The sequence below is a fragment of the Macaca nemestrina genome, chromosome 6, assembly GCF_043159975.1.
Source record: "Macaca nemestrina isolate mMacNem1 chromosome 6, mMacNem.hap1, whole genome shotgun sequence".
Taxonomy (NCBI): domain Eukaryota; kingdom Metazoa; phylum Chordata; class Mammalia; order Primates; family Cercopithecidae; genus Macaca; species Macaca nemestrina.
Window position 1 is genome coordinate 81297221 of NC_092130.1, and position 144179 is coordinate 81441399.

Consider the following 144179-nt stretch of genomic DNA (forward strand, 5'->3'; position numbering starts at 1 on the left):
AATACTTAAGAACTTATTCATGTAAGCAAAAACCATCTGTTTCCCAAAAACTACTTTAAAAAAATTTTAAGAAATGCAAATTACATTTAAAAATAAATAAAAATAAAACAAGGGCTCATATGCACAATTTAAAACTTTTTTGTATTTTGAAAGATTTACTTCTCGTTCATTTGAAATATCACCTGTATAAGAGTTAAGAAGCATTAACGAAATCTAAGTAGCAAGATTTTAAAAAATATATTGTGAAAATACAATTGATATATTATTGATTTCATTTACTCATTCATTCACCAAAAATTTATAGAATTTCTTACTTCATGCCAGGCATTGGGTACAAGAGGTCAGCCTAACCCCTGCCTATTGTTCAAGTGATATTCTCATCGATATTATCAATATCTCATTCCTATACAATAAAAATGTATTTCCTCATTCTAGCACATATAAAAAGAATTCCAATTATGGTTCTTTCTGCTGTGTAACTAACTACTGAAGTTTGACAGAAAATCACCTCAAAGTTTAGTTTTGTGTTTTTTCTCATCCTCTCAGCAGAAGTTTGTTTACTACAGCTTTCAAAATGTGTCACACCTGCAGCTCTCACTTGAAAGGAAGCACATAAAAGCCTGAAGACTTCATTCTCTGGGAAATGTAGCAGAGAAAGACTGATGAAATCAAGGGCATGCCCCTACCAGAGGAAAAAATCAAGCTGCCAAGTCTAGCTCAACTCACGCATTTTCATGTCTCTTGAGGCTGTTGATTGGAGTCCTTCTTCTAGAAATGCCCGTGCATCCCATCTGGGAATACTACTATTAAATTATTTTTCATTTTTCCACTTTCTTCTCTTACATCAGCCTGAATATCTATTCTAAATCCATGGGACTAAATTTGCCAAACAGACAAGCAGCACTGCTATTCAGAGGGAGAATGTAAGATTTCTTTTAAGACATAAAATAAAATAAATTTAAGATTGTTTTCTTCCTTCAAAAAGAAAAAACTGATTATGATAATCATTATTGGATCACACATATGCATCCCCATGATGGAAAGGAAGGAGTATAAATTAGCCTTCTACTGATATATAAAAATTTGTATTTTCATGCATTAGGGTTTCTCCTTAGGTATGTGAACAAATTAGCATCCTGAAGTATTATTTTAAGTGGTGAATTGTGCATTCTTCTAAACCTCTAAGATAGACATGTTATCTCCACTGCTTAGCTACTAGCACCAAAAGAAGAGGTCTTGACATCAAAAGCAAAACACAGGTTATATAGCTGACAAACCATGAAAAGTTTACTTCATTTGTTTCACAGATTCATCTGCAGAAAGTTAAAGCCACTTAGGAAACATATGATGAAAGGTTAAACCACCAGTTTAGTCTTGTTGGTTGACCACTAATGCACCAGGCCTTCAACACTATCCAGTCAAATAAACACTCTCTTAATTTCTTATTGATTAGGGGATGAAAATAGCTTTAACACATCATATTTTACTGCCTAGCCCAGTGAGAAATAATACACACTATAAAACCATTGTCTGCTTCATCTCCATCTTAGAGTACTGGAACAAATACTTTCCCTTGCATAGACTTAAGATTGTTTAAAATCTTTGCTCCTGATGTGTAAAGCCAGTCAGACCTGCCCAGAAATAAAGGCTTTATTTCTCCTTGGTGATGATCAATTTGCTGAGCCCTCTAAAATAATAGGCAACCATTTGTTCATGATTTTAAAGTTCATTCATATACTTCATTTACTAACAGAAAAAGGAAATGTCTTTCATTCATCATTCCTTTCCCAAAAGTTTTTTAAGCCTCTTCTAAAAATCTGGTTCCTCAAACCTTTTACCGTAGTGGAGCTTTAAGACCTTCCTTGAAAATATTTGGGATGCATTCAGCTTAACTGAAACACCAAAAGTACATTATGTGGCAAGCATACATGGCTTAATTTTATTCTATTGTATCTCATATTTTCATATACCTCACTAGTGTTATTACTACCAGCTTGCAATTATCCCCAGTAATGAAGGATACAGAATACATGGAAATGGAAATTCCCATATAACTCCCAAGCCTTATTTTATCCAGCACATTCAATCTTCTTCTAATCTAACCTTTTACCATATGTGATATTTTACTAGGCTTTTACTAGAAAGCCTAACAAGTAGCAAAATTGGCTCACTGAAGTTTCCCCTCATCTCACTTCTGGCAGACCATTGGCTAAGCATAAGTAGTGTTCAGGGTGCAAGACACAGTTTAGAGTTAGGAGTGACGTCAAAATGAACTGAAATATGGAACTTTAAGCATTTAAGTCAACATGCCAGGAATCCTAAGAGCAGTAAGACCAAAAACAATGCATAGAGCAAGGGAAGAACAGGAAACTGCTCTAATCCCGGCTTGAAGCAGCCAACAGGAAGTGGTTTTTTTGTTTGTTTGTTGTTTTCCAGACCCGGATAACCAACAACACTGAAGGGTTTTAATCTCAGGTCCTGAGCATAAAGGATAGAGTCTTTTTATGGTTGAAGAAAAGAGTAAAAAACACGGGGATATATTGGAAAAACTTACATAGGTTCACAAAATCTATAGTCAAAGATTAGCCCAGTAAGAGCTGCCTAAATTCTGTATTAGAAAAGTAGACAAGCAAACAACGAACAAAAAATAGGAGAGCGGCATACAGGAAATTTCAGAAAATGCCTTTAAACAGGCAGAAGTTGATGTTTCATCTACCCTAGCCCTTGCTAATTTCAGACAATACTCTCTCTAAGTGCCAGAAGGAGTGAGAGGGAGGAAAGTCAGAATGCTCTGGGGCTGTACTTTTAGAATTCCAAACTCTCCTTGTCCAAGTCACAGGTGGATCCCCATGTGGGAGTATGAGAACATTTCTGGGGACCTGAGCTCCCGGGACTATGTCTTCTGTGGCTAATTCCAGAGACAGTGCCAAATCAAGAATAATTATTGTTACAACACACATCACATTCTAAAAGTAAATGAAGTCCTTACAATTTTTTAACAATATAAATATATTCTTTCACAGTTCTGGAGGCCAGAAGTCTGAAGCTAAGCTGTTGGAATAGTCAGTTCCTTCTGGAGACTTAAAGGCAGAATCCATTTAGTGCCTCTCCTAAGTTACAATAGCTGTTGGCAATCCGTGCTGTTCCTTGGTTTACAGACACATCACTCCAATCTCCGCCTCTGCCATTGCATGGCTTTCTCTGTGTCTGCCTGTGACTTTTTCTTTCCCGTGTTTTATTTTACTTTTTTTTTTTTAAGAGGGACAGGTCTCAATAGGTTGCCCAAGTTGGCTTCACACTCCTAGGTTCAAGTGATTCTCCTACCTCAGCCTCCTGAGAAGTGGAGACTACAGGTATTTGCCACCATGCCTGCCTCCATTTCTGTCTTCTATAAAGTCACTATTATACCTTTATTAGGCCCACCCTAATCAGATAGTCTCAACTTAAGTTTCTTATCTTAATTACATCTGCAAAGACCCTTTCTAAATAAAGTCACATTTATAGTACCAAAGGTCAATATTTGGGCAGATCTGTTTGAGGATTACAATTAAATCCACTACAGTTGGCCAACTTACAATTTTTAGAACATATTTTTAAAACATAAAACTTTATACTAAATGAAAAACGTGTCAGGAATAAGGTACTGGTGGTAATAAAACAAGGAGGTCTAACGTGAACAAACTATGGTAAATGAGCAATAAATTATGTTTGATCCAAGGCAAAAGATAAATACATTAAGAGTAGATCCCTTGAGATAATTTGGTAGTTTCTAAGACGCTTATTTTTCCTCCAATTGGGACATGAATTAACATTGATGCTAACAAATAGGAAGACTGACTAAAATCTATGTTGAGTACACAAAGAAAAGTAAATACCTATAAATACTTATGTAACTAAAAAGACAAGAATAAAAATTAATAAATAAACAGGTTGCTGAGGAAAATATTAGTAGCCTATAGATTGGTTAGTTTTTTAGAATTATCATTGGGTACCTCAACCAAAAAAGATGGATGACAATGTCAAAGGGGATGCTTCAAGAGAGAGGAAGAAATAAGAGTCAGATAAAATACAAAGAACAATTTTGATAATCATGGTGAAGTTTTAAAACATGCAGGGAGAAAAATAAAATTCTAAGCATTTAAAACATAAGCAAATGTCCTGTATTCAGTAGCATTTCAAGGATCACAGAAAGTAAATTTCATATCACAATGCTGTTATTTATTTTGAGGCAGTTTAAAGATATTCACATTGTGATAAATATTACCCTTGCTCTGAAGAGGTAAAAAAATAAGCACAGGCTGTTCTCAGAATATTAGAAGGCCTATGAGCAGTTTTGAATATAGATATATTTGGATCTGTTCATTAACTTTGAAAAGTAATATCCAACCAAAGGAATTGGATAGCTTCCAACAGTTGCAATGAGAAACAGGACAACCAAAATGCCGTATGTTTTACAAAATTCACCATGAATTCTTCATGATTTTTTTTTAACTAGATGGAGTGTTTGTAACTTCCTTCAGATATATTTTTAAATCAGCAATTGTTCACTGTAATGAGTATTTCTCTATCAAGGGGGAATTTTTTCTTTTTTACCAGATAAATATTCTCCCAGAAATATTTAGTAAGTTCATTTATATGGCATATGTCCATTTAACTTAGATCTTATGAGTAGTGTTCCAGGTTAAAATACTAGTGAATATTTTCATTAAAATCACTTGATTAAAAATAAAAACATATATAACAACAAAAAAGTAAATCCATATAGTTATCACTTCCTTTTCAACATATATTTTACAAAAAAAGAATACGTAAATATATTTTCACAAATTTCTATAGCAGTAGAAATACACAAAGAGATAATCAAGTAAACATAATTTTAATATAATCTTGTAGACTAGACATTATACAAGTTATAGGAAAATGTAACTATTAAAAATTACAAATAAAATTAAAATTTTATTTAAATATTCATTGCAACAAATGAGATATTTGGTTTCAAAAATTTATAAAAGCATATTTTCAAGTTTTGTAAATGCCAATTATCCTTCAATTTGTAATTCATAAATAATCTACATTTAATATGTACTTAAACATGTAAGTAGCCTCTTCTTTTACTATTAGGAAAAAAAAGAAAAACAGTTTAAACCAGTAAACTTTAACTTAGTTTTCTTTGAATTTGGGGACTATAACTGCTTTTAAGAATCTTATTAATGCTATGAATATTCTACCCATGTTCTAGTTCTCCACAAACATTCAAATATATACAGCCAACCAATTTTCCTATATAATTTCAGGGAGTCCCCAGTTGTAATGAATGCCAAAGTCTAGCATGAGAATCTCTCGCCTTGTAATTTTACATGCTAAGGAATACTCTAAGTACCACGGAGGAAATAGAGAACTGACAGGTACTGATATGGTTTGGCTATAACCCCACCCAAATCTCATCTTGAATTGTAGCTCCCATAATTCCCATGTGTCATGGGAGGGACCCAGTGAGAGATCATTGAATCATGGGGGCATGTCTTTTCTGTGCTATTCTTGTGATAGTGAATAAGTCTCATGAGATCTGATAGTTTTATAAATGACAGTTCCCCTGAACAAGCTCTCTCTTGACTGCCACCATGTAAGACATGCCTTTGCTGCTGCTTTGCCTTCCGCCATGATTGTGAGGACTGCCCAGCCACATGGAACTGTGAGTCTGTTCAATCTCTTTTTCTTTCTTTTTTTTTTTTTTTTTTTGAGATGGAGTCTCGCTCTGTCGCCCAGGCTGGAGTGCAGTGGCCGGATCTCAGCTCACTGCAAGCTCCGCCTCCCGGGTTCACGCCATTCTCCTGCCTCAGTCTCCCGAGTAGCTGGGACTACAGGCGCCCGCCACCTCGCCCGGCTAGTTTTTTGTATTTTTTAGTAGAGACGGGGTTTCACCGTGTTAGCCAGGATGGTCTCGATCTCCTGACCTCGTGATCTGCCCGTCTCGGCCTCCCAAAGTGCTGGGATTACAGGCTTGAGCCACCGCGCCCGGCCCAATCTCTTTTTCTTTATACAACACCCAGTCTTAGGTATGGCTTTATTAGCAGCATAAGAACAGACTAACACAGGTGCGATGGCAGTTTTTTCTGGTTAATTCTCTACTTTCCCTTCAGTGCTTAGACTATTCTCTAGCACATAATAAATAATTTTGGGGTGAATGAGTTGTTTTATCAATTGTGGGTGTATTCAAGGCTGTAGAAGCAGCTCTATAAAGAGGGAATTAACACAGGATTTAGATCCAGAAGATATGATTTTAAATTTCTCCTTCCTAATCTTCACTATGACCTCAAACAAATTATCTAAATTCTCTGAGCCTCAATTTTCTTATCTGTAAAATGGGAATAATAAAATCTGTACCTAGTAAGTTAATAAGATTTAAATTTAATAAGAATTTAATAAGAATTAAATTGAAGCAATATTTGTCACCAACAATTTGACCAGTGAAAGACAGCAGTGATTTGTTTGGTTAGGCACAGTGTTTTTTAAAAAAATAACTTGCAGATATTTACAGAAGTCATATAATGTTCTCTTACCCCAGACTCCATTTTTCTTCATTTTCTTCTATGTCCCTGCCTTCCTACTTTACATATGTGTTACCTACCTGGTCTATGAAAGCATTTGGGTTTGATTCCTGAAAAATATTCAGTACATACTAGTTCTGCATAGTCAACATTGAGGTAAAAGTTCTTTGAAAGCCAATGCATATTTTACAAAGGATTAAATTTTTCATATAGAGAGAAAGCCCTAAGCAATTCTCAGAAGTTAATTAATTCTGAGAAAAAGAAAACAGAGGACTGATGAAATAGCAGTTACCACACAATAGTTGATCTATAGATCAACAGAAACTAAGAATAACAAGAAATAATCTGATGTAGCAGAATGGAGGCTACAAACTGTAGACAGGATTAACATAGTTGGACCTGAAACCAGTCATTGGAAAACATCAGTGGTCACAAAGAAAACAAACAAAAAAATACAAACATTAAAAAAAAACGAAGGTATGGTGTCAGGGGAGGATGGATAAAAACCTCATGATGCTGGACAACTAATATAGGCAAGTTAGGGGCTGTAATAATGTAAAGATTTTTCTTTTGTGGGTTTAAAATGAGTTTGAAAGAGAAAGTTTCAATGTCTTCTATCCCCAAAATATGTGTAGGCATAAAATGTCTGGGTTTATTTTCTGGACAAGTTTTATTGCTGTGTCCAACCAAGTGAAAATCTCCAGATACTGGGGAATGTTGCTGTGAATATTTTCTATTTTCAGGTTTTATTTTAGTGGGTGATTTTTTTCTTCCATCTAGTACCCTAAGCTCCATTTTAGTCTCCTGGCAACCATTCTCTTCATTTCTCACAAAAGACAATGAAATTACTATACTTTTATAGCTTAGAAAAAAAAAATCACTATATTGCTGATCTTTTTCCCAGAAACTTCAAACAGAACAAATCTCAAAACTAATAGTGTCCACTTTGCACTTTAGATAGACCATAAAGGTCAATTTGTTACAAACGGAAACATTTATTCCTTTAGGATAAAAAGAAAAAAAAGATGGAATTAGCTGTCACATGTCTTTACCAGAAAAGCAATCGGGAATGTTCATAAATGTGACACTGCTATCAAATGACAGCCTTGGCTTTAAACAAAACAGGTTGTTACATCGCATTAGAGCAGCCACATTGACTAACCCTGCTGCTCATACACACAGGAAAGAAGCTCAGAGGCATCACAAATAGCTACTTTAATCCAAATGTCAGACAAGCCACTAACGAGATGTGCTCTAGGGGATAGAATTGTCTGTGCTCAAAGTTTAAACAGGAAAGAGAGAAACAAATGACTTGTTTCCCTGAAGAACAAAAGGAAAACAGAGCAGGAAAAATTCAACTAGAGTAGAAATTTAGTGCATTGTCATACAATTAGTATAAATCTTTGGAATAAATAGTATAGACAGATAGTATATAAATAACTAGAATTTACAGAAAGTATGTCTAAATTCTCACAGCAATGCTGCAGCATATTCATTTTTCAGATAAGTAAACTGAGGCTAAGAATTATTAAATAACATATCCAAAGTCCCACAGCTATTAAGTGGCAGAATTAAAGTTCAAATCTGAGTCAGTCTAATGCCATCTAATATCCAACCCCATTATTCATTTTCTCACCCCAGAATTCCTCTTTTCACAAATTACCTATAATATGTTAGCAAAAGTTTAAGTATCATCCATAACTGTGAATCTCAGACTCAAGTTGTATCTTCTGGAGTCCCAGGCCAATGGGAATTCTCAAAAGTAACCATGGGGTAATTGATGATGAGAAGGAAACCACAGCCCCAAAAGCCACAGCACTAGTTTGTGCCTCTGTTTTAAATTAAGAAGCCACTCTACACCCTCAGTGCTGACAAACTGCAAATCACTGCGACTCTACACTAGAAAATTACTAAAAGTTACACAGAAATGAGTTTCTCAGCAGGAAAAAAATGAAAGATTTGGAAACAGACCAAATGAGCAAAATTAATATTATATTTTGGTTCCCAGAATTATTATTATAGTGCTTTCGTGATTGGATATAATATAAAAATAATATAGACAAGCAATATGCACGGGTGGAATTATGTGAAATAAATAAAAGCTTTGCTCTGTCTAATCTGGAAGTTGTTTTTAGATCCAAATTTTGTTCCCACATGGGATAGAAAATAGGATGGGAAATACTGCAGCTACATTAACCTTTATGACGGAAAGCATATGTAGACATAAAGTATAAACGATCCCTTTCGTTAGAAGGATAGTATCTTTTTATGGTCACAACAACGGGGGGAATGGGGGAGGGATAGCATCAGGAGATATACCTAATGTAAATGACGAGTTAATGGGTGCAGCACACCAACATGGCACATGTACACATATGTAACAAACCTGCGCATTGTGCTCATGTACCCTAGAACTTAAATAAAAAATAAATTGAAAAAAAAAGATAAGGAAAATATCTCAATCTCTAAGAACTGCAACCTTCCTTTTTCTCTAGGGAGAATGTAGAGTACTGACTGAACAAAGAAAAATTCAAAAGCTCATTTATATTGCTTTAATTGTTTAGAAATCATGTATAAATATTTTACCTGATCTAGTTAGAGTTCATTATATTTTGTCTTTCAAGTACATATGAACAATATATATTTTATAATTTTATAAGAGCAAAAAATCTCGCTACTAACCTACTCTAAGAAAGTGTCTTAGGCTTACATCTTTTCCTTTTAAGCATTTTAATTTATCAAGACTCTTTGATGACCCCATCTCTCCAGTCAAATAAAGGAGCTGAAAACAAGAAAACGAGCACTGTTCTCTTTATTTCCTGCTTTTCTTTTTCTGTATTTCAGGCTTTCAAATCCATCTCGAAAACTGTTTATGACACAGATCTACATTGTCACTGTTGTATAAATCAAGAACTATTATTTTTAAGTTTAAGAAACAAAGTATGGGTAACGATCTAAGTGACATCTTACCTTATCTATGACTGAGAGACTGATCAAAGATTAGCTAACTCATGTAAAATAACCTTTCCCCCAGTAGGTTCCAGAGAGAGCTGACTGAACTCCTCTCCTGATAAAATGACCACTCCTACCCTAAGGCTTCTGCCTCCATCATCAGTCAGGTCATCAGTTCAACAATGAGACTGAACCCTCCCAGACTTCCTTAGCTCTGTTTAAAGCCATCAGGAAAAACCCAGATACTAATCTCCCATACTCATAGCCACTAATTTCGTCACTAATAATACTAATCTCATCGCTAATCTCCAGCACTCATAGCCACTAATTTCCTTGAATCCAGCAGAACCAATCTCATTACGCCACTTATTCCTATCTATATCAAGAACTCTTAGACTCTCAGATCATTCCTCACCTCTCATGCTTTAATTTCCACAAGGCTCTAACATGATCCTTCTTCCTCACTACCATCCCATACACAAATAGCCATTTTCAAAACTTTTCCATCATGCCTTGAATTATTAATAAAATCCATCATCAGCAAAAGTCTCTATCTCCAACATCTTCCCTTAGCATTCTGTTCACTTTCTTGCTACAGAGAACAGAAACTTGGCTTTCCCTGAGGACTCTGCGTCCCACCCAGCCCTCTAAAGTGGTAGCTGTTTTTTTCCCCATGTGCTGGGCTTGGAGGTAGGTCATGTGTCCTCCTTGCTTCTCTCATCATTTGTCCATCCTTATTCCCCCTTCCCTAAACCATCAACTTTAAATCCCTGTTACCAAACATCACCCCCTACCCTTCATTGTTTTGTGATCAATCAATTTCCAAGTCCTTCTGCCTCATTTCTCAAAGATATCAGCTCCTGACTCATTAACATTCTTTCCAACAACACTCCCGTAATTCTTTGCGGTTGTAATATCTACATATATGAGCTTTCTAATCAGTGTCTTCTGTATTCTTCAACCTCCTCTCACCGAAGGATCCTGCTCTTCATCCTACCTCAGTCACTATCCCCATGAGTGGACCATAGACCTTTATCAATAGCTATGCCTGCTCCACAAGCTCAGTGTCATGTCTCCCACTTTCTGACCACCACATATTCTTCCTATTCCCTTTCTCTAGTTTTCTATCTCCAATTGTTCTTTGATCCCATGCTCAATTTTTCTATCCTCCCACTGTCCATCAATCCATCCATGTTCTCTCTCTGCTACCTACTCAGTTTAAGTTTCATATTAGATTTATAATCACTTCCTTGCATACAGTCTCAACTGCCTTGCATTTCTGTTGAGTCATCACAGTCACTTGCAACACTGCTACCTAGATTAAATCCAACTGTTTACTTTCTATGCCTGACAGGGCTGGGGGGAAAAAAAAAAAAACACACAACTATACTAATCATTTTCACTTTAAAATGGTGACTACTTCTCTCAAGTGTACTTTTAAAATATTCCAGTGTGCAGAAAAAAAAAATTAACATAGCAGGCCTGAGATTGCTATCCTTAGAAAGGGCTGTTTGCGGCCGGGCGCAGTGGCTCAAGCCTGTAATCCCAGCACTTTGGGAGGCCGAGATGGGCGGATCATAAGGTCAGGAGATCGAGACCATCCTGGCTAACACGGTGAAACCCCGTCTCTACTAAAAAATACAAAAAAATAGCCGGGCGAGGGGGCGGCGCCTGTAGTCCCAGCTACTCGGGAGGCTGAGGCAGGAGAATGGCGTGAACCCGGGAGGCGGAGCTTGCAGTGAGCTGAGATCCGGCCACTGCACTCCAGCCCGGGGGACAGAGCCAGACTCCGTCTCAAAAAAAAAAAAAAAAAAAAGAAAGAAAGGGCTGTTTGCAAAACTGGCCCTTGACTGGCATCTGCAAACTTGGATTTTAGGAGGGTGCCAAACATTCCCTGACAAACATGGCTCACTTGGCCTACACTGTTTGTGCAAATGGTTTAGGCCAAACACCTGCTTTCCTTCTGGAAGTCTGAAATTTTAATACATGCTAAGCAGAGAAGTCCTGCATGACCAACCCCCAATAAAAACTCTGGGCAAAGAGTTTCTAATGAACTTTCTTCGTAAACAGAATTTCATGCGTTTTCACAGCTAGTTGCTGAAGAAATTAAGCATGCCCTATGTAACTCCACTGGGAAAGTATTCTTGAAAGTTTTTATCTGATTTCCCATAGACTTTGCTGAATTTACTTTGTATCCTTTCACCATAATAAATCATAGTGATAAGTAGAATAATAGGCTGAGTCCTGTAAATCTTCCTAATGAATCATAGAAACTAGGGGAATTCTTGAGGACCCCTGGAACACCTGGCCACTATGGCATATTTTCCTAGTTCATTTACTCTCCTAGATAATTATGGTATATTTTCTACTCTCTTCTTAAGCATTCAATACATGTTTTGTTTTGTTTTGTTTTGTTTTTGAGATGAAGTCTTGCTTGTTGCCCAGGCTAGAGTGCAGTAGTGTGACCTCAGTTCACTGTAACCATCACCCCCTGAGGTTCAATTCTCCTGCCTCAGCCTTCTGAGTAGCTGGGATTACAGGCTCCCACCACCACGCCCAGCTAATTTTTGTATTTTAGTAGAGATGGGGTTTTGCCATGTTGGCCAGGCTGGTCTTGAATTCCTGGAGCTAAGCAATCGACCCACCTCAGCCTCCCACCTGGCAAACACCTTTTTTTCTCACTCTAATGATTGTCCCTCTCTTTTTTGCACTGATTTCCCACTCCCTATTGAATCTTTCCCATCAACATGCAAACAAGCTGTTATTTCTTTAATTTTTAAAATATTCTCTTGGCTCCACTTCTCCAACTAGCTTCCCTTCCAATTTTTTTTATTCCTCTTTGCAGCAAAACACCTTTAAAAAGTTGTCTGTATTTGTTGTTTTTCAATTCCCCCTCTCCTTGTAATTTGCATTTAATCTCCACCGCTAAACATAAACTTCTCTTCTATATTATGAACTATATATTTGTGTCCCCCCCAAAATTTATATATTAAAATCCTCACCCTCAATGTGATGGTATTAAGAGGCAGGAACTTGAGGAAATAATTAGGTCATTGGCATGGACCCCTCATTAATGGGATTAGTGCCCTTATAAAAGGGACTCCAGAGAGCTCTCTCCGCCGCTTTCTGCGATGCAAGGATACAATAAGAAGTCTGAAGTCTCCAACCCAGAAAAGGGCCCTCACCATCACGCGATCATGCTGGCACCCCAACTCGAACTTTCAGCCTCCGGAACTGCGAGAAATAAATTTCTGTTGCTTGTAAGTCGTTCCATCTATGGTACTTAGTTGTAGCAGCCCAAACTGTGTAAAATACAAATATACTTTTTCACTTAACTTCTAGAGTAAAATAATCTCTTAGTTTTCCTCCTACTTCAACAATTGCTTTTACTCAGTCTTCTTAGATGATTTCTTCTATTTTCTAGAACTTTTAATGATAGAGTACCTCAGGGCTCAATCTTTGGTGGTTTTGTTTTTGTTTTTGTTTTTTCTAATTACACACTGTCCCTTCATGTTCCCTTCCATTTTTTTATGACAGTGATTCCCAAACTTATATATGTAATGCTGGCCTCCTTTGTGAAATCCAGGTTAACACTACCACTACTTGCTCTACATTGCCACTTTGATGAATAATAGATATCTAAAACTTCACAAGTCCCAAACTGGACTCCAATTCTTTCTCTTCAAAACTGCTCTATCTACAGCCTTCCCCATTTCAACTGATGTCAATTCGTTCCTTCCAGTTGCTTAAGCCAAAAACCTTAAAGTCAACTTTCATTCCTCTCTTTTGCCTTCCAAACCAGCAAAAAGTCTTGCTGGCTTTATCTTCAAAATATATGTAGAATCTGATCAACTTTCACCCTCTTCTCTCTGTCTCCTGGTCCGTGCCACCATCATCTCTTACCTAGATTATTGCATTGGATTTTGAACAGGTTTCACTACTTCCATGCTTTTCTCCCTGGTCTTGTTAATACAGCAAGAGAGATCCTTTCTCAGCTGAAGTCAGATGTGTCATACCTCAGCTCAAACCCCTGCAGTGGTCTCTTACTTTCCTCAGGTAAAAGGCAAATTCATATGTAACCTGATTCCTCATTATCTCTGATTCAAAACTACCATGCGTACTATTCAAAGTTCCATCTTTTGAGAGTTAGTGGTTTAATGAAAGGATTGTTTCATACATAGGGCTTTTTTCTGTTATTACTTTCATAATTTTCCCTTGCTTGCAAGGAGCTGCATCTTTGACTTTTTTTCTTGACGTAGTTGTCTTAATCTCCTACTCAAACAACCTTACAATGTAAGTTTCCCAACAGTCTCTCCACAGATCATTTACTAAGATATTAAAAGACTCTCCAGATAAATTTGTACCTAGAAAGAATTACTGCCATGAAGATTATCAGAATGTCAGAAAGAAAACTATATGAAAGCATTAGGTAAAAGAAAAATAGCAGATTTACACTTCTTAGCAAGAAGCTTTCTTACAGTAAAATTCCAAAAAAGAATTATTATAATGGGTGTCAAAGAGAGATTTTTTTTTTCCTGGCCCCAAAGTTGACTTTTAATTTATCCTAAAGCCACTGAAGCAAAAACCATGATAAAACATTATACTTTCCTTTAAAACACGTGCCCCCCCGCAAACACACAGAAAGAAGTATGTGTATGAGAAAAGTAGTTTGTATATGGGATGAAATAATATAAATTCAAAACTTACGTATAAGGGCAAGCTCTATCACTAATCTTTTTTTTCCGACTTTTATTTTTGGTCCAAGGGACAAGTGGAGGTTTTTTAGCTGGGTAAATTCCATGTCATGGAAGTTTGATGTGCAGATCATTTTGTTACCCAGGTAATCAGCATAACACCTGACAACTTTTACATCCTCATCCTCCTCTCATCCTCCACCCTCAAGCAGGCCCCAGTATCTATTGTTCACTTCTTTGTGTCTATGTGTACTCCATGGTTAACTTCCACTTCTAAGAGAGGACATGTGGTATTTGGTTTTCTGTTCCTGAATTAATTTGCTTAGGATAATGACCTCCTACTCCATCGATGTCGTAGCAATTGGCATGATCTTGTTGTTTTTCATAGTTGCATAGTATTCCATGGTGTATATGTACTATATTCTGTTTCTCTAGTCCACCGTTGAGGGGCATCTAGGGTGATTCCATATCTTTGCTATTGTGAATAGAGCTGGAATGAATGTATGCATGCATGCATCGTTTTGGTAGAATGACTTATTTTGGGAGATGGTATACTCAGTAATGAGATTGCTGGGTTGAATGGCAGTTCTGTTTTAAGTTCTTTTAGGAATTGCCATATGACTTTCCAAGGTAGCTGAACTAATTTACATTCCCACCAACAGTATGTAAGCGTTCTTCTTTCTCTGTAACCTCACCAGCATCTGGTGATTTTTTACATTTTTATCAACAGCCATTCTGACTGGTGTGAGATGGTATCTCATTTTGGTTTTGATATGCATTTTTCTAATGACTAGTGATATTGAGCACTATTTCCTTTGTTTATTGGCTGCTTGTCTGTCTTCTTTTGAGAAATGTCTGTTTATGTCCTTTGTCCATTATTTAATGGGGTTGTTTTTTGCTTAACATAATTTCCTTATAGATTTTGGATACTCGACCTTTGTTGGATACATAGTTTGCAAATATTTTCTTCCATTCTGTAGGTTGTCTGTTTACTCTGTTCATGGCTTATTTCACTGTGCAGAAGTTCTTTGGTTTAATTAGGTCCCACTTGTCCATTTTTGTTTTTGTGGGAATTGCTTTTGGAATCTTTGTCATGAAGTCCTTGCCAGTGCCAATGTCCAGAATGGTATTTCCTGTTTTCTTCTAGGGTTTCTATAGTTTTAGGTTTTCCATTTAAGTCTTTAATCCATCTTGTGATGATTTTTGAATATGGTGAAAGGTAGAGATCCAGATTCAATCTTCTACATATGGCTAGTCAAATATCTCAGCACCATTTATTGGATAGTGATTTATTTCCCTTCCCATTCCTTGTTATTGTTAGCTTTGTTGAAGATAAATGGTTGTACATTTATGGCTTTACTTCTGAGTTCTCAAACCTATTCCATTGGCATATGTGTCTGTTTTTGCATCGGTACCGTGTTGTTTTAGTTACTGTATAATTATAGTATAATTTGAGAATAGGTATGTGATGTCTTGGTATGAGGAGTAGTATCAACCCCCTGTCCGCCTCGGATCTTATGATACACATCGCATGGGGGTGGACACCTCCCATGGTACGGGAAGTAATATCACCCCCCTATCTCCCCCTGGATGTTATGATCCACGGTGGACACACAGCTTGTTTACCATACTGTGAGTAATATCATCTCCCCTTCTGGCAATTACAAACTATATCACAGATAGGTGTACACCCTCTACAGTATTGGGAGTAATATCATCCTCTCCCCCACTGGATATTAAGAACAATATCACAGAAGTGTTTATAACCCCTGTGATATTGGGTGTAATATCATCCTCTCCCACGTTGAAATTAGGAACTATATCACTGGGGGCGTGTACACCTCCGGTGATATTTAAAGTAATATCATCCTCTTCTCTCCTGGATCTTGGGAACAATACCACTGGGGGGTGTACACTTTCTGCAATATTGGGAGTAATATCATTCTCTCCACATTTGAATATTACAGACAATATCACAGGAGGGGTTCACACCCCCTGCGATATTGGGAATAATATTTTACCCTCCTCCCTGCATGACACGAAAAATATAACAGAGTGGGTATACACCTCCTGCGATATGGGGAGTAATATCATCTTCTGGATATTAGAAACAATATCACACAGGAGTGTACACTTTCTTCAATATTGGGAATAATGTCATCCTCTCCTTCTTTGAATATTAAGAACAATATCACAGGGGGGATGTAGACACCCTGCGATATTGGGAGTAATATCACGTTTTCACCCACCCCACCCCCTGGATATTAGGCACAATATCCTGGGGGTGGGTGTACACCTCTGCTATATGGGAATAATATCATCCTCTCCCTTCCTGGATATTAGAAACAATATCACAGGATTGGTATACAAAGCTTTCAATATTGGGAGTAATTTCATCCTCTCCCCCTCCGGATATTAGGAACAATCTCACAGAGGGGGTGTACACTCCCTGCGATATTGGTGGTATTATTATTTTCTTCTTCTCTGAATGTTAGGAGCAAAATCACCAGGTAGATGTACACCCACTGTTATATTGGGAGTAATGTAATACTCTATCCCCTGGATATCAGGAGCAATATCATAGGGTGAATGTACACCCACAGCGATATTGGGAGCAATATCATGCTCTTCCTCTTTGGATATTAGGAGCAATATCACAGGTAGGTGTACACCCCTTGCTGTATTAGAAGTAAAATTATCATCTCTTCCTTTATTTATTAGGAACAATATCACAGGGGGGTGTACACCCCCAGCACTATTGGGAGTAATATCATTCTCTCTTCTTCTGGAGAGCAGGAATAATATCACAGGTGGGGTGTACACCCCCTGTAATATTGGGAATAATATCATCCTCTCCCACATTGAAATTAGTAACAATATCATTGGGGGCCTGTACACTCCCTGCGATATTAAAAGTAATATCATCCTCTCCACCCCTCCGGATATTAAGAACATAATACATGAAAGTGTACACTTTTTGCGATATTGGGAGTAATATCACACCCTCTCTGCCTTTGAATATTAAGGACAATATTACAGGGAAGGTGTACACCCCCTGCGATATTGAGAATATTATCTTCTCCCACATTGTATATTAGGAAAAATATAACAGAGTGGGTGTACACCTCCTGTGATATGGGGAGTAATATTATTTTCTCCCCTACTGGATATTAGGAACAATATCACACAGGACTGTACACTTCCTTTGATATTGAGAGTAATATCATCCTCTCCGCCTTTGATTATTAAGATAAATATAACAGGGGAGATGTACACCCCCCGTGATATTGCAAGTAATATGAGACTCTGCCACCCCTGGATATTGGGAGCAATATCTCAGCGTGGGTATACACCTCCTGCTATATGGGGAGTAATATCATCCTCTCCCTTCCTGGATATTAGGAGCAATATCACAGGGTGAATGTACATAGCCTGCAATATTGAAAGTAATACCATCCTCTACCCCTCTGGATATTAAGAACAATCTCACAAAGGGTGTACACTCCCTGCAATGCTGGGAGTAATATCATTTTCTTCTTCCCTGAATATTAAGAGTACATCTACCTGGGTGGATGTACACCCACTGTTATATAGGGAGTAATGTCATACTCTACCGTCTAAGAGACTAACTCCCCATACCGCGAGAACTTTCACCCTCCGGTATGGAAAGTAATATCCGGGGGGGGAGAGGGTGATATAACTCCCCATATCGCAGGAGCTGTTCACTACCCCGTGATATAGGTCATAATATCCAGGGCGGGGAAAGGGTGATATTACTCCCCATATCGCTGTGGCTCTTCACACCTGCGTGATATAGTTCGTAATATGTAGATGGGGAGAGGGTGATATTACTCCCTATACAGCGGGGACAGTTCAACCCCCGGGATATGATTGGTAATATCCAGAGGGGACAGAGAGGGTGATACTACTCTCCATATCACAGGGGCAGGAAGGTTCATTCCCCGTGATATGGTTCCTAGTATGCGGGGAGGAGGGGAGGGAGAGGGTGATATTCCTCCCGATATCGTAGGGAGTGTTCACACCCTTGTGATATGGTTCCTAATACCCCGGGGGAGGAGAGAATAATACTCCTCCCCATATGGCAAGTAGTGTTCACGCCTCCATGATATGGATGGTGATATCCGGAGGAGGGAGAGAGCAATATTACTTTCCCAATTTTGGGGGGTGTTCACCCCACCCCTTGATATAGTTCGCAATATCCAAGGGTGTGAGATGGTGATATTACTCCCCATACTGCGGGGCTGTTCACCCCCCTATGATATCGTTCGTAATATGCGGGGGAGGGTAACATTATTCCCCATATCTCAGGGGGTGTGCACCGCCCGTGATATGGTTTGTAACATCCGGGTGGGGGAGAGGGTGATACTAATCCCCATATGGCGGGAACTGTTCACCCGAGCCCAGTGATACGGTTCGTAATATCGGGGGAGGGGGGGAGAGAATGATATTACTTCCCATGTCACGGGGTGTGTTCACCCCGACGTGATATGGTTTGTAATATTGGGGGGGAGAGGGTGATATTACTCCCCATATCTCAAGGGGTGTTCACCCCACAGTGATATGGTTCCTAATAACCGACGGTGGGGAGAGGGTGAGATAACTCCCCATACGATGGGGGTGTTAACTCTTCTGTGATATTGTTCGTAATATCCAGGGGTGGGAGAGGGCGATATTACTCCCCATTTCTCAGGGATTGTTCATCGCCCCGTGATATGGTTTGTAATATCCGGTGGGGGAAGAAGGTGATATTATTCTTCATATTGCGGGGGGTGTAATATCATTTTTTCACCCCAGATATTATGAACAATATCAAAGAAAGAGTGTATGCTCTCTGTGATATTAGGTTAATACCACACACTGTGATATTAGGAGGGTGATATCTCCCCATGATATTATGAATAATATCCCAGAGTGTACACATATGGTGTAAACCCACTGTGATATTAGGAGAGTAATATCTCCCCAGGATATTACAAATAATATTCCATGGTGTACAAACGTGGTGAACACTTATTTTGATATTAGGAGATTAGGAGATTATAACTCCCCAGGATATTACAAATAATATCCCAGGATGTATAAATAAGGTGTAAACGCACTGTGACATTAGGAGAGTAATAGCTCCCCAAGTATTATGAATAATATCCCAGAGGGTGTAAACACATGGTATATAAACCCTCTTTGATATTAGGAGAGTAACACCTCTGCAGGATATTACAAACAATATCCCAGGTTGTACACAAATGTTGCACACCCACTGTGATATTAGGAAATTAATATCTCCCTAGGATATTACAAATAATATCCAGGGTGTACGCACATGGTATACACCCAATGTAATATTAGGAGAATAATAACTCCCCCAGATATTACAAATGATATCCCAGGGTATACACACATGGTGTACACTTACTGTGATAGTAGGAGACTAATATCACTCCAAGATATTACAAATAATATCCCAGAAAGTACCCACACGGAGCACATCCACTGTGATATAAGGAGTAATATTATTATGAACAATATCCCAGTGTGTACACTCACTGTGGTATTAAAAGTAATATCTCTCCAGTATGTTATGAATAATATATTTGGGTGTACACCCACATTGATATTAGGAATTATATCTTCCCAAAATATTACGAATAATATCCCAGGGTGTACACACATGGTGTAAACCCACTGTGATATTAAGAGAGTAATATCTCCCCAGGATAATATGAATAATATTCCAGGCTGTAAAAATATGGTGAACACCTACCTTGATATTAGGGGAGTAATATCTCCCCAGGATATTACAAATAATATCCCAGGATGTACAAACAAGGTGTAAACGCACTGTGACATTAGGAGAGAAATATCTCCCCAAAATATTACAAATAATATCTGAGAGGGTGTATACAAATTTTGTACATCTCACAAGACATTATGAATAATATCCCAGGTTGTACACAGATTTTGTACACCCACTGTGGTATTAGGAAAGTAATATCTCCCAAGGATATTACAAATAATATTCAGGGTGTACGCATATGGTGTACAACCAATGTAATATTAGGAGAATAATACATCCCCCAGATATTGTGAAAAATATCCCAGGGTGTACCCACATGGTGTACACCCACTGTGATATTAGGAGTAATATCTTCCGAGGATATTACAAATAATATCTCAGAGTGTACACACATGGTGTAAACCCACTGTGATATTGTGAGATTAATATCTCCCCAGGATACTATGAATAATATTCCAGGGTATAAAAACATGGTGAACACCTACTGTGATATTATGAGTGTAATATCTCCCCAGGATATTACGAATAATATACCAGGATGTACAAAAAAAGTGTAAACACACTGTGATATTAGAAGAGCAATATATCCCCAAATTATTATGAATAATATCCCAGAGGGTGTACACATGGTGCAAAATATCGAAGAGTGTACACTCTGTGATACTGGATTTAATATCACACACTGTGATATTAGCAGAGTAATATCACATATGATTCATATAATATTATGAATAATATCCCAGGGTGTACACACATCATGTACACACATTGTGATAGGAGACTAATATCTCCCCAGGATATTTTGAATAATATCCCACATTGTACATACATGGTGTACACTCACAGTATAGTCACATGGTGACTATAAGAGTAATATTATGAGTAATATTATATTATATAATATTATGAGTAATATTAATATTATATTATATACACAGGGATGTACACCCCCTGTGATACTGCAAATATTATCATCTTCACCCTTCCTGAATATTAGAAACAATACCACAGAGGGGGTGTACACCCCCTGCGATATTGCAAGTAATGTCATCTTCTCCCCCCAGGATATTGGGAACAATATACAGGGGGAGTGTACATCCCCTGAGATATTTGAAGTAATGTACTCTCTTATCCTGAATATTAACAATAGTATTATGGCGGGGGGAACACTCCCTGTGATATTGGGAGTAATATTATTTTCTCCCCCGTAGGATGTTAGAAACAATGTCACAGTGGAGGTCTACACCTCCTGTGATATTAGGACTAATAGCATTCTCTCCCCCCAGGATATTAGGAAAAATATCACAGAGGGTGTGTACACCCCCTGTGATTTTCGGAATAATACCATACTCTTCCCCCCTGGATATTAGGAACAATAACACGGGGGGGGGGGTGTATACCCTTTGTAACATTGGGAGTAATATCATCATCTTCCTCTCTAAATATTAGAAACAATATCACAGAGAGGGTATACACTTCCTGCGATATTGAGAGTAATCTCCTCTCCCTCTTGGATATTAGGAACAATATCAAAGGGGAGGTGCACCCCCTAGAATATTGGGAGTAATGTCTTTCTCTCCTCCCCTGGATATTAGGAACAATATTACAGTGTGAGTGTACACCCCCTGTGATATTGGCAGTAATATTATTCTCTCCCTGCCTGGATATAAGAAACAATATCACAGGAGGGGTTTACACTGCCTGCAATATTGGGAGTAATATCTTCCTCTTTCCCCCTGTATATTAGAAACAATATCAAAGGGAGTGGTGTACAGCCTCTAAGACATTTGGAGTAATATTATCCTCTACAAACTAGGATATTAAAAACAACATTATGGGGGGGCTGTACACCCCCTGTGAATTTGGGAGTAATATTATCCTTTAACCCAACTGGATATTATGAGCAATATCGTGGGGGTGGCGTACATCCCTGCGATATTGGGAGTAATATAACTCTCCCAACCCCCGGATATTAGGAACAATATAACAGGAAAGGATCAGTATTATCCTTTCCCCTGTTGGATGTTAGGACCAATATCACAAAGAGGGTGTAGATCCCCTGCAATATTGGGAGTAATATCATCTTTTCCACCCTTCGATATTAAAAACAATATTGCTGGGCGGGTGTACATCTTTTTTTGATATTGAGAGTAATATCATCCTCCCCACTTCTGGATATTACAAACACTATTATACAGGGCGTGTACACGCCTAAGATATTTGGAGTCATATCATCCTCTCCCCGCCTGAATATTGGAAACAATATCACAGAGGGGGTACAGTCCTTGTGATATTGGGGGTAATGTCATCCCCAACCCCCTGGATATTAGAAACAATGTTATACCTGCGATATTAAATGTAACAAAATCCTTCCCCTCCCTGCATGTTAGGAACAATGTCTCAGGGGGAGTGTACACCCCCTGCTATACTGGGAGTAATAGCCTCTCTCTCCTTGGAGATTAGGAACAATGTCACAGGGGTGTGTACACCCCATGTGATATTGGAGGTAATATTATCCTATCAGGTTCTGGATATTAGGAACAACATCACAGAGGGGGTGTACACTTCTAGCGATATTGGGAGTAATATCATCCTCTGATGCTCTGGATATTAGAAGCTATATCACTGGGGGAATGTACATTCTTTGCAATATTGGGAGAAATGTCATTCTCTCCCCCCTTGAAAATTAAAAAATATATCACAGTAGAGGTGTACACCTCCTGCGATATTGGGAGTAATATCATCCTGCACCCACCTGAATATTAGGAACAATATCACAGGGGGGGTGTACACACCCGACGATACTGGGTGTGATATTATCCTCTTTACCCCTGGATACTAGGAACAATATCACATGGTGAGTGTACACTCCATGTGATATTGGGAGTAATATTTTCTTCCCCCGTGAATATTAGGAACAATATCACAGAGTGAGTATACACCCTCCACAATAATAAAAGTAATATCATCCTCTGCCCCCAGGAGATCAGGAACAATATCACTATGATGGTGTACACTTCCTGTGAAATGGGGTATAATATCATCTTTCCTCCACCAGATATTAAGAACAATATAACACGGGAGGTGTATGCCCCATGCGATATTGGGAATAATATCACTTTCTTTCTCCCAAGATATTAGGAACAGTATCAAAGAGGGGGTGTACACTCCCCGATATATTGGGAATAATGTCATCTTCTCTTCTTCGGGATATTATGAACAATATCACAGGGGAGGTGTCTACCCAGTGCGATATTGAGAGTAACATCATCTTCTCTCAACCTGGATATTAGGAACAATATTACAGGAAGGATGTACATCCCCTGTGATATTTTGAGTGATATGATTCTCTCCCCACCTGGCTATTAGAAACAATATCACAGTGGTTGTACACTATCTGCAATATTGGGAGTAATATCGTCCTCTCTGCCCCTGAATATTAGAAAGATATCACAAGTGGGTGCACACCACCTGCGGTTTTGGGAGTAACATTATCCTCTCTACCTTTGAATACTAAGAAAAATATTACAGAAGGGTACACACCCCCTGCGATGCTGGGAGTAATGTCACCCTCTCCCACACTGGAAATTAAGAATGACATTATGGAAGGGGTGTATACCGCCTGAAATATTGAAAGTCATATTATACTCTCTCCTTCTAAATATTAAAACCATATTATAAGGGGATGTACACCCTTTGCAATATTGGGAGTAATATCGTCCTCTTTTTCCCTGGACATTAGGAACCATACCACAGAAGGGGTGCACACCCCCTGCGATATGGGGAGTAATAGCATCCTCTCATTCAGGGGTTCACATTTCCTGCTATATTGGGAGTAATATCATCCTCTCCCTCCCTGGATATTTGAAACATTATCAAGGAGGGGTGTACACCCCCTGCAATATTGAGAGTATTATCACCCTCTTTCTCCCTGAATATTAGGCAAAACATCACACGGGGTGTACACCCCCTAGATATTGGGAGTAATATCATTCTCTCTCCCCCTTAATATTAGAAATAATACCACAGGGTGGGTGTACAGCCCCTGCAATATTGGGAGTAATATCCTATTTCCCCCTAAATATTAGGAACAATATCACAGGGTTGTGTACACCCTCTGCGATATTGAGAGTTATATCAGCCTCTCCCCATTTGGATATTAGGAAAAATATCACGGAGGGGATGTACAGCAGTCTGCAATATTGGCGGTAATATCATCCTCTCCCCCCCTGGATATTAGGAACAATATCACAGAATTGGTGTACACCTTCTCCAATATCAGGAGTAATATCATCCTGACCCATTTGGATATTAAGAACAATATCACAGTGGGGTGTACACCTCCTGAGATTTTGGAAGTGATATCATCCTCTCCCCTCTGGACATTAGAAACAATATCACAGAAAAGGTGTACAGCCCCTGCGATATTGGGAGTAATATCATCCTTTCCCTCATGGATATTCAGAACAATATCACAGGAGGGGTGTACACCCCCTGGGATATTAGAAGTAATATCATTCTCTCCGTTCCTGGATATTAGAAACAATATTACAGGTGGGGTGTACAGTCCCTGCGATATTGAGAGTAATTTCATCCTGTTCCCTTCTGGATATTAGGAACAATATCACAGTATTAATATTAATAACCATATCACAGGGGAGTGAACACCCCATGGAACACTGGGAGTAATGCCATCCTGTCCATCCCTGGATATTAGGAGAAATATCACAGAAAGAGTGTACATCCTCTGCGTTTTGGGGATTAATATCATTTACACCCCCAATGGATATTCAGACCAATATCTCTACTCCCCCAGAGATATTGGATGCAATATTATCCCCATCCCCCGTGGATATTAGGAACCACATCACAGAGTGGGTGTACACTTCATGTGATATTGGGAGTAATATTGTCTTTCCCCTTGGATATTAGAAACAAATGGTTAGTGTGCAACCGTTGCGACATTGAGAGTAATATTATCCTCTCCACTTCTGCTTATTAGGAACTATATCAAAGGGGGGTTGTACAATCCCTGCGGTATTTTGAGTAATATCATGTTCTCCCCCCACCCCCACCCATGGATATTAGGAACAATATCACCGAAAAGTGTACACCTTCTGCAATATTGGGGAGTAATATCATCGTCTCCCCACTGGATATTAGCAAAAATATCACAGGGAGGGTGTATAGCACCTGCGATATTGGGAGCAACATCATCCTCTCTTCCCATAGATGTTTGGAATAATATCACAGGGGTGAGGTGTACACTGCCTGTGATGTTGAATGTAATATCATCCTCTCCCCCAGTGAATATTAAGAACAATATCCCAGGGGAGGTGTAAAACCCCTGCAGTATTGGGAGTAATATCATCCTCTGCCCCCCTGGATATTAGGATCGGTATTACAGAAAAGGTGTACATTAGCTGATGTATTGGGAGTAATGTCATCCTCTCACCCCCTGGATATTAGGAACATATAACAGGGGTGGTGTATGCACCCTGAGATATTGGAAGTAATATCATTTTCTCCCCCCTGGATATTAGGAACAATATTACAGGGTGGTTGTGCACACCCTGCAATTGTGGGAGTAATATCATCTTCTCTCTCTTTGAATATTAGGAACAATATCACAGGGTGGGTATACACTCCCTGTGATCGAGGGAGTAATGTCATCCTCTCCCCACTTTGTTATTAGGAACAATATCACAGAGGGTGTACATCCCTTGCGATATTTAGATTAATGTCATTCTCTTTTCCTTTGGATATTAGAAAAAACATCAAAAGAGTGTATACACCTCCTGCGATGTATATACCCCCGGTGATACTAGGAGCAAGATCATCCTCTTTCCCCTTGGATATTAGGAACACTATCACGGGGGGTGTACACCCACTCCAATATTGAAAGGGGTGTACACTCCCCCTGCGATATTGTTGTTAATATCAATGGGGGAAAACGAGGATAGTGCTCCAAATATCACAGGGCGTTTACACTCATTCTGTGATATTGTTTCTAATACCCAGGTGAGGAGAGGATGATATTACTGTCAATATTTCAAAGAGTGTACACCCCACCTGTGATACTGTTCCTAATATCCAGGGGAAGAGAGGACAACATTACTCTCAATATTGCAAGGCGTGTACACCCTAACTCTGATTTTTTTTTAATCCAGGGAGGGAGAGGACGATATTACTCTCAATATCGTAGGGTGTGTACACTCCCTGTGTGATATTGTTCCTAATATCCAGAAGAGGAGAGGTTGGTATTAGTCCCAGTATCGCAGTGGGTGTATACCCATCCTGTAATATTGTTCCTAATATCCAGGGGTGGAGAGGATGATGTTACTCCCAATATCGCAGGAAGTGTACGTTCCCCTGTGATATTATTCCTAATATCCAGTGGAAGAGAGGATAATATTACTCCCAAAATCACAGGGGATGTACACCCCCCTATGGTATTGTTACTAATATCAAAGGGGCAAAAGCATATTATTCCCAATATCACAGGGAATGTACACCTCCCATGTGATATTGTTTCTAATATCCAGTTAGGGACAGGATGACATTACAAGTTATATTACAAGAGATGTACACCCCCCCATGTGACATTATTTCTAATATCCAGGGAAAAAGAGCATATTGCTCCTAAAAATCTCAGGGCGTATACACACACCGTGTCAAATTGTTCCTAATATTAAAAGGTGGACAGTATGTTATTATTCCCAATATCGTAAGAGATGTACACGCCCCCTCTAATAATGATTTTATTATAAAGAAAGGGAGAGGATGATGTTATTCCCAATATCGCAAGGGGTGTACACCGCCTTGTGATATTGTTTGTAATATCCAAAAAGGGAGATAATGCTATTGCCAATAGAGTAAATACACCGTGTGTACACCCCCATGTGATATGGTTCGTAATATCCAGGGGGAGAGGGTGATATTACTCTCCATATCACAGGGAGTGTACAACCCCCGGAGATATGGTTTGTAATATCCAGGGAGGGAGAGGGTGATATTATTTTCCATATCGTGGGGTGTGAACCACCCTTGTGATTTGTTTCATAATATCCAGGGAGGGAGAGGGTGATATCACTCCCCTTATCGCAAGAGGTGTACACCCCCTTGTGATATGGTTCATAATATCCAGGGGGAGAGAGGGTGATACTACTCCCCATATCTCAAGGAGTGTATTATGGTTTGTAATATCCGGGGGGGAAAGGTAATATTACTCCTCATATCGCAGGGGTTGTACGCCCCCGCCCCCTGTGATATGGTTCTTAATATCCAGGGGCAGAGAGGGTGATATTACTCCTAATGTTGCGGGGGGTGTAACCACCTCATTGTGATATTGTGCCTAATATCCCAGATAGGGAGAGGATATTTCCCCTAATATCTCACAGATGTACACCACTGCTGTGATGTAATTCCTAATATCCAGGAAAGTAGAGGATGATGTGACTCCCTATATCGCAGGTGGCATACACCACTCTGTAATATTATTTTCAGTATGCAGGAGAGGAAAATAATAACATTACTCTCAACATCGAGGGAGGTGTACATCACCTCTGTGATATTGTTACTAATATTCTGATGGAGGAAAATACCACTTCCAAAATCACAAGGGATGTACACTATTCCTATGATATTGCTCCTAATATCCAGGGGAGGAGGAGGTGATAATACTCCCAATACTGCAGTGGGTGTATACCCCATGTGATATTTTTCCTACTATCCAGAAATAGCATATTATTCCCAATATCACAGGGGCTCTACATCTCCCTTATTATATTGTTTCTAATATCCATCAAACGACAGGATAATATTACTCCCAATATTGTAGGCGGTGTACACACCTGCTGTGATTTGTTTCTAATATCCTGTGGGGGAGAGGATGACAGTACTTTCAATATCTCAGGGGGTGTACACCCCTGCTGTGATATTGTTTCTAATGTCCACAGGGTTAAAGGCTTATATTATTCCAATATCGCAGGAAGTGTACACCCACCCTGTGATATATGTCCTAAAGCCCAGAGAGGAAAAGAATGATATTACTTTCAATATCACAGGGGATGTACACACTCCCTGTGATGTTTTCAATATCCAAGGGGTGAAAGGATGATATGACCCACAGTGGGTATATACCTTGTGAGATTTTTCGTAAAATCCTAGGGTGATATTATTTTTAATATCCCAGTGGGTGTACACTCTGTGAGATTATCTGTAATAACATAGCGAGATACTACACCTCATAACACAGTGAGTATACATCCTGTAAGATTATTTGTAAATCCTAGGGTGATATTATTTTTAATATCCCAGTGGGTGTACACCCTCTGAGATTATTTGTAATATCCTAGGGAGATTTTGCTTTTAATATCAGAGTAGGTGTAAACCCTGTAGATTATTTGCCATATTATAGAGAGATATTACTCCTAATATCGCAGTGGGTGTACAGCCTGTGAGATTATTGGTAATATCCTAAGGAGACATTACTCCTAATATTAGAGTGGGTGTGCACATTGTGAGATTATTTATAATATGCTTGGGAGATATTATTCCAAAAGTCACAGTGTATGTACACCCTATGAGATTATTCATAATATCCTAGAGAGATATTACTCCCAAAACTACAGTGGGTGTACACCTTGTGAGATTATTTGTACTATCCTAGGCCTATATCACTTATAAAATCACAGTGGGTGTACACCCTCTGAGATCATTTGTAATATCCTAGGGACATATTACACATATGTACACACATAGTGTACTCTCATTGTGATATCATTTAGAATATCCTAGGGAAATACTACTTCTAACATCACAGTGAATGTACAACCTGTAATATTATTCATAATATTCTAGAAAGATATTACTCCTAATATCACAGTGGGTGTACACTCTGTGATATCGTTCACAATATCCTAGGGAGATATTACTTCTAATACCACAGTGGGTGTACACTCTGTGATATTGTTAGAAAAATTCTAAGGACATATTTCTTTTACTATCACAGTTTGTGTATACCCTGTGATATTTTTCATAATATCCTAGGGAGATATTATTCCTAATATCACAATGGGTGTACACCCTGTAATATTATTTGTAATATTCTAGGAAGATAATACTCCGTATATCACAGTGGGTGTACACCTTGTGTTTAGACCCTGTGATATGATTTGTAATATCATAGGGGAATATTACTCCAAACATCACGGTGGGTATGCATTCTGTGTATTCAGCTGTGTTATGATTCGTAATATTTTAGGGAGATATTACTTTGAATATCACAGTGGGTGTACACCCTGTGATACAATTTGTAATATCCTACAAAGATATTACTCTGAATATCACAGTGGTTGTACACCCTTTGATATTTCTTGTAATATCCTAGGGAGATATTACTTCAAATATCACACTGGGTGTATGCAATGTGATATTACTCGTAATATCCTAAAGAGATATTACCCCACATATCACAGTGGGTGAACATTCTATGATTTTACTCGTAATATCCTAAGGAGATATTACTTTGAATATCACAGTGGCTATACACCCTGTAATATTACTTGTACTATTTTAAGGAGATATTACTCTGAATATCAGTTGGTGTACATCATGTGATATTACTTGTAATATCTTAGGGAGATATTAATCCTAACATCGCAGTTGGTGTACACCATGTGTCTAAACTCTGTGATTTTACTTTGAATATTCTACAGAGATATTACCTCTAATATCACCGTGGCTATACACTATGTGAGCATACAGCCATGGTGAGATTGTTTGTAATATCCTGCAGTGGTGAGAGTGTTTGTAATATCCTAGGGAGATATTACTCCTAATATCACAGTGGGTATATACCATGTGTGTACACTTGCTGTAAGATTATTCATAATATTCTAGAAAGACGCTACTTTTAATAACAAAGTTGGTGTACACCCTGTGAAATTATTCATAATATCCTAGGAAGATATTACTCTTAATATCACACTGGCTATACACACTGTGAGATTATTCATAATATCCTAGGGAGATATTATTCCTAATATCACAGTGAGTGTACACCATCTGTGTACATTCTGTGAGATTATTTGTAATATCCTAGGGGGATATTACCCCTGATAGCACAGTAGTGTACACCCTGTGAGTAGTATCCCTATTTTTACTATCCCAGGGAGATATCACTCCTAGAATTACTGTGAAAGTATATCATGTGTGTGCACTCTGTGCTATAATTCATACTATCCCAGGGAGATATCAGTTCTAGTATTACAGTGGGTGTACACCATGTGTATACACCCTGTGCCATGATTCATACTATTTCAAAGAGATATTACTCCTAGTATTACAATGAGTGTACACCATGTGTGTACACCTTGTGCTATGATTTGTACTATTTCTGGAAGATATCACTTTTAGTATTACAGTGCGTGTACTTTACTATTTTAGTATTACAGTGCCTGTACACATGGTATACACCCAGTGCTATTATTCATACTATTCCAGGGAGTTATCACTTTTTAGTACCAAAGTGGGTGTACGCCATGTGTGTACAACCTGTTCTATGTTTCATACTTTCCAGGAAAATCTGACTTTCAGTATCACACTGGGTGTACACCGTGTGTGTACACCCTGTGCTATAAATCGTACTATCCCAGGGAGATATCACTCCTATCACAGTGAATGTACACCCTGTGTATACACCCTGTGCTATTATTCATACTATCCTAGAGAGATATCACTCCTAGTATCACAGTGAGTGTACACCATTTGTGTACACTCTGTGCCATGACTCGAACTATCCCAGAAAGATATCACTCCTAGTATCACAATGGCTGTACACCATGTGTGTACACCATGTGCTATGATTTACACTATGCCAGAAAGATATCACTCCTACTATCACAGAGGATGTACATCATGTGTGTACACGCAGTGCTGTGATTCATACTATCCCAGGGAGATATTACTTTTAGTATCAAAGTGGGTTTACACCATGTGTGTACACCCTTTGCTATAGATCATACTATCCCAGGGAGATATCGCTCTTACTATCACAGTGAATGTACACCCTGTGCTATTATTCATGCTATCCTAAGGAGATATCACTCCTAGTATCACAGTCAATGTACACCCTGTGTGTACACCCTGTGCTATTATTCATGCCATTATAGGGAGATATCACTACTTGTATCACAGTGGGTGTACACCATGTATGTACATCATGTGATACAATTTGTACTATCCTATGGAGAAGTCACTCTTAGTATCACAGTGGGAGTATGACATGTGTGTACACCCTGTGATATCATTTGTACTCTCCTAGGGAGATATCACTCCTAGTATCACAGTGAGTGTACACCATGTGTGTACACACTGTGATATAATTCATACTATCCAAGGGAGATATCACCCCTAGTATCACAGTGAGTGTACATCCTGTGATATAATTCAAAATATCCTAGCAAGATATTACCCTGAATATCACAGTGGGTGTACACCCTGTGATACGATTCATAATACTCTAGGAAGATATTACTTTGATTATCACAGTGGGAGTACACCCTCTGATATGATTCATAATAAATATCCAAGGGAGATATTGCTTCAAATATCACAGTGGGTGTACAAACTGTGATATTTATCGGTAATATTCTAGGAAAATATGACTCTTTATATCACAGTTGTTGTACTCCCTGGTGTATTATTCATAATGTCCTAGGCTAATATTACTCCTAAAATCATAGTGTGTGTACACCCTGTGATATTACTCATAATATCCTAGAAAGATATTACTCCTAATATCACAGTGTGTGTAAACTATATGGGTAAACCCTGTGATATAATTCATATTATGCTAGGGAGATATTACTCTTAATATCACAGTGGGTGTAAACCCTATGATATTACTCATAATATTCTATGGAGACATTATTTCTAATATCACAGTGGGTTTACACCCTGTTATATTATTTGTAATATCCTAGGGAGATACTACTCCTAATATCACAGTTGCTGTACACCTGTTATATTATTTGTAATATCCTAGGGAGATACTACTCCTAATAGCACAGTGGGTGTACATCCTGTGATATTATTTGTAATATCCTAGGAAAATATTACTCCCAATATCATACTGGGAATACAACTTATGTGTTCATTCTGTGATATTTTTCATAATATCCTATGGAGATATTAATCCTAATACCATAGTGAGTGTATACCCTGTGATATTATTTGTAATATCTTAGGAAGATATTCTCTTAATATCACAATATCACAGTGGGTATACACCATGTGTGTACACCCTGTGATATCATCTGTAATAACCTATGGAGATATTACTACTAATATCACAGTGAGTATACACTCTGTGACATTCATAATACTCTAGGGAGTTATTACTTCTAATATAACAGTGGGTGTACCCCATGTGATATTAATCATAATATCCTAAGGATGCATTACTCCTAATTTAACATTGGGTATACATCATATGTGTATGCCCTGTGATATTATTCATAATATACTAGGGAAATATTGCTCCTAATAACACGGTGGATATACACACTGTGATATTATTTGTAATATTCAAGGGAGGTAGTACTCCTAATATCACAGTGGTTGTATACCCTGGAATATGATTTGTAATATCTTAATGAGATATTGCTCTTAATATCACAGTGTGTGTAGATTCTCTGATATTATTCATAATATCCTAAGGAGATATTTCTCCTAAAATCACAGTGGATGTACACCCTGTGATATTGTTGGTAATATCCTAGAAAGATATTATTCCTTATATCACAGTGGGTGTACACCCTGTGATATTATTTGTAATAGTTTAGGAAGATATTACTTCTGATATCACAGTGGGTGTACTCCTGTAATATTATTTGTAATATCCTATGTAGATATTACTCCTAATATCACAGTGAGTGTACATCCTGTGATACTATTTATAATATCCTAGGAAAATATTACTCCCAATATCACAGTGGATGTACGACATATGTGTTCATTCTGTGATATTATTCATAATATCCTACGGAGATACTACTCATAATATCACAGTGGGTGTACACCCTGTGATATTATTTGTAATATCCTAAAAAGATATTTCTTCTAGTATCACAGGGGGTGTACACCATGTGTGTACACCCCCTATGATATCATTTGTAATATCCTATGGAGATATTACTGCTAATATCCCAGTGGGTGTACACCCTGTGACATTATTCACAATATTCCAGGGAGTTATTACTTCTAATATCACAGTGGCTGTACACCATGTGTTTACACTCTGTGATATTATTTGTAATATCCTAGAGAGATAGTACCACTAATTTCATAGTGGATGTACACACTGTGATATTATTTGTAATATTTTAGGCAGACATTACCCCTAACATCACAGGGTGATATTACTCCTAATATCCTAAGGAGATACTACTCCTGATATCACAGTGCGTGTACAATGTGTCACATTATTCATAACATTTAGGAAGATTTCACTCCTGATATCACAGTAGGTGTACCCCATGTGTGTACACCCTGTGATATATCATAGTTGGCAGTAGATAACAAGAATTGTAAGTTATTTTTCTGTAAACGTAAAGAGCTTGTGAGGTTCTTTAGACCTAAAAAGACCTGAGGATAAGAAACAGGGGTATCTTTGTTTGCTACTCACTTAGATTAAGGATTAAGAAGATGATGAGATGATGGATAATTCAGGAGAGAAAGGACAGAAGGCAGAAAAAAGCGGTATTTATTCCTGCCATTCCCTCTCTTTGATGCCTTTGCATTTTGTAAACTGTTAACAACTTAGATACAAATTCAGACAAAAGACTGAGTGGTGAGGTGGCCAGATAATTGATTGAAAGTAAATTTGCACCATCTCACTTGGAATGGAGGAAAGAGTAATTTCAGTTTTAGCTAAACAAAACAAAAAAAAGAAGTGGGTTTGGGGGGACTTTAGTTCACTCAGTTTTACAGGCTAAGGTTCATGCCTGCTTATCTAATTTTAAAAGGTATCACATTTTTGTTGCACCAGGTTCTCCTCTAGGTGCTTCCCAAATGTTAACTAAATAATTCTCATCATACCTCCATGAAAAGGTACTATTTTTGCCTTAACCTCTTATTTTTAAAATAGGAAAATTGGGAAAGGAATGATTGTGTAACCTGCCTATATAGGAAGAAGCAAAGCTGGGATTTGAACCCAAATTGTATGTCTCTGAAAGCTACTCTTGACCACTGTACTCTGCTACCTTTCACACTCAGTGGCAATTTTCTTAAGGGTAGGGCTGTTTTTCATTTATCTTTGCGGCACCCAGAGTCCCTGCTACACTATTTCTCTAAGCATCTATTGAAATGAAGCATTGTTAGTACCAGGGACAGTCCAAGTAGCCAAAGGATACTCAATAAATACATAAAAAAGTGAAAAAGGCCTCCAAGAAATGTGGGAGATTGCCCAGGTCCACTGAGGAAGTGCCATTCTGTTTTCTTTATCATAAACCACTTGCACTCTGGTATGGAGATCTGCAGTGTGAGCCTGATCAGAATTTAAGTGTATTAGTTATACAAAAATAATATTTGTATTGCACTTTTTTTGGTGGAAAGTTGTATTGCATATTGTAAGCAAAGTGGTAAATGATCCCATTAGACCTGAGCTAGAGTTATAAGTGAAAGTTAACAAAGCAATAAATACCACAGTGGAGCCACATTTTATGAATGTGATGAATGTTTGTCATATGGCCTCTCTTATATCTCAGCACTTTAAACTTTGTTTGGTTTGTTTACTTTATTTTTCTGGATGCCTTGGATAGTTGAGGAAACACAGGGAGTAAGCCAGCAAAACACCACACTAAGTGGTTCCAAGCTGCTTGTGGTCAGATATTAGGGTAAGTCATCTGTTATTCCCTCAGATAATCAAATGAAACACACAAGGTGTACAAGCACTGTGATATTGGGAGTGATACCTCCCTGGAATATTATGAACGGCATCACAGAATGTACACACATGGTATACACCCACTGTGATACAAGGAGTAATATTATCCCCAAGATATTACATATAGTATCACACGGTGACACACATTGTGTACAACCACTTTGATACTAGGAGTAATATATCCTCAGAATATTATGAATAGTATCACAGGGATATCTTCCTAGGATATTATGAATAGTATCACAGGGTCTACACAAATGGTACTCGCTTAATCTAAGCGAGTACCTTAATATAAGCGAGTACCTTAATCTAAGCGAGTAGCTTAATCTAAGCGAGTAGCAAACTCAGGTCTTTTTAGGTCTGAAGAAACTCACAAGCTCTTTCTTTAAGTTTACAGAAAAATAACTTACAATTCTTATTATCTACTGCCAACTATGTACTACTACTTGAGAACAAGAGACCGAATTTTTTTTTTCTTTCTGGGACACTTCAAACTCTGAAGTCTGATGAGTGTAGCAGCCTATACTGCTTTGCAAGTTCTTCCCTCTCTGCCTCCAGGGTCCCAATCCCAGAAACAGCAACTTCTATTCTGTAATCATTTCCCCTCTATTGTTCTTTCCTCCCCAAACCCCGAAGAGAAATTTCTAGTGATAGAAAGGGAGAATCTCTCTTTAACCACTAATATTTTGTTTAAACTCTGAAATTCACTCCACTCCCCTGAGGGCTTTTGTTTTTTTGTTTGTTTTGTTTTGTTTTGTTTTGTTAATGGAGTCTCACTCTGTCAAAAGGCTGGAGTGCCGTGGTGTTATCTGGACTCACTGCAACCTTTGCCTCCTGGGTTCAAGCGATTTTCCTGCCTCAGCCTCCCAAGTAACTGGGATTACAGGCACCCACCACCACGCACAGCTAATTTTCGTATTTTTAGTGGAGACAGGGATTCACCATGTCGGCCAGGCTGTTCTCAAACTCCTGACCTTGTGATCCGCCTGCCTCGGCCTCCCAAAGTGCTGGGATTACAGGCATGAGCCACCACACCTGGCCAGGCTTAATAATTTGCAAACAAAAGTCAGGAGAATCTCTTGGTATGTGCTTTCCCTTCTGTCATATCCTTCCCTGGAGGCAAGGCTCACCTAACAACCTTGCTGCTGGAATGGGAGACAGGGAAAAAGGAAACAGGAAGAGATGATACAATGGTGAGTTAATTGTTCAGAAATGCTATGCAGAAACACATATGTGCACAAATAACCATAATGCAAGGCAGCATGTTCAAAGTGTTGTAAGAAAAGAATATAGAATAAACTATAAAATTTTTAAGGGGACAGCTCCCTCTGAGTGGAGCTGAGAGTATATAAGGAAAGGCTCCAGAGGATGTAGCATTCCATGAGGGATATGACTGGCAGAGGTGGATAGGAGAACATCCTGCATAGGGTTGGGGCAAACACTCAAAGCCAGGAAAATCCACTGTGTTTTACACAGGGAAGTAATTCAGTTTGAAAACTCAAAACTCCATCCCTGACTGCAAACAAAACTTCAATTTAGAATAAACCATCATAACCAATTATCCCTAAGTCCTAGTGAACCCAAAACATTTTTTTACCATTGCCAAAAACAGGCATCTAGGGACCCCAGAATAAATCAGGCTATAAAAGGAGTCAAAAATGATTCTGGGAAACCTTTTCTGTCAGTTGGTTTGATGTATGTCCATTAATTAAAGAGAAGCAGGCCCTGGTTGATGTGTATAAGAATAAAAGGAGTTCTGCTGTATGAGACTATCATGTTTGACTTCTGATTTATTCTAAGGTTACAGAAAAAGAACTTAAAACTCTTGTTCCCACTAGTCCTCTACTGCCAAGCACAACATCTTCCAGACACAACGCAAGGGAATTGACTCATGCATAATAAATGCTTTTTCATTATGACCACTGCATCTTCCTGACCCCAGTGGCTCTACACAGTATGTGGTACTGCAACATTATGAGTAGCGCAATTTATTTCTTCCCCAAAATACATTAAGGTATGTGCTTTTATCGGTCAGTTTGTCCTGTCATTTCCTTTAAATGTTAAACTTGTCTATACTTTGTTCTCTTATACTTTTTATAGGGTTATTTAATCTTGTTTGAAAGAAAACATGAGAAAATTTTTTGTGTAATGGAATAAGCAAAAGGGGTTTCTAAAGGAGAGAGAAGGTTTCAAGGTTAAGAAAAAACTATGTGTTGAACCAAGAAATGCATTTAAATATTATGTTATTCACAAACATATTTCAATGTGCAATTATAGAGAAAAAAAACCTGATGTGCAAAATCAGTCTCTTACTACTGGAAAGAAATGGAATTTTTCCGCAATAATGGTCTTTTAAGTTTTTTCTCCTTATATCTTATATCTCAGTACAAACACAACATTTATCTGTCATCACTGGGTCTTTTGGGTTTTGCATTATGTTAGCTTTATCACTTTATCATATTTACAGATCTTAAGCCCAGCCCACTAGTAAATCTTCTGGAGATCAATAAACATGAAAAACATAGGTAAAATCTAAAATCTTGAAAATCAACAGGGAGGCTGTTTCTATTGGCAGATCTTTTTCTTAATGCTTGAAGGGATTGCCTGATAAGCTAATTTTTCAAAGAAGAAAACTTTTGCTTTCAAAACATAATTTTAATTTCTCAATTACCTCCATGTCTGATTCCTTAGAGTGATAAAATTGCATGTAGAAAGCTCCTAAATGTCTCTCTTTTTCTCCTAAGGAACATAATACATTCTTTCAAAGTCACCACAACTGTTAAGGAAACAATCATTGGACCATAAGTACAAACACTGAAATAAAATTAAGTATTTCTATCAGCATATTGAAGCGATATCTGCACACCTATGCTTGTTGCAGCACTGTTCACAATAGCCAAGATTTGGAAGCAAACCAAGTGTCCATCAACAGATGAATGAATAGAGAAAATGTGCTACATATATACACAATGGAGTATTATTTGGCCATAAAAAAAATGAGATCCTATTATTTGCAACAACATGAATGGAAATGGAGATCATTATGTTAAGTGAAATAAGCTAGGCACAGAAAGACAAATATCACATGTGCTCACTTATTTGTGGGATCAAAACCCAAAGGCGTAGAAAATAGAAGGATGGTTTACCAGAAAGTGGGAAGGGTAGTGGGGATGGAGTTAGGTATGATCTTATTTATTTCTGGTGTACAACGGTACATGGGTGCAAAAAATAGAATTAATAAGACCTTGTATTTGATAGCACAAGGGGTGACTATAGTCAATTTAATTATACATATTATAATAACTAAAAGAGTATAATTGTTTTGTTTGTAACATAAAGGATACATGTTTGAAATGATAGATACCTCATTTACCCTGATGTGATTATTATGCATTGTATGCCTGTATCAAAATATCTCCTGTACCTCACAAATATATATATATCTACTGTGTACCCATAAAAATTAGAAATAAGTGGCTGGGTGCGGTGGCTCATGCCTGTAAATCCCAGAACTTTGGGAGGCCGGGGCAGATGGATCACGAGGTCAGGAGATCGAGACCATCCTGGCTAACACAGCGAAATCCCGTCTCTACTAAAAATACAAAAAATTAGCCAGGCGCCGTGACAGGCACCTGTAGTCCCAGCTATTTGGGAGGCTGAGGCAGGAGAATGGTGTGAACCTGGGAGGCGGAGCTTGCAGTGAGCCGAGATCGATCCACTGAACTCCAACCTGGACGGAAGAGCAAGACTCCGTCTCAAACAACAACAAAAAATTATAAATAAGATTTTTTTTTTAATTAAGCATATATAAGTAAGAACTAAGCATGAAGTATAGACACAGTACTAGGCTCTGCCTCAACTTTAATCCATATATGTGTAGTTCTTTAGGGACGGGGCTATTAATATAAAAAATGTTATCTCTTTATTTTAATATTAATAAAGAGTGTGGGGGTAAATATCAGGATAGAATGCTGAAACTCTTATAGTCCACAAAAATAAATCTATGTTCACAGTGCAAAATAATTCATTGTACATAGGTGACTGATCCAAAGCTTTTAAAACCTAAAAAGAGTAGTTACTGAGCATACAGCTTGTGTCTAGGATTGTATCTTTCCCAAGTCTTTTGATGAGATGACATCAAAGAGAGAATCAAGTTGTTACTCTACAAGTCTCTGGTTTGGAGGCAAAGCTCTTCCAGTGTCTCTAGCAAAGACCTTGAGTGCCTTGAAGATGTACATTTAATATTTAAATAGAAACAAAATAAGCAATTATTTAGCAACTTTCTCAAATCTTGTAAGTTACCTAGATTCAGCCATCATCAAAAACAAACATGAAGTATTCCTAACCATGTGTAAGAGCATGGACATGAGTATTTGAATATGTGTCCTATGTTTCTCCCTGTTCCCTTTTCTATCTTCCACAAATTGGAGTCATTCATTTGTGCTGCCAAGAATTAGAGAAAATAGCTATCAATCAGTTGCTTCCTCAAGAAACCTAGAAATTTCAGGTCTGTGTTTCTAACATCCCGATTTGCATAGGAACATACTAGAAAGTAACTTCTCCTAAAATAAGTAAAAATATTTCGTTTCTCTCATAGCCCATTGTAAGAATATTCTCCAAATATTGCTTTAACCCTTTAAGTATGAACTAACCTTATTTTCTTTTAATTAAGTAGTTATTGTCATTATTAATACTTTTTAAGCTTTAACATGTAACCCCTTTATTTCAAAGTTCTATGGAAAAAAAATTATAATCCCTCAATCTGATTTTGCTTTAATAAACCACAGAGAATGACAAACGCAAGTGATTCATTTGTAATACAATTTCCTGAATTTCTACACTTCGGCCTTATAAATCACAAGTATATATGTGCCTTAGCAATTACAAGTAGGTGTCCAGCAAAACTTCAGTTTATGGGGGACACAGAAGCACTCAGCATTTCCCCTTAAAACATGTAAAATCAAGCTCAGGTGATGTTACCAAAAAAATACACATAAAATGCAAAACTGAATGAAGTATTAAATTATGTTTTCCTATCTAGGCAATACCATTCAGGACATAGGCATAACTTTCTTATTTGCTTTATATGGAAATCATAAAAGCTTTGTAATAACTACATAAAGGTCACATGACAAATAGGAAGGTTTCTTGTGTCTTCATTTTCAACTCACCAAGGAAGTTTTTCATTGACAAAGACATGAGTACTGGGTAATATAGCAAGGCTGTACGGCTATAGTGAAGCCCTTTTCCACCAAACCCCATTACACCTGTTCCGACTGCTTAACAGCTGTTACTGCTGATGTTTAAAATGTCTAAAGATTTCATGGTAATCTGCTTCCTCCAAGAAAGCTCTGTTACTTTTTTTTTTTCTTTTTCACTCTCCTTCCCTCTGGGAAACTTCTTATCTTATAAAGTGGCTGCACTTTTTCGCTCTACTCTTTTCTTATCATCTGCCTTCTGTCACAGCCCAGCTGGGAATTGATTGAAGGAAAAAAAGTGAGAGCTAGAATTGTTTCAAGTCATTTTCTTCTGAGCCTCAGGACACCCCAGGAACTGCTTCATATACTTCTCACCTCCTTGCAACCTTCTCTCATCTTTCTCTAGTACCAGTCTAATACCACAGAACAGCATGTGGCAGCCTGTCACCAAAGAAAACACGTGGTCCCAAACCCCATTATCACTATGACATTTGATGCCCTAGACAGTGTGACTAATATATTGCCTTTGCCAACACTTGTCAAGTCAAGAAAATTATAAAATGTAATCAAGTTATCCATTTTTGTCTGTGAGTGGTGCAGTGTCTGTCTACTACTGTAATTACACGGGATGTGCATACTGAAATAAAAGAGATTGGCTAGGTATCAGTGAGCCTCACCTTCAGTCTGCTTGAAATGTCTGCTGAGGACTCCAAACCTGAGCATTTGCCCTTCTCCCTCTTTACTAGAAGTAGTCTATTGGTTACGATGAGGATAAAGAAGGGGTTTATAGCCAAGAATTCTAAACATGGAACAGAAAATTTGAAACAAATATCGTATTGGCTACTATTTTTCCTCCAGCCAATTCCAGCAGAGATAAGCAAGTGAACCAAACACCTAGAATTGGTACTTTTAATGTAAACTAAAAAGTGTCTTTTTTATTAATCATATTATTATTGATATAAAGACCCTAGAGTTATGGAGGCATGGATATGTCCATAGGGTGAGAATCATTGAGAGAAGGAACTATTGCGACCATTAAAGCTAATAGTCCACAAGGATGAATATAAAACCATGCTATGTTCTATGAAGACTATATATGTATTCTAAACCAAATAAGCCTTGGACGTTTCCAATAGCTACAGCAAAAGTAAATAAAGTAAGGATAACACTCTTGTGGAAAAAAAAGAAAAAAGAAAAAGAAAACTGGCAAACATGCATGTTGTTGAATTATATTTGTTTTTATCTACAATCTTTTTTATTCACTAGCTTTAAGTGAAATGCTTTCAAAATTCATTATAGGCTTGAGGTTGGCTCCTTTATGTAAAGTGATAAACTTTTAACTGTAGGTATTGCTTTCTGAGAAATTTTCATTGAGTTTTTAAGCTTAAACTGCCAGAGTTGTCACTGCCTTTATAAGGAATTGAGCAAGACTGCAAATGCTTTCTAGTTATTAGAATTTGAATGCATTGGAAGCACAATGAAAGCAGAGTCTAACACATTGGCAGAGGGTAGAGGGAAAATGAGAATATGAATGTTATGCACTGAAGAGTTCTCACTAGGTGTACGGGGAAGGAATGTAAAACTACTTACTTTATGTTTTAGCATTGTTATTTTTTCCATGAGCCGGGGAAAAAATATTTATTAACATTGTCTCTTACATTTCCCTAATTTACAAATAGCGTATAATAGAAGATCTGATAAGTTGTATTTTAATCCTAATGCTAAGCTGAAGCTTCACACTATTTATAAAATTCTCTACTTTTCCCCTGCTGATTCTGTATTACCTCATTTCTTCAAGATTTTCAATTCATGGATGTTATTAACTTGCCTGAGTGTTTTGGAAGAGACTACCAAATAATACCCCAGTATCTATCCATTCCTTCTGTTAAAAAACAAAACAAAACCTCCTTTAATTTCAGTGGGGGCTAATGGCCTGCAAGGAAGGCACTGTATTTCCCAACCTCCCTTAAGGCAAAGTGTGGTTAAGGTCTTTTGGGAAATGGGCAGAAATGATGACTACATCTTCTTTCTTAGAAGCTCCAACCACTCTCTTTCCCTCTCCTATAGTCTTGAATGCAGACATGGTGCTGGAGAGATAGCTCTGTCCATTAAGAAAAGGGGAACATCCCAAAAACTGGTAGAACAATCAAACCAAAGGAGCCTGGTTCTCGAATGCCCTCCTAGATCAAAGACTTCTGCTTACCCTGGATAATTTGCTTACCCCTGGTCTGTCATATAAGAGAGAAATAAATTTCTACATTGTTTGAATCACTACTTTTGGTTTTCTTTGTTATCGCAACTCAGCTTATACAATTGTCAGTTGCATCTCAGCTATCAATTGCAACTGTTTTACTTTTCCTATAATGCTTACTTTTTAATACTGTAAGTAAAGATTTAAAGAAAAAGTCCAAGTGATTAAGATCCAGAAAGAAACAAATAAAAGATGTTGATACTATAAGGAAATTATTTTATATCCATTAACAAGCAACTTAACTGTCTAAGGAAATTCATCAGGATAAATTGCAAAGCTAAAAATAACTATCTAAAATTTAAAATTCTCTATTTATAAAAGTATCCCAAAATTCTTATTTGTGTAATAAAAAATTTCACTTAAATAATTACAGTTCCTCAAAATCAGCAAGAGAGATTTTTCAAACCACACATACTCAATAAACTTTCTCAGATATATTGAACAAGAATCTTCAAAAGAGGAGTCTAGATTTGTGATTCTGATATATACAAGAAAAGCTTTTTAAAATTCTGTGCCTTGCCTTTAAAAAACGCTCCTCCTAATCTAATGGCAGTAAGTTGTACACTTAGGATATTTGCTAATAGATTTGTATTTATCCTTAAAAACACTTACAATCCTATAACCAAAAACAAACATCTTTAAATTGCTTTTGCGGACTCTGACTACATCTATAAGAGTGAGTAATCAATGGTAGTGATACCAAGGGAAAAAAAAACCTGTGCAGAAAGAAGAATAGAAATTTAACCTCAGAACTTGCTTTATAGGCCTTAGAGAGACAACATAGACAAACACGGTTGTCATTGAGCTTTAACAACAGAAAGACAAATACCACATGTCTTCACTTATAAGTGAGAGCTAAATAATGTATACACATGGACACAGTGTGGGATGTAGACACCAGAGTCTGAGAAAGGTGGGGATGGGAGAGGGTGGGAGGGGGTGGGGGGGTGACTGATGAGAAGTTACTTAATGGGTACAATGTATATTATTCAAGTGATGGATACATGAAAAGTCCATCAACTAATAGGTAATATAGTCATGTAACAAAATTGCACTTGTACTCCTTAAACATATCCAAATAAAAAATCTTAAATCCTTTCATTGATATTTGAAGGACAATCCTCCTACTGTTAACCTACATCTTTTAAATGTAGCTCATATCATTTTTAATGCTCAAATACATGAAAAACTCCAATGCTCAACAGCCAGCTAAAAAGAATAAGATGACAAATATGAATTTAACCATGTAGCAATGAAGTCTTTTGTATATTTATAACCCAGTGTAACTTTATCAAAGAGAAAAAAAAGCCCTGAATACTCTATCATATTCAAGATGATAAAGGCACCAGGTAAAATTCTGTCAGGTACATAATAAACTTATTATTTCTTTCTTATTTCTGCAAACATAATTCCTTTTAGTCTGTCTGACAATAAGAACTCATCTACGTCTCCACAAAATGTGAACATTTCAATAGACATAAAATAATTTAAAGACTGCATTACGGAGATTGAAGACTTCTACTCAAGAGATGATGGAGAACTCAGAAGTGTGAATATTTATGCAAGCTTCAAATACAAGGAAATTGCCAGTACATGAGATTATGTTTACACACAGAACATCCAAATTGGAATTCACTCTGAGCGGAATTCTTTTTTCCGAGTTAGTGTCAACCTAGAGTCAATGAGAGATAAAATAAAATATGGGAAGATGAGGGAAAAGGACAAATTGTACCAAGTCAAATAATAAACACTGAAAAAGCATAGACAACCTGAAGGAAACCGTTCAATTTTGTAAAACTGATGCATTAAAGACTCACACTGTCCAATTTGTCAGAGTTCCTGTCACGCCTCCTGGCACAAAGTAGATTCTCATAGAACATTAGCTTCCTCCCTCCTGCCCACACTTTGCCTTTCATTCTTTAATAATTTTTATTTGTTCAGTTCCCAGAACTGCCTGCTTCTGTTTGAAGACAATGTAAGCCCTTTTGTGAGCTCTTCATACAATGAGTCATCACAGAATTTTTTGTTACCACATCCCCTCACAGTGTCTTCCCATAATGGGAACAAAGAACACAGACCCTATGCTTGTAGTTAATGCTTCCATGCATACTCTACATTCCCAGAATTTCCTTTTGACAATGGCTCCCTCTTTCATGGATCAGCAGTATACTCTTCTCTGTATGTTTTCTCCATCTCCCTTTAATCATATTTGAACTTCTTTTCTAAAACTCTAGTTTTGCCTTCAGAGTGTTTATTCTTCCATTCAATGCCAAACTCATAGCACATAGGTCCTCTTCCTACTGGTTCTAAATGTTTTCCACTTCTCTCTTTAAAATTTATTTTCTGTGCCGATATAAATGAAATTATTACCTCAAATCTCAACGATGATATTTCTAAGTATATTTAACTTTTCTGTAGCATTTAGCTGAAATGTCAAACCTGAAATTTCTTGATTTCCAAAACTCCGTACTATGGTTATTTTTTGTGCTTCAGTTTTCTTTTCTGTAAAGCAGTTTGAACCAATGAATACACTTGAAACACTTACAACAGTACATGGCATATAAAAACAATACATAGAATATAAAAGCTGCTAAATATTATTTTTCTTTAGTTCTTATGTTTAAAGCATCCTGTCTTCCAAGTGTAGACCCAAAGTCTAAGATATCTTCCCTCTGTTCATTTTATCATTCAAATGGCAGACCATTTATTCTCACAATTCTCCACATACACAACTCCCAAATGCATCTCCAATCTTGACCTCTTCCTTACACCTCTATCCATAATTTTTTCTGTTTTTTTTTTTTTGGGGGGGGTGGGTATGTTAGCATTTTTAAAGTTTTTCTAATTGACAGATAAAAGTGTATATATTTTTTGTATACAACATGATATACTGACATGCGCATTTTGGAATGGCCCAACCATTCCACAATGAATGCATGCATTACTTCATATGATTGTCAATTTGTGGTGAAAACACTTAAAATCTACTCATTCCATATTTTTGTTTGCCCACTTGAGCCCTTCACTTGTATGTCTTATCAGCTATGCAAACGCATCAGATCCCAAACTAAAATTCTCTTATTTCCAAACCCAGCTCTCCTTAGGAACCAATTCTACAGATTTTAAATACTTTATTTAATTTTGAATTTCTTAATAACTACACCTGTTATAATATGTAAACTAGTTCTATTTATTCCTATTTCAAAATATCTATGTTATCGATTTTAGCCATTCCTTTAGTTCAGATTTAAGAATTAGCCCATATAGTAGGTAGAACAACAATGTAATTGTTCTTTCCAATAGTCCCTCTTTCCCCTCAAAGCCCTTAACATATCACTGTCGAGCCATTATTTCCGTAGTATGTCTATTACTGTCATTTTTTCTGACATGTAATCATTTCTGCCATGATTCAGTCTACAGTCTCTGCTTTGTAAATGTTTTGCTTTTGCTGGACTCTGTCCCTCTGAAACTTTGCTTCTTACTGTATTATGACCTTTACCCTTTGGTCCAGCCCCCAGCCTGCCTTTTTATTCTGCACTATGCTGCACTGTGTTATTCCTTTCACTTCTAGTCACTCTCTTTCTCCTTCTGCCTTCTAATTGATAAATTCTACACTTAATTCAAGGTTTGTTTCCCACATTTACATAAAGCTTTCTCCAACTTATATTGAATTTTGTTTTCCCCAAACCTCCCATACTTAATCCAAAGAAAAAATTGGAAGATTCTGCACAGTTTTTATTTTCTGATATACATGATAATCTATCTTTAGCAATTCATCACCTTCTCTTAAGCATTGATATTGCTTTAGGGTCTTGCTTTAAATTACAAACACATGAGAGGAAAGAGATCAAATGATAGTACATCACATGAGAAAGGGGAATGATTAAAAAGGGATAGAAGTTGGGTACTGTTTATAGATGTGTTCAATTTTTAATAATTCAATGAGTTACTTATTTCTCTATGATTTTCTTTGTGTGTATTATACTTTAATAAAAAAGCTTTTAAAAATAAGAGGACTGTGAAAAAAGAGTATGCAATACATGCTAAGACAATTGCATCTACTACCCAGTTTTGTCTAAGATCAGTCCTGGGGGCAAGGGGGAGGGAAATGGGAAAATAATAATCCACAAGGGTCAACAGGAGTGTTGGGAAAAAAAAGAGAACAAGAACCTTACTGATGTCTACCAGGAATTGACCTGAGGAGCAGAGGCACTGCACCGGATGACAGGCACTGATTACCCCTTGAATCTATCTTTATTTGGGGGAGGCATAATTCCTTCAGGCTCTATCTCAGCTTACAGGAGATGTTCCTTAAATCCATCCACTTCCCTTGGCTCTGGCTGATTCTTTGCTTGCCAAAGCCATCTATTACTAACAGATTGGGTTTCCGGCATATATTGATGTCAAAAAAGTGGTGTGGTGAGAAAACAGCTAGTACCAGTTATAGACTGCACTAGATGCATCTTCCTTTATAAATAACTTGGGCACCGGTTTACAAATCAGTCTTTTCAGAGTCTGATTACTGTGAATCAATTCATCAACATGTGAACAACTTAGAAGTGCTGTTAGTTAAGGAAAAACTCTAAAACAGAGAGGAAAATGAAACACAACAGTATAGAAACTATTGAATTATCTGCCTCCTGACAAGTCTTCTCAGCAACATTAGGAAAAAAGCAGGGGGAGGGGGGAATACAAGAAGAAGGATATAATCTCTATTCTTAAAGGTACTATTGAGAAAAGTTTCTTTGGTAATTCCTATCCAGAGGGTACACAAAGTCTACTTTTTTTCAATGAACAATATAGCTTTTGTTTACCCAGTGTCTATTCTACCCTTCATCTGAAAATAGTACTTTGAAGGAATTTTGCTTGAAGGAACCACTTTTTCCTATATCTCAGTCTTTATCATCTGGGTAGAGCAGAAACCATTTCCCTCTTCCCTCAGCACGAGCTGAGATTGCCTAATGAGCAGGTTCCATTCATCTAACCAAAATAACTGCCCATGGCCCACATAATTAGGATTTCTGCCCTGATGACAAGCTGATACAAACAATTTAAGGCTGGATTTCCTGATGCCCATCTCACTGCCACAGGAGAAGACTGTGTAAGCCCAACGCTGGAATCAACAGATAGCGTGACCATACACTTACCATCCATAGTAGATCACTTTTGTCAGGACAAATGCTAACAGGCTGCCAGGAAAACAACATAAACCTAGACTATTTCACATGAACAGGAGTACAGTTACCTGACCGAGAGATGAAGACAGGCAGAATCTTTACAGTAAAAATTGGGCATCTGAATCTACACTCTTAGATTATGGAGCCAATAAATTCTCTATTTTGCTAATGCCAATAGGAATATGGTTCTCTGTCTTGAAATTTAGTTGACGTAGAGAAAGAAGCTACGTTTTTAAAAAATATCTGTCATTAAGAGTCATTCAGTGAGACAATAGAGCCCACAGGCAGGGAACTTGAGGAGGAAAGGGGAGCTATTGGATTCACAGGCATCCAGTGTTGATGTCAATTTTGATGTTTCCAATAATTAAATATAAATAACATAATGTGCTTTACGTGCTTAGAAGATATAAGTATGAAATATAATCATTAGAAATTTTAGCAAAACAAATTTTCCTAGGGTGGTGTCTACCAAATCCATTATATTATTAATAAAATGATTCATCAGTGTCCTCCAAGTTAAGATGATAATGACAAAGGTAACACATGGATCAAAATCACTTGATATAAGGCTCACCTTTATTGATTCCATCAACCAACACAGATCTTCTATAAGAATGTCAATGAACAAGAGCATAAATCAAATGCAGCACATTAGCAAGTGATTTCACTGGTTTGATTAAGCAAAAGTTACTTACAGGTTTATATTCTTTGGTCTTTTTCATTGTAGCATGTTATGTAACATTTACCTATTGGAATTACTGTAAGACCCGATGCAATTATTTTTAAGTCGTTCAGGCTTTAGTAAAGTTAATAAGAATATTATAATCCAACTCTTTTATTTGGATTTTGATGTTAGGTGATAAAAACAGGGTCACACTGGCTGAAGAGCTGCTCTAGTTAGGCCTCTTCTGAGGTGCCTATATTTCGGTCAGATCTTAACAGTCCTAGGGAAGTAGAAACATGAATGTAAATAAAGGAGCTCTGGTGCTGGTGAAAAAAAAACCCTGAAGAGAGTCAGCAGGTTTGGTTTCAGGACAAAGAGCTGAATAGCCCTAGATAGGTCAGATAAACTTTATGGGCCTCAGTTTTCTCATCTTTAAAATGGGAGTTTTAAACTATATGTAAAATAGCACTGCTGAGGCAAAAAGGATTACATGTGAGTTGGAATGTAAGGGAGACGTGGGGTTTTTTTTATTTTTATTTTTTGAGACGGAGCCTCACTCTGTCGCCCAGGCTGGAGTGCAGTGACACTATCTTGGCTTACTGCAAGCTCCGCCTCCCGGGTTCACGTCATTCTCCTGCCTCAGTCTCCCTAGTAGCTGGGACTACAGGCGCCCGCCACCACGCCTGGCTAATTTTTTGTATTTTTAGTAGAGATGGGGTTTCACCGTGTTAGCCAGGATGGTCTCGATCGCCTGACCTCATGATCCACCAGCCTCAGCCTCCCAAAGTGCTGGGATTACAAACATGAGCCACCGTGCCCAGCCAAGGGAGATGTTTGAAAAATGGCTTGATGACTATGGAATACTATTAATGTTTAAAACAATTAGATGGATTTATTTATATTAAAATTGCAAGAAAAATGTGCAAGATAAATTGTTAAATATATGCTCCCCAAACCAAACTATATATTGTGTACACACACACACACACACACACACACGAATTTGAAATGAACTGAGATTATACACAATTGTTTTCTTTGAAAATAAGACATGGATGAGGGGATTCAATGATACAATGGCCTTACCTGTAATATTTGAACTTTTATGAAAATGCTATTTAACTGTGCAGTTTAAAATAATGTTTAATTGGTAGAAGATATTTAACCTGTGTGACTGACACAGGGCTAGTGCTAAAAGCAGAAATATGAGATCAGAAGAAACTAGTTTGGGTGTCAGTTCTCAGATATGTAAAGAAGTTAAACAGTTTGGTTTTGTACATGTTGATCTTAAGAACTGTATAAATTGATGTCCATGAAGGCATGTATCAACACAAGACTAACACTTGGATAAAAAGTCAGGTCTAGAGATAAACTGGGGACTCTTGCGATTTAAGTCAAAATCATTGTGTGAAGGTGAGATCAAAGGGGAGAAGATTTTAAAATTCACCTCAGAAAAATCTACATCAAAGGAATGAGAAAAAATAATAAAGCGATAGATTTTAAAAGAATAAACATAAAGATAGAACATGAACTGAGAGACAGCATGGCCACAGGATCCACAAAGAGACCAGTCAATGAGGCAGAACTAACTGATGGTACCATGCACTTCCTAGAGCAAGATGAAGCCTGAGAAAAGACACAATTGGACCTGAGAGATCAGGTACAGCAGAATGGAAATTTTCAAAAAGTCATGCTGTAAGGCATAAAGAGTTAAGGAAACGGTAATAAGACAGAAATTACGGAGTGAATAGACTTTTTTTAAAGACTGATAGTGAACAAACAAATAGAATAATAGCTAAAGGAAACAGTAGAGGAAAGAGAAGTCTTCAAGATCAAGATGTCCTTCTTTTACTCAAATGCCCTTGATAGCTTCTCAGGGCCTTGTTTACTCTGGCATGCAGTTTTTCTTACCATCTGGTCCTAGCCCTTTAGCCAACTTCATCTCCAGCATTAGTCTTGAACTTTATAAAATTATATCTTACTGCCACTGTAATTGTTTACTCCCGTAACCGACTTAAAATTTTTCTTGATGCCGTTTTCCCCACTTGAAATACCCTTTTGTCCTAACCCTTATAATCTGGATAATTTCTGGCCTTTCCTTAGGATTATCGGTAATTCACATTTTATATTATACTGTTCCTGGTACAGTTTACAGTAAGCAATCAGTGATAGTTGTAAAGATGATAATAATGATGGTTTTTTTTTGTTTTTTTTTTGTTTTGTTTTGTTTTGGTAGAGTCAGGGTTTCCTGTGTTGCCGAACCTGGTCTTGATCTCCTGGCCTCCCAAAATGCTGGGATTACAGGTGTGAGCCACTGCGCCAAGCCATGATGATGATTCCAAACAGTGATTTCAACTAATTTAGCCCAAAATAGTGTTTATATATACACAAAAACAGGTATAAATGCTGAAATACATGTATTCTATCATTAGCATTATATATATATATGCATATATACATACACAGATATACAGATAAACATTACCCTTTTAATATTTGTTAAAGGGCTTTTAATATTTGTTAAAAGTCTAGACAATGTTTCACTATCTCATATTTCTTTGTCTTGACTCTCAAAGTATATTCTAATTTCTTAGAATTCAAGGTAGTGTCATATAACTTTTTCATAATCCTTACTTTTCTAGCTTAATGCGTAAAATAGACCACCAATGAACACCCATTTTAAGAATAAATTTAACTTCAGATTGTTGTTTAATTGAGCTCTATATCCCCAAATGACTATTGTTTCTATTATTTTATGTGCTTTTTTTCTCTTTGCTTGTTCTTTCCTGGGATATTTCCAGAAATAGTTTATTTTACTGAATCTAAGACACCATCAATTTTAAGATGCACTGTCATCTAAATCAGCTCCCGATTTTAAGATATACCATCATTTAAAATCTGCCAGTTGTATATAACATACTATCATGTTATTATTATCACTTACAGGATGCACCCAGATTCCAAATATGCTAAAGAGTGAAAATAAGAAGATGTGCCTCTTAGAATTAATGCAATATGATGGTTAATCTAGGGAATATTTTGTTACAAAATATTGGAAGCTTATTAGTTGGCAATTATTGGGGAAACCTTTATAGGTTCTTTAAATAAACTGTATATTTGTGGAGATAATAATTTCAAAGATGTTAACCTTATATCATTACCTCACAGTTATATCAAAATAATGTATAGAGAAGTTCTAATGAAAATATACATTTAAATCAAAATAATATGGCTGAGACAGATTTAGTGTCAATTCAGTAAGTGCCAATTAATTATAATAAGAACTTTTTCTTTACTTTTTAAAATTACTATTGTCTATGAACTAGAAAAATTCTGAGTTCACCTTCTTTGTTGAAAATACATTCCTAACTACACTTTGTATCTTTTCTATTACATAAGTGAAATTTAAAAGTAACTAAAAACACTAATTACATATCATCTAAATGAAAATACTAAACATGTACTGAATTCATAGAGAAGCATGCATAGGACAAAAAATGGAGAAATATCTTGATGTCATGAACCATTGTTCGTGACATCAAGACAGCAACGTCATCTCCTATAGGAGACAAACCTAAGGTGGGCCACAGCTCATAGCCAGGGGAACTCTGTAGGGCAAATGAAACCCTGTTGATTCTAAACCTTTTTTCCCAATATGAAAGGATATTTTTCTACGAATTATGAGATATATAAACAATGGAAGATATGTTCCAACCGTACTAGACCAAACTTATTGAATTCTTCCTGGAGGTTAGCCAGATGTTAAAAACACCCGTATGGCCTGATGATTAACTGCCATCCAGAGAAGCAATTGTGCAGAACCTCAAGAGAATGGGTTCATCTGATTGGATGACCTGATTTCCTTTTAGGCTAGCAAGTCTTTCAGTAGCTACACAAGGCCTTCAGCCCATCTGCTGGATGTTTCCCTGCAAATTACAAGGAAAGCAATTCTCAAAGGCTTAGTACTAACTAGGGAATCGTTAAAGAGCCTCTGCAATTGCAAGACAAAATTTATCATCAAACTATATTTTATATTTTTCCTTTTCATAGAATTTTATATTTTCCTGACTGATTTATTTAACTTTTTAAACTAGATTAGGTCTTTCCTAAGCACAGAATTATAAAACATCAGGAACTACCTGCTGTAATGATTCCTTGTCTCCAGCAGGACTTTTGACATTTCCATAATAGTTTAAATAAATGCCACTTGATTGTTGAGGACCTGCCTTTATGTTTGCCAGATGTAAAAGTGTCTTTATTAGTGCAAGCAAATCAACCAAACCAAAATTTTAATCTGTCTAATCAGCTACAGTTCTTCATATAATTCAAACAAACATTCAAGCTCTAAGAATACTAGTGTTGCTGTATTTCTGACCAAACAAACATTTGGATCTTAGCCTGAATTCTTAAAACAAAATATAGACACAGAATACAGTTTTTGAATGCTGCAAACTGTGGCCTGCAGGCCAAACCAGGCCTATTGCCTATTTTTGTATAGCCTACTAAGAATTGTTTACATGTTTAAATGGTTACTTGTAAATAGTTATAAAAGTACCTACATAATATCCTCATTTTTGTCTCTTGGCCCAGAAATATCAAACTATTAACTATAGGGCCTTTAAAAAATAGTTTGCTGACCTCTGCTATAGAGCATCAAAGTTCACATTAGAAAGCTCTCTTTGGCTCTATGACTTTATTTCTGAGTGCTTCAGCTGTAAAACCACACAAAATATACGTAGACTAGCAGCTATACAGCCTAAACCTACTGATTTCAAAGTCCCTGCAAAACAAATTACAGGCCTTCTAACTGGAGAAAATCCATGCTCATTCTACATAGAGGCCAATATAATGAAAAATCACCAAGTGATACTTGGACTCCAAAGCTCTCAAATTCTTAATTTAAAGACTCAGTTATACTTTTTTAATTCTCCAGGACTAGATTCTGTAATAGGTCATCTTAATAATTGATTTCTGTGAACTCCTTTTTCTATAGTTTATCAGTGTAGGAAGTGAGGAAAGGAGACAGATGATTATCATGACATCCAAGCAACTCTCTCTGGTCATGATTAGAATGATGCTTTGTTTCTCCTTTCCTACGTCTTATCAGCCATGAGTTTTTAGGCTTATACCCAAAGGTATTATCTTTTTATATTTCTTCCTAACCCAGTATCCCACCACTCAGAAAAAAAAAAAAAAAAAAAAAAAAAAAAATTCCCACTGATTTTTATCTAGTTTTTATCAAGGACGAAACGCTTTTTTATTTTTATTGTGAATTTTGGTTTGCTTTCTTAACAGATAGCACTTTTGTAAGTGTGCAAGACTTGTCTTGAATTGTTTAGCTAACAAAAATGAGAGGTCTAATTAAAAATAGCACAAACACAACCTGGGATATGATAGGTAGAATTGCTCCAAACACACATAGAGGCCATATCATTTAAAGTGTTGAGCAGAACCAGGATTTAAACTCTGCACTGATGTCAGGCAGAATGGTAAAAATAGAATCAAATCTAATTATCCCAATTTAAGTAACCAACTTCCTAGCACATACATATCCTAATAATTTATCTTAGTAACAAGACACAGTGATGTTTACAATTCCTATTCAATTCAGAGCTTAAAATATTTTAAAAATGAGGCAAATTATATGACGATGAAGCCTAAAACGTAGGTACCAGTAGGAAAATCTGGGCCTGTTTTATATGCATAATGAAGAGATGACCTTCAAAAAAGAAATAGAATATATTAATTCTAACAAGATAACATTATTTAGAAAATACTTGAATATGTGTAACTGCTTCCATGCCCTTGGGGAAAAAATGTAAATACAACATAGAGCAATCAAATCGATTTTATAGCCATCTATGAGGCAATCTCAACCTTACTAACATTAACTAGCCTAGATTAGATACCAAATACAAGAAAATAAAACAAGATTTAAGATTCAAAAAGAAATTTAATCTGAGACTTAGAATAGCTAAAAGGTCACACATTGCATCACTATATGCTCATTTAATCAGCCACCAGTTTCTGAGCATGTGGAAGTGGTAATAGCAAATCTTTTCCAAGTGATCTCATATATTTAGATGCTTTCTATTCCCTATATCTATAAAACAAAATGAGGATAAAATCATTCAGGAAACGAGTTGCTCACATGGGCGAGGAAACTGTAAGAGACCTCGCCAAACTTTAACAGCTATTTACTATGAAATTGCCAATGACAGTTGGTGCCTCACATTCAATATTACACTTCGTGGAATGTGTCCCTGTCTTTTGATATGTGAAAAAGTAGTCATTAACCACAAAGAAACAATCAACTCACCAACAGGGTGCTGCTCCGAATCTTAACAGGAAGAATTAAACATTCAAGTGGAAAATCTCACAAGATAAAAGGAAGAGTGCCATCTTCTGTTCTCCAAAGGGATGCTGGATTCATTTAAACAACAACAACAAAAAAGAAATAAATAAAAGAAAAAGAAAGTAACCAAGTCTTGAGCTCCAGCTGAGATCCTATTGAAATTATCTGAAATATTCCAAAAGGAAAAGGTTTCTGCTTTAGAAAAATCATCCCCAAATCCTGAATATTTATCCAATAAAAGAAAGATGATGACTGCCTTTCTTATACAAGTAACATGATTCCATGTAACCCTATTTTTCTGTAAATAAAATATAACAGGACAATGTCTTTGTTTCCAGATCAGACAGTAGGAGACACCATCAAAATGGTCCTGCAACACCACTATATCACAGGTAAAGTTTCTACTTTATAAGATTTCCCCTTCGTTAAGTTATCTGCTTTTTTCTTTATTTGTTTGTTACTTTTTAATCCAAAAAAAAATATTGAATCCTATGAATAATAGCTACCATGTTTTCTGCAGTTTAAACTGATTCTTCAATTAAACACTGATGCTTATGATCAGAGCAGGTATATTTATCGTCATACTATTTAACCTGAAAGGGAAAAAATGTTTCACAGTGATTTTAATCAACCACTAAAAAATATTTCTTACACAGAAAAACACTCTTTTAAACATAGCTTTCTTAGTCTGTGTAATCATCAAGGTCGTGAATGGGGTTTTTTACAAAAAGCTTTGAAAATAATTAGGTTGCTCTTTTGAAAATGAAACTTTGAATTTATGATATATGTGATATAATTATACTTGGCCACAAAAGAGTAGTGTGTGTTTATATTACCTGTATTTCATTACCTATACTCTCCCTTTAGCTATGTGCTACTGTCTAGAAATAATAAACCATCATCTACAATTTTTAGCACTCACATATCATTAATATTCAGGCCAGAATATCCATTGGCCATTGCTATGTGCTGCTCTGTTGAGGTCCAGTGATCAAAATAACAAAGAACTGCGTGTTCACTGAAAGCAGAAAATATTGGAATGCACTGCAGGTCAGAGAATAGCAAAAAGGGAGAAATAAAATGTTCAGCTTCGTTTGCACTTATCATTGCAGAGTGTGTATTTCTTCATGCACAGAGGATCATTCCCGGTAATCTTTTTAAGAGAATATTAATGTAAAAAGAAAGATCCTGGAGAATTAGGGGATATCAGAAATTCAAAGACAAGCATTAGTTTGCGGTTGCCTCTTTATGGAGGCGGCTACTTCCATTCTCTTTGCAAAGTGGAATTCCTACAACAAATGCACTAAGATCTCTTTCTTAACCAAATCGTACTTTTAGATTTTATAAAACTTAACTTCGACATTGTCCTGAGGTCCCCAGTCTCAGTTCATGACAGCAAAAGGAACCAGAAAACTCAAGTGCACAAAAATGTATTTAGCATAATTTCCATAACTTCGATGCCATGTAATATCTTAACATAATAATCCTGGCTTCATTTAAACATAGGGTTTATCTCCCAGTGCCCCCCTACTTAAAAAGTACAAAATATTCGAAAGAAAAAAATATGAACTTTATTTAAGATGCATACCCAAAGAGGATGAGAGAAGGCACTAGCAAAAAGAGAAGATAATTCTAAAAGCTATAAAGCCAAAGGAAAAATCTAAAACACCCACCAGTAACAGAATCTTTTTAAATTGTGATCTAATCAAGCACACTCTCACAGCAATGAAATGGATGAAATGGATCACAGCTACTCACAACAGCACAAATGAACCCAATGATCATAATATTCAGCAAAGAAGTAAGACCCAAATGATTATGTATAATCTATTTCCACTGATGTCAAGCTCAAAACGGAGGCAAAACTAAAATATATTGCTTAGAGAGGCATTCATAGGTGGTAAAAAATACAAATGAAAGTAAAAAAGGTGTTCACAAAAACATCAGGACAGTGGTTGCTTTCAAGGTACAGGGTAATAAAATCACAATGGAATACATACAAGGACTTTTTTAGAGGCTGTAATGTATTATTTATTGACTCAGATGGTGGTTAAACTGCTGTCACTTTAACATTTGTTACGCTACACATGTATACTTTATGCTCCTTTCTATATGCGTGTTCTATATCCTTATGTAAGGGCTAAAAGCAAAGAAGACAGATAAATGCAACAAATCAAAGCAAGCTAAAAGCTTATGGCTGAGGAGCAGAGAGAAGAGATATGCTGAAAAGCAGTATTATTCTAAGTACATAACTCCAGAAAGATTCAGGAGTTGGATAGATCTGGTATTTCTGAAGGTGGGAGTAAAGATGAAACTGGAAAGGGAATTATTTGAAAGTCTATGTAAGAAACAGTGCGCCCCTAAATCCCACATGTATCTATATAGTCAGGTGACTTCCCTGATTCATGCTGCTAGAGGGCTGATGGTTGGAGCAAATAATTCTGGACTCGGAGATCTAGACACTGATGAGAAGAGGAACATGTACTGAAAACAAGAGAATGAGATGAAAGAAAACTGGTGCATCAATGCATCATTAGTCTCCATCCCCAAGTTGACTTCTAGAATGCTGGCAGATGGGTTTATTTACTTCCATTCGCTGCCCAATTAGGAGATGAGAAAGTTCTCTTGCAAAAGTGGTAGCTCAAGAGAAAATACAGAGATATGGAGAATCAGGGTGCCCCAACAAAACAGAGAACTCTCTATTAATCACCCTGAGAAAAACCCAAGTCTAGACAAGTTTTGTTTAAGAACTACAGCTTCCAGTTTTTTAGGTTTTCACACTTAGAAATTACCAAGAATCCCCAAGGATTTGAGAAAAATCCCCTTCTAAAAAACAAAAAATAAAGCGAAGAAAGCAAATACACAAAAAAGAAACTCAGAGAGAAGCAAAAATAATGAAAACAAAACAGGAGGAAACTTCAAATGCCCGTAATTAATACCCTCAGAGAAACAGAGACAAATTGCAGCTGTATAAGAAAACAGGTGAATTTTACAGCACATAAATTATAGCTTAATAAAGGCCTTTTAAAAAAACATACAAATAGGTTATGATTAAAATTAAACTTCAGAAAAATAAAAGGAATTGAAAAATTAAAAATGCAATGGAAGGGTTGAAAGATAAAATTGAGATCTCTAGGACAACAAAGCAAAAGACAAAAAAAAAATGAAAATAGGAGAGAAAACATTTTAAAATTAGATTACTGGAGGACTTTCCACATCAGACTAAAATCTGACAGAACAGAGAAAATACAGGCAAGGATATTATTAAAGAAATCATGAAAGAAAATTTCCCCAAACTGAAGGACATGTCCTCTGGACCAAAATAACAGTAATAATTATAATAATTCCATAAAAAATATTCCCATAGCTTGAAATACCAGTGATAAAGTAGCACCAAAATTTCCAAAGGAAAAAAAAAAAAAAAAAAACAGGACACATAAAAGAGATTGAGATTCAGATAGCATTGGACTTTTCAACACTGAATATAGTTGATACCAGAGTAGTGCATTCAAAATTATAGAAAAAATATGTTTCTAATATAGATTTCTTTAGCGAGCCAAATATATGTCAAACATAAGGGTGGTACAAAGACATTTCACACACTTTACATCTCAAAAAGTTATTTCTCATTTATCGATTCAAATAATAGGAGATCCAAAAGAGGGAAGTGATAGGATTTCTCAGGATGATGGTGAAAGAATATTTCAGGATGAGTTCAGACCCAGAGAGCATGTGGTCCAGATTGGAACAGAAAACAAAACTTTTAGAAAAAGACACCTCCTATGTATACATCATGGAAAACTATGCAGCCGTAAAAAGGAACAAGATCATGTCCTTTGCCAGGGCATGGATGAAGCTGAAAGCCATTTTCCCCAGCAAACTAACACAGGAACAGGAAACCAAACACCGCATGATCTCACTTATAAGTGGGATTGGAACAATGAGAACATGTGAACACAGGGAGGGGAACAGCACACACTGGGGCCTGCTGGGGGGTGGGGGGAGGGGGAGTATCAGGACAAATCGCTAATGCATGTGGAGCTTAACACCTAGGTGATGTGTTGATAGGTGTGGCAAACCACCATGGCACGTTTACCTATGTAACAAATCTGCACATCCTGCATATGTATCCTGGAGCTTAAAATGTAATATAATTTAATATAGTTTAAAAAGAAAAAGACACCTCAAAGGAAATATGAATAAAATTCATAGCTCATTCAATGTGTTGGAAGGGCTTGAGAGAAGAGTGATATTTTAGGCAGAGACATTGGATAATAAGTATCTTGGTGATAAATATTTAAAAAACAAAGCAAATATTACAAGGTATTGATACTCATATTTCTTACACAAATGAATAGAATTAATACAGATAGGTCAAAGAAAGCAAATGAAGAAACTGGGGCAATTACCAAGACATTATACTGTTCAGCTTCAAAATGTATAAAATGGCCCTAAAAATGTAAACACTGAATTTAGATGTGATCAATGACATAACTCTAATAGAAAAATTGAGAAGAGGAAACGAAATAAAATTAAATCCTTATATCTTATAGTATGAAGTCCACTAATAATAACTATTTCACTTTCCTTTGACTTTGAAACAAATTACCACAAATTAAGTAGTTTCATCAACACAAATTTAGTATTTTATAATTCTAGAGGTCACAAGTACAAACCTTCAACCAAGATGTGCTGCAGGGCTGTGGTTTTACTGAAAGTTGTAAGGAAAATTCTTTCCTTGCCTTTTTCAGCTTCTAAAGGCTGCCCCCATCCCTTAGCTCATGGCCCCCTTCCTCCAGTTTTAAAGCCAGCAACAACCAAGTGATATCACTTTGACACTGATTTCTCTGCCTGCCCCTTCTGCATTTAAGAGAACCTTGTGATTACACGAGGCACACCTGGATAATTTAAGATACTCTCTTTAGGGCCATCTGATTAGCAACTGCAATTCTACCTGCTAACTTAATTCCCACTTATCACGGGACATAGCATATTCACAGGTTCCAGTGATTAGGATGTAGAAATAGTTGGGGCTCATTATTCTGCCTATTATGACATGTAAAACTGAAAATCAAGGGTGTTATTTTGAGGCCAAACACTGTGGCTCACACTTGCAATCCCAGCAGTTTGGGAGGCCAAGCTGGCTGTATTATTTGAGGTCATGAATTCGAGACCAGCCTGGCCAATATGGTGAAACCCTGTCTCTACTAAAAATACAAAAATTAGCTGGCATGGTGGCATGCGCCTGTAGTCCCAGCTACTTGGGAGGCTGAGGTGGGAGAATCACTTGAATCCAAGAGGCAGAGATTTCAGTGAGCTGAGTTTGTGCCACTGTACTCCAGACCAAGCAACAGAGTAAGACTCTGTCTCAAAAAAAAAAAAAAAAAAAAAAGTGATTGGGATTATTTTGAAACGTGTAAATACCAAAAGAATTAGTTGAAAATGGTTGCATCTAAAGAATCCGGTGAATGAGGCGGGAGTAGCAAGGGACTATTGTATTTCATCCTAAAATTTGTAGAACTATTTTATTTTAAAAATTATCTACAGAAGTTACTTTCATAAGACAAAATAAGTAATTATTTGTAGTAGTGTTCTCTTTCCTTCTATTTTTAGTACCCATCAGCAGCATACACAAAAGAGGCTTCTGAGGTCAGTATCACAAATAAGTTTTGGGTTTTTTTTTTTTTTTTTCCAGTAGCTTTTGAGGTACAAGTGAGTTTTGGTTACATGGATAAATTGTATAGTGGTGAAGTCAGATTTTACTGTAACCATCACCCGAGTCGTGTACATTACACTCAATATGTAGTTTTCTGTCCTTCAACTACCTCCCATCTTCCCCACTCCTGAGTCTCCAATGTCCATTATAACACTCTGTATGCCTTTGCATACCCATAACTCAGTTCCCACTTATAAGTGAGAACATACAGTATTTGGTTATCCATTCCTGAGTTACTTCACTTAGAATAATGGCTTCTAGGTCCACCCAAGTAACTGCAAAAGACACTATTTTATTCTTTTTATGGCTAAGTAATATTCCATGGTGTATATATACCACATTTTTTATCCACTCATTGGTTGATAGGCAGTTAGGTTGGTTCCATGTCTTTGCAGTTGCGAATTGTGCTGTGATGAACATACATGTGTAGGTATCTTTTTGATACAATGGCTTCTTTTCCTTTGGGTAGACACCCAGTAGTAGGCTTACTGGATTGAATGGTAGATCTACTTTTAATTCTTTAAGAAATGTCTAAACTGTTTTCCATAGAGGTTATACTAATTTACATTTGTACCAATGGTGTATGAGTTCCCTTTTCATCACATTCATGGCAACATTTATTGTTTTTTGACTTTTTAATAATGGTCATTCTGGTTGTGGTAAGATGGCACCTCATGGAGGTTTTAATTTATAGCAAATAAAAGATTTGAGTATGAAGATTTTGATTTGTAAGATGCATGTCTTTTCTTGACAGAAGAAAGGCCCCTTGAGTCTGAGGGGAAGGCACAGAAGGAAACTTGGCACTGGTGTGTTTTTGTTATTAAAACAGCCTAGCAAGAGTATGAGGATGAACTAAATGAGCCTCTCTCCAAGAGGCCACATGACAGTCTTTCCGACTGGGAGAAAAAAAGGAGTTGGATTGGTAATGAGACCCAGCACAAAACCAAAAACCCTGGTGGGGTGGAGGGAGCCAGTAGGCAGGAAGAAGGAATTCAGCAATAAGATACTGCCAGACGCACCTATGGTCCACACTAAGAAATTTGTGCAAGTTGAAGCAAAGCCTATAGACTGTCCATCACCTGCTCCATGATAAAGAGACATCTTAGCTTTCTAGTTGATGTCTGGTGAGTGCCTTCCATCAATGTCCTTGGATCAGCCAGAAGTGACATGAATAATTGTCCCATTATTTTTCTGAACTTTATGAACTGCCCCAAGGTGACACACCTCAGGACAGTCATAGGTCTCCTCAATTAGACAGTACTGAATTATCCATATTACACCATTGCTGCCTTTGGAAAATAATTTTTCATAGCTTGTTTCACCCATGTATACGTCAATCACACTTATCCCTCTATCACAGGCTGTACCGTCTACTTATACAATGGTCTGGTTCCTTTCTTATCTATATCTTTTACTGTACTATGAAATCCTGGATATCAGAATACATGGCTTACATCTCTATATTCCCAGAAATTACAAAGGTTCTGACGCAGGAGGTACTTAATACATTATCACACAATTAATAAATGCTTAGTATGTTCCCATCTAAAAATTGTCCTAAAATTTATACACTAAATGGTCTGATATTTATTCTTATACAAAAAAAAAAAAAATAGCAAGGCTGGGCATGCTGGCTCACACCTGTAATCCCTGTAATCCCAGCATTTTGGGAGGCTGAAGTGGGTGGGTCACTTGAGGTCAGGAGCTCGAGACCAGCCTGGGCAACATGGTGAAACTTTGTCTCTACTAAAAACACAAAACAGCCTGGCATGGTGGCACACGCCTGCAGTCCCAGCTACTTGGGAGGCTGAGGTGAGAGAATCACCTGAACCCTGGAGGAGCAGGCTGTGGTGAGTCAAGATCATGCCACTGCACTCCAGCCTGGGTGATAGAGCGAGACCCTGTCTCAAATAAATAAATAAATAAATAAATAGATAAATCAAATGCATTAGCAGGAAATAAAGCAAGAGCATATTAATTTAGCCTAAATGGCTATAACAAAATGATCTCAAAAACATTGAAATCAGTTTTCAAATTTAATATCTTCTCTTTAAGAGATGTGTACTACAATTATTGCTCAGAAGTCAGACAGATGTAGGTTCAGATTTTGTCTTTGACACATGCTCTCAATGTGACACTGAGTTAATTATTTTATTTTGTGTGATATTTACTCCTTCAAATATGGGTGAAATAATACCTATTGCATAGGATGATATATTAGTGAGATACTATATGTGAAGAACGGTGCAAAGATGAAATGCATATATGCAGTAGTAAAATGTATTATATGAGATCATATGATAATGCAGATGACTGAGGAACTTTGTGTTAACCAGCAACCTATGTCTTCAATATTTGTAAAACCATCCCTAATTATATAAAGAAATGGTTTATTATATACATATTATTCTATTATTTAAAACAAACTTTTTCATTGGAATTGAAACATATTTTATATGGATTTCACTGGAATTGAATGTATTTTATATGTGTTGTTTCATTTAAAGAAAACCATTTAATAATTTCCTTTAAATTTAATACTATGTTACTTTTTTATAGAAGAAACTTACAATGTAATTAACACAAAAAAAGCTTGGAAATAGAAATTACGCTTACCATCCCAAAGTCTAAGAAAAATAAAAGGAACATTCAAAGATAAAATTGGAAGAATAAAAATTTTAAAGCAACATTAAATATTCAGATCTGGTTTCAGTATTCAAAAATTAATGTCTTTTCTAGCCATTTTGTCCAAATGAGTTTGCGTATATAGAATATTAATTTACCCTCCAATTTGGTTCAAATGGGATTACAATAGACATAAAATGAAAGCAAGTATGCTAAATACATATTCAAAGCCAAAATGATTTAATAAATATTATGAAATAACTGACTGCATAACCATCAACATCTACTAAAAGAAATCCTCTCCACCAGCTATAAATACACAGCTATACAGGACAATGTGCATGGATTATATCTTTAAAATGATTCTAATGTTCAAAGAAGGCAATTGACCCAATAGCATTATTAAAAGACTACACTTTTTTTAGAGTATACAGTACATATAAATTATGGATGTTGACTTTGTCAAGCTTAAAATTCTTCAATATCTCCAATGGTTAGACACCCATAACCAGTGTCATTCCCAGGCGGTGTTCCTAACAGCATAGGCAGTTCCTATGTTACGTTAGGCAGTCCTAGCAGCAAAATTTTAATTTTCCTTTTTACCTGCCTTCATGCATAGAGCATCAAAAACCTTCAGGTTTCCAGGCCTTCCATTTGCTGGAAACTTCCTCTCAGGTTAATTGCAGGTTTAACTCTGTGCCAGTCCCTGTGATAAGTCCTTCCTGTGCATTAGCCAAAATCATCTTCACAAAAAAGTATATGTCAAAGGGACAGAAAATTGGTTTAAATAACTTGCCCAATGTTCATACAGTTGCTAAATCATCGCACTCAGGCTTGTAGTCCAAATTCACAATCATTACACTTTGTGGTTGTCAAATCGTTTCTTAGTATTAGAACAAAAGCTCATTCAGAAACTCAATATGTACAACAGATAAACTTGGGCCAAGCCTGTTTGGTTGGATAAGGTAAGATGTTGATGATCTAAAGTTCCTCTTTTAGAAGGCTCTTACTCCTTCAGGAGGAGCTCAAAGGAGACTAGACTAAAAATCATTCCTCTCAATCCTTCCTTCACCTAAAATGTACCTTCTTGAACCAGTTCTTTCTCAGAGGCATCAATTTGAAAACCATGATTTCTTCAATGAGATATGTAGCAAATCCCTCTTGGGCCTTTCACATTCCTCTTTAACCCACAGTTGTAGGACACAGTCCAGATACCTGGCACTTCCAGGTTCCTACCACACACCAGAATCTTCTCCACTACTGAGGGAGTGCCAAAAAAAATAAAAATAAAAAAATAAAAAATAAACACCTGCCTGCAAGCAAAACCCAGAAGGAGCAAGGAGTTAATGTACCTAGGGCAAAGCAGCAGAAGACAGGATTGGATGGGCAAATGCTCTGTCCTGTTTCCCAGACAGACATATGGGGCAGGTGCCTGTGGCCTGAGGGAGCAATCTCCATAATGCACTCTATGCTAGCTTTTCCTCTTTGCCTTTCTACACTCTCCACTCCCCCACTCTTGAATCCTGGTATCACCTCACAAATAAACTGCCTCACCTAAGTCCTTGCCTCTAGCTCTGCTTTCAGGGGACTTAAATTGCATATGATGTGCCAGAGGCTACGGGGTGACCTTAAAACCAAAGGCATCTGTACCCTAACAGAAATGTTAGGGAGAGAAGTAGCAGTTCTTTGGAGCCCCAACATCATTCTTAATATCCTTCCCACCTCTAGCCTTTTTATCTGCCTCACTAATTATACCACTGCTCCCCCAATGAGAAATTGCAGGTGGATTATAAACATAGAAATTTTCATTGATGGATAAATAGTATTTTATCATATCCACAAAATAAAAGTAATAGTACTATATTGTGATATTGTTCTATTGTAACATAAGAAATCTGTAAAAATAAAACAAGAATATTCTTTTGCAATTCTAAGTACTCAATAGATACAGTGACGTTTAAAAAGTACTGCTTGGTCTAGAATCTAGAACTCTCTAAAGAAAGCAGAGAAATGGCCTGAATCCTTAAATCAGCTTACCCCTCCTCAGGTCCAGGTTCCTCAGGCCACCAATGCCACAGGCTCCCACTTCCACCAATAATTTAGTAGAACCCCACTTGGTTAATATCTTATTTAATTTTATGAGATAGATCATATAAATCAATAAATACAACTTGTGCCAAATTCTAAATCAGTAGTAATAAAAATATATATATTCCTACAGAAATTAGTCAAAGTAAAATAAACTGGGTTGACAGGGTCAGGAAAAACTCCTGAAAGGAAATAAGACCACACACCTACAGCCATCTAATCTTCGACAAACCTGACAAAAACAAGCAATGGGAAAAGGGTTCCCTATTTAATAAATGGTAATGGGAGAACTGGCTAGCCATATGCAGAAAATTGAACCTGGACCCCTTCCTTATACCATATACAAAAGTTAACTCAAGATGAATTAAAGACTTAAATGTAAAACCCAAAACTACAAAAATCCTAGAAGAAAAACTAGGCAATACCATTCAGGACATAGACCTGGGCAAAGATTTCATGACAAAAACACCAAAAGCAACTGCAACAAAAGCCAAAATTGGCAAATGGAATCTATTAAACTAAAGAGCTTCTGCACAGTAAAAGAAACTATCAGCAGAGAGAACAGACAACCTACAGAATGGGAGAAAATGTATGCAAACCATACATGTGACAAAAGTTTAATACCCGGCATCATAAGGAACTTAAATTTACAAGAAACAAACAAATGATCCCATTAAAAAGCAGGCAAAGGAAATGAGCAGACACTTCTCAAAAGAAAACATACATGAAGCCAACAAACATATTGAAAGAAAAAGAGATCAACATCGCTGATCACTAGAGAAGTGCAAATCAAAACCACAATGAAATACCATCTCATGCCAGTCAGAATGGCTTTTAATAAAAAGTCAAAAAACAACAGACGTTGGCAAGGTTGAGGAGAAAAATAAAATGCTTTCACACTGCTGGTGGGAGTTTAAATTAGTTCAATCATTGTGGAAAAAAGTGTGGCTATTCCTCAAAGACCTAGAGGCAGAAATATCATTTGACCCAGCAATCATATAATTGGGTATATACCCTAAGGAATATAAATAATTATCTTATAGATGCATGCACACATATATTCTTTGCAGCACTACTCACAATAACAAACACATGGAATCAACCCAAATGCCCATCAATGATAGACTGGATAAAGAAAATGTGGTACATATACACCGTGGATTACTATAAAACCATAAAAAGGAACGAGATCCTGTCCTTTCCAGAGATATGGATGGAGCTGGAAGCCATTATCCTCAGCAAACTCACTCAGGAACAGAAAACCAAACACCACATGTTCTCACTTAGAAGTGGGAGCTGAACAATGAGAACACATGGACACAGGGAGGGGAACAACATGCACTGGGGCTTACCGGGGGTGGGGGAGGGGGAGGATCAGGATAAATAACTAATGCATGTAGGGCTTAATACCTAGGTGATGGGGTGATCGGTGCAGCAGATCACCATGGCACACATTTACCTATGTAATAAACCTGAATATCTAGATAAATAGTTAATGCATGTGGGCCTTAATACCTAGGTGGTGGGTTGATCAGTGCAGCAAACCACAATGGCACACGTTTACCTATGTAATAAACCTGCACTTCCTGCACATATACCCTGAGACTTAAAAGTTCAAGAAAAGAGTTGACTATATAAAAAAGTATATATGACTTGTTCAAAATGTAACTAATATTTAACTCTCTTTTACCTGCTTAGAAAATGAAAATAATTTGAAATATTTCGCTGAATTTAAAAAATATATATATATAAAAAACACTTTAAAAGATCTGAAATTATAAACACAATTATTTTAAGGAAACTAATTTAAAGTAACAGTTCTGCTTTGACTGAATACATGGAGAAATAAAGTGAATCTTTTTAAACCAAATAAGATCACATAAAAAGTGATTTCTTTGTATTCATTCTGTTTTGTGTAAAAACATATGAGTATCAATACCTTTCCCTTATGTTATTCTACTTAGGAATAGTGTCATGAAGATCATTTTCAGTTTTTGACATGCTCCATTTGGAGTCTTGTCTTATGATCACTTCTGAAATATAGTATTTGTTTCAGACAGGAAGAAACAGGGGAGAGATGTCATTGAATGTGACAAGCTGGCCTTGCAGGTAACACCTGTGTTCTGTGCAACTATTTGGAGGACATTACCGTCAAGAATCCTCTTCTCACCTACATCTCTAAAAACTTATTTTTTTAGCAATGTTCATAGAGTAATCCTAGTTAGGGTGACTAATTTACACTAAGTAATTTAAGAGTCTAAATAAGTCAAGCATGTCAAAGTTTTTTTAATAATGATAAACACTAATTGGCAAGAATATTTTATAAGCTCCAAGAAGGCAGAGACTATGCTTATTTCATTGAATAATATCGATCCAGATCTAGATATCAAATAGACAATAACTATTTGTTGAATTATTCAATTAATTTATTTAATGCTGAGGAAAGAAGGATGGGTAACTTGTCTCCCTGACAAAAATTGTATAACTAAATCCACACACTTTTGCTTGACAACTGTAGAATCAAAATAAGAGGATACACTGCTTGATGGGCCACTGAGCTGGGTTAGCTAAAGCATCCATTCCTGATACAGAGGTGCATGTGCAGGGTCAGAAAGCCTATGTGGCTGTTAGGACTCTTCCCTTTCAGGGTGGAGATAAACAAAAAGGTTGAACTCCTCTTTTCTAGATTTTTGGCAAAACTACTCCCTATCTGTTAATAACATTCACCTTTAGCTGGCATAGAGTACAGCTGATGAGACTTCAGCTTTTTAAAATTATATTCATACTTCATTCATGCCTGCTTGATTCTACACTACAGTAAACCCAAGTCTCTCAGTGACATATTTAGACAACCTTTCTTGGCTAATCTCATCTATTATGCTTTGCCCTTCATAGACTTATACTTCAGATTCTGGGAGCAGCTTACTATGCCCTTATTCTCAGTCACTACTGTGTTTGATGTTCTGTTAAAGCAACGGTTTTGAAGAAGCAATAACAAGTCAATGAGGTGAGATTTAGTCTTAACTTCTGGTGATATCATATGAAAATAAACTTCAAGGAAGTGTCTGTCGTTCTTAGTTTGTCCTTGGATTTTGGTTGCTTTGAATGCTGTTTAAAATGACTAGGCCAGCAGATGGGGCTTGTAAAACAGTTAATTATACAGAGATACATTTGCCGTGATATCTTTTATTATATTTAGATGTGTATTATAAAATCACAATGAACAATCTTAGAATTTTGAAAATTTTGATAATTTTGACATGAACACATAAAGGCATGCTTAGTATATCCTTTATATGGAAGTAAGTATATCTAAATACAAATACATTTTTCCATTTGCTATTTATTCAATTGCTTTTCTATTTCTTTTCTCCTCTCTTTGCCTTCTTTTGGTAATATTCACCAACTGGTAATATCAAGCAACAGGTAAAAAAGAAATAAAAACGAGTGGAACAAAGTATAATTCATGAGTTTCAGAAGCTATTTCCCAAGTTGTACATTTGTTCTATTATCATGTTGATTTTTTATCATTTTTCTTACTGACAAAGCAATAAATGGAGATCTTCTATCCAATAAGTGTCTCTACAGTATAATGTTTGGTGTATTTTTCACAGTACTATAAAGCTTTTTGAAATATCTGTGAAGTAATTTATAGATCTTACAATGACTAAAATTGCAGGTTTAATTTCTATTTTAGCATACAATGCAAGTTCCTGCCATATTTGTATAATCTGTCCATATTCTCTTGGATGAAATATACATGATGTGAGCCTTCTTAGTGACTCTAAATGGCTACATGGAGTCTTCCAGAGTGTCTATGTACAGTTTTGGACCAATCAAAGTAAATAAACAAAATACAGACCTGAATTCTGTAGCCAGAACACAGAAGCAATGATTTTAACCTAGAAAAATCACAGCAGTTGTTAAAGTCATCTACCTCCAGAGGAAAGAATCAGGATGACTTCTTTCTGCTTTTGCATAGCAACTTCTCCTATCAGTTTCACTGACATTAGCTGAAAAATGCCCCCAGACCAGCGAATCATGAACAGGGCTATTTCATGTTGCTGCTTTACCATTGAAGAGAGTCTGCCAGCATAAACTATTATTTCTTCTTTTTTAACTTTTAAGTTTGGGGTGGGGGTGGTACAAGTTCAGGTTTGCTACATAGGTAAACTTGTGTCATGAGGGATTGTTATAAGGGTTATTTCATCATCCATGTATTAAACTGAGTAACCAGTAGTTATTTTTCCTGATCCTTTCCCTCCTTCCACCCTCCACCCTCCAATAGGCACCAGTATATGTTGTTCTTCTCTATGTGTCTGTGTGTTCTCATTGTTTAGTTACCACTTATAGGTGAGAACATGTGGTATTTGGTTTTCTGTTCCTGTGTTAGTTTGCTAAGGATAATGGCCTCCAGCTCCATCCATGTCCCTGCAAAGAACATGGTCTCATTCTTTTTTTATGACTGCATAGTGTTCCATAGTGTATACACACAACATTTTCCTTATCCAGTCTATCATTTATGGGCATTTAGGTTGATTCCATGTCTTTGCTATCACGAATAGTGCTGCAATGGACATACACATGCATGTTTTTATAAAGTAATAAAGTATATTCCTTTGGGTGTATACTGAATAATGGGATTATAGGGTCAAATAGTATTGGTCTTTAAGTCTTTGAGGAATAGCCACACTGTCTTCCACAATGGCTAAACAAATTTATAGTTCCACAAACAGTGTATAAGCATTCCTTCTTCTCCACAACCTCACCAGCATCTGTTATTTGCTGACTTTTTATTAGTAGCCATTCTGATTGGTGTGAGATGGTAATTTATTGTGGTTTTGATTTGTATTTCTCTAATGATCAGCAATGTTGAGCTTTTTTTTCGTATGTCTGTTGGACACATGTATGCCTTCTTTTGAAAAGTGCCTGTTCATATTCTTTGCCCACTTTTCAATGGGATTATTCGCTTTTTTTCTTGTCAATTTGTTTAAGTTCCTTATAGATGCTGGGTATTAAACTTTTGTCAGATGCATAGTTTGCAAACGTTTTCTCCCATTCTGTAGGTTGTGTGTTTACTCTGCTGATATTTTCTCTTGCTGTGCAGAAGCTCTTTTGTTTAATTAGATTCCGTTTGTCAATTTTTGCTTTTGTTGCAATTGCTCTTGGTGTCTTTCTCATAAAATATTTGCTTGTGCCTATGTCCTGAATGGTATTGCTTAGGTTATCCTCCAGGGATTTTATAATAAACTATTATTTCTAGCAATAGTGAAGCAGTAGTATTGGCATGTTTCTGAGATCATGCCACAGTCATGGTAATATCAACTGTGCTATTGGTGTGGAGGAAGATACCTGTTTTCCAAGTTGCTCTTGCCTCTGAGAATATTGCCCTGAAGGCTATATCAAAGCATAATTTATCTGAAAATTATAAGTATATGAAGAAAAATGAAAACACACAAGAAAGCCTATCATTTAAAATTGAAATTTATCTATTAAAATGATATTCCTGCCAGGCACGGTGGCTCACACCTGTAAACCCAGCACTTTGCGAGGCTGAGGTGGGCAGATTGCTTGAGTTCAGGAGTTCCAGACAAGCCTGGACAACATAGTGAAACGATCACTTGAGCCCAGGAGGCAGAGGTTTCAGTGAGCTGACACAGCACCACAGCACTCACACTCCAGCCTGAGCAACAGAGTGAGACCCTGTCCCAAAAATAAAATAAAATAAAATAAAATAAAATAAAATAAAATAAAATAAAATAAAATAAAATAAAATAAAATAAAATAAAATATAAAATAAATAAAATAAAATAAAATACAGGATGTTCCAGTCTACTATGATCCTCTCAGTACCATTATGACGCAGGCAACAGAGAATCAATTGAAAGCTAAAACTGCTTTTCAGACAGGTTACATAGGTAGAAGACATATACATGAATGCATTCATTCATCTCACACATCTTTTAAAACAAAATATCTTCACACCCCATGTAGCAATTGCGACAATTATTTACTTTCTATTCACAGAAAATCTCCCTCTTACAATTGATTATACTACTTATATCATTGTTCCTCCCATACTCTCCTCTATGCTCTCCATTCAGTATATTTTTCCCTCCACTCCACTGAATAGCTCCTAAAGGGACATCAATGCCTGCACTGCTAAATTCTATCAGTAATTCTCTACTCTTAGTTTACTTAATCTCTCAGCCACATTTGCTTCCTCTTTTCTTGGTATTTGTGCTCATTAAAGGATAAGAAAGATGATTCGTAGGGGCACCAGATGAAAATACCAATCTTCTAATTTATTTTATTTTAAAAATGAGAAACAAAATAAAGTTGACTAATATTTAATAAATCACTAGACACTGATGCTCTCACTTGACCCATAAGATACGTGATCACAGAGTATACTCCAAGTACCTGGAGAGGAGAGTGGTGGTCCCACAACTCAAAGGGGTTGTAGACCCTGACTTACAACTTAACTAAATGAATTGCAGTTTATCTGTGCATAGTTAATGGATTTATGAATTATATTTTCTACCTCAAACCAAAAATAAAATTAAAGGGGGGCAAATGGCTTTAAGATTGATTTCTACAATCCTCATGTAATAAAGTTTTGAATAAAACTTTTTTATATATACTTTAAGTTCTAGGGTACATGTGCACAATATGCAGGTTTGTTACATATGTATACATATGACATGTTGGTGTGCTGCACCCATTAGTCTTTTATATTAGGCATATCTCCTAATGCTATCCCTACCCCCTACCCCCACCCTACCCCAGACCCTGCTGTGTGATGTTCCCCACCTGTGTCCAAGGGTTCTCATTGTTCAATTCCCACCTATGAGTGAGAACATGCAGTGTTTGGTTTTCTGTCCTTACAATAGTTTGCTCAGAATGATGGTTTCCAGCTGCATCCATGTCCTACAAAGGACATGAGCTCACCTTTTTTTATGGCTGCGTAGTATTCCATGGTGTATATGTGCCACATTTTCTTGATCCAGTCTATCGTTGATGGACATTTGGGTTGGTTCCAAGTCTTTGCTGTTGTGAAGAGTGCCGCAATAAACATACGTGTGCATGTGTCTTTATAGTAACATGATTTATAATCCTCTGGGCATATGCCCAGTAATGGGATGGCTGGGTCAAATGATATTTCTAGTTCTAGATCCTTGAGGAATCGCGATGCTGTCTTCCACAATGGCTGAACTAGTTTACAGTCCCACCAACAGTGTAAAAGTGTTCCTATTTCTCCACATCCTCTCCAGCACCTGTTGTTTCCTGACTTTTTAATGATGGCCATTCTAACTGGTGTCAAGATGGTATCTCCTTGTGGTTTTGATTTGCATTTCTCTGATGGCCAGTGATGACGAACACTTTTTCATGTGTCTGTTGGCTGTATAAATGTCTTCTTTTGAGAAGTGTCTGTTCATATCCTTTCCCACTTTTTGATGGGGTTGTTTGATTTTTTCTTGTAAATTTATTTAAGTTCTTTGTAAATTCTGGATATTAGCCCTTTGTCAGATGGGTAGATTGTGAAAATGTTCTCCCCTTCTGTAGGTTGCCTGTTCACTCTGATGGTAGTTTCTTTGGCTGTGCAGAAGCTCTTTAGTTTAATTAGATCCCATTTGTCAATTTTGGCTTTTATTGCCATTGTTTTTGGTGTTTTAGTCATGAAGTCCTTGCCCATACCTATGGCCTGAATGGTATTGCCTAGGTTTTCTTCTAGGGTTTTTAAGGTTTTAGGTCTAATATTTAAGGATTTTATCCATGTTGAATTAATCTTTGTACAAGGTGTAAGGAAGGGATCCTGTTTCAGCTTTCTACATATGGCTAGCCAGTTTTCCCAGCACCATTTATTGAATAGGAAATCCTTTTCCCATTTCTTGTTTTTGTCGGGTTTCTCAAAGATCGGATGGTTGTAGATGTGCGGCATTATTTCTGAGGACTCTGTTTGGTTCCATTGATCTATATCTCTGTTTTGGTACAGGTACCATACTGTTTTGGTTACTGTAGCCTTGTAGTATAGTTTGAAGTCAGGTAGCGTGATGCCTCCAGCTTTGTTCTTTTGGCTTAGGATTGTCTTGGCAATGAGGGCTCTTTTTTGGTTCCATATGAACTTTAAAGTAGTTTTTTCCAATTCTGTGAAGAAACTCATTGATAGCTTAATGGGGATGGCATTGAACCTGTAAATTACCTTGGGCAGTATGGCCATTTTCATGATATTGATTCTTCCTATCCATGAGCATGGAATGTTCTTCCATTTGTTTGTGTCCTCTTTTATTTCAATGAGCAGTGGTTTGTAGTTCTCCTTGAAGAGGTCCTTTACATCCCTTGTAAGTTGAATTCCTAGGTATTTTATTCTCTTTGAAGCAGTTGTAAATGGGAGTTCACCCATGATTTGGCTCTCTGTTTGTCTGTTATTGGTGCATAGGAATGCCTGTGATTTGTGCACATTGATTTTGTATCCTGAGACTTTGCTGAAGTTGCTTATCAGCTTAAGGAGATTTTGGGCTGAGACAATGGGGTTTTCCAAATATACAATCATGTCATCTGCAAACAGGGACAATGTGACTTCCTCTTTTCCTAATTGAATACTCTATTTCTTTCTCTTGCCTGATTGCCCTGGCCAGAACGTCCAACAGTATGTTAAATAGGAGTGGTGAGAGAGGGCATCCCTGTCTTGTGCCAGTTCAAATGGAATTCTTCCAGTTTTTACCCATTAAGTACAATATTGGCTGTGGGTTTGTCATAAATAGCTCTTCTTATTTTGACGTACATACCATCAATACCTAGTTTATTGAGAGTTTTTAGCATGAAAGGCTGTTGAATTTCGTCAAAGGCCTTTTCTACATCTATTGAGATAATCATGTGGTTTTTTTCTTGGTTCTGTTTTTAATGGATCATGTTTATTGATTTGCATATGTTGAACCAGCCTTGCATCCCAGGGATGAAGCCCACTTGATCATGGTGGATACACTTTTTGATATGCTGCTGTATTCGGTTTGCCAGTATTTTATTGAGCATTTTTGCATCCATGTTCCTCAGGGATATTGGTCTAAAATTATCTTTTTTTATTGTGTCTCTGCCAGGCTTTGGTATCAGGATGATGCTGGCCTCATAAAATGAGTTAGGGAGGATTCCCTCTTTTTCTATTGATTGGAATAGTTTCAGAAGGAATGGTACAGCTCCTCTTTGTACCTCTGGTAGAATTCAGCTGTGAATCCATCTGGTCCTGAACTTTTTTTTGGTTGGTAGGCTATTAATTATTGCCTCAATTTCAGAGCCTGTTATTGGTCTCTTTAGGGATTCAACGTCTTCCTGGTTTAGTCTTGGGAGGGTGTATGTGTCCAGGAATTTATCCATTTCTTCTAGATTTTCTAGTTTATTTGCATAGAGGTGTTTATAGTATTCTCTGTTGGTAGTTTGTATTTCTGTGGGATCAGTGGTGATACCCCCTTTATCATTTTTTTATTGTGTCTATTTGATTCTTCTCTCTTTTCTTCTTTATTAGTCTTGTTAGCAGGCTATCAATTTTGTTGAACTTTTCAAAAAAACAGCTCCTGGATCCATTGATTTTTTGAAGGGTTTTCTGTGTCTCTATCTCCTTCAGTTCTGCTCTTCTGCTAGCTTTTGAATGTGTTTGCTCTTGCTTCCTTAGTTCTTTTATTTGTGATGTTAGGGTGTCAATTTTAGATCTTTCCTGCTTTCTCTTGTGGGCACTTCATGCTATAAATTTCCCTTACACACTACTTTAAATGTGTCCCAGAGATTCTGGTATGTTGTATCTTTGTTCTCATTGGTTTCAAAGAACATCTTTATTTCTGCCTTCATTTCGTTATGTACCCAGTAGTCATTCAGGAGCAGGTTATTCAGTTTCCATGTAGTTGAGCGGTTTTGATTGAGTTTCTTAGTCCTGAGTTCTAGCTTGATTGCACTGTGGTCTGAGAGACAGTTTGTTATAATTTCTATTCTATTAAATTTGCTGAGGAGTGCTTTACTTCCAACTATGTGGTCAATTTTGGAATAAGTGCAATGTGGTGCTGAGAAGAATGTATATTCTGTTGATTTGGGGTAGAGAGTTCTGTAGATGTCTGTTAGGTCCACTTGGTGCAGAACTGAGTTCAATTCCTGGATATCCTTGTTAACTTTCTGTATCATTGATCTATCTAATGTTGACAGTGGGGTATTAAAGTTCCCCATTATTATTGTGTGGAGTCTAAGTCTCTTTGTAGGTCTCTAAGGACTTGCTTTATGAATCTGGGTGCTCTTGTATTGGGTGCCTATATATTTAGGATAGTTAGCTCTTCTTGTTGAATTGATTCCTTTGTCATTATGTAATGGCCTTCTTTGTCTCTTTTTACCTTTGTTGGTTTAAGGTCTGTTTTATCAGAAACTAGGATTGCAACTCCTGCCTTTTTTTGTTTTCCATTTGCTTGGCACATGTTCCTCCCTCCCTTTATTTTGAGCCTGTGTGTGCATGTGAAATGGGTCTCCTGAATACAGCAGACTGATGGGTCTTGACTCTTTATCCAATTTGCCAGTCTGTGTCTTTTAATTGGAGCATTTAGCCCATTTACATTTAGGGTTAATATAGGTATGAGTGAATTTGATCCTGTCATTATGATGTTAGCTGGTTATTTTGCTCATTAGTTGATGCAGTTTCTTTCTAGAATCAATGGTCTTTATAATTTGGCATTGTTTTGCAGTGACTGGCACCATTTGTTCCTTTCCATGTTTAGTGCTTCCTTCAGGAGTTCTTGTAAGGCAGGCCTGGTGGTGACAAAATCTCTCAGCATTTGCTTGTCTGTAAAGGATTTTATTTCTCCTTCACTTATGAAACTTAATTGGTTGGATATGAAATTCTGTGATGAAAATTCTTTTCTTTAAGAAATTTGAATTTGGCCCCCACTCTCTTCTGGCTTGTAGAGTTTCTGCTGAAAGATCCACTGTTAGTCTGATGGGCTTCCCTTTGTAGGTAACCCTACCTTTCTCTCTGGCTGCTCTTAAGATTTTTTCCTTCATTTCAACTTTGGTGAATCTGGCAATTATGTGTCTTGGAGTTGCTCTTCTCAAGGAGTATATTTGTAGCATTCTCTGTATTCTTGGATTTGAATGTTGGCCTGCCTTGCTAGGTTGGGGAAGTTCTCCTGGATAATATCCTGCAGAGTCTTTTCCAACTTGTTTCCATTCTCCCCGTCACTTTCAGGTACACCAATCAGATATAGATTTGGTTTTTTCACATAGTCCCATATTTCTTGGAGGTTTTGTTTGTTTGTTTTTACTCTTTTTTCTCTAAACTTCTCTTCTCACTTCATTTCATTCATTTGATCTTCAATCACTGATACCCTTTCTTCCACTTGATCGAATCAGGTACTGAAGCTTGTGTATTTGTCATGTAGTTCTTGTACCATGGTTTTCAGCTCCATCAGGTCATTTAAGGTCTTCTCTATGCTGTTTATTCTAGTTTGCCATTCGTCTAATCTTTTTTCAAGGTTTTTAGCTTGTTTGCATTGGGTTCGAACATCCTCCTTTACTTGGAGGAGTTTGTTATTACCTGTCATCTGAAGCCTTCTTCTCTCAACTTGTTGAAGTCATTCTCCATCCAGCTTTGTTCCATTGCTGGTGAGGAGCTGCATTCCTTTGGAGTAGAAGAGGCACTCTGATTTTTAGAATTTTCAGCTTTTCTGCTCTGATTCCTCCCCATCTTTGTGGTTTTATCTACCTTTGGTCTTTGATGATGGTGACATACAGATGGGGTTTTGCTGTGGATGTCCTTTCTGTTTGTTAGTTTGCCTTCTAACAGTCAGCACCCTCAGCTGCAGGTCTCTTGGAGTTTGCTGGAGGTCCACTCCAGACCCTGTTTGCCTGGGTATCACCAGTGTAGGCTGCAGAAGAGTGAATATTGCAGAACGGCAAATGTTTCTGCCTAATCCTTCCTCTGGAAGTTTCATCTCAGAGGGGCACCCAGCTGTATGAGGTGTCAGTTGGCCCCTACTGGGAGATGTCTCCAGTTAGGCCACTCGGGGGTCACGGACCCACTTGGGGAGGTGGTCTGTCTATTCTCAGATCTCAAACTCTGTGCTGAGAGAACCACTACTCTCTTCAAAGCTGTCAGACAGGGACGTTTAAGTCTGCAGTAGTTTCTTCTGCCTTTTTTTTTAGCTATGCCCTGAACCCAGAGGCGGAGTCTACAGAGGCAAGCAGGCCTCCTTGAGCTGCAGTGGGCTCCACCCAGTTCGAGGTTCTCAGCTGCTTGGTTTACATCCTCAAGCCTCAGCAATGGTGGACGACCCTCCCCCAGCCTCACTGCCACCTTGCAGTTCAATCTCAGACTGCTGTACTAGCAGTGAGCAAGGTTCCATGGGGGTGAGACCCTCCAAGTCAGGTGCAGGATATAATCTCCTGGTGTGCTTTTTGCTAAGACCATTGGAAAAGCACAGTATCAGAGTGGGAGTGTCCTGATTTTCCAGGTACTGTCTGTCACAGCTTCCTTTGGCTAGGAAGGGGAATTCCCCAACCCCTTGCACTTCCCGGGTGAGGCAATGCCACGCCCTGCTTCTGCTCACACTCCATGGCCTGTACCCACTGTCCGGCAAGCCCCAGTGAGATAAACCCAGTACCTCATTGGAGTGCAGAAATCACCCATCTTCTGCGTCGCTCACACTGGGAGTTGTAGACTGGAACTGTTCCTATTTGGCCATCTTGGAACCGGACATCTGAATAAAACTTTTATTTTGTTCAAAAATGAATGACTTGACCCCAAAGTTGAGGACAGGCTGGTATCAAATACTTCACATTCTAAATAGGTCTGACAACAATTAGGGCTACGTACCAGTCCACAGATTAGTAAGAATCAGCAAAACCAAACTTACTTCCATCAGAGAATCTTGTCTATACATATTTTTAACATGCTTTATTTTTAGAGAAGTTTTAAGTTCACAGCAAAATTGAGCAGAAGGTAAAAAGATATCCCATATGCCCGTTGTCTTCACACATGCATCGACTTAGACTCCCCCATAATCAACACTCCCTCCAGAGTGGTCCATTGGCTACAAGTGATGAACCTACCTTGACACATCATTGTTACCCCAAAACCATAGTTTACATTAAGGTTCACTTGGTGTTCTCCATCCTGAGGGATTGGACAAGCTTATAATTATAATTAACCATTATAATGTCATACATAATAGTTTCACTGCCCTGAAAATCCTCTGTGCTTTACCTATACATCCCTCCCTCCCTTCAACCCCTGGCAACTACTGATCCTTTTTCTGTTTCCATAGTTTTGCCTTTTCCAGATTGTCATATAGTTGGAATCATACAATATGTAGCCTTTTCAGACTGGCTTCTTTTCCTTAGTAATAGGATTTAAGTTTCTTCTATGTCTTTCCATGGCTTGGTAGCTTCTGTCCTCTTAGCACTAAATAAGGACATCTTGGTTGCTTTCTACTTTTGTCAATTATGAATAAAGCTACTATAAACATCCATGTGCAAGTTTTTCTAAGGATATAAGTTTTCACCTCCTTTGGGTAAATATCAAGGAGCATGATTGCTGGGCCTTATGCTAAGAAAATGTTTAGTTTTATAAGAAACTGCCAAACTGCTAGTCTCCAAAAGTGACTGTACCAGATTGTTGCATTCCCATCGCCAATGAATAAGAGTTCCTGTTGCTCCACATCCTTGCCAGCATTTAGTGTTGTTGGTGTTCTGAATTTTTACAATTCTAATAAATGTATGGTGGTATCTACTTGTTTTAATTTGCATTTCCTTGACAACAAATTATCTGGAGCATCTTTTCATATGTTATTTGCCATCTATATCTTTTTTGGTGAGATGTTTGTTAAGAACTTCATTTTTAAATGGATTGTTTTTCTTACTGTTAAGCTTTGAGTTCTTTGTACATTTTGAATAAGAGTCCTTTAACATATATGTTTTCTGCAAATATTTTGTCTCAGTCTGCAGCTTATGTTTTCATTATCTTTTTCTAATTTTTACTTTTTATTTTTATGAGTACATAGTAGTTATATACACTTATGGGGAACATGAACTATTTTGATACAAGGATACAATGTGTAATAATCACATCAAGGTAAATGGCATATACATCACCTCAAGCATTTTTCATTTATTTGTGTTACAAACATTTCAATGATACTCTTTCAGTTATCTATAAATTTACAGTAAATTATTGTTGACTGTAATCACCTGGTTGTTTTATCAAATACTGTATTTTCTTCACTCTGTCTAACTATGTTTTTGTACCCATTAATCATCCCCCACTTCCCCACCCCATTACCCTTCCAATCATCTGGTAACCATCATTCTCCTCTATCTCCATGAGTTCAATTGTTTTCATTTTTTGCTCCCACAAATGAGTGAGAACAGTGACATGTGTCTTTCAGTGCCTGGCTTATTTCACTTAACATAGTGACCTCCAGTTCCATCCATGTCATTGCAAATGAAAAGATATCATTCTTTTTATGACTGGATAGCACTCCACTGTGTATGTATTCCACATTTACTTTATCCATTTATTCCTTGATGGACACTTTGGTTGATTCCAAATCTTGACTATTGTGAATAGTGCTGCAATAAACATTGGAGTGGAACTATCTCTTTAACATATTTATTTCTGTTATTTTGGGTATATACCTAGAAATAGGTTAGCTGGTGTTGTGGGAAGTCAGGGACCATGAATGGAGGGACCAGCTGGAGCTGCAGCAGAGGAACATACATTGTGAAGATTTCATTTTAATATGGACATTTATCAGTTTCCAAATAATACTTTTATAATTTTTTTTTATTATTATACTTTTAAGATCTAGGGTACATGTGCATAATGTGCAGGTTTGTTACATATGTATACTTGTGCCATGTTGCTGTGCTGCACCCATCAACACGTCAGCACCCATCAGCTCGTCATTTACATCAGGTATAACTCCCAATGCAATCCCTGCCCTCTCCCCCCTCCCCATGATAGGCCCCGGTGTGTGATGTTCCCCTTCCCGAGTCCAAGTGATCTCATTGTTCAGTTCCCACCTATGAGTGAGAACATGCGGTGTTTGGTTTTCTGTTCTTGTGATAGTTTGCTGAGAATGATGGTTTCCGGCTGCATCCATGTCCTTACAAAGGACACAAACTCATCGTTTTTTATGGCTGCATAGTATTCCATGGTGTATATGTGCCACATTTTCTTAATCCAGTCTGTCACTGATGGACATTTGGGTTGATTCCAAGTCTTTGCTATTGTGAATAGTGCTGCAATAAACACACGTGTGCATGTGTCTTTATAGCAGCATGACTTATAATCCTTTGGGCATATACCCAGTAATGGGATGTCTGGGTCAAATGGTACTTCTAGTTCAAGATCCTTAAGGAATTGCTATACTGTTTTCCATAATGGTTGAACTAGTTTACAATCCCACCAACAGTATAAAAGTGTTCCTATTTCTCCACATCCTCTCCAGCACCTGTTGTTTCCTGACTTTTTAATGATTGCCATTCTAACTGGTGTGAGATGGTATCTCATTCTGGTTTTGATTTGCATTTCTCTGATGGCCAGTGATGATGAGCATTTTTTCATGTGTCTGTTGGCTGTATGAATGTCTTCTTTTGAGAAATGTCTGTTCATATCCTTTGCCCACTTTTTGATGGGGTTGTTTGTTTTTTTCTTGTAAATTTGTTTGAGTTCTTTGTAGGTTCTGGATATTAGCCCTTTGTCAGATGAGTAGATTGCAAAAATTTTCTCCCCTTCTGTAGGTTGCCTGTTCACTCTGATGGTAGTTTCTTTTGCTGTGCAGAAGCTCTTTAGTTTAATTACATCCCATTTGTCAATTTTGGCTTTTGTTGCTGTTGCTTATGCCCTCTCTCACCACTCCTATTCAACATAGTGTTGGAAGTTCTGTCCAGGGCAATCAGGCAAGAGAAAGAAATAAAGGGTATTCAGTTAGGAAAAGAAGAAGTCATTTTGTCCCTGCTTGCAGATGACGTGATTGTATATTTAGAAAACCACATTGTCTCAGCCCAAAATCTCCTTAAGCTGATAAGCAACTTCAGCAAAGTCTCAGGATACAAAATTAATGTGCAAAAATCACAAGCATTCTTATACACCAGTAACAGACAAACAGAGAGCCAAATCAGGAATGAACTTCCATTCACAATTGCTTCAAACAGAATAAAATACCTAGGAATCCAACTTACAAGGGATGTAAAGGACCTCTTCAAGGAGAACTACAAACCACTGCTCAGTGAAATAAAAGAGGACACAAACAAATGGAAGAACATACCATGCTCATGGATAGGAAGAATCAATATCGTGAAAATGGCCATACTGCCCAAGGTTATTTACAGATTCAATGCCATCCCCATCAAGCTACCAATGAGTTTCTTCACAGAATTGGAAAAAACTGCTTTAAAGTTCATATGGAACCAAAAAAGAGCCCGCATCTCCAAGACAATCCTAAGTCAAAAGAACAAAGCTGGAGGCATCACGCTACCTGACTTCAAACTATACTACAAGGCTACAGTAACCAAAACAGCATGACACTGGTACCAAAACAGAGATATAGACCGATGGAACAGAACAGAGTCCTCAGAAATAATACCACACATCTACAGCCATCTGATCTTTGACATACCTGAGAAAAACAAGCAATGGGGAAAGGATTCCCTATGTAATAAATGGTGCTGGGAAAATTGGCTAGCCATAAGTAGAAAGCTGAAACTACATCTTTTCCTTACTCCTTATACAAAAATTAATTCAAGATGGATTAGAGACTTAAATGTTAGACCTAATACCATAAAAACTCTAGAAGAAAACCTAGGTAATGCCATTCAGGACATAGGCATGGGCAAGGACTTCATTTCTAAAATACTTTTATAATTTCTTACTCCTGTCTTTACTTTAATCTCTTAATCATGTTATATTTGTAAGCTGAGGATGTACGTCACCTCAGGACCACTGTGATAATCGTGTTAACTGTACAAACAGATTGTAAAATATTTGTGTTTGAACAATATGAAATCAGTGCACCTTGAAAAAGAACAAAATAACAGTGATTTTTAGGGAACAAGGCAAGACAACCATAAGGTCTAACTGCCCGAGGGGTTAGGCAAAAAAAGCCATATTTTTGTCTTGCAGAGAGGCTATAAATGGAAGTGCAAGTAGGAGAGATGTCGCTAAATTCTTTTCCTAGCAAAGAATATTAATAATAATACCCTGGGAAAGGAATGAATCCCTGGGGGGAGGTCTATAAATGACCGCTCTGAGAATGTCTGTCTTATGCAATTGAGATAAGGACTGAGATACACCCTGGTCTCCTGCAGTACCCTCAGGCTTAGTAGGGTGGGGAAAAACTCCACCCTGGTAAATTTGTGGTCAGACTGGTTCTCTGCTCTCGAACCCTGTTTTCGGTTGTTTAAGATGTTTATCAAGATAATACGTGCACCGCTGAACATACACTCTTATCAGAGGTTCTGCTTTTGCCTTTTGCCTTGTGATCTTTGTTGGACCCTTATCAGTAGTTCTGCTTCTGTCCTTTGTCCCATTCCCTCAGAAGCATGTGATCTTTGTTAGACCCTTATTAGTAGTTCTACTTTTTGCCCATTGAAGCATGTGATCTTTGTACCTACTCCTTGTTCTTACACCCCCTCCCCTTTTGAAACCCTTAATAAAAACTTGCTGGTCTGAGACTCAGGCGGGTATCACAGTCCTACCAATATGTGATGTCACCCCCAGCAGCCCAGCTGTAAAATTCCTCTCTTTATACTATCTCTCTTTATTTCTCAGTCAGCCAACACTTATGGAAAATAGAAAGAACCTAGGTTGAAATATTGGGGACGGGTTCCACCAATATGCTGGATCATATGGTAGTTCTATTTTTAGGTTTTTGAGGAACCTCCATAGTATTCTTTATAGTGGTTGTACTAGCTTACATTCTCACCAACAGTGAACAAAGGTTACCCTTTCTAGCCATCCTCACTCGCATTTGTTGTTGACTTTCTTTTTGATAGAAGACATTTTAACTGGGTGTATTAGTCCATTTTAATACTGCTCGTTAAGACATAACCTAGACTGGGAAGAGAAAGAGATTTAAAGGACTTAACAGTTCCACACGGCTAGGGAGGCCTCAAAATTATGGTGGAAGTCAAAAAGCACTTCTTATATGGCAGTGGCAAGAGGGAGAATGAGAGAAAAACAAAAGTGGAAACCCCTTATAGATCTCATGAGACTTACTCAACACCATGAGAACAGTATGGGGGAAACTGCCCCCATGATTCAATTATCTTCCACTGGGTCCCTCCCACAACATGTGGAAATTATGGGATTATAATTCAAGATCAGATTTGGGTGGGGACACAGACCCAAACCATATCACTGGGTGAGACGATACTTCATTGTAGTTTTGGTTTCTGTTTCTCTGATTATCAATGATACTGAGCATCTTTTCATATACCTGTTGGCCATTTGTATGTCTTCTGTTGAGAACTGTCATTCACACCTTTTGCCCATCTTTCAATCAATTTTTCTTCCTATTGAGCTGTTTGACCTCCTTATATAGTCTGTTTATTAACTCCTTTTTAGATGGCTAGTTTGCATATATTTTCTTCCATCTGTGGGTTGTCTCTTCACTTTGTTGATTGTTCCATTTGCCAGGCAGAAGCTTTTTAACTTGTGATCCCATTTTGCTTTGGTTGCCTGTGCTTTTGGGGTATTACTCAAAAAATCTACCCAGACTAATGTTCTGGAAAAAGTTTTCTTGGGATCTGGCAGCACTTTTTTGGAGAAGGCAAGAAAAGCCACAATGGCAACACTTAGGAACAAGACTTCTCCCTCCTCACCCTAGTTTCTCCTCAGGAGAAGGGCAACAGCTCAAGATCTAGCATGGCGGAAGACTGGGTTTAGCCAGAAGCAGCCATGGTGGGGAAGGTGAAGCACTTTGTTTCTCAGCAAGGAACCTCTCTGAAGGTAGCAGTGGCTCCCAGGGCTCTGCTGGGCACAGTACACCATCACTTTGGCATCAGTCACATGGTAAGCTGGAGAGTGATCAGCAAAGCTGATGCCCTGCCAAGAGACCAAGGCTGGACCTGCCCAGGAGGAGACAGGAAAGCCCTGACTCAGCAATGGAAACTAAAGAAGTTCACAGCTACCTCTGTTACTCATCACTACTGGGATATCTGGGGACAGGCTGTCTGTTCTTGGGAGAGGAGGTTACCAGGGTTCAGAGGGCTGCCTGATGGTAACAGAGCACGTTAAGTCACAGGGAAGGGCCAGGATCCAGGCCTCTGCTGTAGCAGCATCCAGAAGAGGTGGAGCCACAAGGTCACAATACACACAGAGACAGAGCACAGCCCAAGGAAACAGAACAGCTCAGAGTAGTCAGCTCCTTAGCTTCTCCTCTGTGAAGCTGAGTGTGCTGCCACTCTCCCCATTTGCAATCACCTCACGATGTCTCCACCCAACCTCACATCCCGGTGGGGCTAAATGAGGGTAACAGAAGATAAAGCCTGCTCTGTGGTGGGGCGGCTTATCTGCAATGCATGTCTAGAAGGGGGAAACTTGAGGAAATTGTGTCTTAAGAGGTTACAGGATGGGGTCCTTATCTGACATCTGGGATATGATCCATTAACTAATATGCACAAATTAGATGGTTACATGTTGGTAATAGTTATGTTGGCAATTTTAACTACTAATTATAGCTCTCTAATTAAATATACTAATGACCATTACTTGTTCGCTGCATTTTATTTCTTGAGTATTTAGGCAGAGTCTGAAACTGAACTTCAATGTGCTGACAACCATAAACTGAGGAAGCTACCATAAGGAATACAAAAAAATTATTACAGTCCCTCTAGTTTGGGTTTCTCAAAGTGTTTTCTTTTTTTTTTTTTTTAAATTTTTTATTATTATTATACTTTAAGTTCTAGGGTACATGTGCATAACGTGCAGGCTTGTTACATATGTATACTTGTGCCATGTTGCTGTGCTGCACCCATCAACTCGTCAGCACCCATCAACTCGTCATTTATATCAGGTATAACTCCCAATGCAATCCCTCCCCCTACCCCCTCCCCATGATAGGCCCCAGTATGTGATGTTCCCCTTCCCAAGTCCAAGTGATCTCATTGTTCAGTTCCCACCTATGAGTGAGAACATGCGGTGTTTGGTTTTCTGTTCTTGTGATAGTTTGCTAAGAATGATGGATTCCAGCTGCATCCATGTCCCTACAAAGGACACAAACTCATCCTTTTTTGATGGCTGCATAGTATTCCATGGTGTATATGTGCCACATTTTCTTAATCCAGTCTGTCACTGATGGACATTTGGGTTGATTCCAAGTCTTTGCTATTGTGAATAGTGCTGCAATAAACACACGTGTGCATGTGTCTTTATAGCAGCATGATTTATAATCCTTTGGGTATATACCCAGTAATGGGATGGCTGGGTCATATGATACTTCTAGTTCTAGATCCTTGAGGAATCGCCATACTGTTTTCCATAATGGTTGAACTAGTTTACAATCCCACCAACAGTGTAAAAGTGTTCCTATTTCTCCACATCCTCTCCAGCACCTGTTGTTTCCTGACTTTTTAATGATTGCCATTCTAACTGGTGTGAGATGGTATCTCATTGTGGTTTTGATTTGCATTTCTCTGATGGCCAGTGATGATGAGCATTTTTTCATGTGTCTGTTGGCTGTATGAATGTCTTCTTTTGAGAACTGTCTGTTCATATCCTTTGCCCACTTTTTGATGGGGTTGTTTGTTTTTTTCTTGTAAATTTGTTTGAGTTCTTTGTAGGTTCTGGATATTAGCCCTTTGTCAGATGAGTAGATTGCAAAAATTTTCTCCCATTCTGTAGGTTGCCTGTTCACTCTGATGGCAGTTTCTTTTGCTGTGCAGAAGCTTTTTTGTTTAATTAGATCCCATTTGTCAATTTTGGCTTTTGCTGCCGTTGCTTTGGTGTTTTAGACATGAAGTCTTTGCCCATGCCTATGTCCTGAATGGTACTACCTAGGTTTTGCTCTGGATTTTTATGGTATTAGGTCTAACATTTAAGTCTCTAATCCATCTTGAATTAATTTTCGTATAAGGAGTAAGGAAAGGATCCAGTTTCAGCTTTCTACTTATGGCTAGCCAATTTTCCCAGCACCATTTATTAAATAGGGAATCCTTTCCCCATTGCTTGTTTCTCTCAGGTTTGTCAAAGATCAGATGGCTGTAGATGTGTGGTATTATTTCTGAGGACTCTGTTCTGTTCCATCGGTCTATATCTCTGTTTTGGTACCAGTGTCATGCTGTTTTGGTTACTGTAGCCTTGTAGTATAGTTTGAAGTCAGGTAGCGTGATGCCTCCAGCTTTGTTCTTTTGACTTAGGATTGTCTTGGAGATGCGGGCTCTTTTTTGGTTCCATATGAACTTTAAAGCAGTTTTTTCCAATTCTGTGAAGAAACTCATTGGTAGCTTGATGGGGATGGCATTGAATCTGTAAATAACCTTGGGCAGTATGGCCATTTTCACGATATTGATTCTTCCTATCCATGAGCATGGTATGTTCTTCCATTTGTTTGTGTCCTCTTTTATTTCACTGAGCAGTGGTTTGTAGTTCTCCTTGAAGAGGTCCTTTACATCCCTTGTAAGTTGGATTCCTAGGTATTTTATTCTGTTTGAAGCAATTGTGAATGGAAGTTCATTCCTGATTTGGCTCTCTGTTTGTCTGTTACTGGTGTATAAGAATGCTTGTGATTTTTGCACATTAATTTTGTATCCTGAGACTTTGCTGAAGTTGCTTATCAGCTTAAGGAGATTTTGGGCTGAGACAATGTGGTTTTCTAAATATACAATCACGTCATCTGCAAACAGGGACAATTTGACTTCTTCTTTTCCTAACTGAATACCCTTTATTTCTTTCTCTTGCCTGATTGCCCTAGCCAGAACTTCCAACACTATGTTTAATAGGAGTGGTGAGAGAGGGCATCCCTGTCTTGTGCCAGTTTTCAAAGGCAATTTTTCCAGTTTTTGCCCGTTCAGTATGATATTGGCTGTGGGTTTGTCATAAATAGCTCTTATTATTTTGAGGTACGTTCCATCAATACCGAATTTATCGAGCGTTTTTGGCATGAAGGGCTGTTGAATTTTGTCAAAAGCCTTTTCTGCATCTCTTGAGATAATCATGTGGTTCTTGTCTTTGGTTCTGTTTATATGCTGGATTATGTTGATTGATTTGCGAATGTTGAACCAGCCTTGCATCCCAGGGATGAAGCCCACTTGATCATGGTGGATAAGCTTTTTGATGTGCTGCTGAATCCGGTTTGCCAGTATTTTATTGAGGATTTTTGCATCGATGTTCATCAGGGATATTGGTCTAAAATTCTCTTTTTTTGTTGTGTCTCTGCCAGGCTTTGGTATCAGGATGATGTTGGCCTCATAAAATGAGTTAGGGAGGATTCCCTCTTTTTCTATTGATTGGAATAGTTTCAGAAGGAGTGGTACCAGCTCCTCCTTGTACCTCTGGTAGAATTCAGCTGTGAATCCATCTGGTCCTGGACTTTTTTTGGTTGATAGGCTATTAATTATTGCCTCAATTTCAGAGCCTGCTATTGGTCTATTCAGAGATTCAACTTCTTCCTGGTTTAGTCTTGGAAGAGTGTAAGTGTCCAGGAAATTGTCCATTTCTTCTAGGTTTTCTAGTTTGTTTGCGTAGAGGTGTTTATAGTATTCTCTGATGGTAGTTTGTATTTCTGTGGGGTCGGTGGTGATATCCCCTTTATCATTTTTAATTGCGTCGATTTGAATCTTCTCTCTTTTCTTCTTTATTAGTCTTGCTAGTGGTCTATCAATTTTGTTGATCTTTTCAAAAAACCAACACCTGGATTCATTGATTTTTTGGAGAGTTTTTTGTGTCTCTATCTCCTTCAGTTCTGCTCTGATCTTAGTTATTTCTTGCCTTCTGCTAGCTTTTGAATGTGTTTGCTCTTGCTTCTCTAGTTCTTTTAATTGTGATGTTAGAGGGTCAATTTTAGATCTTTCCTGATTTCTCTTGTGCGCATTTAGTGCTATAAATTTCCCTCTACACACTGCTTTAAATGTGTCCCAGAGATTCTGGTATGTTGTATCTTTGTTCTCATTGGTTTCAAAGAACATCTTTATTTCTGCCTTCATTTCGTTATGTACCCAGTAGTCATTCAGGAGTAGGTTGTACAGTTTCCATGTAGTTGAGCGGTTTTGATTGAGTTTCTTAGTCCTGAGTTCTAGTTTGATTGCACTGTGGTCTGAGAGACAGTTTGTTATAATTTCTGTTCTTGTACATTTGCTGAGGAGTGCTTTACTTCCAATTATGTGGTCAATTTTGGAATAAGTGTGATGTGGTGCTGAGAAGAATGTATATTCTGTTGATTTGGGGTGGAGAGTTCTATAGATGTCTATTAGGTCTGCTTGCTGCAGAGATGAGTTCAATTCCTGGATATCCTTGTTAACTTTCTGTCTCATTGATCTGTCTAATGTTCACAGTGGAGTGTTGAAGTCTCCCATTATTATTGTATGGGAGTCTAAGTCTCTTTGTAAGTCTCTAAGGACTTGCTTTATGAATCTGGGTGCTCCTGTATTGGGTGCATATATATTTAGGATAGTTAGCTCTTCCTGTTGAATTGATCCTTTTACCATTATGTAATGGCCTTCTTTGTCTCTTTTGATCTTTGATGGTTTAAAGTCTGTTTTATCAGAGACTAGTATTGCAACCCCTGCGCTTTTTTGTTCTCCATTTGCTTGGTAAATCTTCCTCCATCCCTTTATTTTGAGCCTATGTATGTCTCTGCATGTGAGATGGGTCTCCTGAATACAGCAGACTGATGCGTCTTGACTCTTTATCCAGTTTGCCAGTCTGTGTCTTTTAATTGGAGCATTTAGTCCATTTACATTTAAGGTTAAGATTGTTATGTGTGAACTTGATCCTGCCATTATGATATTAACTGGTTATTTTGCTCGTTAGTTGATGCAGTTTCTTCCTAGCTTAAATGGTCTTTACATTTTGGCCTGTTTTTGCAATGGCTGGTACCGGTTGTTCCTTCCCATGTTTAGTGCTTCCTTCAGGGTCTCTTGTAAGGCAGGCCTAGTGGTGACAAAATCTCTAAGCATTTGCTTATCTGTAAAGGATTTTATTTCTCCTTCACTTATGAAACTTAGTTTGGCTGGATATGAAATTTTGGGTTTAAAATTCTTTTCTTTAAGAAAGTTGAATATTGGCCCCCACTCTCTTCTGGCTTGGAGAGTTTCTGCTGAGAGATCTGCTGTTAGTCTGATGGGCTTCCCTTTGTGGGTAACCCGACCTTTCTCTCTGGCTGCCCTTAAGATTTTTTCCTTCATTTCAACTTTGGTGAATCTGGCAATTATGTGTCTTGGAGTTGCTCTTCTCGAGGAGTATCTTTGTGGCGTTCTCTGTATTTCCTGGATTTGAATGTTGGCCTGCCCTACTAGGTTGGGGAAGTTCTCCTGGATGATATCCTGAAGAGTGTTTTCCAACTTGATTCCATTTTCCCCCTCACTTTCAGGCACCCCAATCAGATGTAGATTTGGTCTTTTTACATAATCCCATACTTCTTTCAGGCTTTGTTCATTTCTTTTTCTTCTTTTTTCTTTCGGTTTCTCTTCTAGCTTCATTTCGTTCATTTGATCCTCAATCGCTGATACTCTTTCTTCCAGTTGATCGACTCGGTTACTGAAGCTTGTGTATTTGTCACGTATTTCTCGTGTCATGGTTTTCATCTCTTTCATTTCGTTTATGACCTTCTCTGCATTAATTACTCTAGCCATCAATTCTGCCACTTTTTTTTCAAGATTTTTAGTTTCTTTGCGCTGGGTACATAATTCTTCCTTTAGCTCTGAGAAGTTTGATGGACTGAAGACTTCTTCTCTCATCTCGTCAAAGTCATTCTCCGTCAAGCTTTGATCCATTGCTGGCGATGAGCTGCACTCCTTTGCCGGGGGAGATGTGCTCTTATTTTTTGAATTTCCAGCTTTTCTGCCCTGCTTTTTCCCCATCTTTGTGGTTTTATCTGCCTCTGGTCTTTGATGATGATGGTGACGTACTGATGGGGTTTTGGTGTAGGTGTCCTTCCTGTTTGATAGTTTTCCTTCTAACAGTCAGGACCCTCAGCTGTAGGTCTGTTGGAGATTGCTTGAGGTCCACTCCAGACCCTGTTTGCCTGGGTGTCAGCAGCAGAGGCTGCAGAAGATAGAATATTGCTGAACAGCGAGTGTACCTGTCTGATTCTTGCTTTGGAGGCTTCCTCTCAGGGGTGTACTCCACCCTTTGAGGTGTGGGGTGTCAGACTGCCCCTAGTGGGGGATGTCTCCCAGTTAGGCTACTCAGGGGTCAGGGACCCACTTGAGCAGGCAGTCTGTCCCTTCTCAGATCTCAACCTCTGTGTTGGGAGATCCACTGCTCTCTTCAAAGCTGTCAGACAGAGTCGTTTGCATCTGCAGAGGTTTCTGCTGCTTTCGTTGTTGTTTACTGTGCCCTGTCCCCAGAGGTGGAGTCTACAGAGACAGGTAGGTTTCCTTGAGCTGCTGTGAGCTCCACCCATTTCGTGCTTCCCAGCGGCTTTGTTTACCTACTTAAGCCTCAGCAATGGCGGGCGCCCCTCCCCCAGCCTCGCTGCTGCCTTGCCGCAAGATCGCAGACTGCTGTGCTAGCAATGAGGGAGGCTCCGTGGGCATGGGACCCTCCCGGCCAGGTGTGGGATATAATCTCCTGGTGTGCCTGTCTTCTTAAAGCGCAGTATTGGGGTGGGAGTTACCCGATTTTCCAGGTGTTGTGTGTCTCAGTTCCCCTGGCTAGGAAAAGGGATTCCCTTTCCCCTTGCACTTCCCAGGTGAGGCGATGCCTCGCCCTGCTTCAGCTCTTGCTGGTCGGGCTGCAGTAGCTGACCAGCACCGATTGTCTGGCACTCCCTAGTGAGATGAACCCAGTACCTCAGTTGAAAATGCAGAAATCACCGGTCTTCTGTGTCGCTCGCCCTGGGAGTTGGAGACTGGAGCTGTTCCTATTCGGCCATCTTGCTCTGCCCTCAAAGTGTTTTCTACTAAGGAGCTGCATTTGAAATATCTAAGATGGCTGATAAAATTATAGATTTCCAAGTTATACTTTAGACCTGTTAAATCAAAATCACTTTGGATAGAGCCTAGAAATCTGCATTTTAATATTCTTTCTAGATTGTTCTTACATACACTAAATATACACTAAAGTTTTAAAAACACCACTTTAGTACTATGATCTCCAAAGTAGTGGAACTTTCATGTATTTATAATAATCCACTGTGATTTTAATTTCTTAATTATGTTTTTCTTGTCTAAAAACAAAAATAAAAAGATAACTTGAGTCATACTTAATATATGGGTTGATCCACGTACCCTGCTGTGAAGTAACCTGGGGGAATAAATTTTACATCAGAGAGAGGGTTTGATAATTTTTGTCCTCTCAAATTCATTAACTGACAGGCTTTGTGATCTATTATAGTCACTTGCTTTGGAATATCATAATGTTATTATGTTTATAAAAATAAGAATATTAAATAGGATATTTACAATATTCTGTAGTGATATGAGAAGTAACCAGAAAATTTTTTCTACCACAACAGGTTCACTAGTTAGCTCAAGCCAAGTACTTAAGATTTATCAACTTAAATAAGTATAAAGCATCATTATTTTCTCAAAAAACAAAGTTCCAAGATCACTCATCTTTAATGGATAAACTAATCTCTATCAAGCAAATTTTTTGACAAAGTAAACATATTTAATAAGTCTCTTCACAGTCAAGCTGATGTTTTAACAAGTAAGAGACTAATTCTTTTTCAAAATAAAATAGAGCATTTAGAAAATGAATGCTTGTGAATGTTTACATTCTTAGATGATATTCTTTTCTTTCTTTTTTTTTTTTTTTTAATACAGTGTCTCACTCTGTAGCCCAGACTGGAGTGCAATGGTACGATCTCATCTCACTGCAGCCCCCGCCTCCTAGGTTCAAGCAATTCTCCAGCCTCAGTCTCCTAAGTAGCCGGGATTACAGGCATGTGCCACCACACTTGACTAATTTTTGTATTTTTTCGTAGAGATAGGATTTCACCATGTGGCCCAGTCTGATCTCGAACTCCTGACCTCAGGTGATCATCCTGCCGTGGCCTCCCAAAGTTCTAGGATTACGTGAGTCACTGCACCCAGCTAGGTGATTTTCTTGATTTGAAAAAAAAAAAAAAAAAAAAAAAAAAAGAATGTTTGGGAATGTTTACATTCTCAGATGATTTTCTTGCTAAAAATAATGAATGTGTATATAATGTAAAATTCTCATGTATTCACTTCCCAAAAATTTAGAAACAATTTTTAAACATGGTTTGAAATTCTGCAAACAAAAGGCTAAGAATATTTTACAACTTTTTTGTTTTAATATGAAATGACAATTTTTTTGAACAATTCTTAATTGGTATGCCAAAAACATGTATTAATATAAAGAAATGTGAAAAATTAGTACTTTTTAATTTTAAAACTCGCAAAATTGATAGATGAGTTTTTCATGAATTCCATGATTAATAAACACAACCAATCTATTTTTATTTTGGTGTTTTGTGAGTTGTCTTTATCAATTATGACACCTAATATTGTAATAGATACTGAAATAAACCCACCTTAGAATCAGACCTTCAAATAACTGAATCATAAAGTCTTAATCCAAATTTTTCAAATGAAATGTACTCTACACCTATTAATAGTGATACTAGTATTTTCAGTGAAAGCAAAATGTTTGTTAGACATTTAAATTCTTGATTTTTAAATATTATTCATTTTATTTTTATTTATTTTAAATTTCTATTTAGGTGTGTTTTTTATAACATACAATTACTCGCTATATAACTTTAAAATAAATAAAAGTAATATAATTTGGAGATGCGTGCTTTTGCTTGTTTTTTAAGGCACAGTCTCACTCTGTCACCCAGGCTGGAGTGCAGTGACACAATATCTGCTCACTGCAACCTCCGCCTCACAGATTCAAGCAGTCATCGTGCCTCAGCCTCTTGAGTAGCTGGGACTACAGGCATGCACCACCATGTCCAGCTAATGGGGTTTTGCCACGTTGGCCAGGCTGGTCTCAAATTCCTGGCTTCAAGTGATCCACCCTCTTCAGCCTTCCAAAGTGCTAAGATTACAGGCATGAGCCACCACATGACCAGAGATGCGTTTTAAAAAATATTTTACTGATAAGAGGTGCAACTGGGAAAGTTGGAAGCTATTGCTTCAAGTGGTGACATTTTAGTTGACACAGCTATATTTTCTTGTTAAATTAAAAATGGAGAAAAGACAAAAACTCCTTATGTCAAGCCATTCAATATAAAGCCCTTATTTACGTTTAAGCAAACTTGATAAAGTTAATGTTGGCGAGACTTCTTCATGAACCGCTTGTCATCTATCATATCCCGTGTTTTGAGGTCAGTTTTCTCATACTGGCCTCTGATATCTCTTAATGTTGAAGAACCCGGTCTCACAAGTAACATGACTTGCCTATTACCATTCTATAGAGATAGCAGTTTATCGATGCTGTGATAATCATACCTGTGTGAAATTTCTTTTCAAATCTATGGCTTCCAACAGTTCCAGGGAAGAAAAAAAAAAAATCCATAAGCTATCAAAATGCCTTTTGATTTAGATCACAGTCTCCAGAATTGTTGAGCCCAATTTAAGTTTTTGTAGCACCATATTTTCAAGCATCCAAGAAACTCTAGGCTAAAAATATTTTCACTTTGTTTCTCCCAAAACACCAATGTACTCTATAAATATCTCCTTTATGAAATCTAAACTTTATCTCACTTATAGGTTGTTTTTCTAGAGGCATGCACCACTCAGGAATAGTCTCCCTACCTATGTGTCTATTGACAGAATTTTAATCAGAAAAAAAAAGATGTGAAGAGGCATAACTTAAATGGGAAAAAATTAACAGATAGCATAACAGCCTATCTACTCCTTTGCATTGATGCTAGTGAGGTGTATAAGAGACTGTCTGTAGTCTTTGTAGACTAAGCCTGGAGTCTTTTCTAGCACATATAAAAGGATTTGGTAGAATAAACACAGGTTTGAGATTCACAAAATGGGCATTTGTGGACCACGTTCTGTCCCTGCCACGTTTATTGTAATATTCTTCTCTGGTCCTTCATATATAAAGTAGATTTTTTTCTTAAATCTAACTTACAATCTTCTTGAAAAGATGAATGAAGTAATCTATGATAAGTATTTTGTGAATACGGGGAATCAGCAAAACACTGGTATCTCATTTAATTGCTTGATCCTTTTCACCATCCTCTGGCCCCTCCTTCTAGGCAATTTTTCAAAAGACAACTCATTTCTGCAACTTCATTCAGTTCCAATATCCCTAGAAGTGTTATCAGCAAAATATGAATACTATCTGATTTTCTGTAGGTTCCATTTGTTGTTGGTTTGCATAATGGGGACAATAGTTTTGGAAATATTAAACCAATCTATGGTTCATGACCCTATAAATCATGTCCCCCACATGACTCAATTGTTAGGCATTAGCCTTCAGGTCTATTGCACTAGGAAGCTGATGGTGGGTTCACAAGAAGATCATGGAATAAAAAAGAAAAAGTTTATGTCATAAATAATTTCCTTCAATTGAGCAAAAAAGGAGATGGTCAAGACAAGCTGAAAGGGGGTACGAGGTGCCAAGACTAGAGAAAAAGGTGGGATGACAGACTTCTTATTACTGCCTTAGAGATCACTTATTAAGAGGCAATGACATCAAAGCATGAGAAAGTTCAGCCGAAATTAGACAGGCTTTGTCCCACTGGTTACCATTAGAGATTCTAAGATAAAAGCATCTGCGCAGTTTGGAACAACTGCGCCAAAATAGAAATTATTTGGGAAACACCTGGGCAGAAAGAGGGTTGAAGAAAGCATTCCTCCCACAGAGATTCCCTTGGTTCTATGGATAATGAAAAATCTTCAAGCATTCACACATGCTCTGGACAAGAAATATAGCTGAGTTGAAGCCAGTGGGGCTGATATAGGGCCATTATGGTAAGGGATGAGGTGATTCATGGCTAGGTCTCAGAGAACCTGCAGGAATAGCAGGTTCCAAGATGAAGTCAGGTCAGCAGATGAAAACAGCCACCCCCTGGTCACGGACCTTGTAAAGTGACCACAAGATGAGTGTCACCAGCCCAAAACACAGTTACACGTGTCAACAAATGCACACTCACTGGCCAAGAGAGAACATAGATGACAGCAGTGAACCCTCATGTAGAAAAATCACCTCATTGAGATGAGGACAAGTTAAACTTCCTCCTACCTCCAGAAGCCATGTTAGAATATAGAAGGGGGAACACAATAACAGACTCAATAAGGAATAAAACTTTGAATGGAATAACTATCACCAGTTTAGGTTAGTTATGGATATGTTTTAAATCTGAAGAGGGTAATAAATCTGTAATTGGCAAGTTTATGTTCCCCTACCATTCTCTGAGTCTTTTACCTCAGCTACTACCAAGCAAAATGGGACCTTGAAATAAAAACGTTAAAAATTTTTTTAAATTATCCTTTTGGTTGGTATTTAAGTATATGAGCAAATACAAATGATTAGTTATCGAAAGGATCAGAGTCCCACAATTCAGAGACATTACTCACGGCCAGACTTTACTAGTAATCTCACGGGTGCACACAATCAAGAAGCAGAAGGAGGAAGATGTCTGGACATCTCACCTGACTTCCCAGGTCTTTTCTTTTCTTTCTTTTTTTTTTTTTTTTTGACTGTGCTACAGATTTTTTATTTCAACCCTATGGTACTTCTAGGAAAGGCACACAAATACTCTAAATCATTGACAGAGTTCTTCAGGTTTCTCAAAGAGTGGCAAAAGTATTAGTGGCAATTTTACAAAGCCTGACCTTGCCAGAAAGGGATATCAGTATTTAATCACTTTTATTAAAATTCCAAATGAACTTAGATGCCTGAAGGTGCATTAACTCCTCCAGGTCTTTTATTTATGCATCACATGTACTGTCTGGCTCAGAATAACAGATGAGACTCCTAAGCGAAGTTGGTATGTTCCTTCACACAGAGGGGAGTGTATACACTGAAACGTGTACCAAATCTTTACAGAGCTATGTGACATTTCCAGGAATCCATGCCTCTTAAATCTAGATACAAAAATAGATGATTGATAGACAGGTAGACAGATGATAGATAGATAGATAGATAGATAGATAGATAGATAGATAGATAGATAGACAAATACTAACATAAACCAAAAGAAACTTTGAGTGTCTGTATTAATATTTAACAGTCGACTTCAGAACAAAACATATTACAAAGATAAATAACTATTTTATAACAATAAAGAAGTTAATTCACAAGAAGACAAAACAATTATAAGAGTTTATGCACCTAAGTACAGAGCTTCAAAGTACGAGGCAAAATATGATAGAACTGCCAATATATACAGAAATAGACAAACCCATAACTAAAGTTGGAGATTTCAATATTTGTCTCTCAAAAATATATGTTAAAGTACACAGAAGATAAGAATGTTGTTTATATATATATACACACACACACTTTAAGTTCTAGGGTACATGTGCACAACATGCAGGTTTGTCACATATGTATACATGTCCCATGTAGGTGTGCTGCAGCCATTAACTCATCGTTTACCTTAGGTATATCTCCTAATGCTATCCCTCCCACCTCCCACCATGCCTCAACAGGCCCCAGTGTGTCATGTTCCCCTTCCTGTGTCCAAGTGTTCTCATTGTTCAGTTCCCACCTATGAGTGAGAACACGCGGTGTTTGGTTTTCTGTCCTTGCGATAGTTTGCTGAGAATGATGGTTTCCAGCTGCATCCATGTCCCTACGGAAGACATGAACTCACCCTTTTGTATGGCTGCATGGTATTCCATGGTGTATATGTGCCACATTTTCTTAATCCAGTCTGTCAATGATGGACATTTGGGTTGGTTCCAAGTCTTTGCTATTGTGAATAGTGGCACAATAAACATACATGTGCATGTGTCTTTATGGCAGCATGATTTATAATCCTTTGAGTATACACCGAGTAATGGGATGGCTGGGTCAAATGGTATTTCTAGTTCTAGATCCTTGAGGAATCGTCACACTGTCTTTCATAATGGTTGAACTAGTTTACAGTCCCACCAACAGTGTAAAAATGTTCCTATTTCTCCACATCCTCTCCAGCACCTGTTGTGTCCTGACTTTTTAATGATTGCCATTCTAACTGGTGTGAGATAGTATCTCATTGTGGTTTTGATTTGCATTTCTCTGATGACCAGTGATGATGAGCATTTTTTCATGTGTCTGTTGGCTGCATAAATGTCTTCTTTTGGGAAGTTTCTGTTCATATCCTTTGCCCACTTTTTGATGGGGTTGTTTGTTTTTTTCTTGTACATTTGTTTGTGTTCATTGTACATTCTGGATATTAGCCCTTTGTCAGATGAGTAGATTGCAAAAATTTTCTCTCATTCTGTAGGTTTCCTGTACACTCTGATGGTAGTTTCTTTGGCTGTGCAAAAGCTCTTTAGTTTAATTATATCCCATGTCAATTTTGGCTTTTGTTGCCATTGCTTTTGGTGTTTTAGACATGAAGTCCTTGCCTGTGCCTATGTACTGAATGGTATTGCCTAGGTCTTCTTCTAGGGTTTTTATGGTTTTAGGTTTAACATTTAAGTCTTTAATCCATCTTGAATTAATTTTCGTATAAGGTGTAAGGAAGGGATCCCATTTCAGCTTTCTACATATGGCTAGCCAGTTTTCCCAGTACCATTTATTAAATAGGGAATCCTTTCCCCATTTCTTGTTTTTGCCAGGTTTGTCAAAGATCAGAAGATTGTAGATGTGTGGTATTATTTCTGAGGGCTCTGTTCTGTTCCATTGGTCTATATCTCTGGTTTGATACCAGTATCATGCTGTTTGGGTTACTGTAGCATTGTAGTATAGTTTGAAGTCAGATAGCATGATACCTCCAGTTTTGTTCTTTTGGCTTAGGATTGTCTTGGCAATGAGGGCTCTTTTTTGGTTTCATATGAACTTTAAAGTAGTTTTTTCCAATTCTGTGAAGAAAGTCATTGGTAGCTTAATGGGGATGGCATTGAATCTATAGATTACCTTGGGCAGTATGGCCATTTTCACGATGTTGATTCTTCCTATCCATGAGCATGGTATGTTCTTCCGTTTGTTTGTGTCCTCTTTTATTTCACTGAGCAGTGGTTTGTAGTTCTCCTTGAACAGGTCCTTCTCATTCCTTGTAAGTTGGATCCCTAGGTATTTTATTCTTTTTGAAGCAATTGTGAATGGTAGTTCATTCAAGATTTGGCTCTCTGTCTGTTATTGGTGTATAAGAATGCTTGTGATTTTTGCACATTGATTTTGTATCCTGAGAATTTGCTGAAGTTGCTTATCAGCTTGAGGAGATTTTGGGCTGAGATGATGGGGTTTTCTAAATATACAATCATGTCATCTGCAAACAGGGACAATTTGACTTCCTCTTTTCCTAATTGAATACCTTTATTTCTTTCTCTTGCCTGATTGCCCTGGCCAGAACTTCCAACACTATGTTGAATGGGAGTGGTGAGAGAGGGCATCAGCTCCTCCTTGTACCTCTGGCAGAATTCGGCTGTGAATCCGTCTGGTCCTGGACTTTTTTTGGTTGGCAGGGTATTAATTATTGCCTCAATTTCAGAGCCTGTTATTGGTCTATTCAGGGACTCCACTTTTTCCTGGTTTAGTCTTGGGAGAGTGTGTGTCTCCAGGAATTTATCCATTTCTTCTAGATTTCCTAGTTTATTTGCATAGAGGTGTTTATAGTATTCTCTGTTGGTAGTTTGTATTTCTGTGGGATAGGTGGTGATATCCCCTTTATCATTTTTTATTGTGTCTATTTAATTCTTCTCTCTTTTCTTTATTAATCTTGCTAGCGGTCTATCAACTTTGTTGATCTTTTCAAAAAACCAGCTCCTGGATTCATTGATTTTTTTGAAGGGTTTTTGTGTCTCTATCTCCTTCAGTTCTGCTCTGATCTTAGTTATTTCTTGCCTTCTTCTAGCTTTTGAATGTGTTTGCTCTTGCTTCTCTAGTTCTTTTAATTGTGATGTTAGGGTGTCAATTTTAGATCTTTCCTGCTTTCTCTTGTGGGCATTTCGTGCTATAAATTTCCCTCTACACATTGCTTTAAATGTGTCCCAGAGATTCTGGTATGTTGTGTCTTTGTTCTCATTGGTTTCAAAGAACATCTTTATTTCTGCCTTCATTTCGTTATGTACCCAGTAGTCATTCAGGAGGAGGTTGTTCCGTTTCCATGTGGTTGAGTGGTTTTGAGTGAGTTTCTTAATCCTGAGTTCCAGTTTGATTGCACTGTCGTAAGAATGTTGTTATGGGTTGAATTATGTTCCCAAAAATTTATATGGTGAAGTCCTAACCCTCAATGTTTTGGAATGTGACCTTATTTGGAAATAAGATCATTACAGATGTTATTAATTATGTTGAGGTCATACCGGAGTAGAATAGACTCCTAAGCTAGTATGACTGGATTGGATTTTAAAAAGAGGAAATTTGGACACGGAGACATGCACACAAGGATAATACCATGTGAAATTGGAGTTATGATGCTGAAAGAGAAGGAATTACCAAAATCTAGGAGAGAAGCCTGAAACAGATCCTTCCCTAGTATCTTCAAAGGAAACAGCCCTGCCAAAACCCTAGCATCAGTTTAAGATACTGTTTGTGGTGCTCTCTTATAGAAGTGCTAGAAAAATAATATAGATATAAAACTTGAACACTATCAGCCAACTTAACCTAACTGATATTTACAAAACACTCCACCCAACAATAGCAGAACATGTATTCTTATTAAGTCAAATGGAACATTAACTAATATAGACCATATTTTGGGCCATAAAACCAAAGACACAGTTCATACAATTCTGACCACAATACAATGAAATTAGAAATTACTAATAGAAAAATGTACTTTTTTCCTTTTCTTTTTTGGCACATAAGTTATATTTTAGGACTTCCATGCATTATGGCATGTGACATTCAGATGAACCTCTTGTAGATTTAAAATTATTGCAATGAAAAATTTGGGAGAAGCTACAGAAAGTGTATTCCATTTTAACTCAGAAAGGTTCTGGGCAAAGCTTTTTAAGTGAGATACCATTTCATTGAGAAAATTTGGCATAAAATTATACAAATATGCAAAGATATATTCACTGAAATGTGTACTACTGACTTGTTTATAACCACAAAAAATAATAAAATGTAAATATCAATGTTATTTTAGTACCAAAATAAAATGGTGAAAAAGAAAATAGAATATGAATAAGGGTTATGATGTTGCTCAGTTACCAGTACTATAGTGTAAGTTCATCAGTGGCTTACCTTATACTTCAGGAAATTCTGCATTAACTAAAAAAAAAAAAAACCAAAAAGTTGAATGTTATAATCCAAAACCATCAATTTTTTGAAGAAAATACAAAGTTGATAAAGTATTTAATAATCCCTTTAAACCATAAGAATAGTAGCAAAACTACTATCATTTTACATTTACATAAGAATTCTAATTTATAAAGTGATTTCCCATATCTCACCTCACCAAAGTTTCACTATAAGCCAGGTACTGTGGGGTGCACCTGTAGTTCCAGCTTCTCAGGAAGTTGAGATATTGAGCCCAGCCCAGAAGTCGAAATCTAGCCTGGGGAACATAGTGAGACCCCAGCTCTGTTGTTTTTTTTTTTTTTTTTTCTAATACTTTAAGTTCTAGGGTACATGTGGATAACGTGCAGGTTTGTTACATATGTATACCTGTGCCATGTTGGCGTGCTACACCCATCAACTCGTCAGCACCCATCAACTCGTCATTTACATCAGGTATAACTCCCAATGCAATCCCTCCCCCCTCCGCCCTCCCCGTGACAGGCCTCTTAAAAAAAAAAAAAAAAAAGGATTTCATTATGTCCATTGTTCATAAAATAAACACAATAAGGATTATCCTTAGTTAATTGAATCACTCAACTATGTGTAACTTAGCGTGAATATTTTTTTAACCTAGAAACTGAAGTTTTAAGCTAGAAAGTATATTAATCTATCAACATATTTTATTCCATAACTAAAAATGTGTTAAAAGAAAAAAATTCTTCCAAATTACATCTGGAAAATTAAGTGAGATCTATGTTGCTTATTATGATCCCAAAGTGAATGCATTACAAAGCTCAAAACAAAAATCACAGTGTCTGTTCAGAATATGCTCACTAATTTTCTCTCACATGCACCTATCCAATTTTCTCTTCCATTGTTAGAGTCCCTGCATCCCATTACAGTGCAATTCAGTGAAATGAATGCAAAATTAAATAAACAATATGAAGTGAGTTTGCCTCACAGCAGATATTTGCATTACATCCATGAGAATTCTCTGTTATTAAATTAGCTGCAGGGGGGCTTTTTTATTGCCTCCTAAATGTAAGAGAAATGTTCAAACTAAATAAAATTCCATTTTTAACAACTAAATATTACACTAAAAGAGGTCAAGTCCACCTGTTTTTAATGCTACATGCACGCAACTTTTGATGCAGGGTAACCTTTAATTTTCAATTAAAAATGAGAACAATGTTTGCTCTACATTTTGGCTATTCAGATTCTCCCACAAATAAAGATAGCATTAAAATTGCATTATACTAAAGTTTTCACACTAAAGAAAATGCTGAACTCAATAGGCTTAATGGTATATCATTCCATTTTTCTGCCTAGTTTATTGCTTACATTAATACCCCCATTAGCCAAAACATCAATGAAGAGCCAAAAAGTAACCCACATAATTATAGTTTTTTAAAAAATGTTGAACTTTGGGGTCAAATGGAACTGATTTTTAAATCTAGCACAATCACCTGCTAGCAAGGTGATTTTGAACAAGCTGTTTAGGCTTATCTGTAAAACAGAGATAATAACCGCTATTTCTCATGGTTGTATGGCAAAAATAAGAAGTGAATAAAGCATGTGGAATAGTTTCTGCACATAATTGGTACTCAGTTGTTTCTGTTGTTATTAGGCTGCTACTTCATAAAACTAAAGCTTCGCTCACAGGAGAACCATGGAGATGGTAACCAAGGGCTTCTTTGCTCCTGTTATGCACATAGCTCTAAATATCTCACCTTTTAAAATTCTCAGTACTAATTTCTCTTATTCATTCATTCATCAAATATTTATTAAATTCCAAGTATATGTCAGGCACTGGTTTAAACATTGGGGATACAATAGTAAACAAAACAAAAATTCTCGTTCCCAAGACATTTGTATTCTTGGGAAGGATTCAGACAATTAAAAAAGTACATAAAATATGCAGCATGATAAATAGCAACGAGGGCTAATGAAGAACAGCAGAACAGGAAAAGGGGATAGAGACTATCATGGTTGGAGGTGAGGGTTCCAGAGTGTCCTATCTTGACGTCTACTGAGTAAGTAACATTTAAGTCATACCGGAAGTAAAATGAGAAGCTATGTAAAGTGGTCAGATTATCATTAAAGCTTGAAGTACAGCTAATAAGATATCTTGACAGTTTGGATATAGACTGTAAGAGAAAGGGAAATATCAAAGATGACTCCAAGATTTTTTACCTCAGCAACTAGAAGAATGCAATCACAGTTTACTAAGATGAGAAAGATTATGAAAGTAGTAGGTTTGGGGAAAGAATATCAGGAGCTCCATTTGGAACATAAGTTTGAGATAACCATTAGATACATAAGTAGAGATTTTAAGTAGCCAATTGAATATATAAATCTGGAATTCGGGCAAAGACCATCCTGAAAATGCTAATTTGGTAGTTATTAGATTATTATCAGTATGTAATCGTAAGACTCACGATTTTGCAGTTTACTTACTATTTTAATGTGCATTCTACTATTTGCCTCTCACAAATACCCTGTAAAGAGATGAGAAGCAGACACTATTCTTCAGGCAGTAAGAAACTTTCCCAAGATCATATTACTACTGAGTAGAGATTGGACTTCAATTCAGATCTCAATCTTCATATTTGATCAACTAGTTGGATAGGAAAAGAGCAGGCAGAAGTTACACAAGTATTTTAACTCAGCTTCCCTCATACAGTCAAGGTACAAAAAGCACCTGTACCAAGAAAATGACATATATATTGGGTACAATGTACACTGCTTGGGTGACTGCTGCACTAAAATCTCGGAAATCACCACTAAAGAACTTATCCATGTAACCTTATAACCAATGCAGACAGTAACAATGAGACAGGTCAGGAGAATAAGGAGGTGCCCCCACCTCCCAGACTGGAGTGCAGTGGCATGATCTCAGCTCACTGCAACCTCCACCTCCCAGGATCAAGCAATTCTCCTGCTTCAGCCTCCTGAGTATCTGGGATTACAGGCGCCTGCCACCACGCCAGGCAAATTTTTTGTATTTTTAGTAGAGACAGGGGGTTCACCATGTTGGCCAGGCTGGTCTCGAAGTCCTGACCTCAAGTGATCCACTCACCTAGGCCTCCTAAAGTGCTGGAATTACAGGTGTGAGCCACCATGCCCAGCCACTATTCATTTAAATTTGACCTCAGAATAATTCACTCATACTATTGGTCTCATTTGACTTGAACTACTGTCCTAAATATTAATTTAGTGTGTTTATATTGTCCAAATTATATCAGCTGATTTCATAAACAAATTAGATACTGTCCAGTTCCCTTCGCATAGAAATTCTGTTTTCATTTTCACTCTCCTCATATTTTATTACTTTAGTCATCTGGGCAATGTATCATGTTTAAAAGAGAGAATGAGGTCTCTGTTAAAATAAAAGGCCCCTAAATGTTATAAGCACATTCCTGTAATTTCTTTAAAGATTACATCCCCAGGTCTTTTTTTTTTTTTTTTTTTTTTTTCTTTTTTTTTTGAGACGGAGTCTCGCTCTGTCGCCCAGGCTGGAGTGCAGTGGCCGGATCTCAGCTCACTGCAAGCTCCGCCTCCCAGGTTTATGCCATTCTCCTGCCTCAGCCTCCCGAATAGCTGGAACTACAGGCGCCCGCCACCTCGCCCGGCTAGTTTTTTTTTTTTTGTATTTTTTTTTTTAGTAGAGACGGGGTTTCACCGTGTTAGCCAGGATGGTCTCGATCTCCTGACCTCGTGATCCGCCCGCCTCGGCCTCCCAGAGTGCTGGGATTACAGGCTTGAGCCACCGCGCCCGGCCAACATCCCCAGGTCTTTTAAGTTCAGTACACTGACTTATATATCAAAATACTCGTCTAGAAACTTAAGGACTCTTCTGAAAATGTAATAAATAGATAATTGCTTATTAGTACACTTGGAGAACAAGTGAGGTCAAAATATAAGCATTACAGTTACTTATTTGTTTCTTAAGTATGTTTAGAATATGATATGATTTGTACCTTTGCTTAACAAACATATGTTGAGCACCTGCTGTCTACCAGGGTCTGCCCTCGTGTGGTTTACAGTCTAATGGGAAACAATATACACGTGAAGAAATGTGCCAGAAAATCTATAGGGTATGGTGGGAACACAAAAAATAAAATGGTAAGTTATATACTACATTATCAGAAAAAATTTTTTATCAGAGAAATAACTTTTGATCTGGATCTTGAAAGAGGAGTGTTTGCTATGTACATTGGAAGGACTAGAAACTGTTAGATGAGGGTGTTTGCAATAAAACTGTATATGACAGGAGCCAAAAACTGGAATGGCGCATACAAAGAGCTAGTTTAAGAGAGGAAGACAGAAGAAAGAGCATGAAAAATGCCTTGTGCCATAAAACCGAGTTTGGACTTTATTTTTTGGTGATATCCTTTTTAATCATGCCAGGATAATTATTATAATAATCTTCAGTTTCAGTAGTTTGAAAGCAATTGCTATATCAATATTGTAACTTACCCAAATGTGATATGTGAATGTGTAATGTTTGCAATAGCATGGCAACCAAAACTCATTGTCAGATATTACTTGTTGCCTTTGTTTCTTGCTACATGATTAACATTTTTTTCTGTGGGTCAATGGTCCAAAATAATTACACGGTTCCACTTTTGCCAAGTATGCAAGTTCAATAGTTATATATGGAAGCTGAAAGTTTTATTCTACATTTGTTGTGAATAGTCTATAACAATTATTGAGCATGTAGTATACTCCAGGTTCTGTGCTAAGTGCTTTGTATATGGTATGTAATCTCATTCTCAAAATACTTGTATTAGTTAACACAATTTTTTCCATTTTGCAAATGAAGAAACTGGAGCTCAAAACTTGAAAGTGACCCCTTCAGGCTCAGGCATTTTATGAATAGCAAAGTTGAAACTTGAACCCAGGTCTCACAGTCAACACAGACCATATCCATAATGATTAAACTAACTCAGGAAACACAAATATAACTAAACACAGTTTCCCCTCTGAAGCAGCATATAATTTTGTGGGGTAAATGGTCAACTACAAAATGGATAGTAGATGTTCACGGTGAGGTTGTATTGGATGAACACTTACTGTAGACTATAACCATTGGGGAATGCATTCTACAGGATGGAATCTGCAAAATGAAGGAAGAAAGTGGGGAGGCTATTTCAGGCTAAAAAGATAAGACACAGTGTGTCTGTGGAAAACCACACATGACTCCAGGGAACTGCAGGGTCTTATGGTTATTATCAGAACATTTGCACTAAGATATGCATTGTTCATCTACTGTTGCAGTCACTTGATTTGGTCCTATATCAATATTCTACCTGGCATTAACTTAGTCCAAAAGAATATGTTAAAGTTAGATATCAATGATTTACACAACTCCCTAAAATATGAGCTACAAGAGAAGAGTCTCTGGTAAAATATGATTAGGACATATGCAGTTTCTAAGAGATGCAATCTTCTGTTGGTATGCACAATATCGGCCTCTGACTAGAGCTATAAGCACAATTTATCCTTTAATACCTCCAGGATTTTACCATTAAAAGTGGTCAGGCATTCAAAGTCTATGTATGTAAAAGGGTAGCTATTAAGAGAATTAGCCCAAGTCCACTTGTGTGTCAAAAAAATATAAAGTCTGAAGGACCATTGGAAATTGTTAGATGAATTTTCAAAATAATAACTTTCAGGACTATGAAATATGATTAAGTGTTATAAACTCTAACAAAATGATACAACCATAAAAATGAGAGAACTTATTAAGGGAAGTCAATAAAACTTGACAAAATTGTCTGGGTTTATAGAGTACTGGGCAAAAAAGTGCAATTCAGTGTTGACATCAAAAAATTTTCTTTAAATATGTACACCTACTATGTACCTACAAAAATTAAAAATTTAAATTAAAAAGAAATTTTCTTTTTAATCTAAAACTAATAAACCTTCAAGTCTAAGTTGTTTGGCCTCACAAACTTGTGCCACTAACACAAGTCAATATCCCCCTCTAACTCCAACCCACCAATACCACTACCAGTAGGAGAAAAATTGTATGATATTTACATGGAGGTTGCTATTTGGGACCCAGGCATTTGTAGCCCCTCCAAGTATTACTCCTGTTTAGACAATGAGACAGAGAGTTTGCAAAGAACTGCACAGGGATTGGGCTTAGAGAGACTACTTAACCCTGCCTCTGAAATAGGGATGACTGTTGCATACATAACAGTAGCATTTGTCAATTCAGCTTTGGGGAGAGGAAGTCCTGTTATTGAGAATATCCTTGTGAGGAAACAAATACTGTCATCAAGAAGCTTTTTGCAGGGTAAGGCTGGTTCTTTCAGGTAAGAGGGAGATCCTGCCCCTTCCAGCATAAGAAATTCAGAGGGATTTGGAGACTCAAAGTTTTAACCTTGTCTATGTCTGCCAAATAAAATTCCCCATTCATAACTGAACTCAATCAGATCCACAAACCAAACACACAAAATATGTTTCAGTCATTCCTCTCTCTAGCAATATCATCTCCTATACACTTTTAGATTCTTAAGAAGTAAGCCAAGCTATGTACTCAGATTACAAATTATTAGTGCTGTTATGCCTTCTTACTAAATTATGTACACTAAGCACAGATAAGAAAAAACTCATGTCTGTAAACATAAAAAGGTGGTAAATAAAACAATCTAAGTACTTTTGTACAGAATAATTTTCATCTTCTAGCTAGATAAAAAGATAATAAAAAGAATAAGATATTTATCTCTCACATATTTCCATAATCATTTACCATCTCTTATCTTTTCCACATTTTTTTCTCTTTTAAGCAGTTTCATTTTGAAGATATCTCCCTTCGCTATAGATAAATATAGTACCTGCGCTTTCAGTAAATAAAATTTATTTCAATCTCTGTCAATAATATGTAAATAATTTTGGCTTGTCTCATAAAGTTATGAATTCAATGCACATAAACTGAGGAGCAAAAAAAAAAACTACGAAAAGATAACTGATAGTTATAATATAAGATCAAAGTAATATAACTTTGAAATAGGCCTAATAGGCCTCCACTTAAAAAAATGAATGCATGCATTAGAGTAGTTAATTAGATCTCTTTTATAAATTGTGTGTCCTGAAAATGACAGATAAATTATATCTCAATGGGAACATTATTCAGATTCAAACTATGTGTTTAAGTAATCCAAATTAGCATTCTGATTTTATAAACATTAACTGAAGACCCATTATATGTCAGATATTGTGCTAGAAGGTTATAGCCTAGTTGGACAAACTGATTTGTTAATAATAATAATAATAATACTTATAGAGCCATATGAATCTAAGAAAAATCTATTGACTCACATCACTAGCCCTTTCAGACAACATATTTTTTCACAACTCTTTGACATAACTCTTGATGTCTTCCTTGCTCTCTGTATCTCCAGCTTCCTCTGAGCTATTTTTCCCCAAATCATATTACCCCCTCACAGTTCAATTCAAGCTCTGTGTGACAGATACTACCAACAGACCACCAAATTAATTGTTAACTTTTCTGCTGGGAATATAGTTATTCCACATTTCTTTCTCCCATAATGTGAGTTGGGTCCTTAAGAATGAGTATTAACCAAAGGAATGTGAGTGAAAGTAGCATTAGCCACTCCCAGGCAAAACTCATAAAAAGCACTGCACTCACAGCTTCATGCTCTTTCCTACCACCAGAAGATGGAGACGTTGATACCCAGATCAACTTTGGAAGCTATGTGCTAAAGCTGGAACTTCTGCCACAAGCTAAAATTCTTGATGACTGTATGGAACAGAATCCCCCTGCCAACCAAGAAGCCCTTGGACTATTACATGAGCAAGCAATAAACTTCTAATACATTGAACCATTATATCTTGGGTTCCATTTGTTACAACAGTTCAGCTTACCGTAATCTACCTTTTCCATTAAACCATGTATGGTCATTCTCATTCATGCTAATCAAGCACTTGCACATTTTACCATACAGTATGGCATTCATTTGTGGCCCCATTCTTTTTCGTTTCACCATTTCATCACTGGCCTTCTTTTGTTTTCTACCTCCTTAGTTCCTTGCACAAGAGAGAATTTTAGCCCTGAACCCCAACCAATCGTTTAAGCATAAAAGGACATGATTATAAGGCAAAAATGTTAAGTAAAAATCTTGTTGTACTGAAGAATTAGTTTTGTCTAAAGATCTGGACTTTGCCCCAGCTTCTAGGAGGTAACCAGTAAACCCTTGGGAATTCTCAAATGATGGGAGCATCTTAGCTGTTCATGGTGGGTACCTCAGATCACACATGATGGTTTAGGCTAACTATGTGACTCATGGAGGTTCTCTAGATATATTATGCTAACGAGGGGACTCAAAATGTGGGCTGGCCATCCCAGAAACACCATGTACTTTGGGTTGGGGTCATGTGCCATATAATATCCACTTGACCTCTGGGGAGGGAAGGGAGCTACATGTTGAGTTCAACTGGGATGGCGATAACTCAATCAGTCATGCCTACATAATAAAATCCCGATAAAATCTCTGGACACCAAAGTTCATGTGAGCTCTCTGGGTTGGCAACACTGCATGTATACATTGCCACATATTGATACTGGGAGAGTAACATGTCACTGAGGACACAGAAATTTCACATTTGGAACTCTTCAGTCCCAGATTTCTCCCTATATGTCTCTTCCTTTTTCTGGTTCTGATTTGTACCTTTTGCTCTAATAAAACTGTAATCGTAGTACAGCACTTTTTTGAGTTCTGCAAATCATTCTAGCAAATTATCGAACCTGAGGGAGTACAGGGAGAGTCTGAATTTGTGACCAGCCGACCTGAACTCAAGATGGCCCTGGGGACCTCAGAACTTGTGACTGGTGTCAGAAGTCCTAAGCAGACTTGGCAGTCTGAAGGACTTAACCTCAAGATTGACTAGTTCCAGATACTTATAAATTCTAAATTTGAACTGAAAAAATCAGTAGAAACTCATGCTATTAAAAAAAATGACTTTTATACATTTCCTAAATCTGTCCATTGAAACGGCCTAGAAGAAATGACTACCTCATAGCAATAAATACCCATAGCACCCAGATTGTGCAGATTGTGACTACTAAATGTTATTTCTGACTAGGATCCTTGGTTAATTTCATATCTAGGACAAGACATATATACCATGGACTAGATTGTATTACTGTACCAGAAAGCAAAAAGCCATCAAAGACTAGTAATAAATTGAGATGCATAAAACTCAAATATTTTAAAAATTCCGTTAGTTCATAATTCTATTTCCTAAAAGAACAAATTGATTGGTCCCTATTGTATATTGCTGGAGTATCAACTCTTTATTCTGAAGACTGATAAACAAAAGGAAAATAATTAAGCAAATTTTCTTCTTTTCCTGTACCAGTAGTATTCTGGATAACAAAATTGTAGAGTTAATACTTTTAATTAAGGAAAAATTTCCGGTAAAAAAATATGGAATGACCAAATTAGAAAAATCATCTTTCTGGCTCTTCCTCTTACCTTTGTATCCTCTGCCCTTTTCTTTCTCACCTCCCCTCCATTTCCCTTCCCTCTCATCTGTTTCTCTTCTCTTTCCTTCCTGAACAATTGAATCCTAAAGTCATTAGGTGAGGCATTGCAAGTAGGCACCCAGGTTGGAGGTCAGCGGAGACCAGTGGCACTCCAGAGTGGAATGTCCTAGGCAGGATAAGTGTTTTAGTTATCTATTGCTACATAACAAGTTACCACAAGCTTAGAAACTTCCAGCCACACACATTTGCTCTCTCACAGTTTCTATGTTATCAGAATACAAGCACAGGTTATCCACATCCTCTGCTTAGGGTCTCATAAGGCTGAAAACAGAGCTGTCAGAGCTGTCAGCTAGAGCTGTGGTCACATCTAAGTTAGGAAGGATTCATTTCCAGGCTCACTAAAGTAGTTGGCAGAATTCAGTATCCGTGACAGTTTGACTGACAGTACCAATTTCTTGCTGGTTGTTGGCAGAAAACTACCATCGCCTCCTAAAAGCTTCCCACAGTTCCTTTCCAAACAGGGTTCCCCAACATAGTTACTTCCTTCCTCATAGCAAAGAAGGGAAGAAGACGCAAGCAGGATGCCCTACAATGTTATATAATATATACCGCATAATTATGCAATTATATTCACGTAATCACATGCACCCTGTCATCTTTGCCATATCAAATTAGTTTGAAGCAAGTCGCAGTTCCCATGTACACTCAAAGGGAGGGTATCACACAAGGAAATGATCACCAGGAGTCATGGATCATGAAGACTTCCTTAAAAGTCTGCCCACTACCATAAGAAAGATATTCATTCACCCAATTATGGAGTGTCAGAATCCAAATCAGATCTGTCAGAACCCAGGCTCTGTGCAAGTGAGTCATTTGTTGCAAGCAGTCAGACGCTGAGCAGTGTAAGAAATGCACCTTCACAAAGGGGGATGTCAGAGCAACATAATGAAGAGGACATCACACCATAGGATGACCTAGCATGGGGAGCCGGAGCACAAACATTGTAGGGACAGCTTCACCAGCAAGGGTGGCAAGGCATGGGGAGTCAGAACCCAAGCGGGGTGAAAAAAGCATACCTTGCAGCAAGGTAAAGACAGTGTCCATGCAGGTGCTCAGACTGAGTAATATGTTGGGGCCCAAGTGTAGGGAGGACATCTGCACAAGAAGGAGGTTATAATGGTGATAAACAATTGGATACAGAATTCTGGTGCATACAGGATAATTAATTTTTTAAGTAAATTTTTAAAAATATTTCTCAGATGTATAGAATTTTAGGAGTTTTGTGGAAGGAATAAGTTCAAGAAATCAATTGTATAACTTAGTGACTAAAGTTAATATATTCTTGAAGATTGCTAAAAGAGTAGCTATTAAGTGTTCTCACCACAAAAAAAGTATGTAATGTATCGTTAATTATCTCAATTTAGCCTTACTACAATGTATACATATTACAAAACAACATATTGTACATGATAAACATAAAATTTTTGTATGTCAATGAAAAATAAATAAATACCCCGAAAACATACCTCTTGGAGAAGAAAGTTAGAAAAAAACTAAAACGAATGATGTTGGATGAAAATAGAAGCATTGGAGTGATTTTAAATATATTGAGATAGGCCAGGCATGGTGGCTCACAACTGTAATCCCAGCACTTAGGGAGGCTGAGGCAGGTAGATTGCACGAGCTCAGGAATTTGAGACCAACCAGGTAATATGGTGAAATCCTGTCTTTACAAAACATATAAAAATTAGCAGGTAATGCTGGCACATGCCTGTGGTCCCAGTTACTCAGGAAGCTGAGGTAGGAGGATCACCTGAGCCCAAGGAGGTCAAAGGGTCAAGGCTGTAGTGAGCCATGATTGGGTCACTGCACTCCAACATGGATGATAAAGTGAGACCCTGTCTCAAAAATAAAATAAAATAAAATAAATATATTGAGATAGATATAGAAATAAATATAGGCATAAATATGTGTACATATATGTGTGTAAATATGTATGTGGATATGTGGAGACATCAACAAGTTTTTGGAAAATGAAATTAAAAGATAAAATAAAAAATATAAACTTTATTTATCCTTGTAAACTCAATCAAGTTCAAGACATTTGTAAGTGATTATACCAATCACTTAGTCCATCCCTAAAAAACTAAAGGACCTGGGAATTCAAACATGTCAATGTAGTGTTTTTTACACTATTTACTGAAGAAAAAAATGGGTGCCCTTTAAAGATTATTTGAAATCGGAAAACAAAAAGAAGTCACAAGTGGCCACATCAAGACTGGAAAGTGGATGCCTAATGGTTTCCTAGTGACACTTAAAAAATTGCTCTCGTTTGATGAGAGCAATGAGCAGAAACATTGTTGTGGTGGAGAAGGACTCTCTGATAAAGCTATCCCAGGCATTTTTTGCTAAAGCTTTGGCTAACTTTCTCAAAACACTCTCATAATAAGCATATATGATCATTCTTGGGCCTTCCAGAAACTAAACAACCAACATGGCTTGAGCATCCAAAAAAAAAAGCTGTGGCCATAATCATTGCTCTTAACTAGTCCACTTTTGCATTGACTGAACCATTTCCATGTCTTGGTAGCCATTGCTTTGATTGTGCTTTGTGCTTTGTCTTCAGGATCATACTGGTAAACCCATGTTCCTTTTCCTATTACAATTCTTCAAAAAAATGCTTTAGGATATTGATCCCACTTGTTTAAAATTTCCATTGAAAGCTCTGCTCTTGTCTGCAGCTGATCTGGGTGCAACAGTTTGGCGCGCATCAAGTGTGAAGTGTGCTCAACTTTAATTTTTCAGTCAGAATTGTGTAAACTGTACCAATTGAGATGTCTATGGTGTTGGCTATTGTTTCTGCTGTTATTTATCGGTCCTTTTTAATTAGGGCATGGACAAGATTAATTTTTTCCTCATAAATCGATATGGATCATGTGCCACTTTGGGCTTCATCTTCAATATCATCTCATTCCTTCTTACCATGAGTTATATACATATATAAACTGCTGATGTCTTTGGGGCGTTGTCCCATAAACTTTTCATCAGGCATCAGTGATTTCACCATTCTTCCACCCAAGATTCATCATAAATGTGATGTATGTTCTTGCTTCAATTTTAGAAGAATTTATGTTGCTCTGATAGGGGTCATTTTCAAACAGGTATCTTAGCCTTCTTAGTGCCCCAAACTAGCTCCTATTCAAACATGTTATATCAAGTTCATATGAGTTGATTTTGGGTACAAAACAATTTTAAAATCCTCGAATAGCTTTCTTGTAATATGCATTTCTCATAAGCTTTTTGAAGACCGCTCATCTATGTATACGTATGTGTATATGTAGCTCTGTCCACTGAGAGGGCCTGGAAGCAGTGACATAGCAATGGCAATGAGCACACCACATGTTCAGATCTTGATATTTAAGTATTAATCTCCACAAAAAGGAACCAGGGCTTCTTGGAGAAATGGCTGATTCCAGGGCTTGGCAAATGAAAGCTCAAGTTATGCCTGGATTATCTCCTTATATCAGAAAATAAGTAGGTGTTCAAGAAATAAAGGAGACATGTCAAAAAGACACAGAAGCCAACTTTTGAGGGACTCAAACCAAATCAATTTGAGCATCAAAATAAAAAAAATGGCAGTAATGAATTATAATTCATCAAATAAAATAGAATGAATCATACTGCTATAAATTAATACATTGAAAAATTTTTAAAGAGTTGTATATTCACATAGTTTCAAACTATCTCTTCACAAAATATTAAGTAATCACAAAGGAGGAAAGAGCAACTTCACAGTGGCAAAGTCTGACAGATACTGCCTTAATCAAGTGATGAAAGTGAACATCATCAGTAATGGTACAAATCAAAATCATGAGCTACCTGATAAGATGCAACAAGCGAACAGCATCACTTTTGTGATATTTCTTCCAAAGATGCATAACCTAAATCTAATCATCAGGAAACACAGCTGAATACTAGTTGAAAGACATACTACAAAATAAGTGGCCCATAATCTTCAAAAGAGCCAAAGGCATTAGAGGCAATGAAGGACTGAGGAACTGTTGCAGATCAAAAGAGACTAAGAAGCGTGTCAATTAAAGATGATGCATAATTTTCAACTGGATCTTTTTGATATGAAGGATAACATTGAGATATTTGGTAAAACTTGAATGGGATCTGAGACTAGATCATAGTAATATGTTTATATTAATTTGCTAATTTTAATGGCTGAGTTCTTGTTATATAGGAGAATAACCTTGCTTGTAGGAAATGCACACTAACATATAGGGAAGAGTTGGGCATCACATCATTAGGAAACTTTCAAAAGTACAGGAAAAGCAACAGTTTTCTTTTTTTTTCTTTTGAAGGTGCCAAGAACTTTATTTTATTTATTTATTTTTATTATTATACTTTATGTTCTAGGGTACATGTGCACAACGTGCAGGTTTGTTACATATGTACACATGTGCCATGTTGGTGTGCTGCACCCATTAACTCGTCATTTACCTTAGGTATATCTCCTAATGCTATCCCTCCCCCTCCCCACACAACAGGCCCCAGTGTGCATTCCCCTTCCTGTGCCCAAGTGTTCTCATTGTTCAATTCCCACCTATGAGTGAGAACATGCGGGGTTTGGTTTTCTGTTCTTGCAATAGTTTGCTGAGAATGATGGATTAAGAAAATGTGGCACATCATATACACCATGGAATACTATGCAGCCATAAAAAGGATGAGTTTGTGTCCTTTGTAGGGACATGGATGCAGCTGGAAACCATCATTCTCAGCAAACTATCACAAGAACAGAAAACCAAACACCACATGTCCTCACTCATAGGTGGGAACTGAACAATGAGATCACTTGGACTTGGGAAGGGGAACATCACACACCAGGGCCTATTATGGAGAGGCGGGAGGGGAGAGGGATTGCACTGGGAGTTATACCTGATATAAATGACGAGTTGATGGGTGCTGACGAGTTGATGGGTGCAGCACACCAACATGGCACAGGTATACATATGTAATAAACCTACACATTGTGCACATGTACCCTAGAACTTAAAGTATAATAATAAAAATAAATAAAAAATTTAAAAAAAAAGAAAATGTGGCACATGTACACCATGGAATACTATGCAGCCATAAAAAAGGATGAGTTCATGTCCTTTGTAGGGACATGGATGCAGCTGGAAACCATCATTCACAACAGTTTTCTGTACTTTATTGTACTTCCAAATTTTCTACAAGTTTAAGATTTGTTTACAACGAATTTTAATAAGAAAAAATGTACTATTTTGCAACCACAATTAAATGGTTAATCTAGACAACAATCAACAATGAATACATATATACAATGAATACATATATACAAAGATATAAGGTATCTTTTAAATATGGTATCTTATAGTTTTAGCTTGCATATGGTCTTTCTTATAATGACATCATAAGTCAGAGATGCACTGTTTGCTAATGAATCTATTATTAAGACCTTTGGAGCCATAGGAATAAATTATTTATATCCTAAAGAAATACAAGTGTTCCAGCATGATTGGATGTAAAAGAAAATCTATGTAGAAAATCAATGAAATATTCAAACATGTATTTCATTGAAAAATAAAATTACTCAATAAGCAAAAAAAATCTATTAATGATTTTCTAAGGAAAGTAATTTTATTCCAATTGCAAAACGCTTCTTGATAATGGGACTAGCAGAATATCTATAACACACTAAGGACCCAATAACTGTTTTTTATAAGTGAAAAGAAGATTAAAAATAGAGGGACGTAGAAGCTAGTCTGGAGGCTTTCCTTAAATCATGTATATTTAAAACATGCGGAGGGGGGAGGGGGGAGGGATTGCATTGGGAGTTATACCTGATGTAAATGACGAGTTGATGGGTGCAGCACACCAACATGGCACAAGTATACATATGTAACAAACCTGCACGTTATGCACATGTACCCTACAACTTAAAGTATAATAATAATAAATTAATTAAAAAAATAAATAAAACATGCAACACAAAAATCCATACTGAATTCTTTCACCAAAAATTTACCGGGTTCATTATGCCCAATCTAGAACTGCTAATTCTGAATATTAAAGTGTCTAATGTAACTTACCCCACACCACTCAACTGTTAATACCCAGTAGTAAAAACAAATGGCTGCAAATTAAACATTCAAGTTTCCAGCAGCTTTTGTGTTACTCCCTTTCTTTTCTATCTCTTCTCTTAAATGGCTGCACAGGTGAATAAAGGTAATATTTGGAGGTGAGACCGATAGAGCAATTTAAAACCAATATAGAGTGGATCGAGTTTCCTGCAGAGGAAATAAACATTACAGAGCTATCACTGTGTGTGGAATGAATCTTCTGGGCTTAATATTTCATGTTAACTTTTTTCCTGCTGGAATTTATTTTAGAAAAGTCAAGCTAAAACATTCCCCTTTGGATCCAGGTGTGTCCTTTACTTTTGTCCTCAATAGGAGTTCCACACATACAGAAGGAGAAATTGGCTTTTTTACAGTAGATCGATAAAAGCTTTAAGGGAGTGAGCAGGATGCCTCCCAGAAACATTTCTGTCTTTACGTCTCATAAAATGACCTCAATATCTAGAAGAAAAAATATTCTCTCTATTTTCCTATCCTCTTCTATTTTCCCATCTCACAGAGACTGCACATCGCTTACACCATGCAATACACAATGACAGCTAGAAGAGAGATTTATTGTATTCTGATACTTCTCAGTTTAGGGAAATCCTGCCACTATTCCATATCAGAAGCATGCATCCAGAGAATAGAGAGAATGAACTCGAATATTTAATAAAACTAAATATGCTATTAAACAAGTCAGTAATGTATCCTCCGTCCTGCTTTTTCCTCATCTTCCATTCCTCAATCTCCACATTCCCTTCTTATTCAATTCTTTCTTTCTCACATATATGTACAAAATTTAGCATACTATATTTCAGAATTGTGTTCAAAAGTATTAACTACCAGCATTTATCATTAAGGATAAAAAATATCTCCTTGGAAAAATTGATACAAATAATGTACAACTTTCAAATAAATTATACTAGCATTAGTGAAAACATTTTAAATTCTATCTTTACACATAATAATTTCCTGGAAAATAATCAGACTAAAAGAGGTTGCAGGTTACCATGTCATGGTTCTCCATGAAATAAATAATTTGATGAGAACTCTTGTAATTGGAATCTAGATGTCTTGACACACACAGTCTCAGAATTATGTTTTTTAAGCTAGTAAACTACAAAGAGAAGAAAATATGGGCTACAGCTTAAAAAATCTTGACTGACCTTTTTAGTTTTCTCAATATCTTTCAATACGTAGTTCTCATTTCAAGGTTGTGTGTGTGTGTGTGTGTGTGTGTGTGTGTGTGTGTACAACTGAAACAGTACCATGGAAAAGCCAATGCAAACTTGGCAGTTTCTGAATAAGGTTTGAAGACACCTTTCCACAGCCTTCCTTTAGATTAATACTGAGTTCAGTACTCCTAAGCATAAACTTCCACTGCCAGCACCTGAGTTAGCTCACTAACCTCAAAACTTACCTGGATCACTCATATCTAAATATTTGTGTATACATTTCTACTACTTGAATTATCTATTCCTGTGTTTCCAATATGATAGACATTAGCCACATGTGGTTATTTAAATTTTAATTAACTAAAATTATATAAAATTTAAATGTCAGTTCCTCAGTCATATTTGCTTCATTTCAAGTGATCAATTGCCACATGTGGTTAGTTGGTACCGTACTAGAGAGTACAGATGTGAACACTCCCATCATCACAGTAAGTTCTAGTGCACAGAGCTGATCTATACGGCCTTTATCTTTGTGCGTACTGTTTGTTATTATACCCAGGAACCAATGCAAACCCTCTCCAGCTAAATTGCACACATACTTCAGCGCTTGCATACTCATGTTGACTCTCACTATTCTAAACTCCATACCTCTTGTTTTAATGGCCACTTGTCACTCCAATACTTCTTCATATTATTAAACTTTTTGTATGTATCTTTTCTCATCAACTGTATTCATTTAATCTTCAAATATTCACCAAGTACTTCACATGGTAGGCACTGTTCTGAATTCTGGGAGACCATGTTTATCAAAACAGACAAGAACATAAGCTCCTTCCAATCAGAGTCAATGCTTCTTTGATTTCTCTAGTACCTACAACAAAGTAAGGATACAGTAAGTGAATGAAAAAGATACTCATCAAGTAGCTATAGAGGTCTAAGTTTAAAAGAAATAAGTGGAAAACAAAAATAGGGAATATTTTGACAGGAAAAAATTTGATGCCTTCCCACTGGGTTTACAGTCTAAGTTAGATATGTTCATTGGGTCACTTACATAATATTTTATGATTACATTTATGACAGCATTCAACCCACTGCGTCATTTTCAGAATTTTTTAAACATCATCGAGTTATTAAGCCAATTAACTATCACATACACGAGGCTATCTGCTGAACTCTTTCATAGAAGAGAATATTTACCTTAATCATAAAAGGTGAAGCGTAATAGTTACAATAAAGGCTAAGCTACTTTTAAAAAGTGAGAAAAATTACTGGCCTATATAAGATATAATTTATTTCTCTTTCATGTAATGATCCCAAGGGGAGTGTTCAAGGTTGCTGAAGTGGCCTTGATCCACAAGGTCCTTCGGGCTCATAGGTGCCTTTCACCTTATTGCTTTACCACTTCCCCTAAGGTGTTATTTTCATCTGCATGTTTGAAGTTGGGTCACAAGAACATTATGTTCTATTTACAAGAAGGAAAAAAATACACAAAACCCAGGGTAGTTTTTGTTTTTAAGAAAATAAGACAAAAAATGTCCAAATCACTTCTATTTCCACTCCACTGGTGATAACTTAGTTGGTGAGCACCAGCACCCTTGACCAAGAGTCCCAAGAAATGTAGTTTCTAGTTTTGTGGCCATATGCTCCAACAGAGAGAGAGAGAGAGAGAGAGAGAGAGAACAGTAGAAGGAAATTGGGAGCAAAAAAATCATCTGCCAATCAAGTTACTTTAGCTGTGCTATCTGTAGAAGCTAATGTCTTAGATTTTTATTCCCTTTGTACATAACACATTAGGGAACTACCAAAAGGCTTCTAATCCTAAGCCTATGCCTGTTGAAGAAAGCACTATCGTGTTCTGTTCAGAATTCACATTGTCAGTTTCCAACATTTTACGTATGCCCTGGAAGAAGACTGGTAAAAGGAATGTTTATCAATTAATGAGTTTTAATAAATGTTATTGATTTATTATATTACTACTTTATAAAATATATGGGCCTGCCTCAAAGCTCATATGACTTCTGAGGACACCAGCAGAATGCAGCAAACAGAATTATAAATGCATTTATAATTCTTACACAGTGCATTTAGCATTAGCTCAGATGAAATTATAAAGTATGCAATATATGACATCTCTCTTTTTTCCCTATTTCAACATTCAGTATCTTCCCAAGAATAACACCAATTATCTTTAAAGGCTCCTCTCTTCTTAGAAAAAAACCAATATATATGAAAATCTCTAACATCTGAGTAAGTTTATTCCAAGTACTAGTCTCCAAGAGAATATTCACTTTTAATAGACATTCTGGAGACAAAAAAAAAAAACTGAATCGGTAGTGGTATCATTTTAGGATCCAGACCTCTATATGAAACAAGAACTTAAGGTAATCTGATCCTTTATGGATCTTCCAAGTAATAGAATATAAGGATATAGCTCATTATAATCCACACATGGCCTGCCTGCCTGAATTCACATCATTTAACAACAATGTTTGTATTCCCTGTTTCTTGAACAACTTCACATGCGCAGTTCTCTCTAGTGGCTAAGTTTGCCCACCAGTTATACCGTACATTGACATTGCCACCCAGGACAAACTGTTGAGTTTGATGCTTCCTTAGATGAAATGATTATGGTCTTAGAATTCTAGTTTATGGCAATGACCCAGAAAATTATAAGAATATTGCCTGCTGGCAACCTTGAAACATATATCTCATTGAACCCAGTCCTTGGCAATGTCACTCAGACTCAAATATTAACCTACAAACTTGTCTCAGCTGGCAGCTAGGTTGCAACTAATACAAACAGATAGGTAGGTATAGGTATGTAGATAGACACATAGTTTGATACATACATAAATAAAAACAAGAGATGTAATTCATATTCATTTCTCTAAATCCCGTAATTGTTCAACCATATTCAAATGTTGGTTTTAAAAAAACACCTTGTTATGATGGTGTTAGAAGACTTTTAGGAATAAAATCTTAATAAGGAAAAATACAGTGTTCTAGGTTTTTATTGTGACATAAACAGGTATTATTATGATCTCTCACATTTCTAACTTGACCTGAACAGCCAGACAGCTTTTTTGGAATCTCTGGCTGATTGCATTCAGAAAGAACCTGGAGCTCAATGAAATCCTCTGAAGTCTCTGTTGGACTAACATCCAAGATGACTCACTCATATGACCGACAATTGATACTGACTGCAGGATGGGGCATTCACTGGAGCTGTTATCCAAGTCTCCTACACATGGCTCCCATGGGGCTTTAAGCCATACAGTACGGTGGTTTCATTCCAAGAGTATCAATTCCAGAAGACAAGAGGAAAAGCTGCCATTGCCTTAAGATATAAACTTGTTGGGAGGCCGGGGAGGGTGGATCACGAGGTCAGGAGATCGAGACCATCCTTGCTAACACGGTGAAACCCCGTCTCTACTAAAAATACAAAAAATTAGCTGGGCGTAGTGGCGGGCGCCTGTAGTCCCAGCTACTCGGGAAGCTGAGGCAGGAGAATGGCATAAACCTGGGAGGCGGAGCGTGCAGTGAGCCGAGATCGCGCCACTGCACTCCAGCCTGGGCGACAAAGCAAGACTCCGTCTCAAAAAAAAAAAAAAAAAAGATATAAACCTGAATACTTGCACTGCATCATCTCTGCCTTATTCTAGTTTCAAAGCAGTCACAGTGGTCACCCAGATTCAAAGGAGGGACTATAGCCTTCACTTAACAATGGAGAAGTGTCAAAGTATTTATGGACATCTTTAATTGGTCACACACGGCTACATACTTACTGCAGATGTAAGGAACAGCAAAAAGATTATTAAGAAACTTTCCTTGTAATAACAGGTAATTAAAGTAAAAGTGATACTTTAGAACAAAATAATTGACTTTCAATTACTTCAAATGAAGTTCATCTTGCCTCTGAGGAATTTTTAAAGTCCTGTTATGATTATTATTTTGTAAGTTATGAAGTTCTCTTTAACAGAACCAAAAGCTTAATAATTAAAGTAAGATCCTAAGGTAACAATAAATATAAAAAATAAAAACTTAATGGTTAAAGTCAGAATACCCTAAATTGTAAGGAAAGAAATAATGAACAAGTCTTTTATGAAAAAGCAACAAGGATAAATTTAAATTAATACATCAGCTACCACCTGTTCATCATTCAAAGTGAATTTTAAATAGAGAGATCTAATTTCCCCAAAGATATGCCAATTACACATAGAACATTTGTAAACAAAAAGGCACTGTGGCAGAGACAGACTGTTTGCCAATTCCATTTTCTCTTTCTAGCACTCAAGAAGACTACATATCCCTGCTTCCTTTGAAGTTAGTTAGGGCTACTTCATTGGGTCCTGCAATGTATACAGAATTGATGAGTGCAACTTCCAGAACTAGCCATGAACAACCTGTGTGATTCTGCATGCTTTCCTTCTTGGCTTCTTAGCCAGGCAGATGAAGGAGATCCAGTGGAAGACTCCTAGTGGCCTCTGAGGGTCAACAGAGACAAGTCACCCTCTGGTACAGCTATGCCCTGTCAACCACCTGATATAATCAAGACAAAATATAATTTGTTGTGCTAAGCCACCGACATATATGAGTGTTGCTTGTTACAGCCATTTGCATTAAATAGACTGATCAAAGTATTTAAAAAAGTGAAAGTTAGTATCCCAACTCCATCCTAAAAGAGACACTACAATCACTTCTTTTGGAATAGTCAATATCTTAGAAATTCAAAGTTGACAGGCACCATAGATGTCATCTGGCTGATCTATTTACTCAATGCCAATAACCACGCACTATCATCAATGAATAAAACACTTATAAACACCCTGACTCAGAAAAACATACAGTGAGAAAAGCAGGAGTGTGGAATCTTGTGTTGCCATGACGACAAGAACCTAATTCCACTTCAAAAGGATCACCAGCTCCTATATGAAAAATAAACTTCTCTTCCAAATAAGGTTTTTAAAGTGTTACATGTAGAAAGGAAAGTACTGAACATCTCACTCCAAATAACTGATGACATTTTTCAGTACCATCAATATCAACTATGACCAATAATAGTAAAAACCAGTTTGGTTTCCTTAGGTATCCCTAAAATGTGAATGCCAACAACAAAATGAAAATTCCAGATAACATTGTATGCCAGGGAATAAAGTAGCTTTGCCTTGAATGATAATAATCATATAAGCTTGGTAGTTGCCTCAAAAATGAAATGCTTTGATCTAATAAGCTAAACTTACGTATAAACTCATATTCTAAAAGTCTTGCTGCTTTAAGTAAATACATGATTACATCAACACTGCATGATACTGAAGTTCTTTGAAGTTGTGTGATAGCAATATTATAGATATAGGCCATTTTTGAATTTTAAATCCTACAGATCATTCAGTCCAAATTAGGAAACTGAGACTCAGAGAAGTCTAGTAACTCAACTAAAGCCACAAGGTAAATTAATGCTTTTTTGTACTATTTTACCATTTTTGTATTACTACACTGTTGATACTATTTTTTTACTGTACAGTGTTTTCTATTAAAAGTAATTAAAGTACACATACTTCCAATAATTACTTTACAATGCTTACATAGTCAATATTGTAATCTTTATGTTTTTTTAATCTTTTGCCAAAATTATACTTCAGCATGTAGCAGTAACTTCTAAAGTAATCTGACTCTAAGAAGCTTATGAAACAATATATTTATTTCTTAACTGTTTCAAACTCCTCTTTGTCCTTTACTGTCCTTTGCAAAAACTAATGCTGTAAAACTTTATCAAGTTGTATTAATTGTAAAAAAAAAAAGTATCTAATAAAAAATTGCCGTTAATATATATCTCATTATAAATATAACAAATTTTAGGTGTATAGCATTATTATTCCAGTTGTATACATTAACCAAGTTATCCAACATTAAAGTCCTGCTATAATGAATATACAGGAATACTTTTTAATTAAATTATTGAAGAACCTGAAATTGAATTTATGTGTTTATAAATAGCAATTACACTATATTACATTTGGAGTGTTTCTAAGCTGGCTGAAAACAATTCATTTATCTAATTAGGTAGATGCACAATTGAAATTACACTCACTGTTAATTTCTTAGTATTTTTTCTTTGAAAATATAAAGGTACATATCTGTTAAGCCTGTATTCAAACTGACGTAGATACATAATCAAATTCCAAATAAAATATTTTTGTATATTAATAATGACAACATTTAAATGACAAGAAAAATTAAGTGTGGAGGAAATATCTATTCTCACATTTTCAAAAATGCAAAGAATGGGGAAGGTTAACAAGAAGCTTATAAACAAATAAGTCTTTTCCTTGAGCCCCTTGTAAACTCTAATTATTTTTAAGCCTTAGCATTGAAAAATAATCAGTTTAAAAAATAGATCCATCAATATTCTGCCTCAGGTAATTCCTTATTTATTTTAGATAAAGGTGGAAGAGCAAAACTACGGAGAAGGACAAATATATGGATTGATAATACATGAGTTTCCCATCTTTCACCACTACTAGAACCTTGCTTTTCTTGAGGTTTTCTTTGCATCACAGCCAACATCATAAAGTAGATAGACCCACCTCCTCGCAGTTTCCCCACACACACACACACAAACGCTGAAAGGAGATCTAGTCTTAACCATCATTATTTGGCATGTATTAGGAACAAGGTCTGAATAAAAACAGAAGCAATGAGCTAGACATACCTACCAGCAGCTCATTTCCTATGCTATATCGAATTTGATATTTATTTAACAAATGTCTTCTTTGATTTAACCCTTTTTCCATCTTAATAAAATTAGTATGGCATTGAAAAGAGATTATGGGTCTTATTTTTAATCACAAAACAGAAATAATAAATATTCAAATGGAAAAAGTAATTTTGGCAGCAGGAGATTTATAAATTGTCCCTTTATCTAAAGAACCACACCGTCTCTTTATTCACAGACATACCTGTGTGGAATTACTGACAGAATAATATGAATATATGATAAAATCATCATCAACATCTATACTTGAGACTGGCCAAAGATATTTGTCTCCATCTCAGTGTAAAAATCTCAACACAATCACAAAATGTTGTAAGGTTTTTGTGTGTGTTTTCTGTTTGGTTTGGTTTCAGAATAATGCATCTTGTCCACTTAATGTAATGAAAATCAGTGATAAAATGTTAAAGTGAAAATTAAAAACTCAAATTTAATTTTAAAAATTTATTTCTATTTTTAATATAACTAGAAGATAAAGTTTTCTTAACACCATCAATCACATTATCTTTGGACACTGAGGTCCAACCCTAATGTGGGAACTTAGGAACCAGTCCATCTCTTTGCCAGTTTGGTGGCCTTGGGGAAAAAGTTGTCTGTTAGCTTTCCCTCTATATCCTTTGCTCTTCAACTTTTCTCCTCCATTACTTAGCCTGAGAACCCTGGCAATTTCTCTATAAAAAAGAAGTGGTCATGATTGAGATATTCGATGTGCAAGACTAAAATCTAATAAAAGAAAAATTGGGGCATTATGAGTAACTCATAACCTAGGAACTAAACAGGAGTAAATTGAGGACAAAATGACTGAAATACATGAAAACAAATGTCCATAGTCCATGGATATATTTTCAAGAAAAATATATTTAAAAGAAAATAACGCTTCTAATCCCATCTCTTATAACTAATTTTCAGTGTTCTTACAACTAATATTCAGTTATTGGGTATGTCTTGCAACATTTGGATGTGTAAGGAAGGAGATACAAGTGACTCCTGTCACACTCTGGCCAATGTTTAGTGTGTTTTCAATGCCAGTCTTTACGGACACTGGTCAGCTCCCTCTGGCATCTCTTTAACGTTAATGAAAAATAGTAGATGCCATGTTAGATTAGAAGCCCCACTAATTAGAAATACAGAAGAAAAGAAGTAGCATCCATGACTCTTGAGCAATGAGTGCCTCAGATTTGATTTATAACTGGGTCGTCTGAATTATATTACTCAAGTTTACTTAGCAAGTAAGGGATGAAATTTGTTTAATCCATATTTTTGCTTAAAGAGAGGACAATGAGGACAATAAAATCCAACCCCTTCAACTTTACCAAGCCACAGAAAAACACCAAACCATACTAGAAAAAAGCATAATCTCCTGATGTAAATCATTAAATTTCTAGATTTATATCCTATATGGAGAGAATTTAAGAATACACATGAGGATAACTGCAAAATAATGCAGCAGCACTTCCAAATCTAATGAAATGTTATTTTAAGTGTTTTATAATATGGTTATATCATATATAATAAGATCTAATTTGTATATAAAACAAATGTGTTTATTTGCAATATGTTTCATAATAATTTTATCCTATTATAGTTTTCACTTTGGCAACAAATATATTTAGACACATTTATTACTATCCAGAGGTCTAAATAATGTTCATTGAAATGTTGGGCATAATGGAATGTATCAAATAAATAGTAGCAAATACAGAGCTTGATGACTAAAAAAAGACATAAATTAATAAATTATATATACCTGAAAAACATATTTAATGCACTGGAAAGATACTGTGCTGTGGACATGCAACTTTAGAATTAATAAAACACTGCATATACCCCAAACATCATTATGTAAAACCAAAGCCTGTGATAACTAGCCCTGAAGACATCTATGCATACCTATGCATATTATATCTTTCTGTAAGTGAAAATTAGTTACTCATATTATTTAGCACTGACAATATCTGAAAGCCTGTTTTTTAGAAAGAAAATAGGCACACTCAAGCAAGAAGATTATAGATAACAACAGAGTTCCTTTTGGTTATTCTTTATCTCCATTACTATAGGTCTTTCTCACTCAGTTCATTCTTGCTGGGTATGGTATGAAGGGAAGTAAGATAAACAAGTCATTTTCCAAAGGTGTTCACTTGCTCTAGAAGCTATCATGAATTTAATTACATGCCACCTACCAATTTTCTGACCACTTTTTTTAAAAAACAAACCTTAAAAAGCTGTTTAGCTTTTATAGATTTTTAGAGTGTCCTAGATCTACCTTTGAGAAAGGCCAAGAATGTCTCCCACACTCCCATTATTGGTTTGTCTGTGTTTGAATTCTAAAGACTCTCTAATTTTCAAGGCAGCCTGCCACCACCAAAGAGAGAGACAGTGGAGAATATTAGGAAGAAAAAAAAAAGCAAACAACCTCAAGAAGAATTAAAAAGAATGAGAAGGAGGGGCAGTTCCAAGAAGGCCAAACAGGAAGAGCTGCAGGCTACAGCTCCCAGCATGAGCGACACAGAAGATGGGTGATTCCTGCATTTCCAGCTAAGGTACCGGGTTCATCTCACTGGGGCATGTCGGACAGTGGGTGCAGGACAGTGGGTGCAGCCCGCCGAGCGAGAGCCAAACCAGGGTGAGGCATCGTCTCACCCAGGAAGGGCAAAGAGTAAGGGAATTACCTTTCTTACCCAAAGGAAACCGTGACACACAACACCTGGAAAATCAGGTCACTCCCACCCTAATACTGCGCTTTTACAAGGGTCTTAGCAAACGGCACACCAGGAGATTATATCCTGCACCTGGCTCGGAGGGTCCCATGCCCACAGAGCCTCCCTCATTGCTAGCACAGAAGTCTAAGATTTAACTGCAAGGCAGTAGCGAGGCTGGGGGAGGGGCACCCACCATTGGTGAGGCTTGGGTAGGCACACAAAGTGGCCTGGAAGCTCAAACTTGGGGGATCCCACTGCAGCTCAAGGAGGCATGCCTGCCTCTGTAGACTCCACCTCTGGGGACAGGGCATAGCCAAACAAAAGGCAGCAGAAACCTCTACAGATTTAAATGTCCCTGTCTGATGCTTTGAAGAGAGTAGTGGTTCTCCCAGCATGGAGTTTGAGATATGAAAATGGACAGACTGCCTCCTCAAGTGGGTCCCTGACCCCTGAGTAGCCTAACCAGGAGGCACCCCCAAGTAGGGGCAGACTGACACCTCACACGGCCGGGTACCCCTCTGAGACAAAGCTTCCAGAGGAACGATCAGGCAGCAACATTTGCTGTTCAGCAATATTCACTCTTCTGCAGCCTCCACTGCTGATACCCAGTCAAACAGGGTCTGGGGTGGACCTCCAGCAAACTCCAAGAGACCTGCAGCTAAGCGTCCTGACTGATAGAAGGAAAACTAACAAACAGAAAGGACATCTACACCAAAACTCCATCTGTACGTCACCATTATCAAAGACCAAAGGGAGAGAAAACCACAAAGATGGGTAAAAAACAGAGCAGAAAAGCTGAAAATTCTAAAAAGCAGAGTGCCTCTCCCCCTCCAAAGGAATGCACCTCCTCGCCAGCAATGGAACAAAACTGGACATAGAATGACTTTGACGAGTTGAGAGAAGAAGGCTTCAGATGATCAAACTTCTCCGAGCTAAAGAAAGAAGTTCGAACCTATCGCAAAGAAACTAAAAACCCTGAAAAAAGATTAGACGAATGGCTAACTAGAATAACCAAAGCAGAGAAGTCCTTAAATGACCTGATAGAGCTATAAACCATGGCATGAGAACTACGTGACAAATGCACCAGCTTCAGTAACTGATTCGATCAACTGGAAGAAAGGGTATCAGTGATCGAAGGTCAAATGAATGAAATGAAGTGAGAAGAGCCGTTTAGAGAAAGAAGAGTAAAAAGAAACAAACAAACCCTCTAAGAAGTATGGGACTATGTGAAAAGACAAAATCTACGTCAGATGGGTGTACCTGAAAGTGACAGGGAGAATGAAACCAAGTTGGAAAACACTCTGCAGGATATCATCCAGGAGAACTTCCCCAACCTAGTAAGGTGGGCCAACATTCAAATTCAGGAAATACAGAGAACGCCACAAAGATACTCCTTCAGAAGAGCAACTCCAAGACGTATAATTGTCAGATTCACCAAAGTTGAAATTAAGGAAAAAATGTTAAGGGCAATCAGAGAGAAAGGTCGGGTTACCCACAAAGGGAAGCCCATCAGACTAACAGTGGATCTCCTGGCAGAAACTCTACAAGCCAGAAGAGAGTGAGGGTCAATATTCAACATTCTTAAAGAAAAGAATCTTCAACCCAGAATTTCATATCCACTTAAGTTTCGTAAGTGAAGGAGAAATAAAATCCTTTACAGATAATCAAATGCTGAGAGATTTTGTCACCACCAGGCCTGCCCTACAAGAGCTCCTGGAGGAAGGAGTAAACATGGAAAGGAACAACCGGTACCAGCCACTGCAAAAACATGCCAAAATGTAAAGACCATCAATGCTAGGAAGAAACTACATCAACTAACAATCAAAATAACCACCTAACATCATAATGACAGGACTAAATTCACACATAACAATATTAACCTTAAATGTAAATGGGCTAAATGCTCCAATTAAAAGATACAGATTGGCAAATTGGATAAAGAGTCAAGACCCATCAGTGTGCTGTATTCAGGAGACCCATCTCACATGCAGAGACACACATAGGCTCAAAATAAAGGGATGAAGGAAGATCTACCAAGGAAATGGAAAACAAAAAATGACAGGGGTTGCAACCCTATTCTCCGATAGAACAGACTTTAAACCAACAAAGATCAAAAGAGACAAAGAAGGCCATTATGTAATGGTAAACGGATCAATTCAACAACTAGAGCGAACTCTCCTAAATATATATGTACCCAATACAGGAGCACCCGAATTCATAAAGCAAATTCTTAGAGATTTACAAAGAGACTTAGACTCCCAGACAATAATAATGGGAGACTTTAACACCCTACTGTCAACATTAGACAGATCAACAAGACAGAAAGTTAACAAGGATATCCAGGAATTGAACTCAGCTCTGCACCAAGCAGAACTAATAGATATCTACAGAGCTCTTCAGCCCAAATCAACAGAATATACATTCTTCTCAGCACCACATCACACTTATTCCAAAATTGACCACATAGTTGGAAGTAAAGCACTCCTCAGCAAATGTAAAAGAACAGAAATTATAACAAACTGTCTCTCAGACCACAGTGCAATCAAATTAGAATGCAGGACTAAGAAACTCACACAAAACTGCTCAACTACATGGAAACTGAACAACCTGCTTCTGAATGACTACTGGGTACATAACGAAATGAAGGCAGAAATAAAGATGTGCTTTCAAACCAATGAGAACAAAGACACAACATACCAGAATCTCTGGGACGCATTTAAAGCAGTGCATAGAGGGAAATTTATAGCACGAGATGCCCACAAGAGAAAGCAGGAAAGATCTAAAATTGATACCCAGACATCACAAATAAAAGAACTAGAGAAGCTAGAGCAAACACATTCAAAAGCTAGCAGGAGGCAAGAAATAACTAAGATCAGAGCAGAACTGAAGGAGATAGAGACACAAAAAACCCTTCAAAAAATCAATGGATCCAGGAGCTGATTTTTTTAAAAGATCAACAAAATTGATAGACCGCTAGCAAGACTAATAAAGGAGAAAAGAGAGAAGAATCAAATAGACTGAATAAAAAATGATAAAGGGGATATCACCACCGACCCCACAGAAATACGAACTACCATCAGAGAATACTATAAACACCTCTACGCAAATAAACTAGAAAACCTAGAAGAAATGGATACATTCCTGGAGACATACACTCTCCCAAGACTAAACCAGGAAAAAGTGGAATCCCTGAATAGACCAATAACAGGCTCTGAAATTGAGGTAATAATTAATGGCCTACCAACCAAAAAAAGTTCAAGACCAGAGGGATTCACAGCCGAATTCTGCCAGAGGTACAAGGAAGGGCTGGTACCTTTCCTTCTGAAATTATTGAAATCAATAGGAAAAGAGGGAATCCTCCTTAACTCATTTTATGAGGCCTACATCATCATGATACCAAAGCCTGGCAGAGACACAACAAAAAATAAGAATTTTAGACCAATAACCCTGATGAACATTGATGCAAAAATCCTCAATAAAATACCAGCAAACTGAATCCAGCAGCATATCAAAAAGCTTGTCCACCATAGTCAAGGAGGCTTTATCCCTGGGATGCAAGGCTGGTTCAACATATGCAAATCAATAAATGTAATCTAGCATATAAACAGAAACAAAGACAAAAACCACATGATTATCTCAATAGATGCAGAAAAGGCCTTTGACAAAACTCAACAGCCCTTCATGATAAAAACTCTCAATAAATTCAGCATTGATGGAAAGTGTCTCAAAATAATAAGAGCTATTTATGACAAACTGACAGCCAATATCATACTGAATGGGCAAAAACTGGAAGCATTCCCTTTGAAAACTGTCATAAGACAGGGATGCCCTCTCTCACCACTCCTATTCAACATAGTGTTGGAAGTTCTGGCCAGGGCAATCAGACAGGAGAAATAAATAAAGGGTATTCAATTAGGAAAAGAGGAAGTCAAAATGTCACTGTTTGCAGATGACATGATTGTATATTTAGAAAACCACATTGTCTCAGCCCAAAATCTCCTTAAGCTGATAAGCAACTTCAGCAAATTCTCAAGATACAAATCAATGTGCAAAAATCACAAGCGTTCCTATACACCAATAACAGACAAACAGAGAGCCAAATTGTGAGGGAACTCCCATTCACAATTGCTTCAAAGAGAATAAAATACCTAGGAATTCAACTTACAAGGGATGTGAAGGACGTTTTCAAGGAGAACTACAAACCACTGCTCAACGAAATAAAAGAAGACACAAACAAATGGAAGAACATTCCATGCTCATGGATAGGAAGAATCAATATCGTGAAAATGACCATACTGCCCAAGGTAATTTACAGATTCTATGCCATCACCATTAAGCTACCAATGACTTTCTTCACAGAATTGGAAAAAATTACTTTAAAGTTCATATGGAACCAAGAAAGAGCCTGCATTGCCAAGACAATCCTAAGCCAAAAGAACAAAGCTGGAGGCATCACGCTACCTGACTTCAAACTATATTACAAGGCTACAGTAACCAAAACAGCATGGTACCTGTACCAAAACAGAGATATAGATTAATGGAACAGAACAGAGCCCTCAGAAATAATACCACACATCTACAGCCATCTGATCTTTGACAAACCTGACAAAAACAAGAAATGGGAAAAGGATTCCCTATTTAATAAATGGTGCTGGGAAATCTGGCTAGCCATATGTAGAAAGCTGAAACAGGATCCCTTCCTTACACCTTATACGAAAATTAATTCAAGTTGGATTACAGACTTAAATGTTAGACCTAAAACCATAAAAACCTTAGAAGAAAATCTAGGCAATACCATTCAGGACATAGGCATGGGCAAGGACTTCATGTCTAAAACACCAAAAGCAATGGTAACAAAAGCTGATATTGACAAATGGGATCTAATTAAACTGAAGAGCTTCTGTACAGCAAAAGAAACTACCATCAGAGTGAACAGGCAACCTACAGAATGGGAGAAAGTTTTTGCAATCTACTCATCTGACAAAGGGCTAATGTCCGGAATCTACAAAGAACTCAAACAAATTTACAAGAAATAAACAAACAACCCCATCAAAAAGTGGGCGAAGGATATGAACAGACACTTCTTAAAAGAAGACATTTATGCAGCCAACAGACACATGAAAAAATGCCCATCATCACTGGCCATCAGAGAAATGCAAATCAAAACCACATTGAGATACCATCTCACACCAGTCAGAATGGCAATCATTAAAAAGTCAGGAAACAACAGGTGCTGGAGAGAATGTGGAGAAATAGGAACACTTTTACACTGTTGGTGGGACTGTAAACTACTTCAATCATTGTGGAAAACAGTGTGGTGATTCCTCAAGGATCTAGAACTAGAAATACCATTTGACCCAGCCATCCCATTACTGGGTATATGCCCAAAGGATTATAAATCATGCTGCTATAAAGACACATGCACATGTATGTTTATTGTGGCACTATTCACAAACCAACCTAAATGTCCATCAGTGATAGACTGGATTAAGAAAATGTGGCACATATACACCATGGAATACTATGCAGCCATAAAAAAGGATGAATTGATGTCCTTTGTAGGGACACGGATGCAGCTGGAAACCATTATTCTCAGCAAACTATCGCAAAAACAGAAAACCAAACATCGCATGTTCTCACTCATAGGTGGGAATTGAACAATGAGAACACTTGGACACAGGAAGGGGCACATCACACACTGGGGTCTATTGTGGGATGGGAGGAGTGGGGAGGGATAGCATTAGGAGATATACCTAATGTAAATGACGAATTAATGGGTGCAGCACACCAACATGGCACATGTATATATATGTAACAAACGTACACTTTGTGCACATGTACCGTAGAACTTAAAGTATAATAAAAAATAAAGAAAGAAAACAAAAAATAAGAATGAGAAGATAATTTCCTAAATGACCCTTCCTTTTTCCTTTACTCTTAGATTATTTATCTCAACTTTACTCAGAATCTTTCCTTCCTTGTCATCTAATTTCCATTATATTTATTTTGGGCCATGAGATGATGTCTAGTTAATCTTCCTAGTATATACATCTATGTCAGATCATTAAATTATATCCCTTGGGGTGCCCTCCCTGACACATTCCTCCACAAACACAATAATCTCAAAGTATAATTTAGATTAGGAAGCTAAGACCCAAAGAGATTGAGCTTTGGCCATTGTCTTAAATGTTTACTTCTTTTTTTGAGCAAATATTAGGTTTTTTATATCTAGCACATATTGTCAATTAACCCTAACACAACACCAATAAACCAGTAAGCTCTATCAAGAGAGATGCCTAAGTTTCTCTGGTGGTTATCCAATGAGTATTTCCTTTTAAGAGAAGTTTCAATGCTGTCTCAGTGTTGAGACAAAAAGAAAAAGGAAGAGAAAGATTGGCAACTCAGAAATATTTTCTGATTATCTCAGCAACAACCTCATTAGTTATTTCTATTTCTGATTCTATTAAATCCTTTTTAAAATTTATATTTAATGAAAAAACACAGTATTTAGGATTTTTACCTAAAGAATGTCCTATATGAATCCTCTTTTTATTTTTCTCCTAGAAGTAAAACAATAGCTCAAACTGAGAAAGAAAGCTGAAAAGATCAGAAATGACACTTATATGCAATGGCTTTGTCTTCTCCTCAACATTCTTCACCTTTATCTGTTGAATTTTTCTGAAAACTCATTTAAAACATGTAACTTGCACTTTTTTCAGGACAGTAATAGAATTGATAAACTATGGGACTGAGGACCTCTGCTGGCTGTTTTGTGAAGTGATTTATTTTTTTTTTTTTTCTTTTTAACTGTGATGAAGTTATCCTATTTAATCTAAATATTCCTTTTTACTGAGAATCCTTTAATTGCCATCCAAAAACCTTGTTCATTGGTTCAGTCTCGTTGTAGAAATCTGAGTCTTTAATTTCCACAACAGTTGCTTTACCTTTTGGAAAATGATACATGAAAGTTAATATTATTGAATGAAAATATCATTAATCTTATTGTTTTAAAGCAAATTAAATTTGTTCATGAATAATGCCTTAATTTTTCTTTAAATTGATAGCTGCATATAGATTGATAGATAGATGATAGATAGATACTGGTTTACGTGTAGAAATATAGACACATCCTTACAGTATAGAACATAGAATTTAGTATAAAATCAAATAAGATGTTATGAGAATAACCACAGATATTTCTCACTTTTCAGAAACTAGAGTTTTTTCATATGTAATGTATACCTAGATAGCTTTGGAACCCAGGTTTCATCTAAATGTCCTGTACAATTATGTAAAGCTTGAAACTGCAATTGCGCTGATCACCTTTCACTCTACTTCACCACTATTACCCACCTGTGCCTTAATTTGATTATTTATAAATTCATAGATTGTTATGACTGAAAGAGGCCTTATAAGTCATATAGTCTAACCCTTTTATTTTACAAGTAAAATATCTGAGACTTAAGGAGGTGAACAGCAGCCTCTGCCTTTTCTTGCCAAGTCAGGGTGAAATGAACAAATAACTCCCAAAAACATCTCATGTTCCATAGGGATATTGCCTCAATCAGGAGAAAGGAAGAGCAGATTTGAAGCCCTGGGCCACAATAACCTACCCTTGTTATGAATATAGGAAGACCTAATATAAGCCTGATTCCAAGAATTCAAGCTGGTAGGAAGAAGTTTGGAGCCAGGGTCTAGGAGCAATGATAATTGTAACTGACATTATTGAGCACTAAACATATGCCAGACAGGCACAGTTCTAAGCACTTGATATTGGATAGCTCATGTAACAACCATAGCAAGCCTGTGAAATTGGTATGATTGCTAGTATAATTGAGGAAACTGAGGCACAAAGATTGAATATTTGAATCCCCCTTTATAGCCCTTAAGGGAACACAGAACACTAGATTTTGAAATTCTTCCTTAGTCTAACCTTCACAGTTCACAGTTTATATGAAGTTATTTGTCTCATACCCCTGTACCCAGAGCAAAGATGCTGGCCTTGTAAATGCCAGTACCGTCCAAGTGTTCTCACACGATAGCACACATAGAAAATCATATTGTATGGCACATGGGCATAAAAAGGGGAGCCTTTGCAAGTCCAGAGGTGACTAACTCCAAGAATTCAGCCTCCCAGACCTCACCAAACCTCCCAAAGAGTGGAGAGGAATCAATATCTAAAAACATCTACGCCAAATTCCTAGCTTACCAGTTGAGAAGCCCTGGCTCAGAGTCCTCCAATAAATAAAGTATAAATTGACCTTTCGGCTGCACACAGTGGCTCACACATGTAATCCCAGCACTTTGGGAGGCCAGAAGGGTAGATCACTTGAGCCAGGAGCTCCAGACCAGCCTGGCCAACTCAGTGAAATCCCATCTCTAACAAAAATTAGCCATGCGTGGTGGCTCATGTCTGTAATCCCAGCTACTTGGGTGGCTGAGGCACGAGAATCTCATGAACCCTGGAGGCAGAGGTTGCAGTGAACTGAGATCGGGCCACAGGACTCCAGCCTCAGGGACAGAGCTCAACTCTGTCTCAATCAATCAACCAATCAATCAATAAACTGGCCTAGGATACTAGTGCTTAACTTTCCTTCCCACCGCTAGATCCACTTAAAATTCTTACCACCTACTACTAGCCCCCACTTACTGTAGATTTAAACCATCACCTCCCAAATCTTCAAAATGATAGCTACATGTATTAGTTATTGATTGCTGCATAACAGATTAATCCAAGCTTAGGCACTTAAAGGAGAAGTATTTATTATCCCACAGTTTGGGTGGGCCAAGAATTTAGGAGCAGCTTAGCTCAGTAGTTCTGGCTTAAGATGTCTCACAAGGCTGCAATCAAAGTGTCAGCTGGGGCTGCAGTTATCTGAGGCTTGATTAAGTCTGAAGGATCTGCCTCCAAGCTCAAGCACAGAGTTATTAGCAGGAAACTTTAGCTCCTCACCACATGAGCCATGCCATGTTCCTCATACAACATAACTTCCCCAACAGCAAGTGATATGAGTAAGAAAGAAAGAACCCCAAATGGAAATTGCAATCTTTCTATCACCTAACCTCAAAAGTGACACTTCTGCTGTATTTTATTGTCACAGACCAGCTCAGATACTACATGGGAAGGAACTACACACAGGGGTGTAAATACTAGGAGGTGGGGTCATTGAGTGTCATCTCAGAGACTGGCCACCACCCTAGTGTTTGACTGTCCACTTTGTTACAAGAACTTTAAGTTTGTATTTATGTAATTTACTTTTTACAACACTGATGGAAATATCTCCATTTTATGGCTGCGGAGACTACGATCAAGGGCAGTTAATAAGATTACCCAGGTAAGTGGCAGAAAAGAATACCAGAACAAGGCCTATTTGTCTCAAGGCTCACATTCTTTTCAACTTTTTACTCTATTTCCATGCTGTGCTTGTCTTTCCAAATCTCAATTCTCCTAGCCCCCAATTTCATATATATATATATCCCCTTTCACCTCCTTTTCAGTTCTGAACATCATTCTATATTTGGTCCATTCTTGCTGCCAGTTCCAAACTCTCTTATTACTTAGATGAACAATACTTCCTTAAACATATTTAATTCCATCTCATTATGTATCAAAATATTATTGTAACTTTAGTAATAGGCGTTGGTAAAAAAAAAAACTGTACAAGAAAAAAGGTGGCCGGGTGCGGTGGCTCACGCCTGTAATCCCAGCACTTTGGGAGGCCGAGGCGGGCGGATCACGAGGTCAGGAGATCGAGACCATCCTGGCTAACACAGTGAAACCTCGTCTCTACTAAAAAAATGCAAAAAATTAGCCGGGCGTGGTGGCGGGTGCCTGTAGTCCCAGCTACTCGGGAGGCTGAGGCAGGAGAATGGCGGGAACCCGGGAGGCGGAGCTTGCAGTGAGCCGAGATCGCGCCACTGCACTCCAGCCTGGGCGACAGAGCGAGACTACATCTCAAAAAAAAAAAGAAGAAGAAGAAGAAGAAAAGAAAAAAGGTGTAAAAATGTTGTAGAACAATCTTGAAAAATATCACTGTTTCATTTGCAGAGGTGAACAAGTGTGTTCCACTACCTGTAAACATGGGCTAAGGGTTCAGTTAGGAGGGAGAATGAAGCAAAGTGGAAGTTCCATTGATTTGATTATCATGTGTTTCCTGAAGACAAATAGAAGACTATTGATTAAACAGATGAACAACAATCTACAGGATAAAAGTGGGCCTACAGAATGTCAGGTGGCCATACAAGTTTTCACTTCAGAAAAAGGCAGGAGTCAAATATGAAATATTGTCTCACTTCCTTACACTTCCGTTTATTAACTAGACCAAATGGTTCTTACTGCACTGGACTGGTGAGTATTTATTGATTAAAGGAATATCACCACTCAGAAGCAACCACTCTGAACATGTTTCTGTGTATCCTTCCAGAATTTTCAAGGTATATATTAAAATATTTATAGTCTTTTTTACAGTAATAGAATAATATTATCAATATCCATTTGTAGATTACATTTCCCATTTAGCAATATATTGGGAAATTAGTTAATTGTAATTAAGTAGAGATATTTAACAATTATTAGTGGTTTTATAATGTTGCCTTATATAGACATATCCTGATTTATTTAACTAATCTCTGTCTGTAGTCATCTAGGATTTTCTGATTTTTTATACTCAAAAATTGTGCCATAATACAAACACACACATTGCACTTATCTGATTATTTTTAATAAATTTCTGCAGGTACAATGGCTGGCTTAAAAGGTGTGCACATGTAATTGTTTGATACAAAATATCAAATTCTAGAAATAATGTACAAATCACATAGCACACTAAACTACCTATTACATATTTTTTTAATCTTGATCTTGGAGTCAAGTATATATGAACACTTGTATGCCTATAATATTTGTAACTCACCTTTCCATTTACATAACTGTTAAAATGACAGTATTTCTTTCCAACTTCTTCGTAGCCTATTAACAAAATATTGGTAACAAGTGTGCATTTTATATGACTTTCATCATGTTTATAAATCAGCTGTTGTTATTTACAAACTGTTGATAAATAAAACTACAATACCTATAGTGGCTAATTGTTGAGTAGAATGAAAAAGGTATGGAAAAGGGCCTGTTAGCCTCTTCCTTAATTCCCCAGAGAGTTCTTCTGCTTCTTCTTCCCCACTTTTTAGGGGCCTCTCACTCCTCTGGAGTTGAAAGAGGTGTGGCAGGGCAGATATATTTATTGATGCTACTCTTTTGGCACTGATTTGTGTTAGTTTCCTCTGGCCATGATAGATGTGTAAGGTCAACTTTTACTGGCTAACATGCTGATATGGTTTGGCTCTGTGTCCCCACTCAAATCTGGAATTGTAATCCCCAGGTGTCGAAGGAGGAACTGGTGAGAGGTGACAGGATCAATGATTTATTTTGCACCTGCCTTAAAACTTGAACAGAGTCATTGATAGAGAAAATACTTACTCAAGGAGGGTGAAACTGTTCTTTCCCTCTCCTATAGAACTTTTATAGTTACTTTGGAAGGTAAGTTGTATTCAAAGTTCAATACACTTTTATTCAAAAAGTGTTGATTTTTGTCTCAATTTCTCTATTGGCACTTAAATAATAGCTGCCTGGCAGAAAAATAATGTGATGTACATTAGATAATTACTAAATTCTCCACACACAAGTTCCAGGCACTTTATACTATTATTATAACAACCTCATTATGAGACAAGTAGGAATATTATGAAGAAACTGGTGTGACAAAAATGTAATAGTCAGTGGTAAAATTACCAGAAAAAGAAAACTCATAACTTAGATTTTCCCACTTCATAGCTATCAAATAAATGGCCCTTGAATAGGAAATGATCATTTCCTGAACTAATTAGTGATTCTTCGCTTGTGACAGGATCTAAAATAAAACTCTATATCTTAGATTTGGTTTAGGCCCTTGGACAAGAGGTAGCAATCAGTCTCAAATTCCAAGGAGAGATTTGAGACTACCAAAGCAGGACTTGCAAATGAGGTGCCTGAAACTGTGTTGATCCCCCACCCCGGGCTCATTGTGGGGCCACACAGACCCTTAGCTGAGAGATTAAAGCAGGAAGAAAAGGAAAGGTGACCATTAGAAGAGATTAGGAAGAGAAAGGTTGTTACGGACCAATAAGCGCATAGTAGCACCACCCAGAAGCCTATGGAAAGACATGTTGATGCCTAGTCAGAAAGCTGGACATAAGTCCTCTGGAGTTTGGGGATCACAGCTCCCTAACATAAAACTCACACATGATAAATCTGCCTGGCCAATCTCTCTGAAGGCAGAATCAAGAGAGATTGTTCCACTGGACTTGATGTGGTCGTGGCTTGAGAAAATTGGCCTGGGTGTTGTCCTGACCAAGAAGATTGCCTGAATGCATGAGATGACCCAGCAGGGAGTAAACTTTCTAGATTCCTAAGAGGTGAAGGAGGAGTTATAAACATCCAGAAAATGTATTCACTGACATCAAGAAAATGCAGGTGCAAGATCTCCAACAATGGCGTGTGTATTAGTCCATTTTCACACTGCTATAAAGAATACCTGAGACTGGGTGGTTTATAAAAAAAAAAAGAGGCTTAATTGACTCACAGTTCTGCATGGCTGCAGAGATCTCAGGAAGCTTACAATCATGGTCGAAGTGGAGGAATCAGGGATCTTCTTCACAAGTCTGCAAGAGAGAGAGAGAGAGCAAAGCGGGGAACTGCCAAACACTTTCGAATAATCAGATCTCATGTCCACTCACTCACTATCATGAGAACAGCATGGAGGAAACTGCCCTCGTGATCCTGTCACCTCTCACCAGTTCCTCCTTCGACACCTGGGGATTACAATTCCAGATTTGGGTGGGGACACAGAGTCAAACCGTATCAGCAGGTTAGCCAGTAAAAGTTGACCTTACACATCTATCATGGCCAGAGGAAACTAACACAAATCAGTGTCAAATGAGTAGTGTCAATGAATATATCTGCCCTGCCACACCTCTTTCAACTCTAGAGGAGTGAGAGGCCCCTAAAAAGTGGAGAAGAAGCAGCAGAACTCTCTGGGGAATTAAGGAAGAGGCTAACAGGCTCTTTTCCATAGTTGATGGCCCATCCTAACAAAGGGGGAAGTCTGTAACTTCAATGAACTTTAAATTTCTGTTTTATGAAAATGATATTTTAGCTAGTGACCCGAGATTGTCTAGGAGACCTAGAAGTAACTTGAAAAGTCAAGATTGGTCTTAATTTTACCCATGGGGCAAGAGGAGAATTGTTCCAGCAGAAAAAATGTTAAAGAATAATGAGGAAAAATTAAGTTGCTTCATGATTGTACTATCTCTCTGTGTCCTACTCCTTCAATATAATACTTGTACACTAAACCAAAAAAGCAGTTTTATTATGCAAAATATAATAGCATCTATACAATGCATACAAGTATTTGACATGCATAGTCTGTCAAATAGCAATTGGATATTCACAATGTAAAAAAGGCAAGTACTTATTACAGTTCTTCAATTAAAAAGGCATTGTTAACAGACTTGAATTTTATAATGTGAATACCAATCAGTTCAAAGGTATTGACTGAGCTCTTTCTACGTGTCTATTTCTCTTTTTCTCTCTGCAAAGGCATTTAAGTCCTAATTTAAAAGGCATTGAAATACTTATACAGTCTGGTTCAAACTAAAAGTGTAAGTTTTGAAATTAAATTTAAAAAATAAAAATATTAGAAGAGGTTAATAAAGACTGCTTTATAAAAAGTTGAATATGTTAAATGTTTTAGTATTCAATTAAGCTTGGTTCTGTTTGAACTTGACATATGCTCATTCCTGAAAATAAACAGGATGCTTGATATTAACAAATTCTGAAAAAAGCTTAACAGTAAACATACCATACCTTATCTATCCAAATATCAGCAGGTGGCCCAAATCTATTTATACTTCATAAATATTTCAGTTACAGAAACAAAAGAAAGCAGTAACATAAATACCAAGAAAATCAAGACCACAGAGACTGCTAACAGTATGTGAAGCTTTTATAAGATTTATATATTTAACATAAATGTATTTTTCATATTTTCTATGTCTACATGTCTTTAATAACCATGCATTTTAGTCTCACATCAGGATTCTCTAGCACATAATCAGGGATGAACTTCTCAAACTATTTGCTTAAATACATTATTATAAAAATTATTATGACAAAAATAATCTCTCTCAACCACAGTAAACCTTCAGATCATATTTTCTTGCTAAATTATTTTCTCTCCAAATTTTTTAATATTAAATAAGATATTTAAATTAAAAATCATATAGATATAATATTCTAATTATTTTTAAATGAGAAGCGTTTAAAAAAGAAAAGAGGGAGATAGAGGAAAAGAGGGGAAGTTGAGGAAAACCTTTAGGTAGTAAATTAATGAATAATACATCAAGTGGTTGCAATTTCAGTAGAAGCAGCAAACATTTTGATTTACAGAATCCCACTAAATTTGGATCAACGAAAATCATTAACTAGATTTTTTTTCTTTTTAAGACAGGGTCTCGCTGCTGGAATACAGTAGTGCAATCATAGCTCACTGTAGCTTCCACCTCCTGGGTTCAAGGGATCCTCCTGCCTCAGTCTCCCAAACATCTGAGACTACAGACATGTGCCATGTGCCACCGTGCCCTGATAATTTTTTAATATTTTTGTAGAGATGACATCTCCCTATGTTTCCCAGGTGTGTCTTAAACTCCTGGCCTCAAACCATCCTCTCACCTCAACCTCCCAAGTCACTGGGATTATAGGCATGATCCACCATGCCCAGCTACATTAACTGGGTTTTATTGACATTATAGGGAGAAACAGAATCTTTCTATGTCCTGGGGTTCCAAGATAGAAGAATGCTGGAGCTACTGGTGGCCATCTCGCCAATAGGAGAGGAAAGCCGAGCCCATAATAAACCCAAAAGAAAACAGAGTTAAAAGATGAAGAGAAAGTTTCCTATCAACATATTTGACCCCTTGGACTCAATAGAGCATATCGATTAGAGCTCTACAACTTTAATTTATGGGAGCTAATCAAGACCCTTTTCCTTGCCAAAGCCAAATTGAATCGTTTTTGTTCTAAAACTTGGAAATGACAGTTCTGATTAATGCAACTCAAAAGTAAAATTGATTCTACAAAAATAAAAACTTGAAACAAATTAGCTGAGTCTTGGTGTGGTAGCTGAATGATGGCTTCTAAGTGTTTATATCCTCATCTCTAGAATTTATAAATATATTACCTTACATGGTAAAGGGACTTTGCAATGTGATTAAATGAAGGATTTTGAGGCAATTGTTTTGGATCACCCAGTTAGGCCCAATGTAAACACAAGGGTGTTCCTTCTTACAGAGGAAAGCAGGAGGAGTTAGAGTCAGAAAGTGAGAAGACCAGTTACGGAAAGTGGGTGAGGGAAGCAGAGATTAGAGCGGTGAGCTTTGAAGATGGAGAAAGGGGCCACAAACCAAGAAATACAAGTGGGTGCTATAGCTGAAAAACAGATTCTCCCCTACTGCCACCAGAAGGAATCAGCCCTTGACTTCAGCCCACTGAAACTGATTTCAGATTTCTCAGAAGTCCAATTTACCTCCAGAACTGAAAGATTTGTCTTATTTTAAACCACCAGATTTCTGGTAATTTTTATAGCAGCCATAGGAAACTAATGTAGTTGCACATTTCATGAAAGCATTTTTTGTTACCCAGGATCCTTTACATTATTAAGAGAATTACCTCTCTAGCAAAGTTAAAAATAGATATGGGTATGCTGAATTGTAAAACAGAATTCTGTCCTCTATCAAAGCAGCAAGATTGAAGAAGAAACTCCGGGTCTTCTTCCAACTTCTCTTCGCTGTAATCTATTCTGATCTATTCTGATAGCCTTTGGTGTTGGATTGGGGTTGGGATTGATGGTATCGGTTTGAACTTAAGTATTTTCCCTACTTCTGACTACTGAGACTACTGGGCAACACTGACACCCCAACAACAATAAGTATATCTAGCACCCAAATCTAAATACTGGTTTCCAGCAGAAAGAAGCAGAACCCGTTGGGGAATTGTCTGATTCTGGTATGGAATTGGGGAAGTACAAGATTAGTCTGGGACATCCTTTTGCGCCATAAAGTAACACAGTGCTCAGTGAATGAAAAGGACAGGTCAGACTGACATAGCAGCTAGTCTGAAAGAATCCTTACTGACCAAATCAAGAACAATGTGGGTATCAAAATAAATAATAAGAAAAAATTATAGCCCATTTTATAAACTAGGAATTCATGAGCCCATATTAATATAAACAAACAGGAAGAAGAGAACTTTCACACTAGCATAGCATCTAATAAATATAGAATGAATGCCTAAATTAGAAAAATCAAATATATAGTAACTATTGTCATCATCATAACTGATTCAGTCCAAATATATCAATGAATATCAAAACTAGTAGGTGAAAATTTAATAAAGATCGAATAATTTACATCTTTACATATTAACAGAACTAAGGAAATTGCAAAATTTTTAAAAACGCATTGAGTAACCCTGAAGTCCAATTTACCTCTGTATAGAAACTCTCTCCACATACTTATTAATTGTAAAGAAAATTGAGTAATTTTACAGTGGAAAAGCTTAACAGACAGCACTTCAATTAAGGATTCAAAGTGAACATCACCAATAATGGAACAAATTAAAGTTGTAGACCACCTGATAGGATACAACGAAAGGAATGCACCATCACTTCTATGTTTCTGTGATATTCCTGTCACATATACATAATCTGAATATAATAATGAGGAAACCACACAAACCCCAAGTGAAGGGTATTCTGCCTCGTAATTTGTCTGTAAAGATCATGAAAGTCAAAGAAGACTGAGATTCAAGATTAAGGGAGATAAAAAGGAATAACAAACTCAACATGTGATCCTCAACTGGACCTTCTTGCTATGAAACATTGGGATAATTGGCAAAACATGAGTGGAGTCTGCAACTAAATGGAACTAATGTAGAGAATTAGTTTCCTGATTTTGGCCAGGTGTGGTGTCTCATGCCTGTGATCCCAGCATTCTGGGAGACCAAGGCAGAAAGATCATTTGAGCTCAGGGGTTGGAGGCTGCAGTGAACTATGATGGTACCACTATGCTTCAGCCTAGGGGACACTGTGAAACCCTATCTGGAAAAAAAAATAAAATTTCCTGATTTTAATGATTACATGGTGTTTTGGTAGGAGCATTTTCTTGCTTTTGATACATTAAATATCAGGCTATAATGGGGCATCATATCAGTAATTTACTTTCAAATTGATCCAAGAAAAAAAACAAAAAAGGCCTTTGTAC

General features: G+C 37.2%; 1 long non-coding RNA gene across 1 annotated transcript; it reads right to left on the bottom strand.

Annotated features, from left to right (window-relative positions):
* Positions 1-12742: 12742 nt before the first annotated feature.
* LOC139363590 (uncharacterized) lies at positions 12743-118227 on the bottom strand. Its single transcript, XR_011624255.1, has 3 exons — positions 118011-118227; positions 100486-100512; positions 12743-12802 (listed from the first exon to the last, which is right to left on the bottom strand). It is a non-coding gene; the product is annotated as an uncharacterized lncRNA (long non-coding RNA).
* Positions 118228-144179: the final 25952 nt, after the last annotated feature.